This window comes from Aedes albopictus, chromosome 1, assembly GCF_035046485.1.
Source record: "Aedes albopictus strain Foshan chromosome 1, AalbF5, whole genome shotgun sequence".
NCBI lineage: Eukaryota > Metazoa > Arthropoda > Insecta > Diptera > Culicidae > Aedes > Aedes albopictus.
In genome coordinates, this window is record NC_085136.1 from 335755061 (window position 1) to 335898329 (window position 143269).

A 143269-nucleotide genomic window follows, 5' to 3' on the forward strand; every position below is an offset into this window, starting at 1 on the left:
AAGTGCGTGATGAAAATATAGATGTTGTTGTAACTGGCATTCAAGAGGACTAGCTGCCCACTAGATGTCCGAGGTGGAACTGTGGCATCGACGATCAGGCCATCCAAGCAAGCACTTTATAGGGCTGTTTGCAGTTCAAAAGGAATTTCTTGGCCTATCTTGATGCATGAGAAATTCCTTCCCTGAATTGTCCAAGAAACCTTCTTCGATCGCAGTACGCAATTGCGAAGGAATGACGATTCAAATGGCTGTCATTGTGGAAAGTTTCTGTCAGGAATCGGCCAAGAACTTTCTCGAGCCATTCTTTTTGAACGCGAAACTGGACTTATGGCTGAAACGACTTCGCTGGAGAATGAATTACGGCTGCGGATATGCCCGATTGCATCGGGCTCCATTTTCTCAGAGTATGTCAATTCGTCACTGAAGAAGTCGATGCAACATGAATGGAGTGCTGCATCAAACGACTTGCCCACCTTTACACCTGAACAGAAAGGTACAGCGAAGCGTATGAACCGTACGTTGGTCGAAAAAGCGAGATCCATGATTAACGATGTCAGGCTGCCGAAGAAGTTTTGGGCGGAGGCCGTATCTGCCGCTGCGTATTTCGTGAACAGAAGTTGTACTCGAGTTTTAGAAGTCAAAACCCCAGAAGAAGCTTGGTCCCAGAAGAAGCCCAATCTGAAACACCTACGAATATTCAATTCTCTGGTACTGGTTCATTCTCCAATGCAGAAGCGGCAGAAGTTCGAGCCGAAGTCCGTAGACGGCATCTTTGTAGAATACGGTGAAGCTTCAACAGGATTTCGAGTGTACCTTCCATCAACAAATGAAGTGATCGTTAGTCGAGATGTGGTATTCGTCAATGAAGGACAGTCAACAATAGATGCAACCAGTAGAATTCATGGAGCTGTATTCTTGGCTGGAAGTTGATGAGAATGAAGTTCAATCAACTTGATAGTGAGCCTGCTGTTGCGCTCCCACCGTAACTTGATAGGTGCGCTGAAGAGTAGCATGGATTAAGGCGCAACGGTAGGGAGCTCCAACCCTGGTGGTTCGCGGCATTTTCTCAAGATGATTAAAGACAAAGACTACAGTCTACGGAAGCTACGGATGTAATAGGGGAATACGCGAGTATGGTCACGGCCACGTGCCTCCAATTTTTCGAGCCAATGAAATCATTATCCGGAACACGGCTATCCCGCATCGGCACAGGACGGAGTCATGGAGATGGAAACCGTCCGATCGTTGAGATGCCTCGATGTTTGCTGATCGAGGTAAAGATGTGCTATTGCTACGAGTTCACAGCGGTCACGGCTGTCTGTGCATCTGCAGAACATTGTGCCATCAGATCGATCAAAAGGATGAAGCGAAGCAGGCTGGCACCGAAGGCGGACAAAGATTGATTTAAATATGTTCATTGGTTACTCGGACTGCCCTCAAGCGTTTCGCTCCATCAACAAAACGACGAATACAGTAGTCATTAGTTGTGATGTACGTTTTACGCAAATGAAGGACAATGTCTAAAACGAGAGTTCGACGTACCGATTATGACGATGGCGAAGTTCTGGTCAGTGCTTTCATGACCAGTTGTGAAAGACTGACACTAACTTGACTTGACGTTGAGTTATGGACAAAAGTTGTTTTTCTAAGCATTTTGATGAAAATTTCCGCAACAATCTTCTAGTTTAGGATTCCAGGATCATGGGTACCTGGTACACATGGATCCGCAGTCTTGGGATACCAAAATTGGTCACATAATTTACATAACATCAAATCCTCACGATCCCGATGAGATCCAGGATGAGATAAAAGAATAGTTTCTTCGACAGTACCTAAGAACCACAGAGAAACAAACGTAACACTTGGAACAAATATCATTAAAAAACATCGTCACGAAAACGCAATCGCCCAAAGATAAACGTACTGTGCCATCACTGTACGGGTACATGTACGGACCATTACTAGGTGGCGGTAGTGAGGAATGACGTTTCCAGTAGCAAAAACAATGTCAGCACCGCGTGTGGTCAATCGACCACCTACTGAATATTTGAATCAACCGTTAAAAAAGCGAGCTATATAGGCCTTGACGGCGCCGAAGTGCTGCCGCCTGGCGGGAGACGTATGGCAGACGTGAGAAAAAACGAGACAAAACACGTTTGATTACAGTGCGAGAAATAAGTATAAAGACAGAGCCATTTTCCATACAAAATAATCATGTTTAGGGTTCAAAATCTATTTTTCTAGCGATTCGATTTTTATGGAATTTTGTCTGCAACCTTAAAATAACTAGAATTCCAGCTAGAAATATAAATCATCATCCATGAAAACGTTTGTACCGGCTTTTCAGATTCAAATAAATATAAAAACACATTTTTATATGGAAATAAGTGTCTTTATATTTATTTGATGCTGAAAAGTCGATATAAACGTTTTCATGGATGATGATTCATATTTCTAGCCAAAATTCTAGTTATTTTAAGGTTGCAGACAAATTTTCATAACAATCGAATCGCTTGAAAAAGAGATTTTGATACCTAAACATGATTATTTTGTATGGAAAACGGCTCTGTCTTTATACTTATTTCTCGCACTGTATACTTCTTCACGCACGCGATGACAGATACAAATGGGATTTCCCGTTGGAGTGAGTGCATTTTTGCTGACGTCGGAGCCAATTGATCAAGGTCAGATCGGAAGATCCCTACCAGAAACAGAGTTTGATTGTGATGAATATAATGGTCTGTTAGATTGTCAAAATATTGCTGCTTGGCTGTCAGACAATATATGCATATATTTGAATGCATATAGTTTCTTTGCACATAGTGTCAAACAAGTTCAAACCCGTATTTCTCGAAACTTCAATGAGCTAGAGCCGTTTTCAGCAAAGTTGTTCAGCAAACTAAGAACTATCTGGCAATTGAGTCTATGGTGGCGCTTACCCAACTAACACTTTTGCTGCATAAGATTTTAAAAGAGCTTTCTTCCACAAGCGTTTGCTGCATGTAAAAACCCGATTTAATCCACCTATGGTGAACAGAACCCTTCTTACACTTATTAAAATTATTGTTTATTATTTGTATCTTGAATCGATAAACAAATGGATAAGAAAATCAGCGAGATACACTTTGTCTAATATCTCTTAATCAGTCGAATAAATTAGCTCCGAAGTACTTGGTATTCATGGTTATGGTGTAAAAAGGACAAAAATAATATATCTACAATGCTAATCAGTTTTGGAATTAGCTAGTTATTTTGGCTGTCCAGTTCTTGCATTTTTTCCACAATATATAAATTCAAAGCTCTCATTTAATATATTGTTAGTTTTCATAGAATTCCTGTTTATTTGTAATTTGTTATTTATAATTTTATTGAAAACAATAATCTGCTAGTATACACTTTATATGAGGTCAGCATTATTGATTGAACAATAATTTCCCATAGACTGGTCAAAAGCTTATGCAAGATAACAAACGAATATAATAATAAAAAAAGGAATTTATTGAAATACTCCTCGAAAGATTTCTCAGTAACCAAATGTCCAATCGAAATAAAATTTCAGGGCCTTCTACAAGGATACTGGAGCTTTCGTTTGGTGCTAAGAGAACCCAAATCGGTTGACAGACGGCTGAGATATTTATTATGATACACTTGGTCAAAAATCTCAAAAAGTTTAGTTGTATAAATCCTAAGTACTCTTCGAAAGATATCTCTGTAACCAAATGTCCAATCCTAAGAAAATTTCTGAGCAATCTACTAGGATGTTGTAGCTTTCATTTGGTGGAGAACCCAAATCGATTGACACACGGCTGAGATATTTAGTTTGATACACTTTGTTAAAAATCTCAAAAAGTTTAGTTGTATAACTCCTAAGTACTCTTCGAAAGATATCTCAGTAACCAAATGTCCAATCGAAATACTACTAGGATGTTGTAGCTTTCATTTGCTGCCAAGAGAACTCAAATCGGTTGACAGACTACTGAGATATTCATCAATATGCTAAATGTCAAAAATCTCTCAACAAGCTAACCTATATGACTTCAAAGTACTCATCGAAAGATATCTCGGTAACCAAATGTCCGATCGTAATAAAATTCAATAGGGTTCTGTAGTGTACCCCACTGTGTACACTACTTTCGATAATCAATACATGTACGATAGAAGTGAGTGGCAACTCAGCATGCATGATGTATACGACCGAAAGAAATATATTTCAGTTTTGTTCTCACTGTTAACCGACTCAAGTGTTTCTATAGATGCCTGCCGAATCCGAAAACCTTTGAATATAACAGTGGCTCGAGGATGAACTGGATTTATTGTTTATCATTTTTGTCGCGTGATTTTTTTTTCAGCCATTGCTTCTTGTGAAAGCGTGCAAAAGTTTGTGAAAATGCGTACAACGTGTGAATTTTGTGTTGTGCATTTTATGTTGGCTCGGCAGCATCTTTTTGTGCATTTTTTTTGTTTTGTTTCGGTGACGATACTGGGTGACGTTTTTTTTCTCGTTTTGCACTTCAACTTTTCTCCTGCCGATTAGGTCGTTGATTTTTACATAGGTAACTAAATCATTTTTCCAATCGTGCAGCGTATTTTTTATTTTTTGTTGTAAGTGTGTTTTTTTTTTAATTGAACTGTTCATAAACGTCATTTTGAATCGCTAGCAACGATTCTTTTGAACCCAGATTTTATTGTTCGTCATTTTGTGCTATTTTGCTTGACGACGGTGAGCAGTATGAACAATGATATCATTTACAAGAGAGTCGCACTTCGGCATATTAGGATGTTTCAGCAACAATGGTGCGTCAGGGAGTGTTTGTTGCCCGATTTTGATGTGAATACTGTTTCCCGACGATGGAGAGAAGGGCGTATGACGATCACCTCACGCAAACGCTATACTGAATGTGTCTGATGCCGGGAGTCAACCAGGAAAATTATCGTTTGGCGTTTCCACATCTGTAACGTGTAGTCTGTTTGCGGGTTTTTTGTGCAGCATCTAGGGTAGTTTCACCAACTATGGAGAACTGTTTCGAAATGGGAAAGAATCAACCTTGGAACCAACTCTTTAACCTTAAATGGTAGTAAAAATGGATGTAGCAGTATGCAACTATATAATTATAAAAATAGCAGTTTTGATAATAGTTTTTTTTATTAGTCTAATATCTCACTTACTGATGCAAGTGTTTCATTTTAAATTAGGGCAAATCAAACCTGATTTTGCATTCTGAATGACTGATTGGAATTGTGTTGTAGAACTTGACTTTTCTGAATAAAAAGATAAATAGTTTTCAATCCTAAGGGAAGAGGAGTTGTAGTGTACCCCACTGTGTACACTACTTTCGATAATCAATACATGTACGATAGAAGTGAGTGGCAACTCAGCATGCATGATGTATACGACCGAAAGAAATATATTTCAGTTTTGTTCTCACTGTTAACCGACTCAAGTGTTTCTATAGATGCCTGCCGAATCCGAAAACCTTTGAATATAACAGGTTCTACTAGGATGTTGTAGCTTTCATTTGCTACTAAGAGAATCTAAATCGGATATCAGACGGCTGAGAAACGTGCGTGACTTTTTTTGTAACATACGCACACACACATACACACACACATACACACACACACATACATACACACACACAGACATTTGCTCAGTTCGTCGAGCTGAGTTGATTGGTATATGAGACTCGGCCCTGCGGGCCTCGGATCGAAAGTCGGTTTTTCGAGCGGTATTTATACCCTTCTTATGGGTGTAAGAAGGGTAAAAAGAGCTGACAGAGAGAGAGACATCACTGAGAAAAACATAAACAGACACGTTTAATGAATGCTACCATTGAGCTTTTTCGCTCTTTGAAGGAACCACGACGTTAGGCAACTGGCAGAGAATAGAAGGGCAACTCAGAACAAACCGACCACACGAAAAGTGATAAATTTTATGCGTGAAAAATCGACTCGATTTTTTTTTGTTTCAATCGTGTATTGATTACTTTCATGTATAATCAAAATTAGTGAACAAATGACGTCATAGCGATGATAGTTATTCTTATTTTTCGAAATTTTGTTTCGTTGTTGTTTCAACCACTATTGCCATAATATGGTAGACGTTCCAAAGATGATTTTTAAAATTTCAAACTGTTATAATAAAGCATATTAATGGAGTTTAGCCAATTTTTCTTGAATTTAACAATGATATTATACACATTCTCTCCACTATTGTATCGCGTACCCTTTTTACGATTTGAATGAATAAGCAACGTTGACTGTGTCCCCGAAATACATTAGAGTTGAACACAATCTTTTTGCGAATCATTTTTTGGTTGCCTCCAAAATACTTTGTCCTATCGTGTCAACAGGCTTGAAATTTTCCGTGTAAAAAGTGTGATTTCAACCGCTAGGTGTCGTGACCAACAGCATGAAAATTTAAACAATTTCTGACTCGGGAGATGACCTTCTCTTCTCTGCTACATCTCAATTTGTATTCGGGTTGATAGAGTTTTCGTTTATACAGCTTTTGTTTCTGAGGCCAAGTTTCGTGTTCAAAAGGGTTGTGGGTCATTTGGCCGAATGCCGTTTGACCGAAAGGGTCATTTGGCCGAACGCCATTTGGCCGAATGCCGTTTGGCCGAAAAAGGGTGATGAACTTAAGTGATCTTGCCACTGTTTCCTATATCAGTAGGTATTACTCGAAAGAACAGCCTTTGATTTAAAGAAGGATAAATCTCTGACAAAAATATTCCTAGTTTCAACGCCAACTATTCCCTTGATGGTAAAACTTGAAAGAATAGCCTATGATTAAAAGAACGAAATATTTCTGATGATCATATTGGCAGCTAGAATGTTATCCAGAGTTTGCCCACGTCTCCAAATCCTTTTGATAATAGTTCGGCCAAATGGCATTCGGCCAAACGACCCTTTCGGCCAAATGGCATTCGGCCAAATGGCGTTCGGCCAAATGGCGTTCGGTCAAACGGCATTCGGCCAAATGGCCGGACACTGTTCAAAAGGTTTCTCTCAAGAAATTCCTTGAATGATTCCAATCAGAAACCTTCTACAGAGGCTGCTATTTGAAATGTCATTCGTTCGCAACTACGTACTCTGATCAATTGAAGAAAAACGGCAATGCAAGCAAGGAATTTCCCTCAAGGCCAGGGATGCCATACATACAGATTTACACACTTAATTTGGAATACTGTGGTCGGTAAATTTTTGACGAAAATAGAACAGCTGTATACAGCTATACTACATTGTTTACCTTTTGCACCAGGTTTTGACAGTTGGTGTACTGAGCCTCAGTAAAATCGATTACCGAAGCTACCGAAATAGTTCTGCTGTTCTATTTTCGTCAACAAAGTGATGAACAAGCAATTCAGCATTCAGTGTGTATCTGTATTATACAGATTTTTCAGCATCTATACAGATTCCGTTATATATGAAATACAGATTTTTGAGCTGGAGAGGCCATTTTGTTTTTATATTAGATACAGATTTTTCACACAAAGTTTTGTATGGGATACAGATTTTTGAAAATAGTGATACAGATTTTTCAAAAAATCATCTGGCATCCCTGCTCCAAGACACACATCTTTCACTTTAGGGGTCAGCAAGTTAACTGCTAAGACATTTTTTCTAGAAATTCCGGCAGATCCCGGGGATATAAAAATCTGCTTCATAATACCACAGGCTTTCCTGTCGTGATTCTATAAAATCTCATCCAAGACTCTAACTGAATTTTATTCGAGATTCCGACAGAATCTCCTGTCGCAATTCCGACTAAATTTCAGTCAATCCAGAAACCCGACCTCAGTCAAAAATCGGGTAGACTTGCATTCGTTACAAAATATTCTCGGGAAATTCGACGGAGTTCCATATAAGATTTTGATAGAGTTCCGGCCAAGATTTCAAAAGAGTGTCAGACGTTGTCCGACATTTGCCGTCGAGATTTGACAGAAGTTAACAGTTTGTCGATAATCGACAGAATCAAGTTGAATGCGCCGCCGACTTTGATCGTCGACGATACGACGACGTCGTAACCTTCGCACACCTTGATTTTGAGATTCTCCTTTCTACGTTGTTGCTTCCTCACTATAGTTCGACCATTCATCTTTGGCACGAACGTGTGCAAACAAAACACCAGGCGTCTCCACCTTTTCCTCGCAAGGTGTTTCCACCTCGCCATTGAAGCGTGTTGGGTGGTGATGCTATTTTTCGAAGCGATTACCCAAGTAACACAGAAAACATCTTTGGAAGTTAAAATTCTCAAAGATGTATTATAAATGTACTATAAGTGGATTCTCAAACTATCAGTGTCATAGACGAGCTCTAATTGTGTTGTTCGATAACAAACACAAAACCTAACTGCAGTCTTGCCCATGGCCTTCATAAACGTATGGAATATGTTGTTTAAACAATTATGCAACACAACTAAAGCGACAGACGCGCAAGTTCCAAGAATGTTTACGTTTTCACATTTTGCGGTTTTATTATCAATCGTCACTTTGAAAAAAATCACCTTGTCGTAGTAAATAATCTGCCAATGCACCCGGCGCTATGACCTCCGCGGGACCAAGTCAGCCAACGTAACCGATTCAGCTGATCCAGCCGCATTACGTTTCTGTACCTCCCAAACAAGCTCCCAAAAGACCAAGAACACTCCAAGCCAGCTCCATTTTTTTATCCCAAATACATATGTGTCTACTTTTCAGCAGCATCGTGCGGTGTATCGGATGCCACTGCAAATGCAGTGGCAGCGTTCTTCCGGCAGTGTTTTGTTGACCTTCCGACTCCAGTGCAGCGTTGTTTATTTTAAAACGGCACACGCAAATCGCCCCGGTAGCTTTCAAAACCTTCGAATTCGAACTTCACCGAGACTGAATATGAGCTGAGCCGTCATTCATTGATCTAAGATTCTTCACACAGACAGCTCTTTTGATGAGCACTTCCAAATTCTCTCAGCAATTTATTCGGGTGGACTTTTAAATTAGTCATTGGTCGGATAATACTAATGATTAACGGACTAATTAGTTACGGTTGCCTACTGGAAATTTCACAGAAACTAAAAAACTCTGGCGAACCTTTGGGCAGCAGCGCGATTGTTGACAAAAATACATTTCGACGTTACACAAATATGTTGTAATACAGTTTTTTAGCTGTTGCGATGATTACTGCAAAATCAAATAATAACATATTTGTGTTTATATTGGAAAGAAGCTATCAAGAGGTATTATTAACGTTGATAAATGACCTATCACATTTCGTTATTGAGTTCCTCTCTGAATGTAATTTCAACGCTATTTTAACTATGTTTTTACAAACAAAGAGCAGCATTAGTAGAAATGTTTTTGTTTCTTCGAGAAATAATTTTTATTACAGTGCTGGCTAAAAATATGAAGATGCAAAATGCAAGTCAAGCAAATTGACATTACATATTAATTTCCTTGCTTGGTGAGAGCTATCAATAAATCTTTTTTAATTCTGAATGTGAATTTTTTTTATGAGCGATAATTAGTAAATCGTCATATATTCCATTAATTCGTGTATAACCGAAATTGAAATTATTATCAACATTTTTGATTGTCACTGTTAGCATCACGAAGTTGCCGACATATTTTTTTCTTTTATGCGGATTAAAAAAAAATCTCCAAACCAGGATTATTTCGTTGATTTATGACATATTTTCAAGTCATTTCAATGGCGCTCAAATTATGCAAAAGTAAAATTACTGGTTTCACAGTAAATCTGCAATAGCATAGCCAAACATGATCACCACCTCTGTGCCTGAGCATTTCAGAATTTATTTTCTGAAAAGTAAACGGCCATTCACGTCATCACTTATAAATCATATTTTTTTTGCGCTTAGCAAGTGTAGATTTAATAATTTTTTTTAGATATATTTTTTTTCGGAAAGTTTCTTCGCTTCAAATATCGAGGTTCTTAAATAAAATACCAGTTTGTTTCAAAAGGATATTTTGCAAGCTATATCGCTTTTAAATGACTTAATTGTAACATATGAGTATGTTATGTAATATAAGTGTTTTCTGGTAGTTGATTCATCTAAAATTAGTCAAATTTCAACCAAAGAATGTGATTGCATTAACTGAGTATTTTGTCAGTATTAACTACAGACAAATATCTTGATGGAAACTGATTATTAATGATGCGTCAGGTGTGAACGACATAATAAGTATTATAAGTGTATTACAATACATCTTTTATAACTTGTAAGATGTTTTATAAGCCGCCATTTTTTGCGCTGTTTTGATTTTATAAGTGTCCTAAATCAAGTAAATAATGCAAGGAAAATACAGCAGATTATGTTGTAAACGTTGAAATTTAACAATTATATAACAAGTTGTGTTACTTGGGTAATCACGTTTTTCGACCTCCCACAGACAGAAGCAGACGGGGATGCGTGGGCGCGGTGTTCTTCCGAGTTCTGCGCGAATGACAGACCGATTTTGACATAGTCGTTTGTGGTTCAATCACAAGTCTAAAAATGTCGTTGATTACTAACAGTAGTAGTAGGCTGCTGCTCAGCAATGATCCCGGCATGAATGGTCGTAAATTTCGTTTCCACCGCCACCGTGGTGTGATCGCAGCATGCCTTGGCGCGGTTTGAAATCCGGTTGCACTAGGGACGTTTGGTAAATATTTGCTCCGGGTATGTATGTCATCGAATGGAAATATCGAGGCTGACTTGATTTGATTGAATTTATTTACTTGTTCATCGTAAAGTAAAAAAAGAAAGCATTGTTTATTTACAGTCGTTTTTTCTCGTATTTGTTCCTTAGTATAACTAAAATTGGTTCCCCTTCATAAACATTTTTTTTTTACTTTTTTCATTTGAGAAATTTATATTTTGCAAGCGATAGAAAGCAGTTCAAAAGCGCATGAAAGGATTAATTACAAAGCAGAAAGGAAAGTGTAAATACAGCAGCACCAAGTGCATTCCTTTCCAAAAGTGTGTCTGTCGTTATTGCTCGCATTCCCGAAAAATTTAAATTTTCTGCTGTAAACAGTGTTGCCTGCCGTAGCCTTATGTGTGCTGCTAGGTGTGTTGATTTACTGTCTTCCTTCTCAGCAAGCGCAGTAGGCCTCACCAAATATGTGAAATGATTTTCAACGGCGTGGGATCGTGTATGCTGTACACTTAACTACACACTAAATATTTAACCTCGAACCTGGGTGATGTGTGGTGGAACGAAAGTGCGGTGAGTTGTGTGGAATTTTCCTGAAATAGAAACACTCGCTCCTAAGTGTACGACGACGATGATGATGGTGATGGGTCATTAGTTTTTGGAATCATCTGCCACCTTCCGTCTTAAACTTTTGATTCCAAGCAGGCGGTGATTTCACGAGACTCACACTCCAGATAAAGTGGAGGTTGGGATGAGTCATCGGGGGAATTACTAAACGCACCATGGTCGACGTGGTGACACACGGATAGAGCGTAGTAGGCGAGTGATGCGTTCAGTGGCGAGGGGTTCATGGATTGTTAAGTACGGCACTACAGTTCAAGAGTTGTTCTTAGAGTGTTCCAGAGCGTCAAAAGCGAAGAGTATTATTTTCCAACGAATTTTTCTTAGTTTGTACCAATAGGGAAAATTTTCTTGAACACCTGTAGAGCGGACTGCCTATCCAGCGGGCAGGACTTGTAGATCTCATCGCACGATCGGTTCTGAGCTTTTCCGTTCTTGATCGCCTCCTTGATGGCGGTTCCGTCCAGCATGTAGTCCACCAGAGAATTTCTGTAACAAAATAACATGAATCCAACTCTCTGTTAAAAACCAGTTTCAGTGATCCCACTTACTCCGCAAGCGCCAGGATCATGTGCTCGATCTGATCGGCGGTTCCGACCTGCATGTGGTAGTCGGACTTCTGCACGTACGTACAGATGGCCTTCTGCATGCACGAGCCCGAATCGATGTTGTTCTGGGCCAACATGTCGTCCACCTTGTTCAACAGCTGGGTAAAGTCCCCGTCTCCGCCGTTCTCGCTACGGTAGTGACCTCCGTAACCTCCGCCGAAGGCCGTCACCAGCTTGGGCAGGATCAGCAGGGCTCCGATGCCGACCAGTGTTCCCAGCACGACGCCGCCCAGATCGATCTTGAGCGGTGCGTAACCTCCGACGCCCGAACTGGAGTAACCGTACCCGTTGAGGCCTCCGCCGTAGCCGGTGGTCAGCCCCAGTCGCTGCGTACGATCGTTGGTGGCGGACGCTTCCGAGTAGTTGGTTTCGTTGGGCCGGCGCCAGTTGTTGCTAGATGGTGGAATACGATAAAACGAGAGATTCTTAGATATGTAGGTACTTGACAGATATCAGAGATGTGTTCAGCAAGTTATGGGCCCAGATACGGTCCACTGTATGTGGTTTCCGTGAGAAGGTGTAGTTTCCAAAAATTACAAGCTTGGGCACGCACATTTCCCACCCCAGTGTAAAGCCTTCGCTTACGATTGACAGCTTCTGACGAGATCATAGCAGGCCACGATTCTTCCTCTTTCTTCGATTTGCATTCGACCACGTCGAATGTACTGTAGTGTATCGGGTCGCTGCACTGGACGATTCTCATCGAGAACCATCAGCCAAGTTCCCAAAGAATCTTCAGAGAAATCTCTGGAGTAATCAAAAGTGGAATTCCTTGGGGGAATCACGCGAAGAATTTTCTCAGAAATACTTCATGGGTTCCTTCTTCTTCCTTCTGGAGTTCCTCTTAGCATTTCTTTCTTGGATTTCTCCGAAGAGTTCCTTCAGGAATCCCTCTAGAAATGCTGCAGGGATGTCTCAAGGAGTTTGTGGTGGTAATTCTTCAAAAAAGTCTTGCTGGGATTCGTCAAGCAATTCCTGTTGGAAATCCTCCAGGAACTCCTGGAGGACTCCTCAGAGCAATAACTGCAAAAATACCAACCAAAAATACCAAATATCAAGCACTTCTGATAAATCTCATCAAGGGTGCTTGAAGAATTCCTGGCTGAAGTTCAGGAATTTCTGGAGAAATCCTTGAAAAGAGCAAATTCTGGAGGAATCCTCAAAAAATCTATGGAGGAATCCCAGCAGAAATTTCTGGAAGTATCCATTGGAAGCCTCTTGAAATCCTCTTAGGGATGCCTGATGATGTTCCTCTAAAAATCCTCCTAGGATTTTTCTGGAAATTTCTCCTGAGGTTCCTAAGGGGAGTCTTCTTGAAGTTCTTCCTGAAACTCTTGCAATGATTCCTTCAAAAAATTCTTCAGGGGTTCCTCTAGGAATTCCTCTTAATAATCTCAAGAGGATTCCCAGTAGGAATACTAAATTTCTGGAGGAATGCATAAAATAATAACAGCAGGAATTGCTGAAGGAATCCCTTGTAGTGCCAGATAAATTCTCGACTGAATCCTTGCAAAAAATCTGGAGGAATCCCAAGAGGATTTCCTGGAGGATTGGAAAAATATCTGGAGGAACCAAAGGAAAATTTTCCGGATGAACCAAGGTGAAATTTCTTGAAGTTTCCCAAGAAAAATATGTGGAGCGATCCCAGCAGGCGATCCTGGAGGATTTTGGAGAGCAATATCTGAAGGTATCCTTGGAGAACTCACTGAAGGATTTGTTGCGGAAATTTGGAATCATTGCGGAAAATAGTAGGCCGTGGAATTTGGACGGCTTTGAAAGTGTTGTTTATTTGGTCAAAACAAACAACTTTTTGATTTTTGATTGGCAGGGCACCAATATTCCAATATAGGATAGCATGTGACAACATAAATCCGCCTGCCTTGTTATTTTTTCGATCGATTTCGTCCACGATGAAAATCCAGTGCTGCCACTTTTCTTTCTTCCAAATATTTCAAACAATTTGAATTGAACGATTGGAATTTGGATGCATATTTCGTACCGTAAAGCACTATTTGCAATTGATACAGCATAACTTGTAACAACATTGCTTTCAAACGCATGGTTCTTTCATTTATAGTGATATATATCAAAAATTCAATTTATTCCGGACCAAATCAATGACTTTTATCAATGTTCAGGCATTCAAGTCACTTTAGGTTGATTTACATTTGAAAACTGACATATTTGAGGCGATAAAGCATGAATAATAAAACACAATGATTTTGAATATTGGTATCGAATGCCAAACCAACATACTAGCAATACGGCAGTAGCTAAGAACAAAACGATCTGATCGCAGCAAACGGGTATCACATAGCGTCCGTTCCGTCGAGGTTTGCGTTTTTTTGATAGTTTTCCCATGGGAAATGTGTCAAACTACTGTCACGCACACGCAAACGTATGCATTGTGTGGGGCACTTTAGACACTGGCATGTTAATATTCCAACAACTTCCGTCAGAAAGTTATTGTTTTACACATATGCATGAGGAAATATTTTAAATTCACATTATTTCTAGTAAAACGCCAAAATAAGCTAAAAAAACTGATTTTTGACAGTTCAAATTTATTTAAAAATAACTCCAAAACAGTAGGCTGTGGAATTTGACAACTAAGAAAGAGTTGTTTATTTTGTCAAAATAAACAACTTTGCCGAAGAGGCGAAGTCTCTAAAACGTAAAACCAGCGGCGTCATGGTCGCAATTTTTTCCGCAGTCAAGTTCGCAGATTGTGAACAATCCTCGGTACTCACTTTACGTAATTTATGTTTAGTCCCTTACTGTCAGTGCTGTCAGATCAGTGTAACACGCTAAATAAAATTTACACAAAAGGCAATTTACACGGAAAAAAATACACGGTTATGAATATTTATTGGGTACCGGACTGGTCACCGAAAATTTGATCGTTTTCTTTGGTCTTGAAATTAGTCTATGGTAAAACTAAGAAGTTAGATGGTGACGCCACCTATGCGGATAAGTTGCGAACTACTAAATTATTGACAATTAATGCCCCTGATCATTACAAAAAAAAATCTTTGTCGTCCAAGACACCATGTATCGGAAATGCTTCATTTCGAAGCAATTAATTTTGTCCCGCTAGATTGCGACTCTTAGTGCAGTACGGGTAGATACCTGTGTTTGTAAATTAATCCCAAAACATAGGTTTTTTCAAGCAAAACATTCATTTTTTTAAACTTTAAGACCCATACAATGTTCTGCAAAGTTGTTTATACCGATTGAGTACCTACGCAATTTTTGTAAGTTTTCAATGAGACAACTTATCTAAACAATTATGAATTTTTTTCATCGTTTTTTTGGTTTGTACAGTTATAGCACAATCATGGGTCACCCACAATTATGGGTCAATTCCATTTGAATAGCTTGCAGAACTGACTGACTAATAATTGTGACAGAGTGACCCATAATTGTGCAATGACTGTACAGCTTTTTAGAGACAAAAAGGGGATCGTGGCAGGCTGTGCGCGCGAGCGGCTGCGTTTTCAAAACTGTCACGCGTTTTTTTTGCTCCGCGTTGTTTTGAATATTGCCGGCGAAATTGAGAAACGGCCTTTCGCAAATTTTACGCCGGAAAGTTGCAAGCACATTGATCGAAAATCGTCCATCATATTTTTCCTCGGTTCCGAGTTGTGTCAAAATAGACCTACCGAATTGAAAAATTTTACAAAGTAGTGTAGTAGATACTGAATTTTGTGCGCGTGATAATTCTCAACTACTTATTTTAACAGGTCGTAGACTCTTATCTACATATTTTTTGCCTTTCTCGTACACCAAGGTGTACTGAAAGGCTATATGTTCACTCGAAAATCGAATTTTCGATAGAAGGCTCGGAGGGTCAAGTCAAGTCACACAATTAACTCAGCTCGACGAACTGAGATGATGTCTGTATGTGTGTATGTATGTATGTCTGTGCGAAAAATAAGTTCACTCACTTTTAAAACACTTCGCATTGGCCGATTTTTTTGGATTATAGCTCGGATCGAACCGGAGTTTTACCGCATTGTTTGCTATTGAAATTGGTCCAAATCGCTCAAGGCATTCCGGAGTTTCGGCCATATCAGTGATCTGGACCAGCATCGGTAGAACTGGCCATATATAAAACTGAACCAAGCCCCATCATGCGTCATATCAAACTGCGGTGATTTTTGTAACCGTTAGCATGGTTGACGAATTTTGTGCGGAAATCAACGACGGTAACCATAAATTCCACGATGTCGACCCAAAGTTTAAGATGGCAGCCTAATATTCAAGATGGCGGCTCCAAGTTTAAGATGGCGGCTGTTCGATAGAGTTTTAGGCTCTACAACCATGCAATATGGGGTATATTTGGTATAGGGAAGATATCTGGAGTGCAAAAAAGGTTGCCAGAATATCCAATATGGCGGTCTAAGATCCAAGATGGCGGCTGTTTAATAGTGTGTCAGGCTCTATAACTATGCAATATGGGTGTATTTGGTATAGGGACCAGAGTCCAAAAACAAGGACCAAAATATCAATGATGGCGGTCCAAAATCCAAGATGGCTGCTCCAACTTCAAGATGGCGGCTGTTTGATGGTGTTCTTGGCATCAAAACTAAGAAATATGGGTATATTTGGTATGGGGAAGATGTCTGGAGTCCAAATTAGAAAATCAAAAATGGCAGCCTAAAAACCAAGATAGTGGCTTAAAATTCAAGATGATGGCTGTTTAATAGAGTTTTAGGCCCTAAAAGCATGCAATATGCGTATATTTGGTATTGGAAAGATGTTCGGAGTCCAAAAATTATGACCAGAACATCCAAGATTGCGGTCTAAAATCCAAGATGGCGGCTTAAAATTCAAGATGGCGACTGTTTAATGGTGTTTTATACCCTAAAACTATGCAATATGCAAGATGGTAGTCCAAAAAGGACAACCTAAATATCCAAGATGGCGGCTGCATATTCAAGATGCCGACTGTTTAATGGAGTTTTGGGCCCCAAAACGAATGTGGGTATACTTGGTGAGGGGAAGATGTCCTCAGTCCAAAAATAGTGACCAGAATATCCAAGATGGCGATCTCAAATCCAAGATGACTGCTCAAAATTCAAGATGGCGGCTGTTTAATTGTAGTTTAAGGTTCCAAAACCATGCAATATGGGTATGATTGGTATAGGAAAGATGTCTGGGGTCCAGAAATGCTGACCAAAATATCCAAGATGGTGGCTCAAAATTCAAAATGGTGGCTGGTTAATAGTGTTTTAGATCCTAAAACTATGCATTATGGGTATATTTGGTATGGGGAAGATGTCTGAAGTCCTGATATTACGATCAAAATATTCAAGATGGTGATCTAAAATCTGAGTTATCAACTCAAAATTAAAAATGGCGGCTGTTTAATAGTGTTTTAGGCTCTAATGCTATGCCATATGGGTATGTTTGGTATAGGGAAGATGTACGGACTCCGAAGTCCGGAGTCCAGATTCCAAAAATAGTGACCAGAATATCCAAGATAGCGGTCAGAAATCCAAGATGGCTGCTCCAAGTTCAAGATAGCGGCTGTTTAATGACGTTTTAGGCTCCAAAACCATGTAATACTAGCTGTACCCGGCAAACTTTGTCTTGCCTACTGCGTTTTTGACGTTTCAAGTTTCTAGCCAAGACCAAGTCCCCGTTCAAAATGTATGAAAACCCGATTTTCAAAAACTCTCAATTTTCGCATTTTTTAGGCCTCATAAACCTTCCTTGGGTGAAAACTAACTGAACGAAACTTAGACGACCCAAAACGGACCACCCGTTCGCAAGTTATGCGCGGTCCCACGTATGCCACTGCATTTTTATATATATAGATGGGTATATTTGGTATGGGGAAGGTATCTGAAGTCCAAAAATGACGACCAAAAGATCCAATATCAAAGACAGCGGCTCCAAAATCAATATGGTGGCTGTTTAATGGTGTTCTAGGCTGTAAAACCATGAATATATGAGATACAATATACAAGATGGCGGTCTAAAACCCAAGATGGCGGCTGTTGAATGGAGTTGTAGGCTCTAAAGGCAATCAATATGATATTGGGAAGATGTCCGGAATTCGAAAATGTTGACCAGAATATCCAAGATGGCGTCTTATAATTCAAGATGGTGACTGTTTCTTGAAAGTTTGAAATGACTGGAGCATCCATAATGGCAGCTGTTTAACCGTGATGTGTCCGACAATTTTTTTGCTTTTTTCTACACCGTGCTTTTCAAATGGGCGCTGGGTACCCGGGTACCCTGTCAGACACATAAGGGTTAATGGAGTTTGAGGCTCTAGAACCTTTGAATATGGGTATATCTGGTATGGGGAAGTAGTCTGGAGTCCAAAATGGCTACCGGTATATCCAAGATGGCGGACTTAAATCCAAAACGGCGGCTCAAAACTCGAGATTGCTGCTTTTTTTAAAGAATTTAAGGCTCAACCATCAAAAGTCAGATAAACGATATGATTTCTGGAGTCATGAAATAGGTTTTTGTTAAACGTATGAAAGTGCGATGTTTATCAACATGTTACTTGAGATTTGACGAAATGGGTTTTCGAAGGCACGAGAAAGGCGCCATCACCACTAGGTGGATCTATTAAGGTTTTTATCGAGAATAATACAATACAACCTATGAATCGCTCTTGCAAACCCCTGAAACTCTTCATTACTTTCTAAAATCCTCCAGATACCCCCTAAAACACGTTGATACCGCCAGAAACGGACTTGAAACCTCAGAAACGTCCTGAAATTCCCAGAAACGTTCTTCAAAACTCCTCGAAACTTCATGAAACCTTCTGAGATCACTGGAATGCTCCTGAAAACCCCCTAGAGCCCTTGAAGCCTTGAAGTCCTTGAAAACCCCTGAATCCACCCGAAACACACTTGGTTTCGATGGATGTCAACGGTTTTCAGGGACGTTTCAGGGGGGCTTCAGCGGATCTAAAGAGGGTTTCAGGGATGTTTTGGAGCGTTTCAGAGGGTTTCGAGTGGTTTTAGTGGTGTATCAAGGGCTTCAGAGGGATTCAGGGAGCTCCAAGGGAGTATCTGAAATCCTAAAACCCCTTGAAACACCTTTAAAACCCTTCTAAAACACCCTTAAAACTCCCCGAAATGCTTCGAGATCTTCTGAAACACCCTCTAAACTGAGACCCTTGTCGTGCATTGGGGTCATTATGACCACATTGTTTACACTACGTCAGCGAGGTGAGCGTCAGCCAATGCACGAAGAAGGTTAAAACGCTTTAGATAATCCCCGAAACTTACCTAAAAACCCTCTGTAATCCCTTAAATCCCTTGAATTCTGATACCACATAAAACTCTTCCCAAAACACCCTGAAACACCATGAAGCTCTCCGAGACACCCTAAAACGCACTTGCAAATTAGTGTAGAATTAGCATTTAAGTTAAAATACACGATAATAAAAATTAAAAAAAAGCACTTGCAAATCCCCTTGAAACCTCCTGAAAACTCCTGAAACAATCCGATACTTTCTAAAATCCCCCGGATACCCCATGAAACACGTCGATACCGCCAGAAACGGACCTGAAACCTCCTGAAATTCCCAGAAACGTCCTTCAAAACCCCTCGAAATATCATGCAACCTTCTGAAACGCTCTAAAACATCTCTAAAACCTCTGATATCACTGGAATGCTCCTGAAAACCCCCTGGAACCCTTGAACCCTTGAAGTCCTTGAAAACCCCTGTATCCACCCGAAACACACTTGGTTTCAATGGATGTAAATGTTTTTTAGGGGGCTTCAGGGGGGTCTCAAGAGGTTTTCAGGGGCGGTTTGGAGCGTTTCAGAGGGTTTCAAGAGGTTTTGCTGGTGTTGCAAGGGGTTTACGGGGCGTTTCAAAGGGATTCGGGGAGCTCCAAGAGAGTACCTGAAAACCAGTTGAAACCCACTCAGATTCCCTTAAAACGCCCTTCTAAAATTTTCCTGAAATGCTTTGAAAGCTCCTAAAACTGCCTGAAACTCCATAAAACACTTCTGAAAACCAGCGAAATTCCGCTCAAAATCTCCCGAAATCCTTTAAATCTTCTTAAATCCTTTAAATCCCCTGAATTCTTGAGACCTTGAAGTTCACTGAGACCCCCTGAAACGGTTATGAATACCCCTTGAAACCCCTTGAAATCCCCTGAAATTCTCTGTTACTTCATAATCTCCTTCTGATACCCCTGAAACACTCTGATACTGTCAAAAACGAATCTAAAACCTCCTGAAATTCCTAGAAACGTCCTTCAATACCCCCTGCAGCATCTTGAAACCTTCTGAAACGCTCTAAAACATGTCTAAATATCTCTGAAATCACCAGAATGCTTCTGAACCCCCCCCCCCCCCTGGAACCTGCTTGAATTCCTTGCAATGCCTCTGAATCCACCGAAACACATTGGTTTCAATGGATGTCATCGGTTTTCAGAGACGTTTGAGGGGGCTTCAAGAGGTCTCAAGAGGTTTTCAGGGTTGGTTTGGAGCGTTTCAGAGGGTTTCAAGAGATTGTAGTAGTGTTTCAAGGAATTTATGGGCGTTTCAGATGAATTCGGGGAGCTCTAAGAGAGTACCTGAAATACAATTGAAAAACTCTCAGAGCCTCTTGAAATGCCCTTAAAACACTTCTAAAGCCCTTCTGAAACGCTCTAAAATGCTTCAAGACCTCCTCAAACGCTCCTAAACCTCTCTGAGATCCCCTAAAACGCTTCTGATAACCCCCGATATTCTTCTAAAACCCCCTGGAATTCCCTGAATTCTGAGACCACATAAAAATCCCATCAAAACACCCTGAAACATCTTGTAGCACCCTGGACCTCCTAAAACGCTCTTGTAAACCCCCTGAAAACCGCGAAACTCACAAATACATTCAAAACTTTTCCTGGAACCCCCTGTAATACTCTGAAACCTCCTGAAAATCCCAGAAACGAACGTCAAAACTTTATGAAACTTTCTGTAACATCTCTAAAAATCTATGAAATCACCAGGATGCTCCTGAAAACCACCTAGAACGTCTTTGAAACCCCTCATCTCTCTCTCTCTTCTTGGCGTAACGTCCTCATTGGGACAAAGCCTGCTTCTCAGCTTAGTGTTCTATGAGCACTTCCACAGTTATTAACTGAGAGCTTCCTCTGCCAATGACCATTTTGCATGCGTATATCGTGTGGCAGGCACGAAGATACTCTATGCCCAAGGAAGTCAAGGAAATTTCCTGTACGAAAAGGTCCTGGACCGACCGGGAATCGAACCCGTCACCCTCAGCATGGTCATGCTGAATACCCGTGCGTTTACCGCCTCGGCTATATGGGCCCTACCCTCATAAAACCTTCTTAAAACTCCCTGGAACCTGTTTGAATTCCTTGAAAATCTTTAAACCCCCTCGAAACCTTGAAACTCCTCACTGATGCCCCCATCCCCACATGTTTAGTCGAATAGACTAGAAGAGGTTCTTAAAACTACAATAAAGCCAAAATAAAAGGTATCACGAGTATTCACGAGTATTTGCGTTTTTTTAATATCCAAAAGCGATTCTTTCTTTGACGACTTTGATCGGAAAATTAAAATACAATTTAAATTAAATAGTCAAAAGTCAGTTTTTAGCTTTTTATGGCATTTTTACTAGAAACCACGTGAATTTAAAATATTTTCTGAGGCACATGTGTCAAACGATAACTTTTGTACAGAAGTTGGTGGAACATTGGTATTAAAAATTGAAGAAAAAATTTCTAAATCTCAAGAAATGGTGTAATTTTCAAATTGTAATATCTCACAAGGCGCAAAAAATCGGAACATGAAATTTTCAGTAAATACAAAGCAATATGTTCCATTGCTGAAGATATGGATAATTGGTTTCTTGTTTGTTTTAACAATACAAACAACTTTCATAGACGTAAAAATTCCACGGCCTACTGTTTTCAGGTTATTGTAAGAAAAAACCATAAAAAGTGTTTTTGTGGAATAAATGTTCAGAATTAACTACATCTGTCAATAACGCGAAAACAGTAGGCCGAGGAATTTTGACGTCTATGAAAGCGTTGTTTATTTTGTCGAAACAACCAACTTTTTCGAAGAAACCATGATAATGATATTAAAAACTTCTTCTAGTGTATTATTATTATATATTAGACTGAAAAATATTACTAGCGAGGTATACAGATTTACAAGTGTTAGGATGGTTCATCCGGAGATTCATGGATACGATTTGCAAGCTGATTCAGGTATATTTTCTTAATTGGTGTTCATCGATTTCTAACGTACTTAGTTGGATATGAAATCATGCGTTCATATACACATGCAAGCTTAACTTAAAAGAATATGAATGAGCTTTTCAAAGACATATCAAGATCTAGATCATATTCAATCAGATGTATGCTACAATAAGTGTTAATATAACAGTTGATTTAACTGAACACTTGATAGAACATGTTGGACTGGACACAGATCATCTTTCTTCGTAAACATCCCTGTGTAGATCTTAATATACTTTGAACAGTCCCTGAACTGAACTTAATTTGATAAGTTTGTAGATCTGATGATCTAAAGAGCTCTTGGATATGTTTGAACAGTTGTTGAACTCAAAAGTCAAAACATGATAGAAACTGTTTGTATGAACTGTTTGTAACGACACACATTATTCTATCAGCTCAATGCCTACTACGTTTACACCTGCACACTATCCACACGGCCGAGTAATTTTTTTCTTGTTTTTTTTAAATGTTCTAAACTGCAGGGTTTTTAAGATCACTTCTAATAACACCTTTAAATTAAAATGTTATAATCACACATAATACCACATTTTCATGGCCGTATTCGTACCTTTGAGCATAAGCACATTGTAATCCGGCTAGGGTGACCACCACGAGTACAACTACGTTATTGCTGAACATGTTTACTGTCACAGAAATAAAAAATAAACAGGATTTTAAGATTTTTCAAATTTCTTCACTTTGCTTTGTTAAAACCACACTCACAAACTTAAAAATTCTCTCTTCCTCTTCTAATGTTACCGAACCAAACGCACCGATTGCAATGACTCCAGTTCCCCAAATCTAGTTACATTTTATATGGAAATCATGTCACAGTTTGCAAGATTTGAACAATAGGCCAATTGCCTCCACTTCCCGGCCCCTTGTGCCTTTTCGTTACCAACAACCATGGTAACGCGATTCCCATTGGTATTGGAGACCGCGCACACTTCGGTGTTGGTGCATCGTAGCAACCCCACAACGTATTCGAACTGAAAAGTGCAAGTTAGGTACTTCGCCTACTGAGGCGACGACCGACGACAGGAATCCTTCTTGCGTGAAATTTGCCAGCACTTAGCAGCGTGCGCCTACTTTGCTTCGTGGTTACTTGCCCTGGAGTTGAAGATGGACCTCTTTTGTCGGGCGCAAGTTGGTGGCGTCTTCTTCCTCGTACACCATGGCTTACTGCTGCAACACATACGGCGACGAGGTTGAACCACACGTGAGCGTTTGAGTCAAATTACGGCCTGCTATTCTTGGCTTTTTTGTGGGTAAATTGTGTAAAAATTCGCATTGTCTCCGCCGCAACTGTCGCGCTCGTTTATGTCACATTAAAGTAGGCAGTTTCTTGGATGGAGGGGAAAAAGAAGCACAACCTACTATGATGAAATAGTTAATGATTTGGTTCCGCATTTGAATCTATGTTAGTGCTTCTTTTTCCATATGCGTATGTATTATCACTTTACCAGTTTTTTTTGGCAATTAACTAGCAAGGTGACGAATTATGAAGACGACGAGTAATTACATCGTATTTCATACGTAATTCATTGGCGAAATAATAACGATAACATCGCCAGCAAGGATTCGTGAAAATTACCTTTAAGCATCCTCAATTTTGAATCAAACTTTATGATAAGAATATCCTCAATATAAACACAATATATATATATATAAACACAAAAAGATTCCCGTAATATTATTATAAGATTCTCTAGAAGCTTTCCAGAGCTTCTCGGGAAGCTTTCCAGAGCTTCTCGGGAAGCTTTCCAGAGCTTCTCGGGAAGCTTTCCAGAGCTTTTCGGAAATCTTCCCAGAGCTTCTCGGGAAGCTTTCCAGGGCTTCTCGGGAAGCTTTCCAGAGCTTCTCGGGAAGCTTTCCAGAGCTTCTCGGGAAGCTTTCCAGAGCTTTTCGGAAATCTTCCCAGAGCTTCTCGGGAAGCTTTCCAGAGCTTCTCGGGAAGCTTTCCAGAGCTTCTCGGAAAGCTTTCCAGAGCTTCTCGGGAAGCTTTCCAGAGCTTTTCGGAAATCTTCCCAGAGCTTCTCGGGAAGCTTTCCAGGGCTTCTCCGGAAGCTTTCCAGAGCTTCTCCGGAAGCTTTCCAGAGCTTCTCCGGAAGCTTTCCAGAGCTTCTCCGGAAGCTTTCCAGAGCTTCTCCGGAAGCTTTCCAGAGCTTCTCCGGAAGCTTTCCAGAGCTTCTCCGGAAGCTTTCCAGAGCTTCTCCGGAAGCTTTCCAGAGCTTCTCCGGAAGCTTTCCAGAGCTTCTCCGGAAGCTTTCCAGAGCTTCTCCGGAAGCTTTCCAGAGCTTCTCCGGAAGCTTTCCAGAGCTTCTCCGGAAGCTTTCCAGAGCTTCTCCGGAAGCTTTCCAGAGCTTCTCCAGAAGTTTCCCAGAGCTTCTCCAGAAGTTTCCCAGAGCTTCTCCAGAAGTTTCCCAGAGCTTCTCCAGAAGCTTTCCAGAGCTTCTGCAGAAGCTTTCCAGAGATTCTCAAAAAGCTTTCCAGAGCTTCTCCGGAAGCTTTCCAGAGCTTCTCCGGAAGCTTTCCAGAGCTTCTCCGGAAGCTTTCCAGAGGTTCTCCGGAAGCTTTCCAGAGCTTCTCCGGAAGCTTTCCAGAGCTTCTCCGGAAGCTTTCCAGAGCTTCTCCGGAAGCTTTCCAGAGCTTCTCCGGAAGCTTTCCAGAGCTTCTCCGGAAGCTTTCCAGAGCTTCTCCGGAAGCTTTCCAGAGCTTCTCGGGAAGCTTTCCAGAGCTTCTCCAGAAGCTTTCCAGAGCTTCTCCTGAAGCTTTCCAGAGCTTCTCGGGAAGCTTTCCAGAGCTTCTCCAGAAGCTTTCCAGAGCTTCTTCAGAAGCTTTCCAGAGCTTCTCCAGAAGCTTTCCAGAGCTTCTCCAGAAGCTTTCCAGAGCTTCTCCAGAAGCTTTCCAGAGCTTCTCCAGAAGCTTTCCAGAGCTTCTCCAGAAGCTTTCCAGAGCTTCTCCAGAAGCTTTCCAGAGCTTCTCGGGAAGCTTTCCAGAGCTTCTCCAGAAGCTTTCCAGAGCTTCTCGGGAAGCTTTCTAGAGCTTCTCGGGAAGCTTTCCAGAGCTTCTCGGGAAGCTTTCCAGAGCTTCTCGGGAAGCTTTCCAGAGCTTCTCGGGAAGCTTTCCAGAGCTTCTCGGGAAGCTTTCCAGAGCTTCTCGGGAAGCTTTCCAGAGCTTCTCGGGAAGCTTTCCAGAGCTTCTCGGGAAGCTTTCCAGAGCTTCTCGGGAAGCTTTCCAGAGCTTCTCGGGAAGCTTTCCAGAGCTTCTCGGGAAGCTTTCCAGAGCTTCTCGGGAAGCTTTCCAGAGCTTCTCGGGAAGCTTTCCAGAACTTCTCGGGAAGCTTTCCAGAGCTTCTCGGGAAGCTTTCCAGAACTTCTCGGGAAGCTTTCCAGAGCTTCTCGGGAAGCTTTCCAGAGCTTCTCGGGAAGCTTTCCAGAGCTTCTCGGGAAGCTTTCCAGAGCTTCTCGGGAAGCTTTCCAGAGCTTCTCGGGAAGCTTTCCAGAGCTTCTCCAGAAGCTTTCCAGAGCTTCTCCAGAAGCTTTCCAGAGCTTCTCGGGAAGCTTTCTAGAGCTTCTCGGGAAGCTTTCCAGAGCTTCTCGGGAAGCTTCATACATCAGGATCTAAGCTCCGAGTTTTAAGATTTGTAGAACCAACCTAAGCCAACGTGCCAGACCCACACATTGATAGAAATGAAAAGGCCTCTGCTGCAGATAGGTCTAGAAATCATAGCAGGCTGTGCAGGTGAGCGGCGAGCAGGAAGAGCCAGATATGAAAATAGAACAAACCCATGTATGCGACACATCAAACCGCTGCTTGTCTGATTAGCTGATGAACGGCTAAGAAAATAATAAGCTCAGACCACATGCGACTGCCCCGGTGACGGTCAGGAACCAGTTCCGGGTGTCCCGCCGGAAGTAATCAAATGTAAAAGTGAAACAAACACATGTGTGCAACATATCATATCGCGGCTTTTTGAATAACCACATGAACACTTAGCCAGAGAATAAGTTCAGACCTCATTTGAAATACCGGTAGTTTCAGCGTTCCTGAATCGGTTCCGGGTGTCCCACCGGGAGTAGTCAAATATAAAAATGAACCATGCGACGCATCAATTCGCGGCTTTTTCGATAACCTGATGAACAGTGTACAAGAGAATATGCTCAGACCATATTTGAAACTACAAGTAGTATTCCAGAACCGGTTCCGGGTGTCCCACCGGAAGCGGGCAATTATAAATGTGAACCAAACCCGTCGCATGCATGCGACACATCAAATCGTGACTTTTTCGATAATCTGATCGTCGGTTCGCATAAAAATAGATTCAGACCATATTTGAGAGCACTATTAGTGTTCAGGAACCGGTTCCAGATGTCCCGCCTTGAGTGATCAAATTTAAAAATGAACCATACTCATGCATGTAACACATCGAATCGCGGTTTTTTCGATAACTTGATGAACGGTTCGCAAGAGAACAAGCTCAGACCATATTTGAAACGACCCGTAGTGTTCCAGAACCGGTTCCGGGTGTCCCGCCGGAATTTATTTTCCCCCTGAGGAAGACACTATCCCAGTGTCGAAACGTCGGCTGAATAATAAAACTCGTTTTTTGAACCCTAAGACTGCGTAGCCGGTAATCTATAGAGTCAAGATTACAATCGATTTTCAACAGCAGTTTTGTTCAAACTGCATCAAATTAGACAAGAAATCGTAATATCCACGCTTTTTATTCCATTTCATTGCAGAAACGGAGAATTGACCTTATACTAAAATTAGCTCATTACTTCAATTCTAGTACTTCCCTGATCGTGTCCTATTCGAAGAAGTTCCTTTCGGGGGATTTTCCCCCATGGATGCCTTCTGTAGATTCATCCAGATGACTCTATGGATTTCTCCAGGAAATCTTTCAGAAGCTCTTCCAGGGATACTTACAGTGGATCCAGGAATTCGATTTAGACATTTCTTCAGCAACTCCCGAAGAAATCCCGGAGGGAATTCCTATAAAGAGCTGCCTGAGGATTCCCAGAAGAAGTTCCCAAAGGAATCCCCACGAGCAACTTCTGCAGAATTTCTAGAAAGAGCTCCTGCAAGTTTCCCAGAAGAAACTTCCGAAGGGTTTTCACATTTTCATAAAAAAAACTTCTGGAAGATTCCCAGAAATACTTCCTGAGAGATTTCCATACCAGGTAGGCTCCCTCAAGAAACTTCTGGAAGATGCGAAAGGAATTTTCAGAGGCTTTTTAGCGATCTTCCTAGGGATTTAAGGGGTTCCAGGAACGTTCCACGGGTTTTCAAGGGGTTTTAGGGGCGTCCCATGGCTGTCCTAGAGGCATCAGGGAGTGTCAGGGTCGTTCCAGGAAGTTTCGAGGGATTTCATGGGCGTTTCATGATGTTTCAGAGGCGTACCAAAGAGGATCATAAGGAGTTTCGAGGGGCGATCCAGAGGTGTTCTCGTTCCATGGGGTTTTCAAGGTTAATGACTTTCCAAGAGTGTTCCAGGGACTTCCAAAGGTGTGCCAGGGTGTTTCAGGGGGTTTCAAGGGGCATCAAGGATCCTAAGGGAGCTCTAGGAGTGTTTCAGGGGCATTTCATGGGGTTTCATGGGGTCTCAGAAGCATTTCAGGGGTGTTCTGTGGGGTTTCAGGGGCGTTCCAAGGAGTCTCAGAGGGGGTGTCATGGGCGTCCCATGGGTCTCCAGGTTGATTCAAATGCGTTCCAGGATTTTTAAGGGGTTTCAAGGTCGCCAAATGAGGATTCATGGGGTTTCAGAGTCATTCCAGGGAATTTCAGTAGCATTCCAGCGGTGTTCCAGGGAGTCTCCGAAGGTTTCATGTGCGTTTCATGGGGTTTCAGGAGTTTTCAGGGGCTTTTGAGGGTTTTTTAGGGATTTAAGCTAGCTCAAGAAAGCGTTCAACATTTAGATTCTAGACTTTCGATACAAATGTTCTGTTTTCTCTTAACCCGTGGCAGGACGTTCCGAAAATTTTCAAAAATCGAGATCTCAGTGGCTATTTGGAGTTACGACTTCATGTACAACAAGATCTACCACAGTCACCAGCCAATCTACGTTTGCGGTTATTGTCCGCTGGTATCCATGGGGCTCCGAAATGCAACGAAATGTCCTTTCTGAGGTCGTACGATATTGTAAGGTTTTCAAAATGTCTTGGAATTCAGGACTTTGAAGTTCTAAAGAATCTACCTCAATTGCCATTCAATCTACGTTTGCAGATACTATCCGTTGATATTCATGCTGCTCCGAAATGCAACGAGAAGTCTTTTCTGAGGTTGTTCGACATTGTAAGGTTTACAAAATGTCCTGGAGTTCAGGGCTTTCAAGTTCTACAGAACCTACCTCAATTGCAATTCAATCTACGTTTGCGGTTACTGTCCGCTGATATCCATGGTGATCCGAAATGCAACGAGAAGTATTTTCTGAGCTCGTACGACATTGTAAGGTTTACAAAATGTCCTGGAGTTCAGGACTTTCAAGTTCTACAGAACTTACCTCAATTGCCATTCAATCTACGGATGCGGATACTGTCCGTTGATATCCATAGTGCTCCGAAATGCAACGAGAAGTCCTTTCTGAGGTTGTACGACATTGTAAGGTTTACAAAATGTCCTGGAGTTCAGGACTTTCAAGTTCAGAATCTACTTCAACTGCCATTCAATCTACGTTTGCGGTTACTGTCCGCTGGTATCCATGGTGCTCCGAAATGCAACGAGATGTCCTTTCTGAGGTCGTACGACATTGTAAGGTTTACAAAATGTCCTGGAATTCTGGACTTTGAAGTTCTACAGAATGTACCTCAACTGCCATTCAATCAACGCATGCGGATACTGTCCGTTGATATCCATGGTGCTCCGAAATGCAACGAGAAGTCCTTTCTGAGGTTGTTCGACATTATAAGGTTTACAAAATGTGCTGGAGCTCAGGACTTTCAAATTCTACAGAACCTACCTCAATTGCCATTCAATCTACGGATGCGGATACTGTCCGTTGATATCCATGGTGCTCTGAAATGTAACGAGAAATCCTTTCTGAGGTCGTACGACTTTGTAAGGTTTACAAAATGTCCTGTAGTTCAGGGCTTTCAAGTTCTACAGAATCTACCTCAATTGCCAATCAATCTACGTTTGCGGTTACTGTCCGCTGGTATCCATGGTGATCCGTAATCCAGCGAGAAGTCCTTTTTGAGGTCGTACGACATTATAAGGTTTACAAAATGTCCTGGAGTTCAGGACATTCAAGTTCTACAAAATCTACCTCACTTGCCATTCAATCGACGGATGCGGTTACTGTCCGCTGATATCCATGGTGATCCGAGTTCAGGACTTTCAAGTTCTACAAAATCTTCCTCAATTGCCATTCAATCTACGGATGTGGTTACTGTCCGCTCATATCCATGGTGCTCTGAAATGTAACGAGAAGTCCTTTTTGAGGTCGTACGACATTGTAAGGTTTACAAAATGTTCTGTAGTTCAGTACTTTCAAGTTCTACAGAATCTACCTCAATTGCCAATCAATCTACGTTTGCGGTTACTGTCCGCTGATATCCATAGTGATCCGTAGTCCAGCGAGAAGTCCTTTTTGAGGGAGAAATGACTTCTTGTTGCATTTCGGAGCACCATGGATATAAACGAACAGTATCCGCAAACGTAGATTGAATTGCAATTGAGATAGATTCTGTAGAATTTAAAATTCCTTAACTCCAGGACATTTTGAAAACCTTACAATGTCGTACAACCTAAGAAAGGACTTCTCGTTGCATTTCGAAGAACCATGGATACCAGCGGACAATAACTGGAAACGTAGATTGGCTGGTGACTGTGGTAAATCTTGTTGTACATGAAGTCGTAACTCCAGGATAGTTTGGATATCTTAGATCATCCAAACAGCAAGAAGACAGTTGCCAGCTTATGTCTGGCGACTCTAGGAGTATTCTCTCACTCTTGCTCCATGAAATAATTGCAGAGATAACATTGAGGAGCTTACAGAGTATTATGACTGTATTTTCATAGTATATTGGAGGCCTTAAGATGATCTAGGTTGATAAGGACACGTTCAACGAAGTAAACTGGACAACTAGGATCTGTGAAACATATTTTCTTATGACACAAGTCATGACTGTAAACAGTTTCATGGAACATTCCAATAAAATACAAATAAAAGCCTGCCACTTTACGGATTGAAAATGGAATTTAAGGGAATTCAAAATCAACGGAACGTATTAGAAATTAGTGGATCTAGACATTCATTGGATACTCTTCAACTACAGTGGAAGACCAATGAAAACCAAAAACTTCAGTACTAACCTTTCAACAATCAATCAAACTGATCTCTGAGTCGAAATTGATCAGACGTTATTTTCCGTTAGATTGTTTTTAAAAGTATCGATACTTGAAAGGAAACTATTTAAAATAATGCAGATTGAAATAGAAAAACGGCTGATCAGTTTTAACCCGGAGAACAATTTGTCCCCGGTTTACGGGTACCCCCATAACGACAAAATTGGAATCGTAAATCACAAGTACTAGTTTCATAAAGTAGGCTGATTTCGTGATTTGACGTCATGATTATAGGGCGCATGCGTCATGATATCATGATTCATTCGCCAATAAAACCGACTTTGTATGACGATGTCTTATGATTTCAGAGGTTCTGGTCATGATTTTGAAGTACATGCATCATGATCTCATGACACAATTAGCACTAGTTATGGAATATGGAGAACGTTACGTCGAACCTATGTTACGGCAAAACGAATCAATGGTTTATTTTCATCGTATAAAATCACACATTTATCGTGAAATCATGACTCATTTTTCCCTGTTTCGAGTTCCGGTTTTCCCGTATATTAGAGCAGTTTACGTGGAAAGGAACAACCGCATATATCCGCCTTGAACGATCGCAAGTCACGGAAACGTGATTCATTTCTATTCTAATGTCCTATGACCACAGATCCGATATCTATGCTGACGAGTTGTCGTGTTTCATCTGTTTCTACAGAAATTGTTCTAGGAAAAAGTCGACTGATGAAATTCCTCTTGAAATTTCATCATCTGTTTTAACAAATTTCACAATGCATCTACAACAGCCTACAATGCAGTGTGAACGTACGTCATTTCGTCCATTGATGGATATCGCTTCGAGCCGGGCGATGCAAACAGAGTTAAGTGTATTTTTATAAATAAGGTTCATTACATTGTAAGGCTTTGCATGGTGGTGCCGTGGTGACTGAGTCGATCGAGTCGATGAAAGCATATAAGCTTTGCCGGGCCAGCGTCATTTGTGTCTGGACAAGCGGGTTGAACAGATCAAGAATAAGGCTAGACAGGCATTGTAAGACAGGGCAGAATTATTGGAAATGGCCAGTCCAGATGAGCCGGCTAAGGTGCTGGTAATCTACACAGGTGGAACGATCGGTATGACCCGCAACGAAAGGAACGGTGAGTGAAAGAAAGTGCGACATGTCATGAATACTTCATATTTTCCGTTATATGTTATGAAATTATGCATGACTCAGATTGATTTCATGACATGTAACATGGTATATCATGCAAACCATCATGACGCATTATTTTTCTCTATGAGTGCAACACGTGATGAAAGAATCTTTGTATACACTGTTCTTTGCAGCTTTGGTGCCCATTGCCAACGAATTCGAACGGCAAGTTCGTAGATATCCCGGCATGCACGACCCTGACTACGCTGGCCAGTTTAACGATCCGACGATACTAGCTCTCCCTTTCGTAGAGGGTGAACGTAGACGGATCGTCTACCAAATTCGCGAGTACAGTCCCTTGCTCGATTCGTCCAACATGGGCGTACACGAATGGTTAAAAATTGCCGAAGATATCGAAGAGTCTTACGAGGAGTTCGACAGCTTCGTAATTCTGCACGGCACAGACACGCTCTGCTTCACGGCATCGGCCCTCTCCTTTATGCTGGAGAATCTGAGAAAAACCGTAATCGTCACTGGAGCCCAGATTCCGATTTTCGAGACCAGAACCGATGGGAAGGACAACTTTATAGCGGCCTTGATCCTCGCGGGAAGGAACTCCATACCGGAGGTATGCGTTGTCTTCAACAATCAGCTGTTCAGAGGCAACCGAACGGTGAAGGAGAGCAACAATACGTTGAACCCATTCCGCTCTCCGAACGCTCCGCCTCTAGCGAGGTTGGGAGTCGACATAGTGGTCGACGAAGGGCTGATTCTACGCCATGAAGGCGAAGACACTCTCAAAGTTTTCCGTGGATTGAACACGAATGTCGACTTGATCTACATGCATCCTTTCATTTCAACGGAGACGGTCGTCAACATACTCAGATCCAAAGAAGGAGCTGTTCTGTTGACGTACGGAGCCGGAAATATCCCTACCAATAGGCCAGACCTGATGGCGGCACTGCAGGAGGCCGCACAGGACAAGTTGATCGTCAATTGCACCCAATGCTACGAGGGACATGTGAGCGAAATTTACGAGGCCGGTCAAAAGCTGGAGCAAAGCGGAGTTGTTTCCGGAATGGATATGACACTGGAAGCTGCGTTGGTGAAGCTGTCCTATGTGCTTGGCAAAGGCGAATGGAGTTATGATGAGAAGAAACGGGTATGTTAGCAAGTTTTACGATGTCGATTCGTGAGAAATAACGAATGCAATGAATCTATTTCAGAAAATGAAAAGTAGCCTTCGAGGTGAACTAACTGCGAGCGGAGACAGAACGTGAAGTGGCTACGGTTACCAACGTAATACAACAGCCTTTGGTTTAGTAGGATTAAAACGGAAGCATTATGCCTAATAAGGGTACCGATACCCTACTTACTTACATATCATAATCGTGGAAAAGTTCTCAAAAGAACTATGTGAGAGTTCCGAAGAGTGTATGGGAAATGTTGCAATCGGTCAACCCTCATATCGAGACAACCGTTATGTAATAGACACACCATGAGTGTGTGTTGTCAAATGTATTGTTATTGTTTATGTAAATATTGTCAATAAAGTTAGCCGTTCGAGTCGAGTACTGTTAAGAAGTACACGGAACCGCCAAACTACCCAAAATTGAGTTCTTTTGACGCAACCCCATAGTTCGGCCCAATAAGCCAAATTTGAGTAAATCGATTAAACTCACACTAGGTAAATTGCCTTCACCTCCAGCAAAAACATTTACTTAAGAGTAGGTAAATTCAACCCAAGACCCCCCATCATTCAACCCAAATTTGAGTAAACCTGCATTTACCCAAAATTGGCTTATTGGGCTCAAGGACCCTCGTTGGGTAGATGCATCTCTGTTTGTTTTTGACAACATCGGTGAGGGAAAGAGGGAAAACAACCTAATTTTGGGTAACTAGTTTATTCGATATACTCAGCTTTGAGTAAAATCAACCCAAAAATTAGGTAGTTTGATTTCTCCGTGTATACCGGTGTTTTGTTTTCGCCCTGGTCCGTGAAATCTGTCCGCCGTTGATTTTCCGTCCGCTGTTGAAGTTGTCCGAAGTGCAAGGCACAAGCGAGCCGATTGTCGTGTAAGGCTGTTAGCGGATCCCGATCCGAGAGAGCCGAGGCGGAGTACATTTGGAAATAGTGAAGCGAAAGTAGCAGATGAAGAAGACCGTCACTCGGATCGTTCGGATGTTGTGTTTTTGGCGTCGCAGGAAGAAGAAGAGCTGCGACGGAGGAATGCGGAGTGGATCCTGGATGGCGGAGCGACGAATCACATGGCGAAGGATTCCAGCGTTTTTTTAGTGAGATTCGACGGCTGGAACGACCAGCTGTGGAAGTGCTGGTAGCGAACGGCGAAAAGCTAAAAGCAGAATATTGTGGTGATGTGGTCCTGTACGCGTCGGTTGGAAATAAGAAGAAGAAATGTGAAGTTCGGAATGTTTTGTACCTTCCCGGACTGAACTGCAATATACTGTCACTGATCCGAGTGACAAGAGCAGGAATGGAGGTTAGATTCGTCGGTGACAGAACACACCTAGTGAAAAAACGGACGGTGATGGCCGTTGGACAGCACAATGGAAAACAGTACTGTGATGTCCCTCTCACACACTCATATTAGGATGCCACAAGAAGGTGTTGGATGTTTTGTGCAAGTGTGAGAAAAATGAGGAGGTTTCAGCCCTCTCACCAGCACGAGTACATCGTAGATAGAGAACGAGAGTTAGAAAGAAGAAGAAAGAAGATGGCTGGAAGCATGACGTTGCAATGTGATGGCACAAATGTCCCAAATGTTTTTTTTTTTGTTTTTGTTTTTATTTATGTGTATTTTAACTGGTTGCAAATTCTACACTACCCAAATGGAGGATAACGTGCCTCTGGAACCGGCCTTCTCATGACGTAGCTATAGAAAGCTGTGTGACCTCTGGCGAGCAGAAACGGCCGAGTAAAGAAGAATTGTTTTTAGACGTTTGATGCTGTAAAAGTGTTTTGGAAGCGGTGGTTTGTTTTCAAGATGATGACTAGATGTAGTAAACTTGTGAGAGATCAAATTGTCCAAGTTTTTTTTTTGTTTGACTATCGTTGATAGATCTTTGATATTGACACTGTGATAAGTACTCGGGTTGTCGACTTGAGGGAGCGGGTTGAGTGTTTGTGAAATGTTGCAATCGGTCAACCCTCATATCGAGACAACCGCACATAAGCAAGTGCGATGCTAAGCATGCCATGACTTTAGTATGTAGTTAATTAGAAATAAATCCCTGCCCTGCGCTTGAGCATCCGTTGCCGTAGCAACCAATCAACAAGTGAAAATTTTTCTCAAGCCGAAGCCGAGATGGAGAAAGTTCAATTTCCAAAGCTGAATGGATCGAATAACAGCAGCTGGAAGTTCAGCACCGAGCTTCTGCTGATCCGGGTGACTACCTTTGGAAGTTCGTCACCAAGCCACGACCGGAAGAAGTAGCTGCGACGGAAAACGTTCCGGTGAATGCTGCTGCCGTTGAAGCCTGGGATTCCGGAGACCAGCGTGCGCGAGCCACACTCGATCTTTTGATGGAGAGTAACCAGCATGACCTTATCAAACAGACGAAAACGGCACGCGAAGCATGGGACAGGCTGAAGGACCATTTTGATCGTCAAAGGGTACTGCGAAGGCGAGGACATGGAGAAGCACGTGCACGAAATGGAGGAAGTTTTCGAGCGCCTCTCCGTGGTTGGGCTGAAATTGGACGAAAAGCTGCAGGTTGCGCTGGTGCTGAGCAGTTTCCCGAAAACTTTTAACACTCTGATGACCGCGTTGGAGAGTCGGGCGGACGACGAGCTGACACTGGACCTCGTAAAAAACCAAGCTGATCGACGAAGTGACGAAGCAGGGAAGTTTCGGGGAATCCGTTCTGAAGGCTGGATCCGGAAAGAAGGTCATCGTTTGCCACTATTGCAAAAAGCCTAGACACAAGCAGAGGGAGTGCCGGAAGCAAGCCAGTGACCAAGAATCGGACACCAAGGGCGACCAGAGAAACTGGAAGAATTCGTCCCAAGCGAAGGCGGTTCGTGAGACGAATGGCAGCTGCGCTTTCACCGTGAAGGGGACTGGAAAAACCGGAAGCTGGATCGTCGATTCGGGGGCTACATCACACATGTGCGCCGAGCGGAATTCGTTTCTGAACCTGGATGAAATCACCCACGAAAAAGTCACTCTGGCTGACGGGACGATGACAGCTGCAAATGGAAAGTGACATGCGAATCGTCCTTACATTACATTTAGATTTACATTACATTTAGGTTTACATTAGATGCCATGGTTACATAGCCAAATATTAGATTAACATTTGAATTCATTGTTACTTTTGGATTCAGCGTTCAAACCATTAAATTAGAATAGAATGTATCTGTAGCATTGAAATGTACCGTTTTTCAATGGTCTGGACGTTTGAAAAAAAAACAGCTTTTGAGTAATTCCGAAACAGTGTGTATCGATGACAGCCAAGTTTTGTTTTGATCAGCTCGATCGTCAGCAGTTAAAATTTTCGAAGAGCAGTTTCATGTGCGGAAAATGTGGAAAATTCACGCTCAGCTGCGTGATTTTTCCGCATTTTCCGCACGGGAGTAAGCATAGTGTGTGGTGCAGTGCTAAATTCTCGGCTGAATCATTCAACAGTAGCGACATTTCAACAGGTTTGTATGTGCCTTGTTTGCACTTTTGCGGGAAGTTGAGTTGGCAGCGCAGGGCTGGTAGCGATTGACACTTTCACAGACAAATTCGCAGGGTTGGTTCGACCTTTTTTTATTATATAATAAAATCATCTAAATACAGGCCAAACATGTCTAAAGGTCCTATCTGCAGAAGAGAGGCTCTCTTTGGTTTCCCTCACTTTCGTTAATATCTCAGCTATTTATTTGTATTATGATTGTCTCTTTGCATTGATGGTCAAAACAATCGTCTTTTGATTTGTACTGCAAAAATAGTTGAAAAGTGTACCATTCCATTGCAATAATTGAAAGAGGAAGTGAACAAATAGAGCCTCTCAAATGCAGATATGACCTATTGAAATGTTTGGCCTGAATTATGTTTTGTATTTCAACGCTTTGAACGATCTTCTAACACCTTCTAGTATAGGTTCAAGCTGTAGTATTTCGAGTATTTTTAAGTGCTTCAATAATGGTTAAGCACGCTGTAATGTTACTTTTGTACCTCATCACCCACTAAATTCAGCTACATTAGTAGTCTAATAACACTTAGCGCGCTCGGCAGGGTTCCATCATGCCGCTTATAGTGTTGCCACATATAATGCTTAGTTTGCTAAGCCTAGTTATTCGGCTGTGAGGCATGAGAGCTGAAGCTTCAACCGTCAATGCTATTAAACATTATTCGACTTACAACATGAGTGATCCAAATATTCGATAACTGTTCGATCTGTGTTCTTAAAATGTAGCTTAAAATATACAACCTTCTAGTCCAAATGCATAATGACAGTTCAGTTTCGCTTTATTCAGTTTTTGTTGTTTCCATATTGTTTTGTAAAATTAAATCATTCCAAAATATCAGAAGTTTCTGTTTCACAATAGAAAACAATTCCAAAACATTTGAATCTAATATGGAAGCAGTAATAAAGTAACTGTTCAAAGCAATACGTTAACCGTACAATTCACTGTTCACAACAATTTGAAAACATAGGAATCTTCTGTGTCACAATAGAAAACAATAAACAAACCATTGAATTCAATGTAAAAAACAGTACAAACAGTATGTTCTGTTTTACAATAGAAAACAATTCCAAAACAATTGAATCAAATGTGGAACCAGGAATAAAATCACTACTCAAAACAATACGTTCACTGAGCATTTCACTGTTTGGAACAATTCGAAAACATAAGAATCTTCTGTATCACAATAGAAAACTATCCCCAAACCATTAAATCTAATGTTAAATCACAGTTCGAAACAGAATGTTCTTCGGCTTATTTAACTGTTCAAAACAATGCAAATACCTAAAATTCTTCTGCATACTTGATTCCACGTATCAGTATTACCCACATTTAATTTACATTAGAATCTTCTGTTTTACGAAAAAACTAGTATGGAAAAAAGTCATTTTTTGTATTGTTACGATACTTAACACCCATACAATTCAATGTGAAATGCTCATTCACAATTGATTCTATTGTTAAAAACATTTGATTCTATTGTTTTTCAATTGTTAATTTAACATTGAATTCTATTGTGAAACTATGGTTTTCAATGGTACTGTCACATTGGAATCCTCCCGCATAAAACGGTATTATACAAAAATTGTACGGCTAATCATTGTTTGATTATTTGTGTTATCATAAACTGGATTATAACTCTATGATACAACGAATCATATCGATGATAGCAGTTACCATTTTGGAAGTCTCAATGATAGACCGAACGGGTCGTTAAGTATAGTTACCATTCAAAAATGCCTTTTTTCTCGAACAAAAATTTTGCGAAATTATTCGCGCTATAGTCGCTTTATCATTTACTTAATGATACAGTGAATAATAAAAAATGTTCAGCATATCTACTTTATCGATGGCAAAAACGTACACACCCCTGCAGCGGGCACCAGACACTGTCAATTCTGAGTACCATTGAGGGAATCGTTGTTTACTTTTTCGTAAGTTTTTTTTCCATACTTTGGTGAATCTGGAATTGAACTCAGTGATATACAGGAATGCTGCATTTATTCTCGTGCGTTGATTGCGTAGGCCACATAAGATGAGTGATCGCGGTTGGATTGAATACGTTGATGTTCAAAAGATTGAAACAGTGTGAGTAAAAACACGGTTCTGGAAGATATGGAAAGAGTGTTACGAAGGAATATTACTAAGAGCTGAAACATGGAAGATCAGCAGATCTTCAAGAAGCTTCCCTACTTGCGTGTTGTTAGATTGTGTATGGAAGGTAAGTTTAATGAAAGCTGTTGTCTAGTACTCCTGAACTCTCTAAACTATTCTGCAAGTGGCATTTAATCCGAAAGTAACTGGAACCTGCGGCTGCAAGGGTAGTTAACAATTGTTTTGGTGTTACATGCAAGCGTAATAGTGTTATGCCCATTTTTGTGCCAAAAATGCTAAACAATGGCTCTGAAAATCAGATAGCAACGCAGATTAACGTGATGACCTCTTATTTAAGCTGTTTAATACTAAATATAGTGAAAAAAGTTTAAACCATCGTTTTTGTCATTGCAATTTTGTTAAATTCTATTATTGAAAATTATGCAATTATTATTCAACGTATCGTTATTATATATTTAATGATACTTGAATAATTTTGAATTGTTGAAATTTTTCAACCCCTATCATTTTATCATTATACGATGACTACTTGAATAGTTATTATTGAACCAATGGACAACGTATAATATAAATGATGCCATGAATAGTATTTTTCTATGCCGGCTATGTTTTGCTATTGTATTTTTTATCCGGGTTGTGCACGAAGTTCCTGAAAGGTACATTGAAGCTTGAAGAAATGCCGCAATGCTATCTCCAGTAAGAATGAAGCAAAAGGAAAGCAGCGTAAGGTTATAGGAAAATGCTCTAATACACGGGAAAACACTGAACCCGATACTGGCAAAACGAGTCATGATTTCGCGATAAATATGTTTTTAAATTATGAAAATACACACACCATGGTCGTGCTTCGACATAACGTTCTCCATATTCCATAATTGTGTCACGAAATCGTGACGCTTGCAAAATTAATTGTTAAATTTGTTCTCATGCCAGCCAGAAAAATATCTGCACATGCGCTGTGTCAACGATGAGGCTGATCCAGTCGTACACAAAAATGTGTAACTTCTGTAACCGTGTAACATAGCTTCGACGTCACGTTCACCATATTCCATAACAAGTGCAAATTGTGTCATGGAATCATGACGCGTGTCATTTTCGTCAAACGGAAAATTCTCCACTAAATAGACCACTGGGTGTTTCGTGTGTTGTCCGTTGACTCATGCTAGTGAGCGTTCAGTCTGTACAATCGCTGGTTGAAGATGGTATGGTGACTTTCTTATTATTCATGAAACTAATATTTGTCATTTATGAATTCGTTTTTTATGAATTGACTTGTTGAGTCATGATATCATGACGCATATACTAGAATCAAGACGTAAATTTAAGAAATTATAAACCTAATTTATGAAAATAGTATTTGTTTTGATTTACGATTCCGGGTTTGTCGTTTTTGGGGTACCTATTATTACATATGAAATATTGGAATTAAGACAAATAAATGACTTTTTTTTTTATTCTGTGTAGGAATTTAGCTGATAGTTCTCGATGAGAATCACCCAGCGTAGCGATCCGATGCACTGCAGCACGTCCGACGTGATTGAACGCTGACCGAAGAAAGAGGAAGAATCGTGGCCTGCTATGATCTCGTCAGCTGCTGTCAGCCGATAGCGTAGGCGTTACCCCGGGTGGGCAATATACGTGCGTTATCAATTGTCTGTTGACATATTGGGGGACAACCCTAATTTACGCTCAAAATTGGGGGAGTTTAAATCGAGGGAGCGTTTTCTGCTGTATTTATGGAAACGAGAAAAAACGTGACAGAAATTTTGAAAACGCTACCGTTTACTCGCGCAGAGCCTGTTGTTCGGTTGGTGTTTTCTGGTGTTTTATGCGTTTTTTTTGGGCGTTTCAGAGGTTTTTAGGGGTTTCCAGGAGTGTTCCAGGGGCTTTCAAAGGTGACCCAGGGTGTTCAGGAGGTTTCACTAGCGATCTATGGGTTTTCAAGGGGCTTCAGGGGTCCTAGGGGCGATCTAAGGGTGTTTCAGGGGTGATCCACTGGGATTTAGGTTGTTTCAGGGGCGTTTCATGGGGTCTTAGAAGCATTCCAGAGGTATTCTGTGGGGTTTCAACGGCATTCCAAGGAGTCTAAGAGGGGGTGTCATGGGCGTCCTATGGGACTTAAGGGTGTTTCAAGGGCGTTCCAGGGATGTTCAAGTTTCATGGGGGTTTCAGGAGCATTCCAGGATTTTTAAGGGGTTTCAGGGGCGCTAAATAGGGGTTCAGAGTCGTTCCAGGAGATTTCAGTAACATTCCATGGGGCGTTCCAGCGAGTCTCAGAAGATTTCATGTGTGATTCATAGGATTTCAGGAATTTTCAGAGGTTATCAGCGGTCTTCCTAGGGATTTAAGGGGTTTCAGGAGCGTTCCACGAGTTTTCAAGGGATTTTAGGGGCGTCCTATGCTTGTTCTAGAGGTCCAGAGGGTTTCAGGGTCGTTCCAGGAAGTTTCGAGGGATTTCAGGGGAGCTTCATGATGTTTCAGAGGCGTACCAAAAAAGTTTCGAGGGGCGATCCAGAGGTGTTCTCGTTCCATGGGTTTTTCAGGGGGTTTACGAGTTTCTAGGAGTGTTCCAGGGGCTTCGAAAGGCGTGCCAGGGTGTTTCAGGGGGTTTCAATAGCGATCAAGGGGTTTTCAAGGGGCTCAGGGAGTCTCAGAGGGTGTCATGGGCGTCCAGGGTGTTTCAGAGGCGTTCCAAGGTTTTCAAGGGTGCTAAATGGGGCTTCATGGGGTTTTAGAGTCATTCCAGGGGATTTCAGTAGCATTCCAGGGATGTTCCAGGGAGTCTCCGATGGTTTCATGCGCGTTCCATGGGGTTTCAGGAGTTTTCAGGTGCTTTTGGGGGGTCTTTCTAGGGATTTAAGGGGTTTAAGTAGCGTTTCACGGGTTTTCAAAAAGTTTGATGGGAGTTCCATGGTTATTATAGAGTCCTCAGGGGGTTTCAGGATCGTTCCAGGGAGTTTCGAGGGATTTCAGGGGAGTTTCATGATGTTTCAGAGGCGTTCCAAAGGAGATCCCAAGGAATTTCAGGGGCAATTCAGAGGTGTTAAAATACACATGAAAAATATACAAATGCTTCTGATAATACCTCGGAGCTGCCTCGACATGTTGGGTTTTATGACCAAAATAAAAACAGGTCAATGATCGGTTTATGACAGGATAAACGTCTTCAATCACGAACAAAGCTTGAACCGTTCAACAGTTAGCAAGAATCGTCCAACATTGGGATGAGCTAGCTCAAGAAAGCGTTCAACATTTGGATTCTAAACTTCCAATACAAATGTTCTATTTTCTCTTAGAAAATGGAATAAAGGGAATTCAAATTCAACGGAAAGTATTAGAAATGAGTGGATCTAGACATTCATTTGATACTTTTCAACTACAGTGGAATTATGCTGGCAAAACAAAAACCTTAGTACTAATCTTTCAACGATCAATCAAACTGATCTCCGAGTCAAAATTGATCAGACGATTTTCCATTAGATTGTTTTTAAAAGTTTCTTTACAAATATCAGTTAGTATCTGATAATACCCAGTACGTTACTTGAAAGGAAACTATTTGACATATGCTGATTCAAATGGAAAAACGGCTGATCAATTTTGACCCGGAGAACAATTTGTCCTCGGTTTACGGTACCCCAATAACGATCAAACCGGAATCGTAAATCACAAGTACAAGTTTCATAAAGTATGCTGATTTCGTGAATCAACGTCATGATTCTATAGTACATGCGTCATGATACCATGAACCGTCGGAATAAAACCGACTTTGTATGACGATGTCTTATGATTTCAGTGGTTCTGGTCATGATTTTGAAGTACATGCATCATAATTTCATGACACAATTTGCACTAGTTATGGAATATGGAGATCGTTACGTTGAACCTATGTTACGGCAAAACGAATCAATGGTTTCTTTTTATACCATCAAAACACACATTTATCGCAAAAATCATGACTCGTTTTGCCAGTTTCGGTTTCTGATTTATTTTCCCGTATATTAGAGCAGTTTACGTGGTAAACGAGTAAAACGCGACAGAAATTTTTAAAACGCAACCGTTCACACGCGCAGAGCCTGCTGTGATCTCCGAAACTTCAGTAATCTGCCGTAATGCTGTAAAGTCTCGTAAGCACTATTGCAAATTTTGGCGTCTTTTGGTATATATCTGATGGAATAATAACACTGCAATATGTCTGCCATATAACGATGCAAGATTTAGTCGGAATCTAGCATCTACAAAAGAAAACAAAGAAATTATCAAACATTTGATGAAAAATAACCTAAAATGTTGATTTGATTGGATCTACACAGAACATTCTGTCCAAACTACATAGACGATACTGCAAAAACTTCATAAGAGATATTGTCCTATTTTCAAATGGGAAATAATGCCGGAATGTCGATGGCGTTTGTGTTGTTATCCTATCAAAGGTCCTATCTTAATATTAACTGCGATTGTGCCGAAAAATCGATTGAAATTTAGTGTGTTATTTTTTTCCGTCGATCACTTGAGATTCTTTCGGAGTCTTCTATCCGCTGAAAACGTCATTTGGACTTATCTAGATTCAATCGCACACCACTCATGTCGAAAGCTAAACCTGAAAATATGGTGTATGACTTGTGGGTCTGGACAGGTCTGGACCAGTCGTACAAGGGAGTCACACTTTATCTGTAATATTTCTCCAATATTGGAGTGTTCCTTGTATGACTGATCTAGTTGCACCAGTTTTTTATAGGTTATATTTTCAGGTTAAGCTTCAGAGCGAGAAAAGGCGCCCAAGCCTAGGCAAAAGGGCCAGGGCACACGGGATAAATACTTGTGTCCCATGCCGGGAAGCTGCAGCAAGAAAAAATGCTGCTCATGAGCACGAAAGAGTGACATTAGCTTTCTAAGCAACGTCACTCTCAACGTTATTCTTTTAAATTCATTCTTCATATACGGAACGGTTGGTACGACATGTCCCTATTCTATGCTTCAATATATAAAAAAGTTGCACAGTAGGCCTGGTCACTTTAGTGCTTGTAATACATTCCCCATGCGCTGCAAGCATAAATAATGACAATAAAAATGATTGAAATAGTCGATTCTATCATTTTCCATGATTCTTTCAATGAATAGCTGTGTATATGCAGACTAGACTAGACCATATTTTCAGGGTAAGGTTCTGGAACGAGTTATAGGTGATTGAATCTAGATAAAAAGTGGTAAAAATGCAATAAAAATGACATTTTCAGCACTGCTTCCATTTACACTGCTCATATTTACATAGTTTGTGAATTGCGCTCTAATGATCGTTCTAAAGACAGCTTAAGACTTCTCGGTACCAATTTTCATATTGTGCGTTTAGCACTAAATTGATTTCCGAAAAAACTTCATCGACTTCCGCTGCCTTTCCTATGCGTTAAACATAACGTCGGAAGTAGTGCGCTGTACAGTAAATTTGGTTTTCTATACAGCGCACTACTTCCGACGTTATGTTTAACGCATAGGAAAGGCAGCGGAAGTCGATGAAGTTTTTTCGGAAATCAATTTAGTGCTAAACGCACAATACAAAACAATGGAGCAAAGAGGCAGTTAATTATCCGAAAATAATTACAGTGAATTTATCTCCTTCCAAGCTAGAAGGCCACAAAGTAGAAAGAGATCCACCAAGGCTATCAAAATATTGTCTCTAACAGCACATGGTACATTATTCTATGAACATCTTGTCAATGTGATCGCAGGTCCCTGCCCCCTCTGCTGGTCAACTGTAAATCCTTCCATTGTTTCCCTTCCCTCCCTTTCTCAAACGATCACGTTGTCAAACCATAGGATCATTTTCCTAAATTATTGTCGCAATTTTCAATTTAGAAAAGTTGCACATTCGCATGCGGAAACCTTTCCATCGTCGTGTAACCGATTAGATGATGTGACATTATTACTTCATTTCTGACTGCCTCGTTCGTTGTTGTTGTTGCCATGGTGTTCAATTTAACGCTTCGAAAATTTCGCTCTCTCGTCATCCAAGCAACCGGAGAGATTCGTAGCATGTCGCCCTTAGTTACCGTTGTCCGTGGTCCTACTCGAAGAAATGCGACTTCTCTCTAGTAGGCGACGGGCGGCGGTGGGCGATGGCCTACTGCGATCCAAGATGCGTCGCCGGCGATGTGGTTATTCTTAGCCCGTGCACCAAGCCTACTGTCATTGTTTCGGGGGGCTCCGATTTGGGCTATCGTTGATTACATCACATCGGTAATGGGCGCGCACTGACTGCTGCACATTTCCATTGTGCACGGAGCTCGGTGACAACTGTACCGTGCATCGCAAATTAGAGCACCTCATGTCTCATTTGCGATTCGGTAAATAGAAATTTCAAAAAAGAAAAACAAAAAATGGTCGACCACCTCCTGCGCCATTTTTTTTCCTTCTTTTCGATATTGCGACAGGCGTTCGCGGCTTTGGCCGCGAAATGCGATCTTCAGTTTGGTAATTGCGCTGCACCAGTTCAGACAAACATGCTGCAACGGACCGTCGAAGCCGGCAAAGTCTTTGGTAGAACCGCTGCCATGATCCGCATCCGCCTACTACTACTGCTAGTGCTGATTGCGACGATCATTCCGAGGGTTAGTCCAGGGCTGGGCGATAGCGGCAACGGCACTGTCAGCATCCAGCACCGGCTGTATCAGAGCAAGCAGCTGCTGATGGACAGCGAGGCGCAGTTCTTGGCGCTTAGTGACAGCCACCAGAAGCTGGGCGGCGATGGATTGATCAGAAGCGCCAGGAGAAGTCACCAGCGGGAGCCGAAGTTCATCAGCTTTACGACCAAAAACGACAACATTGAGGTGAATGGATAGGATAGTTCTTCGATCGAAGCAGGCGTAGTTACGAGTGTTTTCTAACGTTTCAGGTCGAAATAGACTTTGCGATCCCGTTTCTCACGATACCTGTTAAGGATTCCGTCGACGGAGTGATGGGCTCGATCATGAAGGTAGTGACGAAGTGTTCAAGAAGTGGTAAAGCTTACAGTGATGCAAACTCTCACAGACAATCAGTGACTTATTCAAGGACTCTTTACAGTTTTTTTTGGGACTCTGTCGGCAACGGAGTCTTGACTGCGGTTCTGTCGTAATCTCAATCTGTCTGCTTTCATTTGAGACTTTGTCCGTTGTCTGACTGACATTCTGTCGTTTGACTTTTTTTCCGTTTTGAATTTTGACCGGGATTCTGTTGGGATTCCGAGTGAGATTCTGTCGGAGTTTCGACTAAGGCAGTCCCAATATGGACTAAGATTCTGTCGGAAAGATAACTAAGATACTGTCAGATCGAGATACTGTCGGAGTCCCGACTAAAATTCTGTCCAAATTTCTACTGACATTCTTTCAGATACTTGATTAAGTGCTTGAGTATGATTCTTTCGGATTCTCGACTGACATCCTATCAGATCCGTGTCGAGGATCCGACCAAATCTCCGCCGCTATGTCGACAATATCTCAGTCAGCATGCGGATGCCGGAAAAATATCTGTAAATGATGAAGCAGTATCTCAATCGAGAATCCAACAGAATCTTGGTTAGAGTTCAGAGAGAATTTCAGTCGAAAATTCGACTGAATCTCAATCTGTATCATCTGCATCATCTGTATTATCTGCATCAAACAAGATGTCAGTCGAGAGCACGACTGAATGTTAGTTGAGATTCCGACAGAATTTCCGATAGAATCTCAGTCGACAAGCCAACAGAATCTCAGTTGCGATTCCTTCGGTATCTTGTTTGAAAATATGACAGAATCTCGGTTGAGGTTCTGTCGGCTTATCGACTGAGATTCTAACGGAAATTCTGTCGGAATTTCAACCAACATTCAGTCGTATTCTCGACTGACATCCTGTCGAACTGTTGATTGAAATTAAGTCGAATTTTCGACTGAAATTTTCTCTGAACTGTAACCAAGATTCTGTGGGATTCTCGATTGAGTACTGCTTCATCATTTACAGAGATTTTTCCGGCATCCGCATGCCGACTGAGATATTGTCGACAAAGCGACGAAGATTTGTTCGGATCCTCGACACGGTTCTGATAAAATGTCAGTCGAGAATCCGACAGAATCATAATCAAGCACTTAATCAAGTATCTGACAGAATGTCAGTAGAAGTTTGAAAAGAATTTTAGTCGGGACTCCGACAGTACTGGCTGCGGTTCTGTTGGAATCTCGACTAACACTTTCAGTCGTATTTTAGTAAATTAGTAAATTAGTCTATGATCATACTCTCAACTCACATCCTATTTCGAACTGTTGATTAAGATTCAGTCGAATTCCTCTCTGACATTCTGTCTGAACTTCAACTGAGATTTTGTCGGATTCTCGATTGAGATACTACTGGATCCTTCACTGAGATTTTTCTGGTTTCTGCATACCGATTGAGATATTGTCGACATAACGATTAACTTATCGTCGGCATATCGACGGAGATTTGGTCGGATCCCCGACTAAGATTCTGTCCTAGTTACGACTGTCATTTTGTCGGCATGTCGACTATGATTTTTATTTTGATTCTGTCGGAATCTTGATTGAAGTTCTGCCGGAATCTTGAACAATGTTATGCCAGAATCGAATCTCAAATGAGATTATTTTCCGGATTTTCGACTCTGACGGAATATCGATAAAGTATCTTGATACATATTCAATATGAATCTTGATACAGATTCAGTCGGAATCTCGACTGAGATTCTGATACAATCTCGGCTGAGATTCTGATGAAATCTCGACTGAGATTCTGAAAAAAAACCTCGACTAAGATTTTGTGTGTATATCGACTAAAACTGTGGCGGAATATCGACTGAGGTTCAGTCGGAGTTTCAATAGACCTTCGGACGAAATCTCGACTGCGGTTCTAACAAAGTGTTTAGACTGAAATTCTGTCAGAATTTTAAACGAAATTCTGTCTCGCCTTGCATTCTGTCGGGATGTTGCTTAAGATTCTGACGGAATCTCGTCTGAGATTCTGTTGGCATCCCGACTATGATTATGTCGGATTCTCGGCTTCAGAGTTTCTGTCGTTTCTGAGTTTCTTAGTGATCTGAGTTTCTGTCAGCATATAGACTAAGATTTTGCCGGAATGTCGACTGAGGTCTGTCGGACTGTCAACTGACCTTCTGGTGAAATCTTGATTGACATTCTTTCGCAATTTCATTTGAAATATTGACAGAATTCTAATTGAAATTCTGTCTCGCCTGGGATTCTACCGGAACGTTACTTGAGATTCTGACGAGATCTCGTCAAAGATTCTGTTGGCATCTCGACTAAGGTTATGTCGGATTCTCGACTCTTAAAATGAGATTCTGTCAGAAGCTTGATAAAAATTCTGCCAGAATGTCGTCTGAGTTTCTCTCAGAATAAAGCTCTGACAGACATGTCAGAATGTCGACTGAATATTTGTCAGAATGTCGACTGAAATTCTGTCGAGATGCCGGCTGAAGATTCTGAACTGAAGTTCTGTTGGACTTTCTATTGACATTCTGTCAGACTCTTGACTGCCATTCTATTTGATTGTTGGTGGATAGATTCTGATAGTTTCTCGACTGGTGTTCTTTCTGTCGACAACTTGACTGAGATTCTTTCGAATACTTGACTGATATTTTACCGCCATCTCGACTGGGATTCTGTTGCAATCTCGACTTAGATTCTGTCGGATTCTTAACTCTGTAGAAATATCAACTGAAATTGCCAGAATCTTTACTGAGATTTTGTCAGAATGTCGACTGAGTTTCTATCATCATGTCGACTGTCGGACACTCGTAAATATGCTGTCGGGCTCTTAGCTTAAATTCTGTCATATTGTTGATTTCTTGACTGATATTCTGTCGGAAACTAAATTGAGATCCTTTTGGGATCGTAGACTGATGATATGTCGTGATCTTGATAAAGATTATCTCCAAATATTGACGACGAATCAATTGGAATGTCGACTGGGACACTGCCAGAGGCTTGACGAAGATTCGGTCAGAATTTCAACTGAGCTTTTGCCATAATGTCGACTAAAGTTCTGTCGCACTCTCGAGTAACATTCTGTCGGACTCTTAACTGACATTCGTCTGATACGCTGATAGTTTGTCGGATTATTAAAAGAAATGCTGTCGATTTCACGACTGATATTCTGTCGGATTCTCACCTCAGATAATGTCGGATCCTTGATTGAGATTCTGTCGCCATCTCGACTAAGATTGTGTCAGAAATATCGACTGGTAATCTGTTGGAATGTCGACTTGAATCCTATCGAGACTGACTCGTCTGACTTTGTGTTGGATTCTCAACTGAGATTCTGTCAGATTCTCGACTCTGGAGTTGAAATATCGACCGAGATTGCTAAAATGTTTACAGAGTTTTCATTAAAATGTCAACAGAGTTTCTATCATAATGTCGACTGTCGGACTCCCGCTAACATTCTGGCGGATTCTTAACTGAATTTCTGGCAAATTGTTCACAGAGACTCTGATGATTTCTTGACTGATATTCTGTGGGAAACTCAATTGAAATCATCTCGGGTTCTTGACTGATTTTTGCCGTCATCTCGTCTCGACTAAAATTTTGTCCAAATATTGACAGCGAATCTACTGGAATGCCGATTGAGACGCTACCAGAGTTTTGACTAAGATTCTGTCAGAATTTCAGCTGATCTTTGGACAGAATGTCGACTGATATTCTGTCCAATTCTCGAAAAACATTCTGTCGGACTTTCGGCTGATATTTTGTCGCATTATTATTAGAAATGCTGTCGATTTCTCGACTGATATTTTATCGGATTCGCACCTGAGATACTGTTGGATCCTTGATTGAGATTCTGCCACCATCTCGACAAAGATTCTGTCAGAAATATCGACAGGAAATCTGTTGGAATGTCGACTAGGATTCTGTCGACTGATTTCGACTGACTTTTTACAAATACAATACAATACTGAGATTTTGTAGGAATCTCGACTCTGGACCTGGAATATCGACTGAGATTCGACTGTTGGACTCTCGAATAACATTCTGTCGGACTGTTAACTGAAATTCTGTCAGATTGTTCAAGAAGATTCTGTTGATTTTTTGACTGATATTCCGTCGGAAACTAGATTGAGATTCTTTCAAATTTCTGGCTGATATTACGCCGTCTCCTCGATCAAGATTTTAGTCGAAGTATTGATGGCAAATCTATTGGAAGCCGACTGAGACACTACCAGAATCTTGACCGAAATTCTGTCAAAATTTCAACTTTTCGAGCCCTGAAGAAGGTCCCAACAAGCGCCGTAACGTTGGCGAAGATTTAAAATAATTAACATCAACATTTCCACTAAGCTTTTGACAGAATGTCGACTGAAATTCTGTTCGACTCTCGAACAACATACTGTTGAACTCTCGGCTGGTATTCTGTGGGCTTCCGGCTGACGTTTTGTCGGATAATTGATTGAAATGCTGTCGATTTCTCGACTGATATTCTGTCGGATTCTCACATGAGATGATGTCGGATCCTTGATTGAGGTTCTGTCGCCATCTCGACTAAGATTCTGTCGGAAACATTGACTGGGCAATCTGTTGGAATGTCGAATGATTTCGTCTGAATTTGTGTTGGAATATCGATTGAGATTCTGTCGGATTCTCGACACTGGGCTTGGAACATCGATTGAGATAATCAGAATCTTTACTGAGATTTTGCCAGAATGTCGACATAGTTTCTATCATAACGTCGACTGTTAGACTCTCCAATAACATTCTGCCGCACTGTTAACTAAATTTCTGTCAGATTGTTTATAAATATTCTACTGATTTTTTGACCGATATTCTGTCGGACACTCGATCAAGATCTTTTCGGATTCTGGACTGATATTATGCCGCTATCCCGACTAAGATTCTGTTTAAATGCTGATGGCAATGGATCTATTGGAATGTCGACTGCGACACTGCCAGAGTTTTGGCTGAGATTCTGTCAGAATTTCAACTGATAGTGAGTTTTTGACAGAATGCTGATATTCTGTCGGACTCTCGAATAACGCTCTGTTCGGTTGATATTCTGTCGGACTCTCGGCTGACATTCTGTTGGATTCGATTTCTTGAGTGGGATTCTGTTGGATTCGTACCTAAGATCCTGTTGGATCCTTAATTGAGATTCTACCGTCATCTCGACTACGATTCTGTCAGAAATATCGACTGGCAATCTGTTCGAATGTCAATTTGGATTCTGTCGACTGATTATGTGTTGAAATTTCGATTGAGATCCTGTCGGATCCTCGACTCTGGACTTGTCTGGACTATCCACTGAGATTTTGTCAGAATGTCGACAGATTTTCTATCATAAAGTCGACTGCTGGATTCTCAAATAGCATTCTCCCAGACTGGTAATAAAAAAACTGTCAGATTTTTGGTAGATATTCTGCTGAGTCCTTGACTGTGATTCTGTCGGACACTCGATCAAGATCCTTTCGGATCCTTGCCTGACATTATGCCGTCATCTCGATTAAGATTCAGTTAAAATATTTACGGCGAATCTATTGGAATGTCGACTGAGACTCTGCCAGAGTATTGACTGAGATTCCTTTTGAATTTCAGCTGAACTTTTGACCGAATGTCGACTGAAATTCTGTCGGAATATCGACTGAAATTCTGTCGAACTTCTCGACATTCTGCGGGATTATTGATAGAGATGTTATAGATTACTCGACTGATATGATTCCGGATTCTCGACTGAGATTCAGTTGGATGGTTGATTCAGAAATATCAGAATTGGCAATCTGTTGGGATGTCGACTTAGATTATATCGAGACGTTCCGGTATTGAACGTGATCGTATTTTTGAAATGGTCTCGGCAAGTAGATGTCGAAAATCAATGTATGATGCAATTTTCCAATCTAATACCACCTGAGCTACTGGTGGCTCATTTTTTACTTTTTACTTCTCAATGCTTCACACTCTTTGTTTTTAATTTTTCGTTTCTTATTACCGTTTACTTATTTCTTATTCCTCACTCTTTACTTTTCAATTCTCATTCTTTCTTACTTCTCACACTCTCCTTACCCCTCACTTTTTATTGCTCACTCTTCGTTTCCTACTTCTCACTCTTCACTTTTCATTTCATCACACACTTTACTCTTCAGTTTTCACATACTCACTATTCACTACTCACCATTCACTGTTCATTACTCACTAAATCTCTGCTCACTCTTCGCTTCTCACTCTTAACGGCTCACTTCTCACTACTGACTGCTCTATACTCCTCACTACTCATTCATCTCTGCTCGCTGTTTCCATCTAACTCCTCACTATTCACTAATCATCTCCCACTCTTGACTCCACACTACAGGTAGTAAAACTTCTTCTCACTCCTCAGTTCTCTCGATCACTCCTCACAGGGCACTTCTAACTACTCACTCCAACCCGAGCAGCAAACATGTCACAGAAGAGTCACGACAGTGCAGGTTCTTGGTTGCACAAGAGTCAGTATCAAGTTAATCTAACATTGCGTTAGAATTATATAACTGTAGCTCCTATGGGTATCTAAATGGGTGTCTAAATCCCCAATGCGCTCTTCTTATTGCTGAAGATTCTGAGTTCTTTACTTTGCATTTATCATTCCTCATTTCCTCACTTCTCACTCCTCACTCTTCACTTATCCATACTTAATACTCACTCTTTACTTTTCCACGCTCACACCTCACGGGTTACTTTCGCCTCAGATCTCACCCTTCACTCTTCACTTCTCATTCATCAATACCCACTCTTAATATCTCACTTCTTTCTACTCATTGCTCATTACTTTACATTCTGCTTTCTGTCGTGAACTGCTTTCGAAATCTTACCCTACTAACAAAAGTAGCTGCATAAAAGCTACAGCAAAAATGTTAGTTGGGTAGTTATCGGAATCTCGACGAAGCCTTTGACTGTGATTATGTTGGAGTCCCGACTCAATTTCAACTAAAATACTGTTTGAGTTTTGACCTCGACAGTGTTAAACTGAGATACCGTCGAAATCTCGAATAAGATTCTGTTGGAATGTCGACCTTGTGATCGACTGAAATTCTACCGTATTCTCGACTAAAACCTTGTCGACATATTGACATAGATTCTGACGGAGTTCAAACTGAAGCTGTCGGGATCTCGACTAACACTCGAGTCGTAGTCATGATGGAACTACGACATTCTTACATTATGTCGGAATTGCAGTTGATATTCTGTTGGATTCTTAAATGAGAATTTGCCGGCATATGGATTAAGGTTTTGTAGGAATATCTACTGACATTCTCTCGGAATATCTACTGTCAGCGTTCCAATTCATGTTGGCATTCTGAACTGTCTGAGATATTGTCGAGATAACGATTTACATATTGTCGGCATATCGACTGAGACTTCGAATGTGATTCTGTCGGACTCTTGACTAAGATTCTGTTAGAATCTCCACTTAGATTCTGCCGGAATCTGATCTCGATCGTCCTCGATACTGATTTCAATCAGTATTTTGATTCGAAATTATGTCGGAATTTCAACTGAAACTATGTCGGAATATCAAATGAGAAATTGCTTCATTCATGATTGAGAATCTGTCGAAATTCCGACTGACCTCCTGTCGGAATCTCGACTAATACTCCGTCGAAGCATGGATTTCGATTCTGATGGAATATCGACTGGGAATTCTGTGATGGAATATCGACTGAGGATCTGGCGAGATCTCGGCTGAGATTCTGTCGGAATCTTACCTGAGATTCTGCCCGGATCTCGTCTGCGATTTGGCAAGATCTCGCCTGACATTCTATGGTGATCCCGACTGAGGTTATGTTAGATTCTTGATTCTGTTGGAATCTTGAATGAAATTCTGCCAGGATATTGATTGAGATTCTGTCAGAATGTCGACTGCGTTTCTGCCGGAATGTCGATTGACACTCTGTCTAACTCTCGGCTGGTATTCTGTTGATTTCTCAACTAATATTCTGTCGGTTTTCAACCAAATATACTTTCGGATCCAAGACTGAAAATCTGCTTCTACTTCGACTAAAATTCTGTTCAAATATCGACTGGGAATCTCGAATTAGATTATGTCAGGTTCTCGACAAACATTGTGTCGGAATTTCAAATGAGTTTCTGTCAAAGTTTAAGGTGAATTCTGTCTGACTGAGATTTTTTGGAAATCTCGACGGAGATTCTAATGGAATATCGACTGAGATTCTGTTGGAATCTCGATATAGATTTTGTCGAAGTTCCGCCTGAAATTATATCGGAACTTCGACTGAGGTTCTGTTCGCGTAAAGACTAGCATTTTTTCGACATCTCGAGTGAGATTTTGTCAGATTTAATATTATGATTCTGTCGGAGTCTTGACCAGGATTCTGTTGGAATCTGGACTAAGTCTGCAGACTGCAGACTGAAATTCTGCAGCCATTTCGACTAAAATTCTGTTCAAATATCAACCGGTAATCTCGAATTAGATTTTGCCAGGTTCTCGACTAACATTGTGTCGGAATGTCGACTGAGATTCTGTCAAAACTTAAGGAGGCGAATTCTGTCTGAATCTTGACTGAGATTTTCTGGAAATCTTGGTGGAGATTCTAATGGTATATTGACAGAGATTCTGTTGAAATCTCGACATAGATTTTGCCGGAGTTCCGACTGAAAACTTTGACTGAGGTTCTGTACGAGCAAAGACCAGCATTTTTTGGACATCTCGAGTGAGATTTAATCAGATTTAAGATTCTGATTCTGTCGGAGTCTTGACCAGGATTCTGTTGGAATCTGGACTAAGTCTGCCGACTACAGATTGAAGGTCTGCTGCTATTCGACTAAAATTCTGTTCAATTATCGACTGGTAATCTCGAATTAGATTTTGTCAGGTTCTCGACTAACATTGTGTCGGAATGTCGACTGAGATTCTGTCGGAACTCAAGGCGAATTCTGCCTGAATCTTGACTGAGATTTTCTGGAAATCTCGACGGCGATTCTAATGGAATATCGACTGAGATTCTGTTGGAACCTCGACATAGATTTTGTCGGAGTTCCGACTGAAATTCTATCGGAACTGCGACTGAGGTTCTGTCCGAGTAAAGACTAGCATTTTTTCGACATCTCGAGTGAGATTTTGTCAGATTTAAGATTATGATTCTGTCGGAGTATTGACTAAGATTCTGCTGGAATTTGGACTAAGTCTGCAGACTGCAGACTGAAAGTCTGCTGCTATTTCGACTAAAATTCTGTTCAATTATCGACTGGTATTCTCGAATTTGATTATGTCAGGTTCTCGACTAGGACTAACATTGTGTCGAAATGTCGACTGAAATTCTGTCGGAACTCAAGGCGCATCCAAACTGAATCTTGACTTAGATTTTCTGGTATCTCGACTGAGATTCTAACGGAATATCGACAGAGATTCTGTTAAATCTCCCGACAAGGATTTTGTCGGAGTTACGACTGAAATTCTATCAGAACTTCGACTGAAGTTCTGTCCGAGTGAAGACTAGCATTTATTCGACATCTCGAGTGAGATTCTGTCAGATTTACGATTATGATTCTGTCGGAGTGTTGACTAAGATTCTGTTGCAATCTGGACTAAGTCTGCAGTCTGCAGACTGAAAATCTGCTGCTATTTCGAATAAAATGATCTCACCTGATATTCTATTGGGATCCCGACTGAGGTTATGTTAGATTATCGATTCTGTTGGAATCTTGAATTAAATTCAGCCAGGATCTAGATTGAGATTCTGTCAGAATATCGACTGTGTTTCTGCCGAAATGTCGACAGATACTCTGTCTAACTATTGGCAAGAATTCTTTCGGATTGTTGACAGAAGTTCTGTCGATTTCTCAACTAATGTTTTGTCCTTTTCCAACCTAAGACACTGTCGGATCAATGACTGAAATTCTGCAGCCATTTCGACTAAAATTCTGTTCAAATTTCGACTGGTTATCTCGAATTAGATTTTGTCAGGTTCTCGACTAACATTGTGTCGGAATGTCGACTGAGATTCTGTCGGAACTTAAGGCAAATTCTGTTTGAATCTTGACCGAGATTTTCTGGAAATATCAACTGAGATTCTAATGGAATATCGACTGAGATTCTGTTGAAACCTTCCGACATAGATTTTGTCGGAGTTCCGACTGAAATTCTATCGGAACTTTGACTGAGGTTCTATGCAAGTAAATACTATCATTTTTTCGACATCTCGAGTGAGATATTGTCAGATTTAAGATTCTGATTCTGTCGGAGTCTTAACCAGGATTCTGTTGGAATCTGGACTAAGTCTGCCGACTGCAGACTGGAAGTCTGCTACTCTTACGACTAAATTTCTGTTCAAACATCGACTGGGAATCTCGAATTAGATTATGATTCTGTCAGAGTCTTGACTAGGATTCTGTTGGAATCTGGATTAAGTCTGCTGCTGTTTTGACTACAATTCTGTTCAAATATCGACTGGAAATCTCGAATTAGATTATGTCAGGTTCTCGACCAACATTGTGTCGGAATGTCGACTGAGATTTTCTGGAAATCTCGATGGAGGTTCTAATGGAATATCGACTGAGATTCTGTTAGAATCTCGACATAGATTTTGTCGGAGTTCCGACTGAAATTCTATCGGAACTTCGACTGAGGTTCTGTCCGAGTAAAGACTAGCATTTTTTCGACATCTCGAGTAAGATTTTGTCAGATTTAAGATTATGATTTTGCCGGAGTCTTGACTAGAATTCTGTTTGAAACTGGACTAAGTCCGCAGACTGCAGACTGAAAGTCTGCTGCTATTTCGACTAAAATTCAGTTAAATTATCGACTGGTAATCTCGAATTAGATTTTGTCAGGTTGTCGACTAACATTTTGTCGCAATGCCAACTGAGATTCTGTCGAAACTTAAGGCGAATTCTGTCTGAATCTTGACTGAGATTTTCTGAAAATCCCGACGGTAATTCTGTTCTTAACGAATAATTTGTTAGAATGCCATCTGAGTTTCAGAATCAGAACTTCTGTCAGAGTTTCTGTCAACTGAAGTTCTGTCAGAATCTGCGACTGAAATTCCGTCAGAATTGTAATTGCAATGGATCACTAGAATAACTAAAACGACCGCAATGAAATGAACAGATAGCGCCACCGTAGCCGTGTGTGTTTTACGGAACTCGGCTCTTGTCACTGTTACAGTCGATATACGCTGTCCTACATTCTGACAGATTATCGATTTAGATACTGACGGGATTACGAGTGAGATTTTGTCGGAATCAATATTTAATGAGATTCTGTCCGAACCGTGACTGAAAAACTGTAAAATCGTCGAGTGGGACACTGTCAAATCATCCGAAATTCGAGAATCTGGAGAATCCCAACCAAAATATTGTCGGAGTCTCAGCAGACTTTCTGTCAGATCCTAGACTAAGATTCTGTCGGAGTTCTGACTATCAGTTTTTCGACTGACATTCTATCGGATCCTGAACGGAAGTTTTGTCAGATTTTCAACCAAGATCTCGTAGGAATTTCGCCTAAGATTCTGTCGGAATGGCGATTGAAATGCCAACGGATTCTCGACTGAGGTACAATCAAAATCTCTCTCAACTCCAGACGAAATCTCGACTGGAATTTTGATGGAAACTTGACGGGGATTCTGTCGGAATCTCTACTGAAACTCTGCCGGAATGTTGACTGGCGTTCTGACGGGATCTCGCCTGAGTTCTGTCGGAATCTGGGCTAAAAATCTGCGGATTCACGACTCTGTTGGAATCTTGAATGAGATTCTGCCAGAATCATTACTAAGGTTCTGTCAAAATTTTGACTGAGTTTCCACTAAAATGTCGACTAAATTTCTACCGAGATGACTGAATCCCGACTGGAATTCGGCCGTACTCTCAAATAGAAATCTGTCAAAATGTCGTTTGATTTTCATTTACATTGTCGACTGAAATTCTGTCGAGATGTGTCGACTGACTCTGTCGGACTCTCGGCTAACATTCTTTCGGAATCAAGACTGAAATTCTGTCAGAACTTTAATTGCGATTCTATCACAATCTTCGTTTAGATTCCGATGGAATATCGACTGAGCTTCAGAAAGGATCTCGACTGAGATTCTGTTGGACTCTCAATTCTGTTGGAATCTTGAATAAGACCCTGCCAAAATCTTGAATAAAATTCTATCACAATGTCGACTATGATTCTATCGGACTCTCGATTAGCATTCTGTTGTACTCTCGGCCGACATTCTGTCGGTTTGTTTATAAATATTCTGTCGATTTCTTGGCTAAATTTATGTCGGAAACTCATCTGAGATTGTTTCGGATCCATGACTGACATTTTGTCGCCGACTCAACTGAGATTCCGCGGATTTTCGATTCTGTTGGAAACTCAACTGAAACTCTGACAGACTGTTGGCGGAAATGTCGACTAAATTTCATCAGACTCTCGATTAACACTATGTCGGGCTCTAGACTGACATTCTGTCGGGACTGATTCTATCGAATCTGGACTAAAATTTTGTTGCCATCTCGGCTGGGAATCTATTTGCATCACGAAGGAGATTCTGTTGGATTCTTGACTTTGTTGAGATCTAAACTGATACTCTATCACAACCTTGGCTGAGATTCTGTCAGAATGTCGACACAGTTTCTGTCAAAATATCGACTGATATTCTATCGTAAATTCGAGAATTTACGTTCGTTGAACAGGTAGATTTGAGGTTGGGAAACCGCTACTGCTTTTTACTGTTCATTCCTCACTACTCACCTCTCACTCTTCATTTCACACAACTCACTTTCCCCTTCTCTTTTCTCACTCTCTGTTTCCACTCCTCACTTCTCTTTCTTCATCGATCACTCTTCACTAGCACTTCTAACTACTCATTCCTGATCCCCCACTGCGCACTTCACATTGCTACACGCTCTGCGGTTATCACTCTTCATTCCTTACTTCTACAGTAAAACATCCATGAGTCGATATTAAAGGGACCATCGACTCAAGGAAATATCGAGTAATGGAGCAAAAATCCTTTGGGAAGCTTTTTGGGGGGACCATCATAGTAATCCAGAAATTATTTTTTAGTATGGAAAAATTTATCTCCATGAGTCGATATCGAGTCAAGGAACATCGACTCATGGAGGTTCGACTGTAATTTCTGAATTTTCAAAGCTCACTGCTCTCTTCGCATTCTCACAAACTCACAGTCTTCACACTTCACTTTTCCATGCACACTCCTTACTCCTCACTTTTCACTCAAGTATCACCACTCTGTTTTCGCTGCTCACTACTCACTACCCGAGCAGAATCTAACAACAAAATGATAGCAAATCGAAAACTCGATTTGTATTCAGCAGCAAATTAATATCACATTTTGATATCAGTTTGTCTTGACTAAATTTGATTTCAAATTTAGATTTAGTTTTGCTGTCACTTCAAACTATTATAAAAAATAAATTTTTAAGTTATTTTAAAACTTCTAGGCAACCTTAACTCTAATAGTATATTATTAGTGTAATTATCTTATGGCATTCAGGATGTCATATCAATCGAAAAACCCCTGTATTTAACGATTTTTCCATATTTTCGTACTGATAACAAAAACAGTTATCAATTTGCTATCACTGATAGCAAGAATTGTTTTCAACTTGCTGTTACGGGAACATTTTTCTGCTCTCATTTTTGATGTTTTAACCGTTAAAACGACCAAAACGACAACAACCTGAGTTATCATAATTTGCAATATCACAACATCAAAATTAGTTTTCAATTTGCTGTCAGACTTTGCTCGGGTACATATTCATTTCTCACTCCTTCACACTTCTTACCACTTATTTTCATGTTTCAGTTGTTGTTGTTGTTTGTTTATTACCAGGGATTTTAACCTTTTATGGGTCATTCATCCCGTTTCATGTTTCAGTATTCCCGACACAAAATATGAGTGCTTTCTTCGGAAGAGAAGCACAGTGAGGGTCCCGAGATGAACTAGCCCCGATTTGAAAACCTCGTTAATAACGATATAAAAAAAAAAAACTATTCACTACTCACTCCTCACTCTACACTGAACATTCTTTACTGCTCGTTCCTTACTACTCACTGTTCACTCCCTACTCCGCACTGCTCAATGTTCAGTATTCACTGTTCACTATTTTTTTGCACTCGTAACAACTTATTACTCACTCTCAACTGCTTCACACTCCTCACTTCTCAATCTTCAATATTCATTGCCCATCTCTCACTCCCCCCAAGAAGCACACATGAAATATAAAATTTACGACAGCGCAAGTTTTGGTTGTATATAAGTTTATTAGACGTAACTCTAACATTATGCTGGAATAACGTCACAATAACTTCTATTCAACCAAAATTTGCACTGTCGTAACTCTTATATGACATGTGTGTTGCTTGGGTCACTACTCACTCCCTACTCCTCTGTAACCACCCAGCACTGCCCACATCTCATTCCTCACGGCTCAACAGTCTTGACTCTTCAATGGTTACTGCTCACTGCTTACTCCAACTTATCACTGCTCACTCCCTAATCCAAATCGCTAATTTTTCACTCCTCACTTCTCCCTTGTAGGAAATTTTAGGGGAGTGTAAGAAGAGAGGGTTCTGGGGGTTTTCAGGGGTGTTTAAAAGGGGTATCGTACTCTAAGGAGATTTAGAGAAATCCCAGGTGGAATCAGGAGGATTTAGGGACGTTTCAGGGGCAATCAAGTCAAGTCTTAAAGGGTGACAAACGGTTTCACGAGTTTTTCAGACGTTTAAAGGGGTTTTAGAGACCTCTCAAACAACCTGAAGACCTCTGGAAATGTCCCTGCAAAACTCTTGAAAACCTCTGAAAACCTCAGGTTTTCCAGGATTCCAGACGGTTTTGAGGGAGTTTCAGAAGCAGTTCCAGGAGGGGCTTTCGGAGAATTTTCAGCAGGTTTCGGGGTGTTTCAAGGGTGTTAGAAGGGGTTCACAAGAGCCTTTCAGAGACATATCATCCTGTTTCAGGGTCATATATGGTGATTCTTAGCATTTCAGGGGCGTTCAGGGGGTTTGAGGAAGTTCCAGCTGGTTTTAGGGGGTTTGCGGCGATTCAGGGGTATTCCACGGCATCTCAAAGGGTATCAGACGGTTTCAAGGGTTTCAGAGACGTTTCAAGAGCATGTTCCAGAGAAGGTTTCGAGAGTTTCAGAGGGCTCTAGGAGGCATTATAAGGTTTTAGAGCCATTTCAGGCCTTTCGGATAACTTCCAGTAAATTTCAAAGGCGTTTTAGGGATTTTCGGAGAGTTTCAAGGGTGTTACAGGAGGTTCACAGAAGGTTTTCAGAGACATATAGTCATGTCATTTCAGGGGCGTTGCAAGGAGATTTGATGAAGTTTCACGTGGTTACGGGAAGTTTTAGGGGCGTTTCAGAGTCATCCCACTGAAGTCCTCTAAAGAGTATCTGCCATCCCTTTTAACACCTCTGTAGATCACAGGACTCCCAGGATTTCAGAGGATATTGAAGGAGTTGCAGGAATAGTTTCGAGGGTTTCGGTGGGTTCCTGTGGCGTTAGAGAGTTTCAGGGGGAAGTTCCGGGGGTTTGACGAACTTTTAGCGACGATTCTGGAGTATTCCAGGGCATCTCAAAGGGTGACAGATGGTTTAAAGGGGTTTTCATGACGTCTCAAGGGGTTTTAGAGTTCTCCGCAACTCCCAAAAGACTTCTAAAAACTCTCTGCAACTCCCTTAAACAACTCTGAAAACCTCAGGTTTCCCAGGGCTCCAGAGGGTTGTTAGGGGGTTTCAGGGGCAGTTTAGAAGGTTTCGGGGAGTTTCAGTGGCATTGCAAGGGTTTTAGTTTGATTGCATGGGATGCTAGAGAGGGTTTTCACAGGGTTTCATGAGGTTTCTGGGGGCAGGGGCGTTACATGTGGTATGAGGGAGTTTCAGAGGGTCTTCGGTTGTATTTCAGTGAGTTTCAGTGGATTTTCAGCGAATTTTAGATGCATTACAGGGAGTTTCAAGGGCGTTTTCGGGAGAGAGCCTCCAAAACCCGGTGTATACCCAGGTGCGTTACAAGGGGTCTGAGCAGGCTTCAGGGAGTTTTAGGAAGCATAACAGGAAGTTAGAGGCGATAAATGTGAATTACGGCACGTTTTGGGGTTTTCAGAGGATGTTCAAAAATATTTGAGGTTTCGGATAATTTTCAGCAGGTTTCAGGGACGTTACAAGGAGTTGCCGGGAATATTTCGGGATTTTTGGAGGGTTTCAGGGGCTTTACAGGAAGTTCAAGGAGGCCTCATGGCGTTTTCAGACACATATAAGGGGATTTCAGGGGTATTTTGAGGAGTTTCATTGGATCACAGGGATTCAGTGGCGTCACACACTTGGAAAAAATCACCGACTTCGGTAATTTTTTTACCGAAATCTCAACCGTTAAGTTTTTTACCGGAAAAATTCGGTAACGTTACCGAACTTCGTTAAATTTTGACAGATAAACGATAACATTTTACCGAAATTTGGTAATTTTTACAGGATTTCGGTAAAAAACCATTACCGATCGCTCAGCTGTTGAGATTTCGGTAAAAATTACCGAACGCGAGTAGCTGTGCACAGGTAGTTTCAGGAGCGAAGGGTTCGGAGAATTTTCGCACTATTTGCATGGGATCTCAGAGGCGTTAAAAGAAGTTTCAGGAGTATTTTCGAAGGTTTCGAAGGGTTTCATGCTCGTAACAAGGGGGTTTCGGAGGATATTTCAGAGTGTTTCAGATGATTTTTACAGGAGCGTTACAGAGGGATGTTTTTGGGGTTATTGAATAGCTTCAAGGGTTTTAAAGGGTATAAGGGACATTCAGGCCCCCCTGAAACGACCCTGAAACCCCCTTAATGCCTCTTAAAACCCTATGAAGTCTTGCCGGGGGCTGAAAATCTCCCTAATAAAGCTAATAATAATAACCCTGTGAAATTTTCTGAAACTCTCTGTAACGTCCTTGAACCGCGTTGAAATTCCTATGATACCTTCTGAAATGTCTTCGAAAATTCCTGAAAACCCTTGCATCCGCGGTAATACACTTTGAAACCTTCTTTGCGGCTTCGTCCGACGCCTTTTTTGAATTCGAAAAATGGCAACTGAGTTTCAAAAATACCTTTGTTCCATAGGTTGCTATGATTTGGTAAAAGTAAATTTTGACCATTCCTTCAGTTCGAAATCACAGAATGTCGATTGAAAATCTGTCGAGTCTGACAACCTTGTTTCATCTGAAAGTCCTGATCCTTCAACTTCCCTCGCAGGGCGTCCCCGCGCTGAACGTGAACGTGGGTGCAGTCATTCTGGCGGGCGTCCTTGCCATCGCTGGAGCAGTTCTAGGCGTTGTGGTGCGACTGTTCAAAGGCGAAGGTATGATGAATCCCATGGCAGCGCTCGGTCTGATGCAACAGCAACCGGAGAAGAAAGAACGAGGTAAGCTGATCAGTAGTTCAAAGCCTACTGAGCGCTGATGGCGATTTTCACCCCTCAATGTTTCAGCTAGCGATCATCCCGACCCGAGCACCCTGTGGACACTGATGGAAGCGGTGGACAAGAGCCTGCAGAAGTTCAACATCGATTCGACGGCCTGCAGCCAGCGGGCGGTCTGCTGGTACGTCAAGGAAGCCATGAACAACGTCGTCGAGAGGCGGGCCAGCCGGCTGGACACCGTGATCAACGGACTGAGCGAAGCGGAATGGGCACTGAAATTTACCACCGGTACGGCGATCGAAGACGCGATCCGGACCGGACGACGAAACCTCAACTGCGGGCAAGCGTATCCGTCCTGTCGGATCAAGGCGGATACGGTGCGGAGGATCCTCAAGCATGCGACAAGGAAGTGATCTTCTTTAGGGTTAAGCAAGGTTACACGACACTGTAGTGTTGATGGGCCACTCGTTAGACTAGTGTAGCCGAATTTTATCTTAGAAACTAAATAAAGGTCTTGATCAGTACAAACTAATATTCGAACGATTCACGGAAGTCTGGTAAGGGAATCTCCTCAATTTCTTCGCCTCGCTTGGCATTCTTCTCCAGTAGGAAATCGATCACATGTTGGGCGTTGGACTTGGTAGCGTAGTCCAGGGGAGTAAGGCCTAGGTAGTCCACGGCGTTAACTTCGGCGTAGTTTTTAACCAGATACCGAGTTATGTCGAGGTTCGCGTACAAGGCTGCCACGTGCAGAGCCGTTCGACCGGTGGGATCGGCTTGGGAAAGATCGGCTCCAGCGATACGGTAGGACTCCAGCCGGTGTATCTGGTTCCGAGCCGCTGCGCTGCACAGACTCTCGCCTATCGCTCGGATCGATCCGGTCAGGTGCGCTCCGCATTTCAGCAGCAACCGAATGATTTGGTAGTGATCGTTGAGGATCGCGTCCATCAGCGGCGTCCGATCGTATCGGTCACGGATGTGAACGGCTGCTCCATTCTGGAGCAAATACTGAACGACTTCTATGTTTCCCTCGCAGCAGGCTACGTGCAAGGCCGTTCTCCGATCGTAGTTCTCTGCCGACAGGTTCGCTCCGTACCCTTTGATGTTGTTGATCTTGGCGACGTCTCCTGCCTGGACGGCACTGTTCACCATGGCCGGGAAGAGGGAAGATTTCAGCTGAACCAGTTCTTTGTCCGAGTTTAGCTGGAGAGTTCGGGCAACCGCGTCTATCAGGTCGTACTCCTGCATCTCCGGAGTCTTCTCGTGGGTCAACTCTCCACGGAGATTATTCTTCAACATCTGAAAAGAAGAGTCTTCAGAAAACGTGCTTTGGACAAGTCTTTGATAATACCTACCAACTTCTTCGTCTCATGGTTCCAACTGTCCTTGCTGATGACGTACGATAACTTGACTAGGGCAGCTTCCGGAGTCATGTCGAACCCTGGTATAACCCCGATGTCCTGAAGTTGTCTACCGGTTTCGTAAAGGTCGCTAACCGCTCCCTCGGTACACTGGGTGCAGTTAACGATCAGGACTTCGCGATCAGCTGCGTCACGTAGTGCTTCCAACAGATCCGGACGATTCGTCGGGATATTCCCTGCACCGTAGGTCTGTAGAACGACTCCGCGCATCGGCGGTTGCAGGAACGCCTTCACCGTAGCCATCGAGATACTGGGAAACACCCGCAGCAAACCGACGTTCTCGTCCATCTGAACATGCACGTTGAACTTCTCCACCGTGCAAGGCCGGAAGATCAACCGGTAGTCGATCTCCACGTGTATTCCCATCTTCGCCAGCGGCGCAGCATTCGGCGAGTTGAACGCATCCAGCGATCCACTGCTCACCTTGATCGTTCGATTACCCCTAAACAGTCGACTGTTGAAGAATACGCACACCTCGGGAATCACGTAGTTGCCCGCCATAATCAAGGCGGACGTAAAATTGTCCTTCCCATCGGTTCGGGTTTCAAAGATCGGGATTTGCGACCCAGTCAGGATCACCGTCTTTCCGAGATTCTCAAACATGAAGGATAAGGCCGACGCCGTGTAGCACAGCGTATCCGTACCGTGCAGCACTACGAAGCCGTCGAAGAACTCGTACGACTGCTTGATATCGTTGGCGATACGGACCCAATCGGCCACGCCCATGTTGGACGAGTCCAGAAGCGGTTCGTACTCGCAGATCTGGTACAGAATCCGCCGGTGTTCGCCTTCCACGTACGGAAGCACCAACGGAGCCATGTTCTTCGCGGGACCGTACCGCTTGGACGCATACGCGTCATCGTGCATGTTCGGGTATTGACGAATTTTGCGGACAAACTCGTTCGGTCGAGGTTCCAGCGCTAAAAATGAAGAAGTTCGAAAATATTTACTCTCGTTGCAATGACGCACGGTTTCACACTTGGTTCAACCTCGTTAGCACCTCTATGCTTACCGTTTTTCTCGTTGCGCATCATGCCGATCGTACCACCGGTGTAGATGACCAACACCTTCGCCTCGGGGTTCTCCGAGGGGAGTTTTCCGTAGCTGGAGTTCCGCCGCATGCAGAGTTTCGTCAAGTCGAGACTTCCACTGGGAGTTACGTCGATTAGCTGTTTGCGCTTCCACGGGAAGCTTTCGTTGGGCGTTAGATAACCGTTACCGTTGGTGGAACTGCTGCTGACCTTGGAGAACGTTCCTCCGTTGGTGGTTGAGGACGTGGCCGAGTTGATGCGCATTACCAGACCACCTTCATCGTCACTGTCGGAAGCACTCCGGACGGTGCTGTCCACTCCAACGGATGGATTGGACATGTTGGTGTGTCTGAAAAAGAATGATTTCGATTAGTAGATCTTGTTGATTTTTTCAGCAATTTGTGATCTACAGTCTATTACGACCAAAAACCAAACGTTAATATCATGTCGCTTTGATAGATCCTAAATGCTATTTCAAAATTGAACAGCTTCAAAGCACCCATTTGTTAACTAAGTCAAAATCATATATTTTATTTTTTTTTTATACGCTGAATGGCGGATATTTCTATTATTGCCAATATTCATCATCAGAATATCGGACACACGACTTAGAAGGTTACTCCGCTGCCAAACTTTTAGAACACCGCAAACTTTTAGAATACCGCAGAGTATTACTGAAGTACATAGAAGAACAGTCATCGTGTTTTACATGATTACTTAACAGCTAAAGCCTAGATTCTTTGCCTATGAGCGCTGAAGTAGCGCCGTGTAGGGTTCAGAAAGGGCTGAAAAGTGGTGAGTCGATAACCTGGCAAGAGTGTTTAACGTGTTGGAACGCTGCGATGTTCAGGAGTTTGAAATTCGGTGTCATAGTAGCCCGATCTTATTTGAATTTATTTGACATCTCAATTTTTCTATTCTTTATCGCGTTATCTTACACAATAAAGTCGATTTTTGCGAACACTATACGCAGCGCCAGCGCGAACATTTTTACTCGGGCATTGCCGACGCCCGACGTCGACCCAACCATCGCGACGCGTCGCGACCACGTGAGCGGGTTGCCGTGGCAATGAACGAACCGCATCGCAGCAAGCGGTTCCAAATTTGAATGTTTGCTGTAGAAGTGAAACTTTTCTCGAGTAGAACGCACATGGTCGATTAGATTATAATTAAATTAAATTTGCTAAAATTCAATGCGTAACTCGTAAACTATTAATCAATTTTGAGTAAAAGTGGCTTTGGTTACGGAAGAATAAGTTTCTGTTTGGTCTTGAAAACGGTGGTTTGTCGTAAATGCGTGATCGTGGTGCTAAGCGGTTAGGAACCTGATAGAAGTAAAAAAAAACTGATGCTTCCTCCAAACACGCTACCAGAAAACACACAATCGCCCCGCAGGAGCAGGTGAGCACTCTGACGGTTTTCGATTGCCAGGGAACCTTCTGGTACAACGATTGTACGAAGGTAGCCCATCGGAGTAACAATATACGCCAGAGGAACAGTTAACATTGGTTCAAGGAACGGTGCAGTGGTTCGTGAGGGTGAAGTTTTTGAGAATGGACAGCTGAGCTGAAATTAGGGACGATTCACCAAAATTTCCAAAATTTTGATTTGTGGAAGGAAACAAACAAAACAAAAATAGTTCCCAGAAATTATATGCCCGTCATTGCTGATGACTCTGTCTGTCAAAGAGGTGCCGCTCAAACAGCCTCTGTTTTGGACCTGGCATCCAGCGGCTGAGTATATCTAAATAGGCAGTCCTCCAGTCGCTGCAGAGCGATGTATACAGCACGGCCTCCGTATAGTACCCTGCTGAAACGTGCTTATCTTGAAGAATGACCACCTATTCCAGGGGTAGAAGTCAACCAAACAGAGAACTTCAATTCAAGGTGTCCTGCGATCCGTACCGAGACATGAATGGTCAAAGGCGTTTAAAATATGCTCGATCGTTTGGAGCCTGCGAGATACCGGAGCATCCCTCGCAGTAATTTATCTCTTGCCTCCACAAGAAGGGGGTTGACTAAGTCTCCGCTAAGAAGGGCGAATACCGGAGTAGTAGGTGAGCAATGCAAGCGTACGGAACCCTATTGCAGCCCCGGCCGGCGTACCGGGTGAAGTGATGGATGAAGCATAGTAGTTGGCGAAGGCTGTCAACAAGAACAGAAAAGGGCTTCCTGATATGGAAGTGTTGGGATCAATGGAAAACATCCAGGCAACACTGTCCTACATCATAGTTCACATCATGCTATGTCAAATCAACTGTGGGCTCACCAGTGACAACCGGAGTGTCACTGTGGTCCATTGCACGAATTTATTCTGGCCTGCTTACTCTCACATGAAATTTGACGTTTGAGCGGTGTCGGCACCTCTCAAACGTCAAATTTCGTGTGAGAGTAAGCAGGCCAGAATAAATTCGTACAGTGGACCGTAGTTACGCAATAGATGTGAACAACAATCAACGAAGTTGTCAACAAGCAAGATGGCTGCTTACACAGTTCATCCAGTTCGTTCGTGAATGTTTATATTCATTTGAGGCATAATTTTAATTGTCTCCAGTTAGCCTAGTGGTTAAGGCTATGGAAAATTTTCTCGACTCCCTGGGCATAGTGTATCATTGTACTTGCCTCACAATATACAAATTCATGCAATGGCAGGCAAAGAAAGCCCTTCAATTAATCACTGTGGAAGTGCTTAAAGAACACTAAGTTGAAGCGAGGCAGGCCAAGTCCCAGTTGGGACGTAGAGTCATAAAGAAGAAGAAGAAGATAATTTGAATTGTAGTGTAAATAAATCATTTTAGCATGTTAGTTGTAAATCGTATTGTAACGCGTTTTGCTAGTATGCAACAGGATGTGAATTCACAATAGTGTAAAGGTTATCATCGACTTCGCAACATCAGCAAGGACCTCAAGCAAGGCTTGCTCAGACCATGAGGAGCACAAGGCAATGGTGCTACCAGCCAGGGCCCGCGAAGCAGAAGGAAGCAAAGTCTGCCGGGACAGAGGCCTTTGCATTCGCGAGCAGCCCGACTGCAAACTGTAAGCAGTCGCATAAGCGCGTGAGGAAGCCATTGGGGAATGAGCTAGAAGAGTGTAAATTCCGAAATAAAAGAGCAACAAAGCTGATAACAATGAAACCACGTCTGCTGCGTAGCGATTGTTGGATAGAACCGATTCAAAAATAAATTCATGGCTGACTTTGACCAACATTGCCCCACAATTGTACTTGGTCATAATGAAGCGCTGAAGCAGTTCATCGATATACCGCTGCATCGGCTGATCGGGTGATTTGCATGCCCAGAACTTGCTCTGCTTCTCCTAGATCCTTCATGTAAAATTTGGACATCAACTGTTCCTTGACGTATACCATCCACCTCGGCTGATTGGAAAACATCAGCAAATCGTCGTTGTAAACGGCAATAATTATTACTCATGTAGAAGTAAACGCAGTGTAGCTCCACCCACTTCCTTAATCTAGTCTGACCTTTTCTTCGGGGTCCCTTTCTCCTGCTACTATTCGCTATTGTTCACTTCACCAGTTTCTTCTCGGTCCACGGTTCAAATGCGACCTTTGCCACCTAAATGAACCTGGAGATACTCGTCTTCCGAAGAATGAGCCTCCTTTGAATCTTCGGCGGGTGTAGCGGATAGCCGAAACTTCACCTGCCCAAGGCTTCGCCGGAATCATGTTAACGGCGGAAGGTTATTCAATTTGGGGTTAGGATTCGCCTTGGACCTACGATTTGAGGTAACCAGGGTTTAACGGGGTATCCTTGTAATCCACTACACAACCTGATCTACAGATCTATAACACACCTCTCGCAGGTTCTATTGTGAACTCCTCTGCTACGAAACACTTGGGCAAATGGTCGTTTCATTGGACAATTGAGGATCTCCAAGACTTTAATGGCCTCCTTTCACTACCACCGTCAACGTCTATGTTTCAAGCAAGGCAGAGTCATCTGGTGGCTAATGTTGAAGGATGATGATAGCTGCTATTTATGTTGATATAAGTGGCCCATCCGTCTGTGCCACAGAACCATCTCTCTCTCTCTCTTCTTGGCGTAACGTCCTAACTGGGACAAAGCCTGCTTCTCAGCCTAGTGTTCTATGAGCACTTCCACAGTTATTAACTGAGAGCTTCCTTTGCCAATGACCATTTTGCATGTGTATATCGTGTGGCAGGCACGAAGATACTCTATGCCCAAGGAAGTCAAGGAAATTTCCTTTTACGAAAAGATCCTGGACCGACCGGGAATCGAACCCGTCACCCTCAGCATGGTCATGCTGAATACCCGTGCGTTTACCGCCTCGGCTATATGGGCCCACAGAACCATATCGTCCGCTTCTATACTTCCTGGGATAGCTGTAGAAAGCTCCATCTCCGGAACTAGATTTCGTCACGCTGATCATCTTGACATCTTGAAGAATTTTGGATTCGGGCTCCGAACGCCGCGAGGCCCATGACCATAGGCTCATACATTTCTGGCAAAGCCATCAGACGCCAATAACGTGTCGTCAACTTTAAATACAACTTCGGACAGTTAGTGTCTGGTTGACATCATCTGGCTTACGTATTCCATTCCGTCGTACCGAAAGGCGTTCTAAAGGTTCGTCCACGCTGCTTTGTTCGTTTCTGCACTTTGAACCAGGGTGTAGTTCACTGGCTCAATACTCAGGCAGATAGTAGCGAGGGCTCGAAAAAGAAATCGCATCTGCTGGGTCCTCTTCTTGCCGCTTTTCGGCGTCCCTAGTTCCTTCACGAATCAGGAGCAGCTTGGTTGCAAACGCCCACGAGGTGTAGTTTTATCTCTCAGCAGCTCCATTACCGGCAACGAAATCCCACTCGCCTAGGAGTGGTCTCATCTTCGGTCATTCCTGAATGGGCATTTCATCCATTGTCGGATGCACCTTTATCACCGCCTTGGTTTTAGCTTCTGAACATCTTCGAAGACTTGATTTTGAGGTTGGAACTTCAAAATTTTCAACGTTTAACGTGCTTGAGAAAAAAAGTTCGACTTTTATTGATCCGTTGCTTCGGAGCAAACGTGCAAGGCCCATAACCTGATAGCAATGAATACACGGCTTCTGCGTAGGGATTGATGGATAGAACTAATGATTTATTCAAAATTAAATTCATGGCTCACTATAGTTTGTAGAGTCTATAGAGACTAACAAAAGCTCGTGAGTCGAGCTCCAAGTAGACATCCCAGATGACTACTAAGAAGAGTGAGCCCGAGAGAAGGCCGATCCATCCCGGACCGTTAGAGGGTTGATGCAGACCTTGTGAAGTCCTCAGCCACCAAGTGTTGGGGCGAGTCAGGAGGAGCACGCCCTAACCCGTGCCCTAACCTGTGGGTACTTACCTTACCGATCAGGCTAAGGCCGGGGTGACCTCTGCTGTTCCTAGTAGCCGTCTCTAGTCCACTCGGTCCATGACGGTTTGTCTCCAGTTCCGCACTCTGCGTAGGGTCCGCAGATCGTCCTCCACTTGGTCGACTCACCTAGCTCGCTGCGCTCCACGTCTTCTTGTATCGGTCCGGTCGGATAACTCTGACGAACCATTTTAGTTGGGTTGCTATTCGACATCCTGAGGACGTGACCCGCCCACCGTAGCCTCCCGATTTTCGCGGTATGGACGATGGTTGGTTCTCCCAGCAGCTGATGCAGCTCGTGGTTCATTCGCCTTCTCCAAGTACCGTCTTCCATCTGCACTCCGCCGTAGATGGTACGCAACACCTTCCGTTCGAAAACTCCAAGGGCGCGTTGGTCCTCTGCACGTAGGGCACATAACATAAGTGGAACTCCATGGTCAGAGCGAAGGAAAAAGTTGTATCCTTTTCCAGCACGCGAAACTGTTATATCTTTCACAAAAGGCGTCGAACTGTCATTTATTTTGGTAAACAAAAAACATCTGATCCAACCAGTATTCCAGTTTTGGCAAAGAATACAGGAACGAAGATTGGCATCTGAGATGTGCGCAAAACTAGCTGCTGGAAAACCACTTATTCATTTTGACATAAATTGATTGAAATCTTCGAAAAAACACATCCACGTTTCACATATCGATCTCCCTTTATATTTAAAGCCATAAAACGCATTTTTGACTTGAGTTTACAAAGCTTTATTACAATTTATGTCCTATTTTAGATCTCCACGTGCTGCAAGTCTAGATCTATGAGGTCTTTGTTTTACTTCACAGCAATGAAAAATGGTATACATGCTGAAAAATAGTATGGCAATAATGTTATAATGCATTTGACATTTCGATGCCCTGTATACCAGCGTACGAACTCGGAAAGGCATCAACTTTTTGAGCCAGAGTTCCACTTATGTTATGTGCGTAGGGTCCATGTTTCGTGCCCATAGAGGACGACCGGTCTAATCAGCGTTTTGTAGATAAATAGTTAACTTCGTGTTACGGCGAACTTTATTCGATCGTAGAGTTCTGCGGAGTCCAAAGTAAGCACGATCTGTGATCTGTGATCTGTGATCAGTGATCTCGATCGATTGTATCATACGCCGATTTGAAATCGATGAACAACTACACACTTAAAACTGATTCTCGAGCTCGGCAAACAAATTTGCTGATTTCAAACGGCAACTCGATATTTTGCTGATATTTCAGCAAACAACACGTTTTCGCCGAGATTGTCCAAAATGCTTTACCGAAATATCAGCAAATTGTTTAAGAACTTGGAAAACTGACAGCATTTTTTGCTGAGCCCATCGGTAAACATAAATTTTACTGAAATCAGCAAACGAGATTACCGAATTTCGGCAATACAACTGTCAGTTATGCAGCTACCATGTCTGCCAAAAAAAACACAACAGGTGCTGGTGCTGAAAGTGCTGAATCTACATCATATATTTCAAATCAAGTGATTTTTCAAACGAAGTGTGTGTAAATTTGTAAGAATGTGATATCTTTTTGTAAGTACTTATTGCTGATAATTTACATATTTAATCGATTACAGAATGCCAGTTTGACGCCATTTGACGCTGTACTTCAGGGAGGTGTTCGCGTTGGGGAAGCCGATAAATTATTGATTCAATGTGTTTGCTTGTGAAACGGAATGAACATTTAAAGCAACAAACTGATTATTCTGTACGACATTTCTTTGAAAAAATTGAAAAATATATACGAATAAAACCTTTCCATTCTGTTCCCGTGCGAGCGCAAAATATTCTTTTTAACTTTTTTTCTTCCATTCTGCAAAACATAAACAATACAAAATGCCGAGATTCAGCAAATCCATTCGTACCTAGAAATGATTTTGCCGAGCACTCAGCAAATATATTTGCTGAGAATCTCGGCAAAATATTGATAGCTGTCATTATTGTGATTGCCGAGTTCCCGGCAAATCTATTTTTTGCTGAGGTGGTTGCCGAGCACTCGGCGGTGCCAATCTCGGCAATCGGTTTGCCGAGATTCGGCGAAAAAAACTTAGTGTGTAATGTGTGGGCACGTTGTATTCGCGACATTTCTGCAACATCTGGCGGATGGCGAACATCTGGTCCGTTGTAGCGCGTTAACCCATGAATCCAGCCTGATATTGCCTAACCTGTGGGTGCCTCTTTCATTATCAAGACCAAGGCACTAGGAGGTCTGGAAAGCGATGAGAGATGATCCCAGGCTGTAAAGCTGAAGGTGGATTGGCCGGCGTGCTCGTTATGTATCAACCAGCCGTTGGAAGTTCGATTCAATCTATTGCGAACCTGCGCAGAACTTGTCTAGGAGTAAGGCGACGGTTTCAGAAAGCTAGGCTGAAAGCATGAAGAGCGGGATGAACGACCGCTTGCGCTCAAGACCGAGATTAGGGTGGGCAAGCAAAAGGCCTGTTGTGAGGGCCTCCTGCACATAGCCTTTGTCAGAATGTCAATACGAATCTGTGCGCATGCAGGAACGTGAAGGCAGGTGTAGAGGCTCCCACCGAGCATTCTCTAGAGATGCTGGAGAGGATTACCGAGAGGCTATTCTCACACTATCCTTATCTTTAGCTTTCTTTCATAGGTTCGCCGGGAACTTTATCGACCGTATCACGCTATCAAGTCGGTTACTAAAACTGCTCAATAGCACCCAACCGAAAGATAAAGCAGCATGCGGTGATTGGAACAAGCGACACTATCACTTCTTAGCTTGTAGAGGAGGTGACACATGAATTTGAGAATTGACTAGGTCAGTCGTAACCAAAACGTCGTCACAGGGTTCCTAACTCGGCTACACAGGTCATACCGTGTCGCCCCGCTTTCCGAGGACATAAGCAGTGGCGAGGCCGATCGGGAAGTTGGAAATACGCCTGCGCCGTACCTTGGTGTCCCCCTAAAAGAGAGAGTCATCATGAAGTCCGAGTTAGCAAGATAAGGCCGCTAACCTCGAGGGTGCGAACGGTACTAGAGTTTTCCAAAGCAATACCTCCTGGTGGTCCTGAGGAGACGATCGGCTTGTCGACAATAGGAAGCCTTTGTTGGCGCCGGTGAAGGTCTATTTTTCTGTTAAAAAGTTAACCCGTTTGACCCCAGGTAAAAATAAAAGTTCAAAAAATCGCCAACAGCCTATTTCCCAACAGTATTCAACCAAATTTTGAGCTTGAGCTTGAGCTTGAGCTTGATTGACCGCCCGTGGATGCTACTCCAGTATCGCCAGACCAGCTACACTCACACAAGGACCAATGAGATAACTGCCGGGGACTAGCAGGCATCTTCAGTGTGTGAGCGTTGGTGATCTTATATTTTTAGGCGACAATGGCGCCTGCCACGTCAGGTTGCAGGTCAATGTGGGGAAGGGGTAAGGAAGTGATGATTGCAATCGTTTGTATCCACATCTGGCCGAATATACCTCTGCGCCAGCACAAATTCATGCGGATGTTGGAGTGTTGGTGGGAATTGGTTGGCAGAAGGTTCACACATTGGTGTGTGGATACCAGGGGAAGGTGATAGAATTGTGTGATTTTATTATTTTTAAAGATGTGCGGCACAGTTCGCTTGATTGCATAACTTGTAGGCGTTTTCTAATAGGATTGTGACACTGTGCTGTGAAAGTTTGGAAGGAAGGGAAACGGCTTTTTCAACTCGTTTCTGTTCTAGCGACGGCTATGAACATATTTATATACATGAGTTGTATATGTAGAGAGCAGAGAGAAAGTATATAGAAAGATACAAAGTTGGAGGAAAGGGACGGGCCAGGGATTGAACCCAGGACCTTCTGCATATAAATCAGAAGCGGTAGCCACTAGACCACCAAGCCCGTCCCAACAGTATTCAACCAAATTTTGAACACAAACTCGCACAACACTAAAGTTTTAGACATATACGGGATCAACATTTTCTTGGACTTCTGGACGGAGTAAGGCCGGTGGATCACTGGGTCAAGTCGGGCAAACATAAGATCAAGTACGATTTGCACCGCCATAACTTTTTTCTTAACGAAGTTTTTCAATGGGAGTTTGCACATTCCGACAGTTGATGTTGCTACAGGTTCGAATTTGAGATTTTCCGATAGGTTTCTTTTGAGTTCTTGAGATATTCAACATTTCTGAACCATCCAAGTCTTCATTTGCGTTAGTTGTTTTCAAATGAAATTAAACACGAGATATTATTTCCTTATTGACCCCATAGGTCATCGGAGACATCTTTAAAACATATGTTGCCCTTGCAGTACTATCAATATATCCTGAATATCTCGATGGATTGTCCGAATTCGTCCTTACAAAACATGAACATTCGAACTAATCACCAAGGATTATTTTCAATTATTTTTATCGCTTTTATTTGCACCAATACTTGAACATCTGCATAATGTTTGTTATATCAACGGACAGTACAAATTTTGGACGATCTGATTGAAGTCATGCCTTGACTACAGAGAACCGTAGATGGATTAAATTAGACCTATTTGCATGCGGAAAACAACGGTTAGCACCAGAAACCAATACTACATCGAACAGGGGTAAGTAATAGCCTCGACTAGATTCCTGAGTACCCGGGATGGCCTGGCTGAAATCAGGCCTTGAGTTCATTGAGCTGTAGTAAAAACTGTTTTACCTATGTGGAACCTCTGTGCACTACATAAACTTATATTCTATCATGTGTCGAAGAGAAGGTCTCGCACAACTATTTCTAGGAAAATGTCATGACCTAAGCGAAGTCATGCCTTGACTTCAGAGCACCATAGACGGACAACAATGGGAGTTATTTGCACGCAGAAAACAATGCTTAGCTCCAGAAACCAACACTACATCGAACTGGAGTAAGTGAATTCCTCGACTAGATTCCTGAGTACTCAGGATATCTTGATTGGAGTAAGGCCTTGAATTCATTGAGCTGTAGATGAAATGTAATCACATGGTCTCTCAAAACTATTTCTAGGGAAATTTGATAAACTCATTCGCTCATACCTCAATTCGCTCATGCCTTGACTTCTACTACTCCTGTTCGATGTACTAGTATTGGTTTCTGGAGGCAATCATTGTTTTCCGCATGCAAATAGGTCTAACTGTAGTCCATCTACGGTTCTCTGTAGTCAAGGCATGAATTCGCTTAGTTTATCTAATTTCTCTAGGAATAGTTTTGAGAGACCTGCTCATTGACACATGATGGATTATGAGCTTATATAGTCCAAAGAGGTTCCACACAGGTAAAACATATGATTACAGTTCATCAACAGCTCAATGCCTGACTTCAATCTAGATATCCTGCTGAGTACTCAGGAATCTAGTCGAGGAATTCACTTACTCCAGTTCCATGTAATATCGGCTTATGGAGCCAACCGTTGTTTTCTGCATGCAAAAAAAATCTTGTTGTTATCCATCTACGGTTCTCAGAAGTCAAGGCATGACTTCGCTAAGGTCATCAAATTTTCCTAGGAATAGTTGTGAGAGACCTTTTCCCTGACACATGATGGAATGTAAGTTTATGTAGTCAATAGAGATTCTACACTGGCAAAACATGTGATTACAGTTCATCAACAGCTCATAGAACTCAAGGCCTGACTTCAATCAAGATGTCCCGTGTATTGAGGAATCTAGTCGAGGAATTTACTTACTCCAGTTCGATGTAGTATTGGTTCCTAGAGCCAACCATTGCTTTCCGCGTGCATAAAACTCTCATTGTTGGCTGTTGGCGATTTTTTGAACTTCTGTTTTTTACCTGGGGTCAAACGGATTAACGAAATGAACTTTGGCAGAAAATGTCAGCTCATGGTTTTCCGGCGAAACTAATTAGACTGATGTGTGCCACACTGGAAAGATCGTATCTTCGAGACACAGAAAGCTGGCCTCATTGTCACACGATCGCACATTCCCCTCGGCTTTGTGGATCTCTTCGGCATCAATCACGGCAGTGGAGGAGCCTTATGCTTCTCTGAAGAGGGAGAGAGCGAGAAAGCATATCCTCTCTCGACCAAGCCTAAGTACATGACTGCAGATAGAGGTAGAGGCAGGCCTGGTGGTGTTGGCGTCTAGGTACACGGAAAAACGAAAGTACCCAAAAGTGAGTTCATTCCACCCAACTTCGAGGTTGCGTGCGGGAAGCCAATTTTGAGTTGCTGGAGTCGATGTTTAGGTAGGTAGTTTGCATTTAGGCGTATACGGCCAAAGTACCTAAAGTCAAGGTTCTTTTTACTCAACCGCCAGTTAAAATTACTCAACTTTCGGTACTATGCCACTTACTCAATTTTGGCTTCCCGCATCGAACTCTCAAAGTTGGGTTGTTTTGCTATTCACTCTCTGACAACAATAAAGAGAGCGAATGAAACAGGATGCAAAAAAGAACTCAAAAGTGAGTTTAAAAATACTCAAATTTGGGTTCTCTTGTTTTTCAGTGTAGGGATTGGATGAGGAATCTGCTCTGTATGAGACGCTGATTCACTCGGTGGTCTTTACGGTCACGAGGCGTGGATGTTATCCCAATAATACCCAGCGATCCTTTCAGTACAATCACGCTGGTTTATACCGAATAAAGGGATATACATTATGTTACCATAGATTTGTTACTTTGTACAAACACATTCGAATCGCAAGGTTTCAGCAATAAGAATACATCAAAACCTGATCCTGAAGTGGTCATAAAAATTTAATATCAGGATAATGTGAATTTTTGTTCTGAATTTTGTAAGCGTATCTGATTATTTTTCTATGTCGAGATGAAACGTTGGTAACTCGTAAAATCGTCATCTTAGTAAACTCTGGTTAAACTTAAGTACCCACTGATATATTTGTTTTAACATCGCTTACTACGATCTATTGTTTATACTCGTCTCGTTACGAACCATCTGAACGATAAGCATTTATAGAAGCTCCGTGGCGCAATAGATAAACATTACAATCTTTTCTAAAATGTTTATACCTTTCGCGTGGACAGCAATTTGCAGCATTCTTCAGCTTTATTACAGTTTATCAGTACTACGAGATTCGCAATTACGCAATTCCGATAAAGCTTTGGCGTCGCGAATACATACTACCAATTCTTAAACGCAATTAATTCACGCGACGAAATGAAAGCATACTACTGTTCGCTTCCAAATCCAGCACGGTGTGTAAACTGGGTCAAGGTCGCTCGATAACTGAAGATTTTTTTATCGCTGACTTCTTTTTTCCTCTTTTCAAATGAAGCAAAGCCGCATGGCCTACTGTGACCGGCTTGAATTGTAAGTTAGTCCACACTGATATTGATTCACTTCACATACTCTCGAATGCCGGCATGAACACCTCAATTAGCGATGACCATGGACTTTTAGAACGACTTTGTGTAAGGCTTATGTAGAGCCACACTGTGTCCATTCCAATGTGAAAGCTGTTTGTTCTGAAGGTGGCTTAACCATTTATTCACTGGTATCCAATCCACGCTTGCTGATACGTTTCCATGTGAACGATATTTGCACTGGGTTGCATCATTGCTTGCTTCCACCAAAATCACACAATTTCGCAATTTTAAATCAATGTTTCACAACACTTGGCAAAACTTCACCTTCCTTGCAGCTTCCTTTTTTTTGGCTATTCGATGTTCTTCACTGAACTCGCGAAGTCAACTACTGTTTCGCAACATAATGGGAAGGAGAAAACTTGCCTTCTTCTCATCCACACCCAGGTTCTATGCGCACGCACGTGCTCTCTCTTGTCGTTGTTGCGGACGCAATTCTTCGAGAGCATCGTGGTAAACACCGGCCAAACATATGTTTTTGCTGATTATGCTTTCTCGACTCGGTCACTACAGACACCACCATCACCATCGGAGAGCAAACACATTAATGTTAACTATATAGAAGAGCCAGCGCACCTGAACCGGGCTCCTTCGATGCTGAATTTCACGGTTCGCACATGTTGTATTTACCTTTTCTGTTGTTCTAAGCCTGCTACGCCTGGGCTGCCTCGTGCTTATATGTAAAAAGTACGGAAACTCCTCTAGCCCCGTGGCGTGTCGCGGCGCCTACTGATCTGGAACTGTTAGCTGCGTTGCGTTCCGTTGAACGGACGCGATAGCACTGACTGACTCAACCATCAGACGGTTGAAGCTTATTATTTCATTTTTCTAGCAAATCGCTTATGTTGTTCCTTTCTGAATTTCACACATTTTTCGTCATGCTTGCGGCTGGGCTCCGCTCCGCCTGCGTTTTCCGCCGTTGCTGTGTATCTACCTGCGATATTCCCCTGGATGGATATCCCAGAATGGAAAGTATACTTTTTTTGGCATATGATATCTGTTGCGGATGCAGAACTACAGTAGAAGTGTGATAAGTGAAAGACAGCTAGTGGCAATCGAATTTCTAGGAGGATACCTCAGAGAACTCCTTATAAGATTCTTTAAGTTGTTTATTCAGGACTCCTTTAGAAGTTCTCTGTAATTCTACCAGGAGTTTCTTCAACCGAAATTTCTCCGGGTATTTGGTGCATGATTCCTTCAGGAATTTCTTCTATGATTCCTCCAGAAATTCCTTAAGAGATTTCCGCAGGAATGCTTTTTGAAATTCTAGCAGAAATTTCTTCCGTGTCTTTTTTTGTCCATAAATTTATTTCAGGAGTTCTTTCACAGGTTCTTCATGAAGTTCATTCTGCAATTCCTCCAGGATTTTCTTCGAGAGATTAATCGAGAGCTCCTTCCGAGATCCCGCTAGGAGTTCCTGCACGGATTTCTCCAAGAGTTCCTCCAAGGATTTTCTATGGAGGTTCCACCATGAACTCTTTCGGGTTTACTTCAGGAATTCTCTAGGTAATCTGTCTGTAATTCCTCAAGAAGTCCCTTCTGTGAGTCCTGTAGGAGTTTTCTCGTAATATTTCATCAACAATTTCAAGCGGGATTTCTTCCAGGATTTCTCCAGCGAGGCATTCATTCTGAGATTCCCCCAGGAATTCCTTCCTAGATTGCTCAAGAAACTCTATTGGATTCTGTCATTATTTCCCATTAGGATTACTCCGGGAACTCCTTATAGGATGCCTACATATGCTACTAACTGGATTCCTCCTGGAACTCCTTCCACAACTCCTTCAGAAGATCCTACTGGAATACCCGTAGATTCAGCCAGAATTCCTCCGGTAGTTCATTCTGAAGTTCTCAGTCCGTATCCAATGATATTCTTTGAGAAAACTCTCCAACCAAGCTCCAACAGTTTCTAAAGGAATTCCTTCTGCAGTTTTGTAAAGCATGAATCCCAAAAAAAGGTTAGACATCTCAAGAAGAAACTGCTAGACGAATCCCAAATGGAACTTTTGAAGGAGTCCTTAAAGGTCCTAAATAATGTTGAAACGACAAATGAAACACAGAAAGGCTTCTGTTCTTATCCGCTTCTGTCCTCCTAGAACTCAGCTTCTCCGCGACCGAGCTGCTTGCGCTGCCAAGCTCCTCCTGACACCGAGCTTCTTCCGACACCGAGTTGTTCTCAGCACAGATCCTTCAAGATACGAGTTGATTCCCTCACTGACAGTTGACATTTGATCGGATATTGGTCTCCTAAACGTCTCTTGGACGTCGAATTTTGATCTCCATGCTTCCCGAACTACCGAACAGCAGTGCGTCTCTGGGCCCATAACCTGTTCAAAGGAATGATACGTGCAGCAAGAAGTGATTACGAGTGAGCGCATCTTGATCGGCTGCTTCTAAGGGTACGTACGTAGGTCAGTGGACGACTGTTAACGATACCTGTTCTGCTTCGAGCATTATGGTTTCGAATACCTCGTCACTCGGATGATGCGAACTGTCGGATTTCACCATCCGCTTCCACGGTCTTCCCATATACAGGGCTGCAGGAACGTTGAAATGCGACTGCGTACGGAGCGTTTCAAGGAGTTTCAATGCGTTTCAGAGGGTCTCATTGCATTTTAGAAAGTTTGAGGGGGCTTAAGGGGCTCATAGGTGAATTTCACGGAGGTTTCATGAGGGTTCTAAAGCATTTCAAGGCGTTTCAATGCGTTTCAGGAGGTTCCCCAGGGGTTTTAGGGGGCTTCAGAGGATAGCAGGTAAGTTTTACGGAGGGTTAATAGGGATTTCAGGGGCGTTTCAAGGCGATTCAATGCGTTTCCGGAGATTTCATAGAGGTTTTAGGGGGCTTCACAGGCTCCTTCAGAGGCTGATTACCTGCGGTTGTGTGAGTATGAACCTTAGTCGCAAATCTCTTAGAGACAACCAAATACGTTATTAGATCCGATGACCTATACTCAAGGAAGTTCTTGGAGATCCTCAAACTGGCAATGGACTTGATAGCTACATGAGGTTGTGTTAACATAAATTTCATTCATGATGCTCCAATAGATTTACGCTTGTAGATCAGATGGCATTAACTCCAGGATGTTCTCGGATACTCCTATACAATCATAGAACTCATTACTCGGTATAATAAAGATGCCTGAGGTAGTGTCATCATAAACCTCGTTCATAACGCTCTTAGATACAACTTGTAGCCCTCGTAGGTTCGATGACCTATACTCAAAGGGAGTTCTTGGAGACCCATAAGGAATCTTCGTACTCATAACTTGGTAGATGATGATTATCTGAGATTGCGTGAATATGAACCTTATTCGTAAATTTCCTAGAGACAACCAAATACGTTAGTAGAACCGATGGCCAATACTCAAGGAAGTTCTTGGAAATCCTTAAATTGACAACGAACTCACCACTTGACAGCACATAGTTGCATGAGGCTATGCGAGTCTAAATTTAATTCATAACACTCCAATAGATCACTGATTACGTTTGCAGATCAGATGGCCTTAACTCGAGGGAATTCTCGGATATGCTATACAATCATAGAACCAACCACTTGATAGAACATAGATGCCTGGGGCAGTGTGAGTATAAACCTCTATGTTAATGCTCTTAGATACAACTAGTAGCCCTCGTAGATTCGATGACCTATACTCAAGGGAGTTCTTGGAGATCCTCAAACTGACAACGAACTCACCACTTGACAACATATAGCAACATGAGGCTGTGTAAGCATAAATTTCATTCATAATGCTCCTATAGTTCACTGACTACTGAAATGGAGGTTTCAGTGTAGTCAACGCCAACGTACGTAAACGTACGGATAAAGGGAGTTAGACGAACCTTTGGAAGCGGTCCCATAATCCTGGCTGCTTCGCGATAGGCTCGTCCCAGTTTGTACCTGTTCTCCAAATCTCCTGCATCTGTATTTATCTTCCCTTGAACTATCCATATGGCCTACTTCTTTCTCTGATGCCTTACTGATGTACTACTGCTTTTGCTCTTAACTGTTGATCTGCTCGTTCACCCTTCTGACAACTCTCAACTGACAACTCCCAGGTCATTTTGACAGATGTAACATGAGCATGAAAAGGACGGTAACAAGATCGATAAAGTAGATTATATGATCCGTCTTTTTCGTGTATGTGTGTGGTTTCTCAAAATGACCTGAGAATGAGTTAACTACATCGGCTGTTTTCCTGCTCTCCGCATCGACCAATGTGGCGCTAGCTTCTATGCGCGAAAAATCACTAAAAGTAAATCGCAAAAATATTGTATAGCATCTAAAGGCAAATTTATCGAAGTGGAACACATTATTCGAAAAAATATTTGGTAGTGGTTGTGCACAATGATGACTACCATTAAACCTACCAAATATTTTTTCAATAAAAGCTTTCTATTTAAAGTAATTCAAGTTTAGATGCTTTTCACCATACAAAATAAAATGGATTTACTCCTGCTGATCAACTGTGGGTGTGCGCCAAGCGGGTAGTCTATTGTCAAACATTGTCATGGCTACCTTTGTTGGTGTAATGAAGAATGTCCCAAGTTGCAGTTATCCACCGCCTCCTGTGTTCCTAATACAATTGCATGCACCAGCGCAAACAGCCTATTTCTGGAGAGCCAGAGCTGCGCGCGCGTTTGCGTCTTGTTGATGAATTTCAGGCGACGCGGACGAAGAAATCATTGCTGCTGTAATCGCCGTCGTCGTCGTCGTCGTCAATCACGTGGCGCTTGTTTTGGGGGGAACGTCTCGCTCCTGATATTACCAAGTGTCCGAATCAACATCAGGTCAGGTATGCAAATTTATTAGGTAAACAAGGCACAACACACCCCGCGTCGTATATCGAATCGAATCGCAGTAGGTTGTGCTTTCTAATGTTCGCTACTTAAATATCATGATGATACTAGCATCAAATGGTTGCCATTCATTAGCTCTTCTTCGTCTCTTTTTTTTTTTTGATTGACTTGAAGATATACTGTGTTTGTTTACCAGAACATCAGATATTCCCATGGCTACACAATTCAGATTTCTGTTGTTGTTCACGTAAGAATCGTCAAAGAATTTGTTCCTAACTCTCCGTTACGCCCTTTTGATAATCAGTCCGATAATTAGCTGAAACCATGCATAGTCAAATTTGGTCAAACGGCGGCGTGCACCATAAAAGAGGAATTTTTGGCATGTGCTGTGGCGTTGTGGTAATGTGCGCAGCGATAATGATCTTCTTCTTGCTCGAAGTCCAGGTTTTACGGCCCAACAAAAATCTGGTGACTTCTTCTATTGGATTCAATGTATGACGGTTGAAAACTTCCGTGCTATTTGATTTCATAAGTCTGTACTCACTAGCCTACTACGAGGACTCGGAGTGTTGATAAGAATCGACTGATAACGATCTGCGCGCGCTACTTGAGCGTCTCATACGTCCGTCGAAAAATATCACGAGAAAAGCGTGGCCGACTAGATGCGCCATGTGCTCTCCACGGCGTACCTAGGGAGCATCCATTAAGTACGTCACGCTAAAATTGATAATTTTCGACCCCCCTCCCCCCTTCGTACGGGTTTTCCTATACCTTATACATTGCTTGTCACACTTTCACAAAACCCACCCTCCCCCCTCTAAGCGTGACGTACTTAATGGATGCCCCCCTAGTTGAATTACTAATTTGTGCCGCTTATGGCCCCTTAGCGTGTCATCGCAAAATGGCTTCTTCAAAATCATTGACCGAAATCAACTTTACACAACATTGCACCAATCTACACTTATCTTATTCTATAAAATAATCAATTTCACGCGAGATATTCAGCATAAAAATGTACTCACACTACTTCAAATACAAGCCTCTTTCCAAGTAATCACGATTTCTAAGCATTAGTTCACTCGAAAGTAGCAATTTTTAACGATTTGTTTCGACTGCACTGAAACTGTGGTTGGCGGTGTTTACCACCCACCGCAGTACCAACGACGACGGCGGCAGCCCGGTGGTGTCTTTTGGCGCGCACAATCATCGATCATTGCATGTGATCATCATTGCAGTGATGTCGATCCTGCTGGCCAAAGCATCAATGAAATTGATCGAAATCAATTAAAAAATCCAGTCAAACACTTTGGTTATGCGTCATAAAATCAAAAATAATTTGTGGGGTGATTGTTTTTTAACTTTTTTACCACAATTGTTAGAGAAATAAACAAAGCATTATAATTTACGAAATCTTCACCAAGCGGTCCGCCAGCACTGCTGTTGCAGCAAACATAAACAGTGGGAGAGCGTACCAAAATAATTCGATCATTTCTAGCTTGTTACATAAAAAATCTATCATTTTTCGTGACATTTGGATATGTTTCCTTGTTATTCATTGAAGTAGAGTAGTTTACTGCTTGAGTTGCTTTCAAATGATTCATATTCTCGAAATGTTTACATTGGAGGTACCGAGACAAAGAGGTGATATTTTTTATGGAATTGGTATTGCCCATTGCACGGTGACGTCATCAAGAAATCGCTCTCTTTCTCTCCTACGGGAAATTAGAAAACAACAGGACCAACACCTGTCAAATTTGACAGGTACTGGTCCTGTTGTTTTCAAACTCTCTGAAGGAGCAAAAGAGATAGAATTTCGCCGTGAGGTGGTCTATAGAAAGGCTTCACAACTACTATCGTGCTTGATGATTGTTTGGAATAAGAATCAAATAAGAAGAGTAAAATTTGAGCTGACACGCTAAGGGGCCTTATCGCCGATTTGCAGTCCTCGACCGACACCGGTAGAGAATAAAAAAAATAAAAACAAAGCCATGTGTTTGTTTTGGCTGGGCGTCTTTCGGTCAACACGCGGGGGGTCAAAATGATTTGCTGCATTAGGGAACGTTCAAAAATTACGTCCAACTTTTGGGGGAGGGGGGGGGGTCTAAAAAAGTGTGACAGTACGTGTATAGGGTATAGGGAAATTGCGTGACAGAGGGGGGAGGGGGGGTCTAGAAATCCCGAAAAACGATGGACGTAATTTTTGAATCTTCCAGTATAGAGTATGTCATGATAATTGGCTTCTTTAACGGTGTTGAGATAATTCGATATAAGCTATTTTACGAGACGTTTCAGAACAGCTGATCGCAGCAGCGGCGTCAACTGACAGAAGTCCCCGCACGTTTGTTTTGCTGGAATTTCGTGTAATTTTTGAAAAGGTACTAGTTCGACAAATTGGAGATATTAGAAATTTGTACAAAAAAAGGCTCAAAAGCAGTCGAAGAAGCAATACGAAACTCAATAATTTATCAGGTATTTTTTTCGTTGTGAATGACTCGTTTAGAGCTGAAAAGAATTTGAATAAAAAAATTTCATTTTTGTTTTAGCCTGTTTGAAAAACTACGCTTGGCTTGCGCGCAGTCATTAACCATCATCAATCGGATGATGATTGGAAACGTAAACATCAGAGCGCGGAGTTCTGTCTTTTGACTAGCCTCATAAAATAGACTATTCTAAATCTGCGTGTCAAACTGAGCCGAAATCCAAATTTTCATGAATTTTGAAGCCCGGGAACCTATTTAAAAATCAATTTGAAGTTTGTATGAGAGCGATTTGTCGAATCACTCCTCGTCGGATTTTGTACTGGACAGAGCTGTCAAACAGTTGCCCAGCTGTCAAAAGGTGATTTCAAAAAATTGCTTTGATATTGATTTTAGGTTCTAAAAATCTGAAAAAAATCATAGTGGCTCAGAAAAACGTGCTCTTTTGTATAAAAGCAAAAAATCAATATATTTTCTAAAATTTCAAAACCCAATTGCAAATAGGGTTCTGAAGTCCTACACACTCAAAACAGATTTGCGGGCTCGGCAAAAACGCGCACAGCCGTCTGCTCAGTAAAACTATCAGCTGATATCCCAGCAAAAAGTGACATTTGTTAGCTGACTCTCAGCAAAACGATTGCCGAAGCTCGGCAATGAACCACAGACAAACAGACGTAACACCTTGAACGATTTTCATGGAAATCCATCGCCCAGTTCACACTACCATCATCTGGTGGAAAAGTTGCACGAATCACTGTTTTGTGCAATATCGTGAACAGAAGGCGCTAGTGTGAAACGTCAAATGCATAGAAAAACGATGCGCGCGCCTCTGGTTGTGAAAGCCACAACTATGAAAATTTAAAATGATCGTTAAAAGCGTGGTCGATGAAAATTTTTCAAGGTCTGCGAATGAACTGTCAAAATTGCTGAGATCTCAGCAAAATTGTTGTTTGCTGATTACTCGGCTGTGCAAATCTCGGCAAAAGAATGGAAAAATGCTGATATCCCGGCAATCTGAATTAAGTGTGTATCTGCTCTGCCTCTTCTCTACTCTGCCTGTGCTCTGCTCTGCCTCTGCTCTGCTCTGCCTCTGCTCTGCCTCTGCTCTGCCTCTGCTCTGCCTCTGCTCCGCCTCTGCTCTGCTCTACTCATTTTGAGATTAGGATCGTTGGTGTAATAAAGTATGCCGATTAGAATACCATACTAGATCGTCTTATTCTATAAAAGCGAGATTTCGTTCTCAATTTTAGGACCCTATTGTGATAATGTGGGGATATTCATTGTCAGATCAGGTTTCAGAGACGTTTTCGGAGGGCTGAGGGGGGTTTCCAAGGCATTGCAGCGAGTTTCAGGGCATGTTCGACGGGTTTTGATGGCATTTTTGGCTGTTTCGGAGGGTCTCAGGATATGATGGGGTTGTATGAAGATTTCGATGGCATTTCAGGAAGCTTCAGATGCGGTGGTTTTGGACGGTCAAAGGCGCGTCTTTGTGATCTGTGGATATTTAAGATGATTTTGGAGGTATATCAAGAAGTTTCATATGATTTATAGTGGGTTTCAGGTACGTGGACATGGACTCCATCATGGGGAATTTCGAAGGCATTTCAGGAAGTTTCAAAGAGACCCCTTCACAAAAAGCGTTGGACCAACCTAACGGTTATCGATGGTAACTCACCGGAATAATCTGTTCCCATCTTAGCAAACCGCATCCCTCCCGATAACGGGAACTGGGTAGCGGATAAGGCCAAGCTAGCGGCGATCTGTACAACCGGTCGTTTTCCGGTCCAGCAAATAGTTTCCACATCGCACGAGGGCTTCGTAATAGCGAAGATCAACGGGGTATACTACTGCAGTTGTTATGCCCCTCCCAGGTGGACGATAGACCAGTTCTCGTCTATGCTGGAATCGTTAACAAGCGCAATGGTGGGATTGAGTCCCGTGGTCATCGGTGGAGACTTCAACGCCTGGGCGATTGAGTGGGGTAGCCGCTTGACTAACGCGAGAGGTTGAGCCTTACTCGAAGCTATGGCTAGACTAAACGTAGATGTCGCGAACGTAGGCGACAAAAAAACCTACAGTAGGAATGGTGCAGAGTCCATCATTGATGTGACCTTCTGGAGCCCGGGTCTAAACCCTAGCTCGGACTGGAGGGTCGACGATGGATACACGCATAGTGACCATCTGGCGATTCGATACAGAGTGGAACACGGAGGAAGACGGCCACCGTCATCGGGGATGGCTGACCTCGCGATTCGATAAGCCGGCATTTGTGGAGCGATTGTTTATGGAGAGTAACACCGACGATCTATCCAGCGATGATCTAGTCGGAACCCTAAGCCGTGCACGTGACGCCGCTATGCCAAGGCGATCCCTACCCAGAAATGGACGCAAACCGGTGTACTGGTGGTGTCCAGAAATCGCAGAACTCCGCGCATCCTGTTTAAGAGCTAGAAGGAGGATGCAAAGGGCTCGTACCGATGAGGATAGAATTGAACGAAGCGAGGCCTACAGGGCGGCTAAACTGGCACTGAATAAAGAGATTAAGACTCGTAAGCGGGCGTGCTTCGAAAATCTCTGCCAGGCAGCCAACACGACCCCATGGGGTGATGCCTACAGAGTAGTCATGGCCAAAACGAAGGGCGCGTCAGCACCCCCAGAACGCTCCCCACGATACAAGACCATGGGCCCCCGTTCCCTATAGCCAAACCGGCCATAGCGAGGTAGCCCCGGTGACGAACGACGAACTCATTGCAATAGCAAAGTCGCTTAAGTTGAACAAGGCTCCGGGTTCGGATGGTATCCCGACATTAGCCATCAAGACGGCCATCGAGGCTAAGCCTGACATGTTCAGAATGGCTATGCAGATGTGCCTAGACAGAGGCGAATTTCCGGAGAGGTGGAAAAGGCAAAGATTGGTTCTACTGCCCAAACCCGGGAAGCCACCTGGCGACCCGTCGGCATACAGACCTATCTGCCTGCTGGACACCGCCGGAAAACTGTTGGAACTGATCATTCTGTCGAGGCTGATGGTCTATACCGAGAAACCCGATGACTCTGGTCTCTCGGATAACCAGTTCGGCTTCCGGAAGGGTCGATCGACGGTGGACGCTATTAGGGCTGTAACCAAAACGGCCGAAATAGCGCTCCAAAAGAAGCGAACAGGAATCCGCTATTGCGCGGTCGTCACGCTGGACGTTAAGAATGCGTTCAACAGCGTCAGCTGGACCGCCATTGAGTGCGCAATACACCACCTAGGAGTCCCGGTTAGCCTATGCCGGATATTGGAGAGCTGCTTCCAGAATAGAGTGCTAATTTATGACACCGAGGAAGGCGAGCGGAGCTACAAAATCACCGCAGGGGTCCATCTTGGGCCCGGTACTATGGAACGCGGCGTATGATGGCGTATTGAGGCTCAAACTTCCACCGGGCGTAAAGCTGGTCGGCTTCGCCGATGATATTACCCTCGTGGTATACGGCGAGTCGATAGAGGAAGTGGAACTGACAGCAACTCACGCAATTGGCATAGTGGAGGATTGGATGAGGTCGAGACATTTGGCACTCGCGCACCACAAAACGGAGGTGGTGGTGGTAAACAACCGCAAGTCTGAACAGCAGGCAGTGGTCACCACAGGTGGATGCACGATCAACTCTAAGCGCTCACTGAAGCAATTGGGGGTCATGATCGACGATAAGCTGAAATTCGGAAGCCACGTAGAATATGCCTGCAAAAGGGCAAGCATGGCGATAATGGCATTGTCAAAGATAATGTCAAACAGCTCGGCAATAGTCTCGAGTAAGCGTAAGCTGCTTGCGGCAGTAGCGGTCTCCATACTACGGTATGGCGCCGCTGCATGGTCGAAGGCGCTAGTGGTTAACCGAAACGTGAAGCGACTTGAGAGTACCCACAGGCTGATGTGCCTTAGGGTGGTGAGCGCATACCGCACGGTCTCAAAGGACGCGGTATGTGTGCTAGCGGGCATGATGCCCATAGCTTTAGTGGTGGCAGAGGATGAAGAATGCTTCGAGCGACGCGGCATAAGAGGCGCGAGGCGTATCGTCAGAACCTCGTCTATGCTGAAGTGGCAGAGCGAATGGGATTCCTCCAGCAAGGGTAGATGGACACACAGGCTCATACCGAGTGTGTCCAAGTGGACGAGCAGGCCCCATGGCGAGGTGAATTTTCACTTGACTCAATTTCTGTCAGGCCATGGGTGCTTTAGGTGGTATCTGCACAGATTCGGACACGCAGGCTCTCCCGCATGTCCGGAGTGTGCAGACTGCGACGAGACCGCGGAGCATGTGCTCTTTGAATGTCCACGTTTCGTGGAGCAAAGGTCGAGTATGCAGGAGGTATGCGGTAGAGATATCACGCCTGACAACATTGCACAATGGTCCGAGGACCAACATTAAGTGGAAAAAATTAATAACTCAAAAACCATGATAGAGTCTTCATGTCTTCTAGACATTTGCTCGTGAGTCCAAGCCGCGTTATATGCAAAAGTGTCCTAAACGCCAAATCTTAAAATACTTCATATTTCAGCACCTAACTTTTTTATTTCAAAAGATATCGAAATAAAATGTTCTGCAAAGTTGAAGAAGGTAAAAACCCCGACAACTTTCTCGAAGAGCAGTTTTTTCTATCTCTTCAATCTGAGGAGATATAACTTGTTGAAGAAATAAAAAGTCCGAAATCGGTTTTTTTTTGTCATATGTCAAAAACTATCATTTTTTCAAGCCTATTATGTTCAGAGCAATTGTACATATTGCCAAAATACACATTTCGTCAGAAGACATCAAAGCTGTACGATGTTTCTATCAAAAGATATAAGTATTTTTGTACTTTTTTAAGCCAATTTTTCTAGCGTAACATTTGAAAAAGGCGCAAGTGAATCTTTAATTTTCTCCCACCACCGGTATGACAAAAACTGCATTTTAACAAATTTTGGAGAGGGTGTTTTTTTGTTTTGCGTTTTAAATGTGATTTGACTATGACCGTATTTTAGGCATCAAATTCACGAAAAATGACATCCATAATGTCCGAGTTCAACATCTACTCGTGTTTCAAGATCACTTATCTTAAACATTCGAGTAGCGATGAACCCAATGTTGTCTTTTTTGTTTTGTTTTGTTCCTTTGTGTAAGTGAGCAAAAATATAAAACAAATTCCCTATAGTTTTTCGATTTCTTAATTCATCAGATATATGCATCTGGTGATCGTATGCAAATTTTAAATTGAATTGTGGACCGTCCAGTTTTATATGTTTGACATATATTATGAAAGGCCTTTGATCCTAGGATAGGATGCGACACGTAGTCAGTCAATTTGAGACCAATTTGCTGTCAAACGGAGACCAGTCGCTGATTGGTCGGAATTGATATCCATTTGCTGCGATCATATCGCTTTGTTGTTGGCTTGGCCGTGTTGCTAGTTTGTAGGTTTATGCAATGGTTTATTGCAATGGTCTGGTGCCAAGCTCGGTGCCAAGATGGCAGGAATGGCTGAACCACAGACAAACAGACGTAACAGCTTGAACGATTTTCATGGAAATCCATCGCCCAGTTCACACTACCATCACCTGGTGGAAAAGTTGCACGAATCACTGTGTTGTGCCATATCGTCAACAGAAGGCGCTAGTGTGAAACGTCTAACGCATAGAAAAACGATGCGCGCGCATCTGGTCGTGAAATCTACAACTATAAAAATTTAAAATGATCGTTAAAAGCGTGGTCGATGGAAATTTCGCAAGTGTTACGTCTGTTTGTCTGTAGCTGAACTAAACTTCAAGACTCGGAGAAATTCGACTACCGCGGTACTATTATCCGGCGGTGCCATCATTTGGTGATGTGGAGCTGCACGCCTTTTCCGACGCGAGTGACAAGGCTTATGCATGCGTGATCTACAGAGAATGGCTATCCGTAGTGCAGCATGACCGACAACGGGACGAACTTTTCCGGTGCCGACCAAGAACTGAAATCACTCGTGAAGTCACTGGACCAGCCGTAGATCGAGGAGTCACTAAGCGTAAGAGGTGTGCGATTGGTCCGTTCCGTTAAATCGGCACTTGGTGCGATGCTACGGGACCGACACCCTACCGACTGTAATGTATTGGATTTTCGGATTCACTACTAACAGAGCGCGATGTTGTAGGTTTAAGCACAAGATCAAAACTGAATCGTTTATTGCTTATAACTATTCGATTGCCCTCGGGGCACTCATTTCCACTAATGAACTTCGAGAATACAAATCTGGACGAACATTTGAAAAGGGCCTATCTGCTTTGCGTAAACAAACATGTTTTTGTCTCTGTAGGGCCCATCTGCATCCACCCACGCACATCAACACCCTTATCAGAAAGAGTGTTCTTCAAGCTATCTGTTAAGGGTGTTGATGTGCGTGGGTGGATGCAGATGGGCCCTGCAGAGACAGAAACATGTTTGTTTACAAAAAGCAGATAGGCCCTTTTCAAATGTTCGTCCAGAAATGTAAAAGGAATTCGCACTGAGGTAGAATTCATGGATACTATACCGACTTGGTGCTACGGACAGCGATGTGTGAGGCGATGAACACCGTCAACAATCGACCGTTGACGCACGTTGCAGATGATCCCCAGGATCTAGAACCGTTAACACCTAACATACTGTTGCTCGGACGGAACACGTGATCCAATTCGACCACGATTTTGACGAACGTAACCTGGATTGTAGTGCCGCTTACAAACATTCGCAGAGTAGAGTAGAGAAATCGACGTACAAGGGAACGTTCAAAAATTACGTCCAACATTTGGGGGAGGGGGGGGGGTCTAGAAAAGTGTGACAGTACGTGTATTAGGTATAGGAAAATTGCGTGACAGAGGGGGGGTAGGAGGGGGGTCTAGAAATCCCAAAAATCGTGGACGTAATATTTGAATCTTCCCCAAGAGGCCGGCCACTAAAATAGTGTTACTGCAATCAGTTCGCTTTCTGGCCCGGAGAATGTTGCGAACAGTAAGTATAAGCAGCACGAGCATTTTTGCTCGGGCACCGCCGACGCCCGACGTCGCGACCATGTGAGTATGGGTTGCCGTGGCAACGTTAGTAGACACCACGCGCACTCTAATCGCAGCAGGCGGGTTGGCATTTTTGAATTGAGAGATGAGAAGTGAAAATTTGCTCGCGCAAGCACGGCAGGACGCGCCGTTAAATGAAAAATTGTTAGAATTTATAATTAACTTGTAAATGCTTGATATATAAATGATTCCAAATAAGTGCGTAAGTGGTCAATCGTCGAGAAACGAACCCCTGTACAGTAGTTTTGGTGACGTGACTGTAACGCAAGTGAGTTGGAACCTGATGAGCCGAAGCCGAACCTGGTGCTTCCCCCCCAAACACGCTGCCCAGAAGCCAAACGTCCGTCTACAGGTGAGCCCTTGACGATTGGGTTCAAGCGAACTGTCGTGTGGGGTATGAACAAAGCTGAGTAGCATTCCCCATGCGTGTATTTCCCCTAGCAAGCATCAGTGACAGCCAGCACCATGACGGGGTCGTCGTCAGTGTGATGCTGCCTCATTGACGAGTGGACTGTTGGCGGAGCAAGTCGCCATCACCGTGAGGTTCCGTATTATGCCAAGTGATTCTACTGCAGTTTGCTAAGATGGCTGGGAACGGATTGTTCCAGTGAGTTGCTCGGCATTCACATGTCGGAACATTTTTGGTCCTTCTTCCGTCCCGCAGGTGAGCCCTTGACGATTGAGATCGAGCGAACCTCCGGAACACAGATGGGGTCGAAGGTCGATAGTTGCGTTTACCATCGGATTGTCGAAGGAAAGCTCGTCGTTATAGCCATAGCCATATACGTGAACGATTGCCTCATTCTTTCGAATGATCGGTAGGTAGTGGCTAGTATCAAAGACTTGAGACGAGTTAAACAGATCGGGCGGCGTCGTGGCAAAACCAGTAGCACTATATAGACCAGCTATCCAGCAATTTACGAGCGCTAATGGCCGCCACAATTACGCTCACTTTTTGGTAGGGTTAAGCCGATCTGACGTTTGGCTTGTGTCGTTTGGCAGCTGGTCGATAAGATCGATAAGAAAACTTAAGTGAGCATGATCGCGGCGGCCATTAGCGCTCGTAAATTGCTGGATTGAATAAGTTCCCGAATAAAAATTTACATTGGCCTGACGTTAAATTTCGATGTATACATCAACATCAAGGTTTGATGTACTTCTGATGTTGAACATTAGAAAACATTACGATTCAGATGTGTTTATGCAAGGTAACATAATGTATACATCAGGAAATCAAACGTTTTTCTGATGTCAAGCATATAATCCGAAACATCAAAATCTGACGTTTTCAAATGTTTTTTGATGTGCAAAAAACATAAAACTCAAACGTTTTTCTTTTGTATGTTGATGTAGAATAACAATAGATTAGAACGTTTTCAGATGTTTAATGATGTGCAAAAACATTAGATTCAAACGTTTTTTTTATGTAGGTAGATGTAAAAAAACATTAGAATCATACGTTTGCTGATGTATTTATATTAATGTAAATTAAGACATCAGATTTAGATGTTTTCAGATGTTTTATGGTGTGCAAATACGTTAGATGCAAACGTATTTCTGATGTATGTTGATGTAAAAAACATTCGATTCAGACTTTTCCTGATGTATGTTGACGTAAATTCAGACATTAATTTAAAACGTTTTTAGATGTTTTATGATGTAGAAAAACATTAAATTCAAACGTTTTTCTGATGTATTTTTATGTAAAAAACATTTAAATCATACGTTTGCTGATGTATATTGATGTAAATTAAGACATCAGATTTAGATGTTTTCAGATGTTTTATGGTGTGCAAATACATTAGATTCAAACGTATTTCTGATGTGTGTTGATGTTAAAAACATTAGATTTAGACGTTTCCTGATGTGTGTTGACGTCAATTCGGATATTTGTTTTAGACGTTTTTAGATGTTTTATGATGTGCAAATACATTAGATTCAAACGTATTTCTGATGTATGTTGATGTAAAAAACATTAGATTCAGACGTTTCCTGATGTATGTTGACGTAAATTCAGACATTAATTTAAAACGTTTTTAGATGTTTTATGATGTGCAAATAGATTAGATTCAAACGTATTTCTGATGTATGTTGATGTGAAAACATTAGATTTAGACGTTTTCCTACGTTTTTGATGTACATAACCATTTGATAGCAAGATTGATACTCATATTTGCAAAAAAAAAACAATATTTGAACGTTTTATGATGTTTCTAGATTACTCCAAATACCACAGTTATAGTGCGATTGATAGATATTGATAGATTGAAGTTATAATCTTAAATACTCGTTTTCCTTTCGATAGTCCGTCTAGAATGTCTTAGTAATGTATACATTTTGATCATAGCAATAGCTCCCGTGCCCCATCAGTCAGTTAACTGACCTCAGCTTACCTAACATCATATGTGGCAACTCTTTAAGCGACATATTGGAACTAGTGCCGAGAACGCGAAGAGTCGTTAGACCACTGATGTAGGCGCCAAATCATGGGTGACGAATTTTACGGCGTGCTTGATCAAATTTGTAGCATTTTACACATTCTATTGGATAACAAGAGAAATTCGAATAGTTAACAAAAACTTCTCATCAATATACCTATTGTCTACACCTCTAACTACATAGCACATTACCTAACTTCCGACATGATAGATTGAAGTTATATTCTGAAAATACTCGTTTTCCTTTCGATAGTCCGTCTAGAATGTCTTAGTAATGTATACATTTTGATCATAGCAATAGCTCCCGTGCCCCATCAGTCAGTTAACTGACCTCGGCTTACCTAACATCATATGTGGCAACTCTTTAAGCGACATATTGGAACTAGTGCCGAGAACGCGAAGAGTCGTTAGACCACTGATGTAGGCGCCAAATCATGGGTGACGAATTTTACGGCGTGCTTGATCAAATTTGTAGCATTTTACACATTCTATTGGATAACAAAAGAAATTCGAATAGTTAATAACAACTTCTCATCAATACAATGGTTAGTTTTGGACACCTACGAAAGATCTTGATGTAGATAGCTCTACGATCATAGGAGGTATACTCCAAAGGATACGTTTGGTGAACGTTGAGGCGCACACAATATTTTTTTTGTGTTGAGACAGCTGACTGCATAATTCGTCTATTTGTTTCTCCATATTGACCGCTGCAGAACTGGGTGGCCGAAAATCTGGAAAGGAAAACTATATCAACATATTTCATTGAATAAGCTATTCGTGATACGCTTGCAATGGTTATACACCTCACCAGGCACCTTACCATAGTTCCTGTATTATATAATAAACCTACCTGAATCCTCCCGAAACAATATTTCTTTTATCACTGAAAATTTTCGTTGCCTCGCTGAGTTGCATGACATTTTCTTCCAGCGAAGGCTTCCACGATACAGCAAATCGCTAAATTTCACACTAACACAGCAAGAAATCTGTCAACATTCACTTAATACACATGCATTTTCATCGAAATGCTCTACTTCCATGACAACATTGCACTCCCACAACAAACGGACGACCGGACTTTAACTATTCAAACAACCCTAAAAAATACAAACTTTCATATACCTAAAATAAATTCAAACTGAAATGTATGATTTTCTGTTTTCAAGCTCTCAACAAGAGGAAAGGAACGGGAAAATAAATTGCTTCGGTAAATGGTCATAAAAATCACCGAACCGTTAGGTAGTTTTGATGTTTTATGACAGATCGCAGATTACTGATCGTTCGGTATTTTTTTCGTTTACCGTTTGATCACTTTTCGCAGTTTTTGGCGCCTAATTTTTGAATATTCAACGACATGGTTGAACACAAACTTATAAAACAAGTACGACCACGGTTTTTATCAGTCAACGACGTTGAAACTTTTATTACAACTCATCAGGGGCAGCGAAACTAGTTTTGCCAAGCCAAAAAACCTCAAAAAAGCTGAAAAAAGCCCAAAAAAGTCGCTACAACCCGCAAAAGTTTTGCGGGTTTTACCGGGTTTTTTCGGCTTTTTTTGCGGTTTTTCGGCTTGGCAAAACAAGTGTCCCTCCCCCCGCAAATCATTTTATCACAATAAATGCCATTTGAAATAAAAAATGGCAGACAATTAAACGTTCCATAATAAATACAAAATTTCCCATAAATAATTCGAAAAGTCCCAGTGAAGAAACAGGGGTGTAAGCGGTAATAAATAACAAAAGTTCCATAAACAAATAAATAAATCAAAAGTTTCCATAAATAATTGATTTTTGAGCAATTAAAAACTCCAAAAGTGCAATGAATAAATCAACTGTTGCAATAAAAAAAGCCATTTTTCCCACCAAATAACTTCGAATTTTCCATAAATAAATTGGATTTTTCCATAATAAATTAGAAAATTCACAAAAAAAAAATATAGAAAAGGCAATAAAAAATTCAAAAAATGACGAAATTACCCATGAAAAACAAATAGAATATTCATGTGTTTGCTTGTTCATGGCTTTCGTGTCGGCGCGGAATATTTTCCTGCCGTACTTTACATTTCTTCAATTCACCTTTAAATAATCGATCTTTAAATTTTGTATAAAACTTTTATCTCAATTATTTCCATCATATTAGTTTTCTGATATTTCAGAATTTTCAAAGCATTATGGTAGAAAGAGTTGAGTGTCATGATCTATGCAAAACTTGAAACTGAAAACTTCTTATTTCCCCCTAAGGGTTATAGGGAGGAGCGGGACATTCGAGCCTACTCATCAGTGGAAAGGACTTGCTATGCTAATCGGTTTAGCATAGGGCATATACAAGTCTACTGGTAGACGTATCGCCCAGCGATTCAACGCAGATTGGCCACGGCCCGGGGGTGCGTTGATTATAACAGAATAACAGAATATGCTTATGCGTCATTTGAAAAAAGCAGTAATTTTTGTTTAAATTGTTCAAGCTCATTGACGTCAACATTAGTTTCAAAACTGATGAACCTTTACACCAAACTCTTTTGCTCCTAGACCCTAGCAATACACGGCGTTGCAGCCTAGCCATGCACGGATCAACTATTATGTATTCATCCCTAGAAAAACTTTAAAACATATTCAAATTAGTTCAATTGTCCTATCGGTCCTACCTAGATAAGCCATGTCATTTTCTCAAGCGTAGCCTAGAAATGTCAACCTAGTCATACATAAGTAACGTTGTTCAGTTAATAAAAAGCGGTCAGTTTTTTGCTAAAATGTCACGTCGAACGCATTGACGTCAACAATGCGTTTAAGTGTTCGCGCGTTAGCTTCGAATCTATCAGCACAATTAAGTGCTGCAAATCTCCTTCCCACTATTAATTCGTCGGTTGATTTTAATTGCTTTATTCAAAGAAAATATGACCAACATAGTCAAAATTCGAAAAAGCGACTATGACATTAACAAATTACTAATCAAAATCAACCGAGAAACGTGGGAGAGAAAGCCCAAACAACACTTCCAAGTCAGCTGGCCGTGAAAGATTAAAAAAAGTCACAAATCCTATAATACTTTTATTAGGATTTGTGACGATCATTACAACCTTCCCAAATCCAACCGACTCCGAACTATTGCTTGGGAATAGACTCTACGGAGCCCCGGCGGTTCCTCCGTATTTATCGAACATGTCTGATGCATATGATCAGCCATACTCCATCTGCAGCAGCCGGTTCGTGATGAACCGTTGGAGGCGCATTAAAGTGTTAAAAGGGTGATATGTTTCACTAAAGAACACTACATTACAATGATCAAAATGAAACTCATTCACTTTAATATGTACTGTCAACCCCTGCGAACTTGGCCAGGAATTTCTCAATATGCTCATTTTCAAATCCAAAATAAGTAGCCATTCTTACCGACAACCTAACGAGACTCGCGCAATTCAATTTCCCCCATGTCTTCATTGATGTACGAAATGGGCATGCTTGAGATTCATATGAACTCAGCCGATTATACCCTTTTTGGACAATGTTGGATACGTATGTAGTACATGGTTGACCTTACAACACATCACGGCGGGGGTTTGCCAATTAATACCAACCTTGAAACAAACTGGTCACCTATCGACAAACTGGATTCCGATTATAGCCTTGATGTTAATTGCGGCGTTGGCGACCTTCGGATGACACCTCTGTCATGGCATCAGCAAGCCATGTAATGTGCCGGGATTACTCTTGTAGCCATAACGGTCTGGGTGACCGGTTCACAGCCGGCGATGGTGACTTCGAGCACGGGGACACCTTCTCCTGGCAAATAATTGGGATCCGGGGAAAGTACATACGTTGACTGGGGCACCAAGTTCGAATTAAACCGGATCGGCGTTTTTGGAACTAGATTCTTTAGGAAGCTGCGGGAAGTACATTTCGTGGGTTCAATACGAAACGCCACACTCCGTGGTTCGTTTATCAAACAGAGGAAGACCTCTTGAACTATCCGCGATTCGTCACCTGCAGCTAAAATCCCCCGGTTCTGCATCTTTGGTTCGCACTGCTCAGGAGCTGAAACAAACAAAAATTATATTAGTCCTGTTCAACGACGTAGGTTGAACTTGCTCGAAGTTGCTGCATCCCGCTCTTACCCGTTTGATGACAAATGGGTGAGAGCAAGATGCAGCAACTTCGAGCAAGTTCAACCTGCGTCGTTGAACAGGACTATTTAGGTTATGACCGGATTGCACTGAATTGTTGGGAGAACTCACTGATGCTGCGGTCGCTGCAGTGACATGATTCGAAGCTACCGGGCCATATGAAAGCTTCGGAACATCCTTTGGGTTTCCCGCATCTGTGAATAAGAGCTGTTTAATTAGTTTAATGATAAAAATATTATAACGCAATAAAACTTGCCTTTAGAATGCAAAAATAAGAAACTTCTTTCGCCTGCAAACTATTTTGAAGATGGCTGCTTGCTTCACTTGCTCACCGACTGAGCTGACAACAACAAAGTTGGCCAGATTAATATTATGCATTGCAAGAAAAGTTATCGCGCAAAGTTGTGCGAAAACACTAAGATATGCGCGGTTGCATTTAATCGTTTTGGTGTCTTTCTGCGCGTTCAATCTTTAGCTAATTTTCGTACTTATTGTAAAAGACACAAACATGACATGATGTACTGGCGACGATCTAAGTACATACGATTTTGGACATTAAATAAAATTTATTGGACGCAAACATTTTTTGCGCGATAATCTACGGCAAAACGCGCAATACATTTATTTTTGCTGAGTAAAATTGCACATACAACATCGCTTCCCTGAAAATGACTTTTGAACGGCGTCGTGTTATTAGGTGGGTAAGGAACCAAGTTCATTTTCTGTAAACACGGCACCGCTCAAACGTCAAATTAGTGAGCTTAGCTCGATCCATTCTGATGATTGATTGAGGCATCAATGTGATGTTTGATTCTAATGCAACATTATTTTCATATGTCGCTAGATGTATGCTGATGTTCCAAGATTTCAAGTGAAGAACACTTGACATCAATATGAAGTTTAATTCTAATGTAACGTTTTATTCTGGTGTCGTTACATGTTTTCTGATGTTTCAAGTGAGCAACACTCGACATCAATATTATCGTCGCACCACCAAATCGAAGTCGTCGCAAGAAGCACATGCGAAGTTGCAGCTGCGAAGTAAATTTGAATCTATTTTTTCTGTTGCGCATCATTAAGCTAATTCAGAGCAACAATATGCACTAATCCAAATTGAGTTGCGACATTTCTAAAGGTTAAAAATCAATTTTCGCACGTTCGATCACTTTGTATTTCGACCAAAAGCATAATATGATATTCGATTCTAATGTAACATTACAATCATCTGTCGTTAGATGTATTCTGATGTTTCAAGTGAGCAACACTTAACAACAATATGACATTTAATTTTAATGTAACGTTTCATTCTAGTGCCGTTATATGTATTCTGATGTTTTAAGTGAGCAATACATGACATCAATATGATGTTTGATTTTAATGTTACATTACATTTATCTGTCGTTAGATGTACTCTGATGTATCAAGCGAGCAACAGTTGAAATCAATAAAACATTTGATTATGATGTAACATTAAAAGATTTTGTCTTTGGATGTTATTTGATGTTAAATTCAACATCACAATGAACTTTGATTTCAATGTTACATGTAAATCTTATGTATTACTGTGTACTTAAATGTTACATTGAAGTCTAAGTACATTAGGAGAACAACGACATACATCAAATGTTAAGGTTTTATAGATGTATGCTGATGTTTTCTACATTACAATTTCTATTCGGGTTCAACTTGACCGGCTGTCATACTGCTCCTGCTCCCCTCGGTGTGAACCAACGGCTCACAAAGGAAATGTTTCCTGCAAACGAAAAAGAAAAAAAGATGAAAGATGTTCCATTCCGAGAACCAGTCAGGGGACTATGCAATTTGTTGTGCAGTGTTCAAGATCGGACATGCGATAAGTTTGGATAGCAGTTGCAGTAATACTGTTCCAGCGCCCTGGACGGCGACCAAGCAGATACGACTGCGGTACCTGAGTGGTACGAAGCACGAGAAGCTTATACTTATGACACACATGTGATACAAGAATCACTGTACAATTGCGCTTGAAATGAGTGCCATACTGAAAATTCTCTCAGTTCAAGTCAGTCTTGTTAGAATTTTCTTGACACTGCGTACCGTTGTACAGAAATCACACTCGTATCACATGTCTGTCCGGGGTATTACGTACACAAGAGCCGGGGACACGAGACTCTACCCGTGGTGCGAACACTAAACGCAACACCAACATTTTTGTTCGGGCACTGGCGACGCCCGACGTGGACCCAACCGTCGCGACCACGTGAGCAGGTTGCCGTGGCAACGAAGCAAACCGCATAGCAGTAAACGGGTTCAAATTTGATTTTTTTTTCGGTAGAAGTGAAAATTTTCTCGTGCGAACCGTGCGAACAGGACGCACATGGTCGATTGTTAGAAATTCTAACTTAGAATAATGAATTAATTTGTAAACGCGTTTGTGTTAAATTAGATTAATAAATCAAATTACCTAAAATTGAATACGTAACTCGTAAATTATAAATAATTTTGGAAAAGTGGCTTTGGTGACTGAAGAATAAGTTTCAGTGCGGTCTTGAAAACGGTGGTTTGTCGTAATTGCGTGGCTGTGGTGCTAAAAGGCCATGGAAGGTGCAAAGATTTCCTGTTCGATCTTCATAGGACGATACGATGCTTTGGTGATCCGTTGTGACAACAAAAGCGCTATCAACTTGGCGGAGCGTGAACTCACAGCACGTAGCAAGCACATCGACATTATGCACCACTATGTTCGGGAACAGGTCGAATCTAAAGACATCGTTGGAAAACGAGGCGTCAGAAATCTGTACTAAAAGTAGCTTTTCGGTGACCGAACGCGAACAGTAGTTTGTTCGATTCGGTCAAAAGAAACGTGCTTTGTGTTTGGGGTCACCAGTTAGCCTTATGGTTGAGGTTATGGGTCGCCAATCCGGAGACAGCGGATTCGATTCCCGTTCCGGTCGGGAAAATTTTCTCGACTTCCTGGGCATAGTGTATCATTGTACTTGCCATGCTACACAATTTAAAAATTCATGCAATGGCAGGTAAAGAAAGCCCTTCAATTTATAAGTCGAAGAGAGGCAGGCCAAATTCCAATAATGTGAACGTCGAGCCATAAAGAAGAAGAAGAAACGTGCTTTGTCTGTGCATGGTTGTGGTAATGTTAGATTTTATCACGCCCTCCATTTCCATTGATTTGATGTTATATTTGAGGACAAGTGTTTCCCCTCTTCTTGAAGATGAATGTTGAAGGCGTGTTTTGCAACGTTAAAAATAGTGAAAATGCGTATAGATTTTGAAGAATATTTCAAAACATTTTTGAAAAGGGCGTGATAAAGTCGGAACAATACTGTAGTTGTTTTCTCCAACACACTACCTTGAGATCACAGAATCGTCCCACAGGTGAGCCCTCTGACGGTTTCGAGATCCAGCCAGAACCTTCTGAATTTCGCCATTCTTTGTATAAGACTAGATAAATTGAAACAGGTTTATGCGTTTTCAAACATGCTTTCCCATTATTGCTCTCGAAGAAGACAAACTGACTTCAATAATTAAACTATGGGAATTGTTCACTAATTAACAACTTCGTATGTTAATACAATTCATACAATTTGACGTAATATATCTAATTCAATTTCATACATCTATCAGTCCTCGCCCGGTTCGTCCTTGACCTGATCATACCGGAACGGTTTATCGATTCTGGGTCTCTTCTCCGGCAGTTCTTCCAATTCCTCTACGAGCAGGTGCGTGTCGTCCGCTTGCAGATTGCCAAAGTCCAACGCCGGTTCAAACTCCAGCTTCACCAGCTTGGCGTCCGCAGGGATCTCTGTATTCCCATCCGTGTAGAGTATTTCCACCTCGTCACCCGGATCCGACGGCAGCACCCGGCAATCCGTCGAAGTATGGACCACTTCTTCGCGTTCGCAGCTCAACCCGATCTGGTTGCTGCTGATAATCTGGAACCGCTGGTAGGTGTTTCCCTTCTGGATGTAGACAAGCTCGCCGTAGGCATTGCTCAGCACCCGCTCACTAGCGGGATCAATACTGCTGGAGGAAGCGGCTACCGGATTCTTTCCATAGCTGGCCACGGCGGCTATCTTGGGAGTGTGATTAACGGGAGCGACCTCCGCGAGAGACTGTCCTGGAGTGGGACTTTCTGTCAACAGTGCTTCCGACGTTGAAGGGTGTGACTTCATCTGGCCCTGGAGACTACTGTGAGGTATTATAGTAATGGAATCCTGCTCGGCACTTCGACGATCGTTCTCGCTTCTGGTTTTGGCGGGAGATTTAACGGTTTCCTTTTTTGGGGTCCATTTCTTGGTGAAAATGGCATCGTTTTTCCTATACTGATTCCGGATGCGCATTACGTAGTTTACTTTCGTCACACATGTTAGGCATATCAGGCGGGGCATGGAATCGTTTTTCGGGACCTGGGAAATAATACCGAATTCAAATTCAAGTAAAACGATCCACAACGACATGGCATAGAAAAGTATCCCGGATTAGGGAACATACCACCACGCCGAACACCTCCTCGATGTCCTTCGCGCTGGGCACCTCCGGGGCCGGCCAAACGGGATGAATCAGGTGGCAGTCACTTTTGATGCGTTCCAAGCACAACCGACAGACGGCATCCAGCGGGTCTTCCGGATCGATGGTTCTCCGAACGATGTTCCTATCTGGAACGGCGTCTAGTCTCATCTCTCTCGGGCTTCCTGCGAATCGAATATTTATACCGTTGTTCTGTTACTCGAGATCAGCGACCAATTCCCCCCACAGTTCCTTACCATTTCGTGCCTCAAACTGGGCCTCGGAGAAGTGCCGGCCGCAAGCGAACTGGTTCGGTCCTGCCCTGTGAACGAGCAGTCGCTGGCGCCATATCCGAAGCCGGAACGTTTGACTGGAGGATCCGGTTGGAAATGGGTAATGCTCATCGTGACGGTCTATTTCTTTTCCACAAAATATAGCTGCACATCGTTTGACCATCGTTGGGTACCTAGCAATCACGTATTTCAGAACTACTGGAAGAGATTCCGAGATTTCCTCACAACAAGCGACTGGGATCGTTTTGAAATTTGGCTTGTTGTTTTGGTTTAGCGTCATCATCCATCATTTCAATGATTGCAAGTGACATTTGCTGTACACGGTGACCATCAACGCACAAAGGGGATTCAAATGGTCAAAATTTAATATATAAATTCAAGTATTGCGGATTTTTAGAAAAAAATCCACTCTGCGGTAGCCGCCGAGTTCTACCGCAGCTGTCAAAGTTCTACCGCAGCCATGAAAATCATCCGATCATTGAAACTGAACGCCAAATCAAAGCATGCTTACAAGGTGAAATGCTCTGAAAAACAACAACAAACAACGATCATCGGCGTCGTATCCAAGACGTCGCATGGGTTGATCGATGATACCTAAGAGAAAATCAGTAGTCTGACAGCTACGGTAGCTTTTAATTCTACCGTAAAATGGAAAGTTTTCTCTAAATTAGCAATATTGTGCATTTAGACAAAAATTGTTGGCAGGTCGCTGACAAACTGGCAACTTTGCTCACTTCCGAAGTTATGATTTCATCAGAAATCGAATTCTAGCAACACTGTAGCTGATCAATCAAAACAAAAACAAACATTTCTGCATCTACCAAAATCGTAATCGGTGTCTGCTGCCGTAATAAACATTTTGTTCGTTTTAAATGAAAGCTATGGACGGAAGCCAGGACGGGACCACCGTAGGGAAGTCGGATGGAACACTTCAAGCATAACTTTTCAATCCGACGTAACTCGAGAATGTAAGCAAATCCGGGTTTACTGCTGCATGCATGATTCATAAAGCAAATTGAAGAATCCACATCACTGTTTGATGATTTATTGCTTAATTTGTTTAACTAAGCATATTTTTCGAAACGACGTATCTAACTATTTTGATGTTTACAACTTTACTGATAGATACACCGTTTTGATCGAGGGGGACGACTCTTCCCGATATCCTTGATTTTAAGCCAAAACCTACAAAAAATCACATTATTTTCATAATTTCAACAAAACTGAAGAAATTAACAGAAAATCGATCAAAATCAACCATATCCGAAATATCCGATAAAATCGATTATAATGTTGGCTTATCCACATAAAATCGAACAAAATCGATGCACATCCCTGAACAAAAATGTCAAATTTTCTCAATTTTGTTTTGTTCTCCTTGTTCTTCCGGTTGGAGCCGAGGTTGGAGCTTGTTTATAAACAACAGCTGTTCACAAATGTGACTGTTGTTTACATAGTCTACTCACTATTTTTATGCTCAGTATGATATTATATTGCAAATACATCTTCTCAATAATAACATTTCCCATATTTCCGAGGTAATCCATTGTTGCAATCGCTGATTCCAGCAATTCTTACTGCTGAGCGACCAGCTGATGGCCGACGCCTCGGTCGACGCTGCTGATTGTTTACCTGGAAGATTTGTCAAAATTTTCGACGTGGCGTCGCGACGTCGTAACATTTTAAGAGATGTTAGCCGTTTTCAGCGCCGATTTTCAAACGATTTTTTTCATTTTATTCGATTTTTCAGATATGTTCCATTTTTACCATTTTGCTGAAAATAAATAGCATAAAATCGATTTTAACTTGGAAAATGGCAGAAAATGAGAAAAATCCGATAAAATCGAACCGATGTTCAGTATAATGAAAACAATTATGAATAATTCAGAAAATCAAACAAAATGACGGCTTATCGCGCCGTAACTGAAGCAAATTGATTACTGTCGACCCCCTCGTCTCTGGCAAAAATGTACCACCGGGTAAGTATCCACAGTGACCGAAAATTTTTGAGCATCGATACATTCTGAAACGAGCAATGGTCTCACAAACGTAAAATGGGAGATCCTTCAACGTGTTGCTTCTTTAAATCTCGTTTGACCAGGCCGAAAACTATTTCAGTGGGGTTGAAAAAAGGGCAATATGGTGGCAAGAAGATTGGAATAATACCGATTGATCTCAGATACCGTATGATGTTCATATCACAATGAATTCGCGCCCCATCTAGTATCCAGACAGAATAGAACCCTGGGTATTTCTGAACTTCCCTATTTGTCAACGCGAATTTCCGACAGCACTCAAAGAAGTTTCTTCGATTGAAAATACCATCCGTCCAGAAGCTGTCCAGCATTCCTCCTACTCCAAGAAAGCATAAAAACGACACTCTTGGTTTTCTACAAAACTCGCCGCGATATAGAATCTTTTGTCCCACTATGCCATACCCCTTTCTGCGTAACATATCGCGATTGTCGAAGCTGACCTCATCCAAAAACACGAGATTGCTACGATCCCAGGGAACTGACAACAGTTCGCGAACAAACCTTGTGATTTCATCGTCTCGGATCTGCATGGCCCTTCGCTCAATACACTTCCATGTCATTCCTGATCCGTGTAAAATTAAACAAATAGAAGACACGCTGATGGCTATGAAAAACCGTTTATAGAATTTCTGTCTGACCTCATCAAGAAACAGAACAGGTTCGCGGCGATAAAGATCCACAAGCCATTCTCTCATTGTAGCACTGAATTTCTTGTACACCAGCTTTCGCTGTTTCCGTTTATAGACTCCGTTTTCTTCGTATATGGTGATCCAGTAACCGATAGTAGATTCCGATTTTCCATAGATTCGGGCAAGCTCCTTCTTGGGAATTCCCAAAAAATAGTACTCATATAGCGCATGATAAACAGTATTTGGCGAGGCATGTTGATGACGGATTGTTTGAATAATTATATTGGCCATTGGTATCACACAAGTTTCACAATGTCACTGCAAGTAATCCAAATTTCAGTAATTTCGAATCCAAAAATCACCAAGTTTTCATTAATTTACCTATCACTCTTGTCAGTAAACACAATTATCATTAAGGTTCAACTGTCAAACCCAAATGTCAAAAAACTTAGGAAGTAAGTTCGAAAGTCGGAAGTCCAGACTTCCGAACTTCAATTTAGTGCTGGCGACACAATATACGATCACTGGTTGACTGGGGTGACGGCGGTCAGACGTCAAACTCGTTTTGACATCGATTTTGACATTGACAGTGCTTTTTAGATGGGTTTTGCCCCAACCAGTGAACATTCAACCATCGAGACAGCCCATCTAACAAGCCTCCAACGAACGAATCGGCACTGTACGTCGTTTTCAAAATTTGTTACTGATTTGAATCTTCCCTTGGCGCGACTATCGTCAAAATTATTTTTTCCGTGCACGACCTGCACGACACATCTCGATTCAGCCGCATTTCTTTTCAAAAGTCACACGAGACTTCTGTAGAAGTAACGCATGTGAAGTAACGTTCCCATTACGTAACGCCCTTTAATCAATGACAGTTCTAATCGTGGTTTTGTAAACAAAGTGTTGATACGATATGGACCAGTAGGTCTGTGCCAAAAAGGGAGAGAAAAAAAAAAAAGTGTTGATAAAAAATATTGATTCTCTAATTTTTTAAACTTCTATGAAAATTTACCAAAGAAAATAAGGAAAAACTCAGTTACTGTAATTATGATCTCTGCTGCTTGTTGTGTGTTCGATTGTCCAGGAGGTGTGCCTGCAGACCAGGTTGATTCCGGTGGGAGGCTAACCTTATTTCATCCGTTCCCCATTGGCGACCCAGCAAGACTGGCCGAGTGGTGCAATCTGCTGATGCTCGAGGCTGATTCCAGTTTTGGGGAGATGTATGTCTGTAGCAGCCACTTCTCCCCGCAGCAGTACGATTTTTCCTCCGGTGAGTTATGGATGATCGAACCAATAGAATTAATTGTAACAAAATTCGATTATTTCCAGATTGCAAAAAGCCACTGAAATCCGACGCAGTGCCGGATAAAAATCTACCAAAGATAATGCTAGTCGAGGAATCACCAAAGGACGACAGGAAGTCATCAGTTGCCCAAAGAAGCACAGAAGACCGGTTCAATCCACCGGTGCTGGTGGTGGACGATTTGGGAAAAGTATGCCGGCTCTGTCTAGAAACAGATGAGCAGGGTACACATGCATCGCTGTTTGCCAAAGAGGACATTGTGGAATTTATTAGGCAATCGATCGGGATCGAGGTAATTGGGTGGAGATGTCTTGCATCAGGATAAGGATAATGAAATCGACATTTGTTCCAGCTCTTGCCCAACAACGATTCGTATCCGCAGATGATATGTCAAACATGTATCGAGCGGGTAACGTACATCCATCGGAGTCGAGAATGGTTCCACAAAAACGATCATTTTCTGAGGGAGCTGGTTGGTGAGCTTTCCAACGAAACGGCTTTACCTCACCCGGAGCCCTTGGAGGAAGATGCAATTTTACCGGACCGGGAGCCGGTCCAAGATGTGAAGATGTTGGGAGCAATCGGACTATTCGAAGGCTCCATAGAAGGTGAAGAGGTCACCCTGAACCAGCTGGGTGTGACTACACCAGAGGACGACAGCTACCTTTCGGATGATGAGCCGTTATCGATGCGCATGAAACGCTCCCGACGGACTTGCACCAAACCTAAACAAAAACCAAAAAGGAAACCGACAGACGCCCGATCGGAGATGATCCGGCAAGCCAGCGAAGCGGAAAAGATCAATGGCCATTACTGGTGCAGATGTGGTGCATTTTATCTCGAGATGAAACTACTCTCCAGGCACATCTGGGAAGACCACGACATAAAGGGGCTGCTGAAAACGAAGCGGCAAAATACCAGGCTATCGCAGCCGCATGTGCCGGCCAATCCGTTGCTGCTGGAACAAATGGCCGCCGTGTTCAACGGATTGGATCGAGAGCAGCAGTAAACCAAAGGAAGATGTGGTCCATGAGGGTGGTAAATAAATGTTTGCAGCATGTGCGATTTCGTTTTTTATTTGCATAAAAGAACATTCCTGTTTGAGGTCCTGATGGGACACATTTCAAATAATTATCGTATAGCTCGAGTGATCTTTGGTGGACCCATGGCTGATACCGAGGGTAGATAGTTGGATTAATAGGCGCCATGGGGAAGTTACATTCCACCTGACACAGGTCTTTATAGGTCATGGTTGCTTCCGACAGTATCCACACCGTTTCGGGCATGCGGATTCTCCCGAATGCCCAGTGTGCAATGGTTTAGAAGAAACGGCGGAATACGTTTTGTTCATGCGCCCGCGTTTTCGCACAATGCGTGACCGCATGCTTGCCACATGCGGGGAGGACACAACTCCGGACAATTTGGTCCAGAGGATGTGTAGGGATGGGGCTAGCTGGAACGCCGTTTCAACGACTATCACCCATATCGTCTGGGAGCTACAGAGGAGGTGGCGCGTTCTGAGAATGGCTAGTCCAGATGCAGTACAAGAGGTGGTCCAGGGGTTCGGAGTCGGCTTCGTAGGTCATACCGGTGCCCTGCGGTCGAGATCGACCCTTACAGTGATTATGTGGCCGCGGAGAGGAAGTCCCGGTAGCGGTGCTGTTGTGGCGTCGGTCTACTGGGTTGGATCCGAGCCCGCGGTTGGAAAGGGGTCCCCGGCAAGGGTCGGGGCAGGTGGAGACCCTGCTGTCAGCAACCTTCTGATGCAGCTGATAGGGCCTGAAGGGTAGTGATACCCTTGCCTTCAGCAGGTCAGATCGGGTTGCACGTGGGCATCAGTTCTTGATGTCTGCAAAGCAGTTGGGCGCGGGCGGGGTTGACCTTGCCCGCCTTCCGAGGACAAAGGGAGTGGCGAGGACCACTCGGGAAACTGGCTAAGCGCCAGCATGTTGCCGTGATGGACTATCCAGAGCTAGTCTGTCGGAGAGCACCCGGCCGAAGTAGTGTTCGACCTCCACACGACCTTCACCAGAACGTACCTTCAATTTCCTTCGTCCAATCCAATCATGCAGCCTCCGTATTCCGACTCTTATCCTGGCCCGTATCCTTCCTTAGTTCCTTGACACCGTACGGACGCAGCCAACGACTGAACATACTCGCCGCGTTCAGGCAATCCGAAGTCGTATTTGCGCTACTCTTTCTACTGCTGCCGTAGTAGTGAACCGCTTCACATGGACGTGGACAACGGTACGGTCCACTACCACAACGGAGTGGATGGTCATCGACGGTCAGCGAGAGCAGAGAGGATTTGAGTAGTTTAGTTGACATTGATCCTCAGTACGTCGTCGCGATCAGTCGCAAGGGGCGAACCCTTGCCCGATTTTAATTTGTTATGTGTTTAGTTTAAGAATAAATGTTCGTAATTTAAGTTGGAATAAAAAAGGTGTAGTTTTTGTAATAAAGTGTTTTCGTGTGAACCTGTGGTGTTATTTACTGCATGCGAAGAGGAAGGTGTACCGATGACAAGGAACTAAGGAAGGATACGGGCCAGGATAAGAGTCGGAATACGGAGGCTGCATGATTGGATTGGACGAAGGAAATTGAAGGTACGTTCTGGTGAAGGTCGTGTGGAGGTCGAACACTACTTCGGTCGGGTGCTCTCCGACATAAACTGGTCCTTCGAGCCGGATTCTCCACAACCGCCAGACCACGGATCGGTCGAAACTCGACACTTCGACCACTTCGCGCCAACAACGTCCAGCAAACCCGTATAAAAATGAACCATTGAATCTATTGGCCAAACTATATAAAAACAATAGATTCTTATGTTAACAATGATTTCTATGGTATATGTATTGTAGAGGACATTTTAAAATTTATTTTGCCGTAACGATTACAATAGATCAACATTAGATTTCATTGTTACAGTGTTTTCTGTGGGCATACAGTAGATTCCACTGTTATCATTAAGTTTCACACCGAACTCCATGGCACACGATGAGTGTCATGGGATTAGGCCGATTTTGTGTAACTTTCACATGCGTTTGTGTTATGAATTTTAAGCGTGTTTGTTGTTGCGTGAGTTAGAGCGCAAGTCGCAACAGAAAAAAAGCAAAAAGCAGCACTCGTTTCATCACTTTGAAAGGTAATTATCATATTTATTTACAAATGATAGTAATAATAATCTTGATTAAACCATCTATACCATACAGTACGTTTCAGTGGCTTCCGGCGTTGCACAAAATTGGCTCCAGTCTGGTCACTATGACCGAATCCATTCTGCAAAGCGCCGCATGCAAAAGATCCTGCAGATGATTTCAGGAGTCTGTTGGGTAAGATTCTTTATTCAGTACCCCGCATATTGTGTACTCTAGCTGCTTCTGGAACTGTCGTGAGCAAGGAAAATTGTACTCCCCGCTGCACCTCGAACAAACGTAAACGCTGAATCTTTATTTATTGCAGACGTGCGAGCAGCAGATGTGTTACACATGCAGTTTTCCCCTGGCAGAGCGCAAACGGCACACCGTCGAAGCAGCTGTGAAGAGATCTAGCGAGTAGCGACAGAGCCTGGATCTGAAGCAAAGCTATTACATTGCAGACGACGCAGAACCGGAGAACGCTCGAGCGTTGCGAATCTCACACTAGTAGAGTAAGCCTTGGAGTAAACTACAGCGTTGGCAACGTTCGACAGGAAAACGTCCACCACCTCGGCACTCTCCAGCATGTCCAGCGTTTCATCGTACATTCGGCTGAGGATGTCGCTTCGGTTCACTTCCTGAGGCAGGGTGTAGCGATGTTCTTCGTGAGACTTTGCTCGTCGTTATTCAACGACATCTCTTGGAGCAAAACAAGGTCTCGGCATCCGCTAGCGTTGGCTGCTGCTTCAGATTGTACCGCTGCATAACCACCGTGATGTTCCTCTGGACAACCTCCATCAACCGCGTCAGTCCTTCGCCCATGAAGTACTAAATCATCGAAAGGTACGTCGTCTGAATATCCAGCGTGATCTGCTTGTCGTCTTGTCCAACAGTGCCCTTGTACAGGTACCCGCCCAGCAGTAGGCCGTGTGAGTGAAGCGTTTCTGGCGGAGTATACAGAATTAAGTTTTAAACGCTTCTAAAAAGATTATAGCGCATTATCTAAATGATCAACACATATTCTGACACTATTGAATTCCAAAAGTTATGTTTATGGTCGAGTTTATGGTATTATGCTTTTGGTCGAAATACAAAGTGATCGAACGTGCGAAAATTGATTTTTAACCTACTTAGAGATGTCGCAACTCAATTTGGATTAGTGCATATTGTTGTTCTTAATTAGCTTAATGATGCGCAACAGAAAAAAATAGATTCAAATTTACTTCGCAGCTGCAACTTCGCATGTGCTTCTAGCGACGACTTCGATTTGGTGGTGCGACGATAATATAACTTATCAATATTCTAACTTTTTACATTAATCTTTTCGATAAAAAATATCATAAACTTTTTATAAGCATTTAAAACTTAATTCCCTATACCGCTATGTCAGCGCGACTTACGAATGATTTTCTGTGGTGCGAACGAATCCTGAAGGATGTCGCAATAGCAGGTTCAATCGGTAGCATTTCAAATATAGTGATATTCAATGGTAAGTTATGATGAAGTTAGAAGCGGATCATCTGTAGCATTTTGAATATGTATTATTCTAGGGTATTTTAACCAATAGTGGACCCATTAGTAGCTAAAATTTGCTCTGATCTTAGAGCAGTATGATAAAGTATAATATCCTGAACGAATTATATTTACCAATAATTGTGCTAGATACCTTTAGCTCGACTTTTAGAATCATCATTTGCGTTTGGACGCTTAGAGCACCTTTAACGGTGCGCTTCTATACCCCGTTTGGCAGCCCTCCATCATTGCAGCAAACTTTACCGGTCGCTGCTGGATGCGCTCGCAAAATAGTAGCGCTATGGGTGGGTGACCAAATATAGTAGCGGAACAGTTGCGCTGCTAAAAATTCTATGGGAATATGACAGCCCTCCCGATACGAATCAGGGTGACTAATTTGATTGCTACCGGTGTGGAAAAGGGTGGTTAAGTCAAAATGGTAGCGCTGCGCGGATCGCTCGAATAGTAGCCGCCGTTATTGTTGGTCTTAGATGGGTCTTCAAATATAGGTTCACTCTTTAAGTCTGGGGTGCATGTATGCATTTGAGTTAAATTTGATGATTTTTCCATAGATTAACTATCAAATTTGACACACTTGTATGCTTGTTCGCCAAACTGCAGTCCATCAAGTGTCTTTAAGTGCTACAATAATGGTGAAGCACGCTGTAATGTTACTTTCGTACCTCATCACCCACTAAATGCAACTTCATTAGTGGTCTAATAATACTTAGCGCGCTTAGGCACGGTTCCATCATGCCGCTTAGAGTGTTGCCACATATAATGCTAAGTTTGCTAAACCCAGTTATCTGGCTGGTGGGGCATGGGAGCCTAAGCTTCAACCATTAATGCAATTAGACGTTACTTGGACTATGACAAGAGCGATCCGAATATTTCAAAATCCATTCAAAGTATTTAGAAGCTTGTGTAGACCATATTTTACAAACTTATTGTGTGCAATCATTTGTGTACCATTGTATCATTGGATATGAATCAGGATTAAAATCATGTTTTGTACGCTTCGAACGATCTTCTAATATAGGTTCAAGCTGTAGTATATCGAGTATTTTTGAGTGCTACAAAAACGATTAAGCACGCTGTAATGTTACTTTTGTACCTCATCACCCACTAAATGCAACTACATTAGTGGTCTAATAACACTTAGCGCGCTTAGGCACGGTTCCATCATGCCGCTTAGAGTGTTGCCACATATAATGCTAAGTTTGCTAAACCCAGTTATCTGGCCAGTGGGGCATGGGAGCCTAAGCTTCAATCATTAATGCAATTAAACATTACTCGATTTACGACATGATTGATCCAAATATTAGATAATTGTTTGATCTGGCCCTTCGTTGGACAAAGGACACCCGCCATACAACAGTATCCTGAATAGATCAAGCGCCATCCTAGGGGGCTTGAAAGGAAGAAGTCGCCATCTCAAGCCGTCTTCAAAAGATCCTTCGGCCATTCAAGATCGTGTGAAAGGGTCCAACCGCCATCGTCCACCAATCCAATAGGATCCTCCAACCAACTCGACCACTGCCCAAAGGATTCGCGCCAAGCTATTCGCCATCAACTGGGATCAGCCAACCAACCAAACCAACCGAGTGAGAATCTGGATTCGGCTAGCTGTTTTTCGATCGTCTACAGGATCGTAGAATAACCGGAGCGTTGTTCTACTACCGGTCAGGTATGTTAGAACAAATCTAGTATATGTTTAGCCGAAGCATGAGCCATATTCCCTACTAACGCCAACCCTTCGATCTCTTGTGTGGCTGGATCGTCGTTAATCAACCGGACTGCGAATTGACGAACGTGATGTCGATGTGCTGCGACCTGTGCATGCAACGTCGGCCGCTGTGAGGATCATCGTTCAACGAACACTACCGAACGGTGAATTGGTTCGCGAAGAACTAGTTCTGGACGGTTTCAAATCTGTGCATGCTGCAACGACGCGACGAGTGATTGTAACACCGAAGGTGACGACTTGCGGACGGACGACCAATTGCGACTTCGAGAAGGACGATTCCAAGGTTGCTTCCAGGCTCGGGCATTGCAGAACGGCCTTTTCGGTCAGGTAAATACACCTTATAGTATATGCCCAGCCGAAGCTGGTTTTGTGATTCTACACACCTAAATAAATTTCAACCCTTTCGATGCCAATTGGACTGTTGCGAGTCAACTCATTTATGGACGCAATCCCTGAGGTTTTTCGTTGGTTTTCGGACTGAAGCTAATTCGTTCAGCGCCATCTTTAGTTCTCCAGGTGAGACTAAGTATATGCCCTGCCAAAGCAGGCATTTTTGTATATCTACATTGGTTGTTTCTTCTCCGCTGCACTGGAATTGAATTAAATTGAGGCGATTTCACACTGTACCACCCACGACATTGGAAATTTGTGACGATTTTGGACATTTGGATGCAATTTGGACTCGGCTACAATTGCACGCTGTAGTTTCATAGGTGAGGCGAACAGTATATGTCTAGCCGAAGTTTCAAATTTGCATACTACATTATTGGGTTTTCCACTCCTACGCATTGCTGACTTGAATCGAAACCTGAGACAACTGACCGTACGTTAAGGTGAACCAAATCGGAGTTTGCTGCTCTGGCTTCGGTAGCGCCGCTGTTTCTTCTCATAGGTGAGCTGAACAGTATATGTCTAGCCGAAGCAAACAAATTTGCATACTACATCTGCGTTTTCTCTCGAATTTGGATTCACAATCGATTCAACCATACTGCGAGTGGAGGATACTGCCGGATCACCGAGTTTCGTCTGAGCTCCGGTTGCGTAAGGCAAGCAACCATGTCGAAACCCGTCACGAGGAGTGCGGATTCCCTGAAGTCGTTGACTACAAAACTGAAGGGACTCAAGTTATCTTTAAGTAATATTTGCGTATTCGTTAAAAACTTCAAAGATGATACTACCGCTGCTCAAATCAATGTCCGCCTTGAGAAGTTAGATACGCTATGGGTACAGATTAGTGAAACTGTTTGGGAAATCGAAGCGCACGAAGATTTCGAGGAACAAGAAAGCCTTCAGACCAGCCAAGTGGAAATGGAGAACCGCTACTACGATGCGAAATCGTTTCTAGTGGAGAAGACTCAAGCGTTTCAGAGCGATGCCACTCATAACCAAACGCTTCATCCTGGAGACGCTACATGGCATGATGGACCACGTTCGGCTGCCTCAAATCAAGCTTCAATGTTTTGATGGCAACATCGACGATTGGTTGAGTTTCAGGGATCTTTACACTTCCCTGATTCACGAAAAACCCGATCTACCAGCAGTGGAGAAATTTCACTATCTGAAGGGATGCCTGGCGGGTGAGGCAAAGGCACTGATCGATCCGCTAAAGATCACAAGAGACAATTACCAGGTTGCTTGGCAGACGTTGCTAAAACGCTATAACAACAACAAGCTTCTTAAAAAGAAGCAGGTGCAAGCGATAATCAAATTGCCGTCGCTCATCAAGGAATCAGCCACGGATCTCCACAAATTGGTTGATGGATTCGACCGTGTGATTCAAACGCTGGACCAAATTATCCAGCCAGCGGATTACAAGGATCTGCTGCTGGTGCAACTTCTAAGTTCTCGTCTCGATCCTACCACACGACGCGGGTGGGAAGAACATTCGTCTACGAAGCAGCAGGACACTGTGAAGGATCTGCTGGAATTTCTACAGCGGAGAATACAAATTCTCGAAGCTCTACCAGCGAAGGTAGAAACGAAGATCGACCATTCCCTACTACCGAAACGGAAACCGTTCTCAGCGAAGGTCAGCAACAACGCCGTACAGTCGAACAACGCTAAGTGTCCGTCGTGTTCGGAGATTCATGGACTCCACATTTGTCCAGCCTTTCTGAAGATGTCATTGTCCAGTCGAGAGTCCCTACTGCGGGCTCAATCGCTCTGCCGCAATTGCCTCAAACGTGGTCATCTTGCTCGAGAGTGTGCATCGAAGTTCTCTTGTCGGTATTGTAAGGCACGACACCACTCCTTGCTGTGCTTCAAGGCAGGAGACGCTAACGGTAGCCAAGGATTATCAGGAAAGTCGAATCTGGGAGATAGCGCTAAGCAGGACGGCACAGGTGCGAATTCGAAGGCAGCGAATGCCTCAGCGGTTGAATCTACTTCGTCCAACGCGGCACAGTGCGTCTCATCTCAGGTTCTCCTAGCTACAGCAGTCGTAGTGATCGAAGACGACCAAGGTTCTCGCTATCCAGCACGAGCGCTACTGGATTCAGGGTCGGAATGCAACTTCATCACCGAGAATCTTTACCAGACGATGAAGGTAGCGGTTAAAACGACGGACATTTCGATTATGGGCATCGGACAATCAAGCACTAAGGCATCTCGCAAGATCAAGGCGGTCGTCAAGTCTCGAAATTCGTCGTACGCTCGATCGATGGAATTTCTCGTTCTACCGAAGGTCACAGCTTGCCTACCAACCTCTACAGTTCAGGCAAATGGATGGGATATACCGGTAGACATCGAATTAGCGGATCCGGAGTTTTTCCGGTCAAGAAAGGTCGACTTGGTGTTAGGGATCCAAGCTTTTTTCAGCTTCCTCCCAACCGGAAGGGAAATCCAACTTGGAAAGGGTTTACCTGTGCTGACCGAGTCCGTATTTGGGTGGATAGTGACAGGCGAAATCACTACAGCAAGTCAGGGTACCAAGTACACTTGCAATATGGCAGTCTCGGACGATCTGGAGGAACTAATGGCACGGTTTTGGTCCTGCGAGGAAGTGGGAGCCGTCAGCAAATTCTCTCCAGAAGAAGCGCACTGCGAGGAGAACTACGAACGGACAGTCAAGCGGGAATCGGACGGACGATACACGGTCACCCTCCCCAAGAACCCCGAAGTTTTGGCGGAAATCGGTGAATCGAAGGATATTGCTCTGAGACGGCTGCGAGCGGTAGAACGAAGGTTGTCCAAGGATGAGCGGCTTCGGAAGCAGTACAGCGACTTCATGACTGAATATCTGGAGCTCGGTCACATGCGAATGGTGGATGACTGCGAGGAGAATATAGTCAAGCGTTGTTTTCTACCCCACCACCCGGATCAAGAAATTTGGAGGTACGTTCAGGCAAGGTCGTGTGGAGGTCGAATCATTCTGTGGTCGGATGCTCTCCGACATAGTCATCGATGTTCGTTGCTGCTAGGCTACGCAGCTAACCTTGTGGGTGCGATATGCACTAGCCCCTCTCTGAAGCAATACCTTCATGGTGGTTCCGGAGAGACGCAGGGTTTGGCGACCATAGTAATGAGTTTTAGTGGGTCGAGGAGAGAATAGTCCTGGCTTTTGCTAGTGTTGTTGAAGACGGCCTTAACCCCACACTACCCTAACCTGCATAGGGATAGGGTGCGACTCAAAACTCTTTACGTGCCGCACACTCTGCTACGAGACAGCACAACAAACTAGAAGGAGACGAGTACGCGCAATCGGTTGTGTGTTGCTCGCTTACTTTGCCGCGCGCTGGAGCTCTCCTGTCTCTCACGCTCTGTCGTATGCACTCTCTCGGTGCTTGTCTCCGTGCTTTACACTTGGCTCGATACTACGCATGATTGGAAAAATTTCGAATCAAACGACCCATCACTTGTCAGCCCTTGACAAGCTTAACAACTTTGCCGAAAACACAAACTCTTCAATTAATTTATTAATTGATTTTTTTCTGTTTGGAGACAAGCACAGTCCAAGCACCGTGCGCCGTAGAGCTAGTGCTGCGATTGTCTCTCGCACAATTACGAAAGCTCTCACTCATACGTCTCTTGTCTCTCGGCAAAACGGGAGACGAGCACTTGCGATTGTGTGAAACACACGCTTTTTTCGCACCGCACGGTGCATGCCGCCAATCCCTGCCTGCATGTTAGGGTGTCTGTTTTTTTTTTTTTTCCCCCTATGGTTTAGAAGGAAAAAAAAAACAACCAGCTGTGGAAGACCAATCCGACGATGATGATGTATCGGTTCAGGAGGAGTACGAGTTCGATTCCTCATCCAACGACTCGCCGTGTGAAGATGTGCTCGATGACGATGTTTGCCATGGCAACGGAAGTGAAGAAGAAAAGACGCCACTCCGGCGTTCATCTAGGAGCGCGAGGGGACAGAAACCAGTTCGATTGATAAAGAAATCAAGTCGCTGAAGATGCACGGTACCTGTAAGTTGGCGAATCTGCTCGCTGATCGCAAACCCGTAGGCAGTAAGTGGATTTTCAAGCGCAAGGTTGACGATTATGGCAACGTATCGCAGTTCAAGGCCAGGCTGGTTGCGCAATGATGCTCCCAGAAATTCGAGACGGACTTCGACGAGCTGTTCGGGTTGACCGAGGCGAAGTCGTCGAAGATTCCTTTGGACCCTGGCCACTTGCAACAAAAGGAGGAGAATGAGAAGCTGTCGAACAATCACCAGTACTCAAGCTTGATTGGTGGTTTGGTGTATGTGGCAGTTGACACCCGACCGGACTCAAGCTCACCCAGGATCACGAGCGTGTACTGAGACCAGGACAGGCGAGCATGGAAGCCTACGGTTGAAGAATTTGTCTACTCGGGTGACCGCCGACAACGACACCAGCAGAGAAATGAGATACGCATTGTGGCTTACTTTGGACCCCACAGAACTCTACGATTGAACGCCGTCACACGAAGTTAACTATCTACAGAACGCTGATTAGACCGGTAGCCCTCCATGGGCGCGAAGCATGGACTCTACGTGCAAGGGACCAACGCGCTCTTGGAGTTTTCGAACGGAAGGTGTTAACACGTACCATCGACGGCGGAGTGCAGATGGCGAATAAACCACGAACTGCTTCAGCTGCCGAGAGAACCAACCATCGTCCACACCGCGAAAATCGAGTGGCTACGGTGGGCGGGTCACGTCATCAGGATGTCGGATAGCAACCCGACTAAAATGGTATTCGGGAGTCGTGGTACAAAACGAGCTAGGTGGGTCGATCAAGTGGAGGACGATTGGCGGACCCTTCGGAGAGTGCGGAACTGGTGACACGTAGCCATGGAACGAGTAGAATGGAGACGACTCCTATGTACAGCAGAGGACACTCAGGCCTTAGTCTGACCGGTAAGGTACCAAGCAAGAGAGTTAAGATAGTTGATGACGGTCAAGCAGTGGAGTGGAGCCATCAACACTAGATGAAGTTAGCTTCAACATATGAGCTGATAGTAAGGTTGCTGGGAAAGACGAGATCCTGGATCGCCAATAGCTATGAAGATATGAAAGATTATCGGTGGATGACCCGACAATATGACAAATCTATCAGAGTAGGGTACGACGTGTCGCAATTTAACGTTTTGGGCCCATAACCTGTTATAGAATACGTAGTAAAAAACGCACAACTCGCCGCGCTCACTAGCTCAAGGAAACGTGTAAATTGGATTGAAAACATTATTTGACTGTTCGGATATAGTGAAACGCGACCGGTGTTTGTTTTCACTGAAACTGTGCCATTTGTTTCTATTATTGTTTATATTCGCCATCGCGCAATCGCTTAGTTTCTGTAATGTACTGTGTTTTCACATTCACTCCCGTCCGTACCTACGCGTATTTTAGGTTTTCCTCGCCCATTGTTCACAGTGACGTACCTGTATGCATGCATATCATTGCCTGTGTGAACCTTGGGAGGTTTTCAGAGATTTTTTTTATCAAAGAACTAAATCCACTTCCACGAAAAGTTCTGGGTGTGCAACAAACTGTGCTTTGCTATATGCTAACCGAACTTCATATCCGGACATACAGATCCAATAGAATTCGGAACGCATACTGCTGTTCGGTGTGAAAGACAAACTTCCAGATTTCTTCCAAAACTAAAACAAACGTGGTGCGTCGCAAAGTGGATTGCAGTGTTTGTGATTAACCTAGGTTAACGCGATTCGATTATGGTTTGTATTTCTAAAAATTTAAGTTTTTACTAGTGTGATTGTGGTGATATGCAGTATAGTCACCTGGGAACAAATCAATAGATCAATAAGGTTGCGTAGGAGTGTATCACCAATTCTGTTTTTTTTCTTCTTTACGATTATGATCATATAATTTGGCTTTTTCTCTTCTCTTCCACGGTACAACTAGGTTAGCCGATTGTTTTTTTTTCCTGAACATTGTGAGGCAAACGAAAAAAGTGCCTACCAAATTTCTTAAAAATAACACAAACGAAATGTCGAAAGTAGGATTCCTAAATGCACTGCCCGTTTCTTAAAAATCAACACATGAGAGGGGTACTTTTGCTTTTGCTACTTAGGTATCTATCGTTCGGTTCGGTATGATCCGTTTGGCATCTTCGGTCATGCCAAAAGGGATTGTGCTAACCCCACTCAAGTGAATTTTCTGGTTTTGTTGAGGATTCGTTAAGGTTTTAACGCCTATAATTTGGCCACGGCATCAACATGTAGCCTACAGTGTTACCAGAGATCAACACGGAATCTGTTACAGTTGTAATGATCGTAGTTACAACAACGGCGACGAGTGGTGTTGCGGATAACTTCGAAACCTCAATAAAACCAGTAAATCCACTTAGTCAACGATCTTCATGACAAATGGGCAGTGCGCCAAACGATTTCCCCGTGCCCCGGCATTGCAGTAGCAGCAAAGATGGTAATGTCGTTAGTACCTAAAAACTAAACAAATAACCGACTTTCTACACACAAGACCCTACGAAATCACACGGAAAGACATACCGTCCACGCACCTGGTTCCGCTCGTTCGCTCAGTCAGATTAGGTATTCAATAGTTGTTGTTGAGGGGAGGAATTGGTAGGAGTAGTTGTATGTAGGTAGGATCATTGGTGGTTCAGGGGCTGATTTACTTGTTCCGCTTTCCTTTCACCACGACCGGACGGTTCTTGATGAGACCTTTCCTCCGCTTGGAGGTTTTCCGCGACACAAAGTCGCCGGCCGGGACGACCCGTTCGTCCGCCTTCAGGGCTGGCCGGTTGAACTCGTGCGGTTTCTTGACCCGGTAGATCCGGACCAACCAGTGCTCGCTGGTGTACGCCTCCTCCAGGTAGGTCAGCTCGAAGTCTTTGTTACCGATGACGGCGTTCCGGGTGCGGTCGTACCCGGCTGGACCTCTGCAAGTGGGGAAAGATTGATTAGTAACTTCCAGTCATGATTCAAAGGACCTTGGATAAAAACGGGAGCGGGACATTTGGCATAAGGTCGTTTGGCAGAAGGTCACTTGGCATGAAGACATTTGGCATAATCGAAATGCATCCTTCTTTATTATGCCAAACGGCCTTATGCCAAATGACACAGACCCGATAAAAACGCTTTATCAAGTATTGAGAGCAGAAATGTCTTTCAGAAAATTTTACTAGAGATTATTCAAAAATTAATGAGACTCCCTAGGGAATTCCAGGCTTCCAGGATTCCTCATGGGGTTTCTCCAGAAATTGCTCCAGGGATTCACCCGGGAATTTCTTCTGTGATTCTTTCAGGAACAACTTCAGGGATTATTTTAAAAATACCTCCAAGAACTCTTCGTGGAATGCCTGCAGGAATTTCTCCTGGAATTGTTTTAGAAACTCCTCCAGGAATTAATCCAAGATGTCCTCCAAGAACTGTTAAGAGATTCCCCTAGCAATTCCTCTTGGGATTGCTTCCGAGATTCCTCCTGGGGTTTCTTCAGGATCTGCTACAGGGATTCCTCCAAGAGTCCCTCAACGAACTCTTTTTAGAAATCCATCATGAATTTCAGCGATTTCTTCAGTACCTCCTGTGGAATTCCCTCAGAAATTGCTCTTTGGATATCTTCAGAAATTCTTCATGTGATTCCTCCCGCAGAAATTAATCCAAGATGTCCTCCAAGAACTGCGTAGGGAATTCCTCTTGAAATTGCTTCCGAGATTCCTTCTGAGGTTTCTTCAGGATCTGCTAAAGGGATTCCTCTAAGAGTCCCTCAACGAACTCTTTTGAGAAATCCTTAGGGATTTTTTCAGGAATTTCAGCGATTTCTTTAGTTCATCCTGGAATTCCCTCAGGAATTGCTCCTAGGATTACTTCAGGAATTCTTCCTGTGATTCCTCCAGGAATTTCCCAAGGGATTTCTCAAGAAATTTCTACAGGAATTCTTCCAGGGATTCCTCTAAATATTCCTACAGAGATTCGTCCAGAAATTCCTCTAGAGTTTCTTCTACGAGTTCCTCCCGAGATACCTCCTGAAAGTGCTCCAGTGATTCTTCAAGGAAATCCTCCAGGAATGTTCTCTAGCGGTTTGTCCAGGCATTCCTCATGGAATTTATGCAGGGATTTCTCCAGGAATTTCTGTAGATATATCTCAAGGAATTTCTCTAGAGATTACTCCAGGAATTCCTACAGGCATGTCTCCAGGAATTTCTTCGGGGTTTCCTCCAGATATTCCAGTAAGATTTCTTCCAGGGATTTCAATATGGATTCCTTCAGGATTTCATTCAGGAACGCCCCAAATATTCCTTCAGAAATTCAACCAAGAATTCCTTCAGAAATTACTAAGCCAATTTCACCAAAAAATCCTTCAAGGATTCCTTCAGAAATTCAGGAATGCCTCCCCGAATTTATCCAGGAACTATTCCAAGTGTTCTTCCAGGAGTTTCTCCAGGAGTTCCTCCTGAAGTTCCTCCTAGAGTTCCACCAAGAATTCCTCCAGGAATTACTCCAGGTGTTTCTTCGGGAATTTCTCCAGGAAATCCCCCAGGGATTTCTTCAGAAATTATTTTAGGAATTCTTTCAAGGTTCCTTCCAGGATTTTTTTCCACAAATTTCTCCTCCAGGGATTCCTCCGGAAATTCCTTCAGGGATTTCTCTAAGGATTTTTCCAGAGATTCCTCCAATGATTCCTCAAGTAATTCCTGTAGGAATTTCTTCAGAAATTTCTCCAGGAATTCCTCTGGAGATTCTTCCAGGAATTAGTTCAGGGATTTTTCCTGGAATAGTTCCACGGAGTATCCCCAAGAACTCCTCTAGGGATTTCTCCAGGAATTCCTCCTGGGATTCCACCAGGAATTTATCTAGAAGTTCCTCCAGGCATTCCTCCTGAGGTTCTTCCAGAAATTACTTTAGAGAATCTTCCAGGAATTTCTTCAGGGATTTTTTCAAGAATTCTCCCAGAATTTCTTTAGAAATTTCTCCAGGGATTCCTCCCAGAATACCTCTAGGGAATCCTGCAGGAATTTCTTCAGGATTTCCTCCAGGAATTTCTTTTGGAATTCCTCTACGTATTCCTGTAGAAATTCCTCCACGAATTCATCCGGGGATTTCGCTAGGAATTCATCTAAGGATTGCTCCGGGAATTCTGTCAGAAGTCCCCCCAGAATTTCTCTTGAGATTTCACCAGGAACTCATCTAGGAATTCATCCAGGGATTGCTCCAGGCATTCATCCAGGAATATCGGCGATGCCTCTAGGAAATCCTCCCCAGTCCTTCAGAAACACATCCAGGGATTCCTCCAACAATTCCTCCAGCGCGATTTCTCCAGGAATTCCTCCAGATATACTTTCAGAAATCCCTTCTAACAATTTCTCCAGGGATTCCACTAGGAATTTGTCCAGAAGCTCCTCCAGAGATTCGTCTAGGAATTACTTCAGGGATTTCTCCAGGAATTTCTTCTGGGGCTGGGATTTCTCCAAGAGTTCCTCTAGAGATTCCACCAGAAATTTGTCTGCGAGTTCCTCCAGGAATTCCTCAAGAGAATTCCTCAGAAAATTCTTCAGAGATTCCTCGCATAACTGCTCTAAGGATTCCTCCAGAAATTCATCCAGGGATTGCTCTAGATATGCTTTCAGAAATTCCTTTAGGGATTCCTAAAGAGTTTACTCCAGATATACCTGCTGGAATTCCTCTAGGAGCTTTTCCAAGGATTGCTCCGGGAATTCCTGTAGTAATTCATGCAGAAATTCTTCTCGGGATCTTTTCAAAAAATTTTTCACGGGTCAGAAATTTCAGAAATCCGTCCATCATATTTTCTGAGGATTTTTTTCCAGAATTACCTGAAGACTTTTTGAATTATTTGTAGGGTGCCTAGAGGAATTTCTCCAGCGATTTGTATTGGAATACTTTAAGATAGTTTTAGAGAGTTACAGGAGTCAGGAAATTCTTCAAGAAGTCATCCAGGAATTCTTCCACAATTATCTCCGATAAATCTTTAAGGAGTTTATCCACAGATTTAATCCGGAATCAAGAATACCCCATGCAGCTCCTGCAAAGGAATTTCTTCAGAAGTTCATCCTGCGGTTCTTTCAGGAATACATCCTGTGATTCTTTCACAGTTACTGTGACTTACTTTGAACATAAAAGTACTTATATGCTAGAAACGCTTTCCTCCAGGGTTTCCTCCCGGAGTTTCTCTAGAAAATGCTCCACGAGTTCTAGGAATTCCTTCAGACATTTTTTAAAACATTCCAGTCCAATAGGGTTTTTCCAAAAATGCCATCATTTGAGAGTTCTCCGGAAGTACTTCCAAGAAATTCTTCAAAAATTTCTCCAAGGATTCCATTCAGAAATTCTTACAGGGACACCTCGATGGTTTCCTCCAGTGGTAGTTTCAAGGCTGATCCTAGATTCTGGAGCAGGACGCCACGCCACATGTACTAATCGCAGTCGGCCCTACAAAAAGCCAAGAATTCGTCCGAATCCATCTACGTGGCCAATGCAGCGGGAATCCCAGTGGAGGCAGTTGGAAGTGTGAAGCTAACTGCGCCGGTACGTACACCGATCTCGATATCATTTTCATTTTCATTTTCATTTTGCAGCGTTTGGTGGGGCAATAAGAGCGCAAGTCAATCCAAAGCCGAAGATCAAGGATGGGTAATGGCCGTAATAGTCCGTGCGGACCACATGAACACCATCGGATGGGTAATGGTATGGGTTGGGGAAAGGGGTTGGATTAGACTTGGCACAATAATGCAAATAATACTACGAAATTTTAAAAATTTTGTTGATCATCATTGTTGATTATTATTGTATCCAAATAAAAAATAATGGTAATTATCAAAGACGAAAAGTATGTGATATACTTCTTGATTTAAAATGAAATTAATTCATAGAATAATAAATAAGATCAACTATTCTGAATTAAAAAAGAGAAAATTATATTTTAAATTATATTTCAATACTAAAATTTGAGTTATAGACCATAGAAAAATTATAGGAATTTTCATTGAAGTTCAATTAAGTATGCTGTAATCCTAATCATGTCGTTATCAAAAAGAAGCGTCTTACAAAATTTCTTTTATCTTTCTGTCATGCTTTAATATTACCTAGAAATCAACAAAAATTTGTATATTCGGTCAGATGAGTAATACTCATTGAGTATGATGTTTTTTATGAGTTTTCAGTTCAGCTAGTAAGAAATGATAAATATTTGTCCAAAGTATCAGATAGAACTCATTGACGTCAATAATGTATTTTAAGAATTGAGTATTGATCACACGTTGGCTTTGTAAAGATATCTACTTTGTCGTTATAAATTAAGTTGTCCATCTTGCTGAATAAGTGATCAGTTTTCGTCATGTCAAGCTGCGTTGGTATCAAAAACTTCTTCCTAACATTGAATCTGTGGAATTTAGGAGTAGGCATTGCAACCTCAAGGATTAGGAAAGGTGGGAGATTAACTTTGTATTGAGCTGTGAAAGAATGTGTTGTTAATTATATGGTCAACGTAATTTACCTTTGAAAAAATGGTACCAATAATGCAGTAAGAATTTTGGACATACAGTGTCAGACAAAGCAAAACTACCGGCAATCCATTTTCATACAAAACGGTAACGATGCTTGATTTTCAATGAGCAGATTAGGTTAGTTTCTTGTGTTTCTTGTTCTTGTGTCTTCAGTATCAAGAAGTTTAGTTAATAATTATAACAAAGTGGAGGAAAATTTTGTATCGACTTCCTTCCTGCAAATAGAAATAAAATATATCAAAAACAACTAAAAAGGACCCCAGAGCTTCTTTGTCTGATCATGGAAAGTATCGATTCTTGGTGGCACCACGAGTGTGCATCTTTCTCTGTAGAGTAAAGATGCATTTAAGCCCCGAGACCTGACAGCAATCAAGCTGATCACAAGGTTGTGCCTTTGCCCAGGGGTACGTACACCGATCTCGATATCGCTAACGTTTTGTGCGTTCCAGATCTCGCTCTGAACCTCTTGTATGTGAGCAAGATTTGTAAGAAAGGGTATCGAGTCACGTTTACCTCGAAAGCGTGTGAAGTTGAGCACGTATCAACAGGCGACATCAACTGGTGACCAAGGGCTATTCGCAAACCAAGGGCGTGGACTACCAGGACACGTACTCTCCCGTCGTCCGTTATGTCCGAAGCTCGGTAGCCGCATTTACCATCTGATTGTCGAAGGAAAGCTCGTCATTATATATGTAGCCGTATACGTGAACGATTTCCTCATTTTTTTACGAATGATCGGTGGGCGATGATCAATATCAAGCAGCAGCTAAGCGCCGAGTTCGAGATGAAGGACTTGGGACCAGTTAAACAGGTGTTAGGGCTACGGATGTCTAGATCGGACGGCGTCGTGGCTGATGTGTCCGCTAATTGAAATATTTTTAGAGTGACTATTATAAAAGTAAAACGTATACAAACTAACATTATATCATATGTGTGGATTTAGAGTGCATTCGATCTCGGTCATATGTTTATATTGTCGCGCTTATCTTTTATTAGAGTCCTGCGGTGGTCGTACGCTCGCAAGGCATACCGCCGCATGACAGTCGCAAGGCAAAACAAAAGAAAAAGTGTTCCCGCCAAAAACAAAAGCACGTGGGTTTCGCGAAGTGACAGATGTTTTTGAATGTATTTGTGACGAACGGCAAGAGTAGCTCAGTGGAATGAGTGTTCTTGCTGTCAAACCCCATATAGTGGAATTATATACTTTTAAATCTGGTGACGCTGTTATCACAGACAAACAGACGTAACACTACGAACGTTTCCCGATTCAAATTATAGTCCCGGACATCTGTTCGCCCAATACTAAAAGGACTGAGTTTGGCCGACCACCAACTAGGTGGCGGTAGTGGGCAAACGTCAAACTCGAACAAAAACGATGCGAGCGCCACGGGTGGGCAGTTGGCCAACTATGAAATTTTAAAATAGACCGTTAAATCGGTGTACGATGGGAAATGTCAAAGTATTACGTCTGTTTGTCTGTGCTGTTATGATTAGTGACTGTCGCGCTAATATCAGAAGTCAGAGGCCGATAATCGCCATATTCTGATTTTTCTTGAGAGGCATAATAGCACGAATGCTTGAATAAACGATCCGACGACTGTTGGGCTCTCTTACATCTGAACCGAACGAAGTAGACGTATTTCTCCAAGCTCCGAAACAGTGACTCAACCTTAAAAGGGAACTTTCCTTCCACCACAAGTGCTCCATCTCAATGAAAAATGCATGACCTTAGGCCCACCTATATGTATTGGTATTCAATTTTATCATTTGAAAGTTGTTTTGGGTATACTGCCGAGAATCGCATATCTGTCCCATTTGCATAGGAAATCCAGCAAAGATGGTACTGATATGCGATTCACGGTAGTATAATGAACCCCAAAATATGGGTATTAAACTACACTCCTGTAAGAATCCCAGTAGGAACTCCTGGAGGAATACCAGGATGAACTCCTGGAGGAATCTCAGCAGGAACACCTGGAGGAACCCCAAGAAGAACTCTTGGAGGAATCCCAGGAGAAACACTTGGAGGAACTCCTAGAGAAATCCCAGAAAGAACTCCTGGAGGAATCCCAGGAGGAACTCATGTAGAAATGTCAGAATGAAGGAATTTCTGGGAGAATCCCACAAGGAACTGCTGGAACAATTTCAGAAGCAACTATTTGAGGAATCCCAGGAGGCACACTTGAAGCAATCCCAGAATGAACAGCTGCTGGAAGAATCCAATGTACACACCTTCTGGAGGAGATCCCAGGAAACACTTTTGGATAGATCTGGAGGAATCATAAAACAACTGTAGAAGAAATCCCTCGAACAACTCCTGGCGGAAACATAGGAACAAATCCTACAGGAATCTCAAGTACATCTCTTGGATTGCTTCCCTGGAGGGTCTCGTGGAATAATTCATAAGAAATCAAAAAATAAATCTCAGGAGGAATCACTAATATAGTAAAACGACTGCAGATTGTTTCGAATTCTTCCTACTTTTAGCTGAATCCGGATTTCCGTCCTATCATCCTCAGCTACTCCTCCTAAATTTACTGATTTTCATTCATGTGACCCTAAACCAAAGCGTAAACACCAGTTTTGACAAAAAAAATGCTATGTTCGAAATTCTAACTTACTATTCAGGGCTTGCCAATGTTCATTAGATGGTTGTTGTTGGAATCGTCCGAGATAACCAACAGGATAGCAAATGTCCGGTCGGACGCTCAGCATCACGTACATGAGCGACCCAAGCAACTCTCGGTACGGTTGCTTCACTTCGCCATCTTCTCGATTTAGCATCAGGCCTTTCTCCATCGGGGTTCGAACTGGGTCGCAGTCAGACATTCCAAAACGACTGATCAGCTTCTCAATACTGGCATCTTAAAATAACTGCAGTTTTCCTTCTTCGCGGTTGTAGAAGATCTTCATTTCCAAAAAGTGTTGCAATTCTCCACAGTCCGACATCTCGAACATCGACGCTAAACGTTTCTTCAGCACCATGATCTATTTCCGGTTGCGACCAGCCACTAAAAGGTCATCTACGTACAGAATCAGGATGAGTTCATCTCCATCGCCCAGCTTTGTATACACGTGTCTTGATCTTCTGAAACCCATCTTGAGAAGTGCGTCATTGAATCGGGCATTCCAACATCTAGGTGACTGCTTTAGGCCGTACAAAAAAATATCAGCAATCGACAGACTTGACCGGGCTTCGCAGACGCAGGTACGCTATCCGGGACCTCCATGTAGATTATTTCCTTTAAACGGCCGTGAAGAAACGCTGTGCGGACATCTATCTGATGAAAACAGTATCGCCGATGTGTTGGCTACTCAGCACGTAGCAAGCATATCGACATCAGGCGCCACTATGTCTGGGTACTGGTCGAATCGAAAACCTTCAAGTTGAAATACGTGGCGTCAGATCTTCAGGTGGCGGACATCATCACAAAACCATTAGCGGATCCGAAGCATATTGAAGATATGTCGAAACTTGGGGTTTACAAATTTAGGCTTAAGGGGGGATGTTAGCATAGTAAGCCTTACCATGACGTCGTGCGGCTTCCAATATCGCATCGAAAGGCACGTTGTCAAAGGCACCCTCGATATCTAAGAACACACTCAAGCAGGATTGCTTTTGAGTGAATGCCTTTTCGATATCGTAAACAACTTTGTGTAAAAGAGTCACAGTGGACTTTCCAGATTGATAAGCATGTTGGTTCACATGAAGAGGCACATTGGCCAGATGAACATCACGGATGTGATGATCGACGACGCATTTCAGAAGAAAAGAGGTCAAACTGATTAGGTCTGAAACTCTTTGCATCTTCATACGACGCACGATCCAGTTTTGGAATGAACTTCACAGTAATATCCCACCAGGCTTTGGGAATATACCCTGTAGCAAAACTGCAAACAAGTAGTTTTTTTTTCTAAACATGTTTTTAATAAACAAATCCCTTCTGAATTATATTAGGATATAACCCATCTGCTCCAAAAGATTTGAAAGGAGCAAAGCTATTTAGTGCCCACTCAATCGATTCAATAGGGTAGAAGCTTCAGTTTTGGCCAGTCCGGAGTTTTGGCCATAGTGCGGTATTGAGCCTGTTGCGATCTAAATCGGCGTAAATTTATTTTTTACTGGTAGATCCTAGTACAATATGATGATTACAGCTGTGAAAACCACACATTTTGATTAAAAACTGGAAGAAAAAGATATATTTCCTTAAAAAATCTGCTCCCATATATCTATTTTGGCCAGGGTGCTTCTAATTTGGCCACTCCCATAAGGAATACACGTGATTGGCCAAAATAGAAACCAAACTTAAGAATATGGCCAAAACTGCGGCAGAGCTTCTATTTTGGCCAGTGCCACTTTTAATACAAAAATCAAGTATTGGCATGATTTCTGCATTTTTCCTTCAAAATATAGATTGAAACCTTTCTTTTGACGCATTGGTTGTTTTTATAGGATTATTGGTTATTTTTATAAAAATGATTTCCCTTAGACTGGCCAAAACCGGTGCCCGCACCCTAGTTATGATACTCCGAGCCGAAGCTAAATAATTCCTAACAACAAGAAAATACATCAGGTTTATCCGAAGATCTAATATCCACACATCCGGGGAAGTGTGTACTGAATAAACATTGCAAAACTTCCTCATCAGAGGAAGTGAAGTCGTCATTTGGCAAACGAAGTTCGTTCATTTGGAAATCCATAGATTTTGCAAGGATTTTGTTCACTCAATTTTGACTGACTTCACTCAAACTGGAAACATTTGTACAAAGGTTTTTCCAGCCGGATCATTCAGCAGACTGAAGAGCTTTCTGGTAGGCCTTGCGATCTGTCCTGAAAGCCTTCGATCCAGCCGAACGTGTGTCGTCTGTTCCAACTCTTTCCACATTGTTTCCTGAGCTTTGCCAGATCAGAGTTCCACCAAGGGGTTCCTCTTGTGATCTTCACAGATCGCAGAGGACATGCTTCTTCAACAGCTTCCATGATGAAGGCAGTTGTAGTATCAACGGCATCATCTAAACCACTTGGAGTGTCAATGAATGGTGAGTATCCATGAAATTTAGCTGCTGCCAAATCGGTAAAGAGATCCTAGTTGGTTGACTGGGGGTTCCTGAAACGCAAAGTTTGCGAAGTCACATTCACATGTTCAAAAAAGATGTAGCGATGGTCAGTTAAAGATTCTTCATCTGACACATGCCAATTGGTCAGCTCGTGACTGATTCTGCTAGAGCAAAGCGTTATGTCTAACACTTCCTCTCTACCAGATACCATTAACATGGGCGGTTGCCTATGTTAAGTAATCCAAGATCTGTATGGTATGTGGGGGCAAGATGGGTCAGGGGGCAAGATGGGTCAGTACCGTTTTCAATCGTACTATTTATTTTTTGAATCTTTCTATAATTTTCCTAGATGAACGACGTGGATACACAAAAAAGTGATATATTGTTTTGAAAATTCTTTACGTTCCTTACGCAGAAAAAAATAAAATATTTTTTCGTTATACTCCTTATGCTATACATTCCATATAACTACGTGAGTTAACGACGTTGCCAACCAAGAGTTCGACATTCCACACGGCAGTTGGCAGAGTCAGCAGAAACCATCCCGATGGTAACAGCGATCGATAGGTCGATGGGTCGGACGTGGTGCCCATCGCATGAGGTGCTGATGCAGCAGCTACCGGCGTACGTTCATCGGTTAGGTGTTACTTAGCTAGGGCCAATAAAGTTAGTCTTTGGTCAGGAGTAAAGAGGTGTAGACCTTTTTTTAAAAAGAAGTCCCGGTGGTGAAACTCCGAACTGGCGCCCGAATAGGGACCTGCTGAAGTGGAAATCGTATAAGTTCCTCGGTGAAAAATCGTAAATTCAGTGTTAGTGCAAAAATCCTCGAAAAGTGGAATATCACAAACTCCACACGATTGGTCCAAGGAGCCAAGTACATATCACAAAAGGGTCCCACGAGCCCCACCGTAGCAACCGAAGCAGAGATCAGGACACAGTAGCCAGCCGGCTCGATCGTCATCAGGGCCCCCAGTAGCACCGCAGCAAACAGGACAACCCGAAGTGACTGCCTGGTTTCTCTCCACAAGCAGAGGTTCCCGAAAATCATCCCCAAAAGTCCAATGAAGGTGTTGGCAATTTCGTGAGTACAAAAAAAAAACCTACTTTTACTAAATACTAGTGATTGTCCCTCCGAAAATTTAGTGTTCTAAAGTGACAAGTGTGTCGTGACCGGCAGGACTAACCAGAGCGCCGGCAGAATTGCCGCTATCTTCCGCCGTAGTTCCACCATCGTGACCGGCCAAGCATACGTACGCGCCGGCCGAAACTTCCTCCATCAAATCCTCGAACGCTTGAGACATCGCACGTCCGTCGCTGTCTGCTATCTCCAAAAGACTACCAAGAGTACATCGTCTCCTCTTGCGAAAAGCCCTTGACTTTTCATATTGCCTATTCCAATTCGTATTTTCTGTGAGAGTGAGAGCGAGAGAGCAATAAGCTGGAGACTTTTCAAACGCTTCCTGAACGGAAACTGTTTTCTCTCGTCTCTCTTGTTGAGAGAGAAATGTCTACACTTATAAAGCGTGTTGCCAAGATGGTTACACAGCATTCTTTTCGAGCTCATTTTATGAAAAGAGTCAATTTGATGTTATTTCGATCTAAATGTATATTTTCATTAAAGTTAACATTATAAGACGACTCCATTACTACAAAGTGATATTGTGTTTCCAAAGTGTCGAAAAAAAGACAAAGAGTCGGTCTTTACTTCTCCAACATCATGAATCAAGCGGAGGCTAACATTCGGGAGGTACCACCTCCACCTGCTTTAACCACACAGCAATTTATTGATCTCGGTAGAGTTCCGGATTTTGTCCGCGACGTTAAAACATTCAGTGGTGACCCAACCAAATTAATTGATTGGATCACAGATGTGGAAGCAATTTTTAGAACATACCGGGATAGTCGTGCGACACAAACGCAATTAAACGTCCTAGAAAGAACGATTAGAAGAAAAATCGACGGCGAAGCAGCCGATATTTTGAATTCCAATAACATGTCGTCCTCATGGGCCGATATAAAAACCACCTTGGTCTTGTATTACAGAGATCAGAGGGATATTAAAACTCTTGACTATCAATTAACCTCCATAAAGAAAACGCCTGACGAAAGCCTTAGCACCTACTACAGCCGAGTCACGGAACTGCTATCTCTTATGATCGCACAGGTACAAACGGACGAAAAATTAAAAGAAAACGCCGCTGCTCATATATGTAGACTACTTTCGAGATAAGGCTCTCGATGCATTCATTAGAGGACTAGATAAGCCTCTGAGTATTTTGCTTAAAAGTACAAACCCTCGAACGTTAGGTCAAGCTTTTAACTTCTGTGTTGAGTACCATAACATGGATATTCGCACAGCCCCATTTAGAAATGAATTTGGTAATCATTCAACACCGAAACCGCGAGAACCACCAAAATTACCCCCAAGACCACAGTCTATGCAACCGAGGCCATTCATACCACCTCCACCACCTCCAAGAAGACCAAACTTTTTCCAAAACTATGCTTTACCTCCTAAACCGATTCCACAAACTCACCCGTTTAGACCAAATCCACAAAACGCATTCAGGCCATTTCAAAACAACCCATTCAGATCATTCCAAAACACTCCATTTGGAACCCCGAAACCAGAGCCTATGGAATTAGATTCCAGTGGTCAAACCCGAATGATAAATTACGGCAACCGTCCGGTAATGAATTTGAAACGTTCTCACCCACCATCACTGCAACAACACCAAGCATTTAAACGACAAGCGCACCCGCTAGAAGCTTCCTATGCAAACCCCGAATACTACGGATACCCCGATTATGACTACGATTATGGGTACGAACAGTATTGGGATGAAACTCAATACGACGGCTCGTATGAACAATCCGAGCAAGCTGCACATGACCAACCCGAGCAAGCTGCATTGATAGAGGTCAACGATCAAGACAGGAACAATGCTCAAGAAACTAATTTTTTAGAATGGCACCCGAGTTGGTAATACCAACGATGCCATACATCAATTTGAAAACCAGTATCGGTGAATTTCCATTTTCGATTGACACTGGTGCCAATATCAATTTAATACACCCCATGCTAGCCAACAATTATTCACTCCGAAAACCATATTATTTCGAAGCTAACAACATAAGTTGTGCCAACGGAAGGTTCAAGGCTAAAAAAGCAATCGATGTAAACTTTTTTCAACCAAAAATAAATCATTACGCCCAATTTTTACTACATGACTTCCATCCATTCTTTCATGGAATTATTGGAACCGGCGTGCTAAATGCACTTAATGCAAAAATCGACCTGCAAAACAACACATTGCAGTTACACAAAGAAAATGAATTTTTATGCGTCCCACTTCTAAAATATTCCCCCCAGCAAACAGTTACGAATGCATCAAGTAACACTGCTGAACAAAGCACACCTCATGAAGCTCAAACGGCTTGCCAAGCAAATCCGACCGAGCATGCATACCGAACGTCTCATCTTTCACCAGACGAGAAAACACAGCTGTTAAGGGTGTTGAACCGGTACGAGGAAGTGTTTCATAAACCCGACGCAAAATTGACATGTAGCACTGTCGTTGAATGTGCTATTAATACCATAGATGAAATACCTATTCACCAAAAAGTATATCCATATCCTGCTGCATATGCTGCAGAGGTGAATAAACAGGTTGATAAGCTTCTGCAAGATGGAATTATAAGACCATCACGATCCGCATGGACGTCTCCAGTGTGGATCGTTCCCAAAAAATCCGACGCCTCCGGAGAAAAAAAATTTCGAATGGTAGTGGACTACCGTAAATTAAACGAAAAAACTACTTCAGACAGGTATCCAATGCCTGAAATAAATTATGTCATTGACCAATTAAAAGGTCAACAGTATTTTATCACCCTTGACTTAGCCTCTGGTTTTCACCAGATAAAAATGAAAGAGAGTGACATCGAGAAAACCGCATTCTCAATCAACAACGGCAAATACGAGTTCACCCGTATGCCGTTTGGCCTTAAAAATGCTCCCGCAATTTTCCAACGAGCAATCGATGACGTATTGAGGGAACATATTGGAAAAATATGTTACGTCTATATTGACGACGTAATTATTTTCGGAAAGACACTCGAAGAGGTACTTAAAAACCTCGAAATAATTTTAAAGGCGTTGAACGATGCCAATTTGAAAATTCAGTTGGTTAAGTCAGAATTCCTTCATAACGAAATCGAATTTCTTGGCTACATAATCACTTCCAGCGGTATTAAACCGAACATTAAAAAAATCGAGGCGATTGAAAATTATCCAGAACCTTCAACTATCAAAGAGCTTAGATCATTTCTGGGAATGATGGGCTATTACAGACGGTTCGTAAAGGACTTTGCAAAAATTGCAAAACCCCTTACAAACCTTCTGAGAGGGGAGGCATGCACATCGAACAAAAAGGTGAAATTAAACGAGTCAGAAAAATCTTGCTTTCAGAAAATGAGAAGTATCTTATCTTCATCAGATATTTTAATCTACCCCGATTATAGCAAAGTCAGGGGCGACTCGTGACATTTCCGGTTACATGTTCAACAGTTTTGTTCGATTATTTTACAAAGACGAGAATATAAATGAGGGGCTCAGATTCAAAGGGGTATTAGACTCGTTAGTGACCATTTTGTCGATTTTCCGAACTTTTTTGAGATTATTTTTACGATGATTAGAAAAATTACAATAAATTGAAGAAAACTGAGTGAAAAACTTTAAACCTCATTGACTCAAAAGTTGGTTTTTGATACTTACACCCCTTTGCTTCTAACCCCTTCAAATTATGTATTTTAATATCCGTACTACAATATTTTATACGTTTTATAGGTTTTGAATTTGTACTCGAAAAAACAAGCCCAAATTCTACGAACATCTTCTCAACACAAAGCGAATCAGATAAATGATTTTGACTTATATATTGTTTTCTCACCCCGACTTAGTTGAGCCTGTACAAAACATTGTTTAATCATTATTACATTATTGTTTTTATTATTTGTTGAACATTGTTAAACTCTTCTTAACAATTTAGTTCCAACTTAAACATAAGATCAAATTGGACAACAAATATCGGATGCTTTTTCAAACATATGTATGAACATAGGATTCGCATGAATAATTCCTCCTTTTGTAAAAGTATCCTAGAAATTATTGCAAGGATACTCAGTTATAAGAAAAAAAAAAGATTTTATCTTTAATACCCGCCGGTTTCAAAATAAGATTGGCCCAACTTGGTTACTTATTAAATCAGTCAATTGAACCAATTTTAAATTTACTAATTTTACTATACTAAACATAATCCATCCTTGAATTCATCAAAAATAGTCAAAAACTCATGCGCCATGCGCCTTGTGCAGAAAAAAAATATCAGCAGCGTGCTACATTCGTGGGCTCTGTCTCGGGCTTTGTTTGTTTCATGCGAGTACCGCCGCGCCGATACCACCGGTGCGATTTTGGTGATGGACAGTCAGACCGCTTTTCACGCTTTTCAGCACTGAAAATGCACCAACACAATGACAAAAATGCCCGTATGTATTCTTATCCAAACGTCACCCTGCATGTACGATGTTGCAGATGAACAGGCGACAAAAGATATGCAACCAAACAAATGCTCTGCGTGAGAGATGAGAGAGACGGCGGAGAAAAAGCACTCCGCAACGCGACGACGCGACGGTGCGCAAGTAGGTGGGTCGTCGGTTCGGTACGACTCCTGAAAATGAACATGCAGCAACGGTCGTAAAATGTAGCACGCTCACAAGCACGTATCTCTTGAAAGTGTATGAAAAATCGTCGTGCGATTTTCATTATGAACGGTTTCAGGGTTTTATTCAGGACGCAATTATTCGCTTTGACGGAGGCTCTCTGAGAGAATTGCGCTGTGCGTGAAAACATTTTTTTTTAACATGGGAAAGGATAGGAGCTGCATTTTCAAATGCTTCTAATTCTTTATAGAAATTTTTTTAAGCAAAACGTTCTTAATGTTATCGAATGAGATTTTGATACGCTATATTATAGACATAACATTGTGATTTAAAAACATTTTGTCTAAAACCAGTTATAGTGTAGCTAATTGAAAGTATATTGCAAAACATTAACTCTTTTTTCAATCTGAAGTCCCTAAAATATTTTAGAAGCATTTGAAAATGCAGCTCCTATCCTTTCCCATGTTAAAAAAAATTGTTTTCACGCACAGCGCAATTCTCTCAAAGAGTTCCGTCAAGGCGAATTGTGTAGCTCCACATGTGCAATGCACATGTTGGACATATGGACGAGTCGCCCCTGAGCAAAGTATTCATACTCACGACAGACGCATCCGACTATGCCATCGGAGCTGTCTTGTCGCAAGGCGAAACGGGTAAAGATAAACCCATTCACTTTGCTTCAAGAACTCTTTCGAGGTCAGAAGAAGGGTTCTCTGTACCAGAGAAAGAAATGTTAGCTATTTATTGGGCCTTGCAAACATTTAGAAATTATTTATACGGCTCAAAAGTCAAAATTCTTACTGATCACCAACCCCTAACGTTTTCTCTTTCTGCAAAGAATACCAATGCGAAGCTGAAACGCTGGAAAGCGTATCTTGAAGAGCACGACCATACTATTGAATATAAACCCGGCAAAAGCAACGTAGTTGCGGATGCCCTCAGCCGGATAGTCTGTTCAATGACCGCTACACAACACTCAGCGGATAATAGCGACCATTTTTATATAAAATCAACGGAAGCACCAATAAACGTGTTTAGGCATCAAGTAATTTTAAAGCACGGTCCAGACAAAATAACGACCGAACACCCATTTGAAAATTACACTAGAATCAATGTTACTATCAGCGAAATTAACGAAAACTCCCTATTACAGGTACTAAAAAACCACTTCGACTTGAGTAGACTGAACGGACTTTTAACATCTGAAGAAATAATGGGAAAATTACAAGAAGTGTATAAGAAACACTTTGGAGATAAAAAGATGTTAAAAATTCGTTTTACGCAAGGTCAACTTCAGGATATCCGAGAGGAAGACGAGCAATGGAATATCGTCTATAAAGAACATTATCGCGCACATCGAGGTGCTGAAGAGAACAAGCAACAACTTTTGAGGAAGTTTTATTTTCCAAAACTTTCTCAAAAGGTACGCGATTTTACGGCAAACTGTAAAATTTGCCATGAGAACAAGTATGAACGGAATCCATCCAAGCATCCAATCCAAGAAACCCCTATTCCGAAATCGCCGTTTGAAATCTGCCATATCGACATTCTATTCTTAGAAAATGAGACCTTCTTGACATATATTGACAAATTTTCAAAATTCGCCCAAATCAGGCCAGTAGCTTCCAGAGCCGCTGTCGATTTGATACCAGCAATAAAAGACCTACTGACAAAATACAAAACTCCTGACATACTAGTAATGGACGGTGAAAAATCTTTCGCCACCGGTGAACTACTAAATTTCTATAATCAAAATAATATTGAAACATACATTACGGCCACTGGTCGTAGTGAAATGAATGGAATAGTGGAACGGTTCCACTCTACGATTCTAGAAATTTATAGGATTACCAAAGCTGAAAATCCGACGATGACTTTACATGACTTGCTGATACTGTCAGTAAACAAATACAACAACACAATCCATAGTGCGACAAAACACACACCGCAGGAAATTATTTTGCCATCTGCCCGAAGCCCCGAGATCGTCGAATCAGTTTATAAAAATTTAATCGAAAAGCAAAAAATTGATTTAAAATTCCACAACAAACATAGGAAAGGTAAACCCTTCAAAGAGAACCAAGAAGTTTATGAAAAAACACGCCAAAGGGTAAAACATAAGCCTCGCTATAAAAAAGTGACAATAGATAGAGTTAACCGAAGCACTGTTTTGACAAAGGACGGAAGACGAATTCACAAAGACGACCTAAAAATACGACAAATAAAATAATAATCTCTTCCTCTCTAGATCTTCTATCCTTTGGATACTTTGGACATGTCAACCAACCGCAACTCAGACGATAGACATACGACAAATAAACAACCAGTCGCTAATCGCCCTCGACCACGGGCCAGCAAGGATCCAAAACGGTTCATATTACTATTTACACCATTTCAACCTAACTTCAATTAGAATCTATGTGGATATATTAAGTAATCAGTTTGAAAATCTCTCACCAAATCTGTTTTCACCAATCATATCTCAACAGTTCAAAACTATCCACTTGCTCCTTCAGAGACTTTCCCCCATCAGGAGACAAAAGCGCTGGGATCGGGTAGGTACGATTTGGAAGTATATAGCCGGGACACCAGACGCTGAGGATTTAAAAGTGATTAATTCCTCCATCAATAACCTAATCTCAAATAATAATCAACAGGTAAAGATCAATAGAGAAATCACTCTCCAACTAAAAGAAGTAGCCTTCAAAACCAAAGAAGCGATACAACTTTTCAATTCAAAAACAACAGAGTTTAATGCTATATCAATTTTAGAAAACCTTAAAGTTCTGTCCCAAAAACTCGAACATATCTTAGAAACGATTACATTAGCAAAGATAGGAATTTTGAATACTATTATACTTAGCGATAACGAAATCACTACATTTATTCATGACTTAGCTAGGGAAAAGATCATCGTAGTCACCGCAGCAGAGGCCATCTCCTACGCATCTACATCCATCGCCACCAATCAGAAAGAAATTGCACTCCTAATAAAACTACCGAAGCTCGACAGCAAAATTTATCAGAAGATTCACATACACCCCATCACCCACAATAATCAACAACTCCATTTACCGAACAGGAATTTTTTGGTTCATAACAACGAAACGCTCATCGCCAACTCCCTAAAGTCGAATATATTCAAGCTCAGTGAGGTAAGACTGGAAACGTCTACATGTATACCAAATCTCCTACAAGGGCAGCTAGCCACCTGTAACTACACCATGAATCCAACATCCGAAGAAGTCGTCACCATAGACGATCAACATCTGCTGATCAATACAGTACGAAACCTCACCATAAAATCTGACTGTGGATTGTCAGAAAGGAATCTATCGGGAGCCTACCTGATATCTTACGACAACTGTACGGTCAACGTGAGTAGCATCATGGTCAGCAACATTATCCAACACTTAACAGGAAAACCAATTCATTTATCACTGGATGGTCTTGCAATAACCAAAGGCAAGCAAATATTTAATCTGAGTTTGGAACATCTAAACCTCCTACAAACGGAAACAAGGAGAGATTTGGAGCAAATACGTCTGGAGAACAACAGCATCCAATGGACCCCTTGGTCAATCTTCGGAACATTCTCGTTCACCCCTACCGTAATCGGCTTAGCCATATTCTTTAGTATTCTCGCCCACAGGAAAGCTATGAAGATCCAGTTTACCCAACCATCTAGGGAAGTACCTATCACTACGGACATGAAAGTTGGCTTCCAACACACGAATTTGGAAGATGTAATTCGGACGGAGCCTCATCACTTGGGCCGGGCAAGTTAACGACGTTGCCAACCAAGAGTTCGACATTCCACACGGCAGTTGGCAGAGTCAGCAGAAACCATCCCGATGGTAACAGCGATCGATAGGTCGATGGGTCGGACGTGGTGCCCATCGCATGAGGTGCTGATGCAGCAGCTACCGGCGTACGTTCATCGGTTAGGTGTTACTTAGCTAGGGCCAATAAAGTTAGTCTTTGGTCAGGAGTAAAGAGGTGTAGACCTTTTTTTAAAAAGAAGTCCCGGTGGTGAAACTCCGAACTCGTGTAATGTGTAGACGGGGCAAGATGGGTCACGCTAATTTTTCGGTATGTTTGCATAGTTTTTGAAAATGTTTTATTTTTCATAGAAAGGCTATTATGTGACCTACATTATCGAAGCGACTAGAGCGCTGAAAATTTGTGAACATATTTTTAATATTTTTAACAAAAAATATAGGTTTTCAAAGTTTTTTTTATGGCTACCTGAACAAAAATATTCTAATTCTGAGAATAATCTACCGATATGTTTCAACACTTCTTTCATGTAATCTGTACGTATGTGAAGCTTAGATGTATAGAGAAAAAATAGAAGATGTACAATTTTTTTTTTGGAGAAAAATCGAATAGCTGACCCATCTTGCCCCCGTAGAAATGAGGTGGGGCAAGATGGGTCATGTTTTGACAATTGTTTGTCAAGAAGCAGGTTTCAAACTTTATGACCTTTCTATACCCTTATATCATAGCTGACTAGTGTATCTGGAAGTCGTGGTAGAAAACAGAGAAATGCGATTTATATACAGAATGTTATAGGGATCCATTTCTTAGGTGACCCATCCTGCCCCCACTTACCATACAATTTAAGTACTCCATCAAACTGGAGCTTCTCAAATTAATGCCTGAGCGGCCCCAGATGATATGGTGAGCATTAGCATCACTGCCAACAATTAGCGGAAGGCCTTTTGAAGTGCAGTATGCGATGACTTGCTTGAAAGCATCCGTAGGGGATGGTTCAGCATGCGGTAAACAAACCGAACAATTTCCTGTTGAGGTTTCCAACACATACATCGATTGTGATAGCACATACATCTCTAGTGGTTAGTTCAGAGATGAGTGTAGCAACGATTGCGTTGTTGACAAGCACACATGCTCGAGGCATGACACACGAGTTTGCCATTTCATTTTTACTGAAAGTAGCAAACACCGGATTCACAAGGTTTTCTAGATAGAAATTCCCCTTTCGAAAGTAAGGTTCTTAGATTAACGCCACTTGGGCTGTACCATTTTGCATAAGTCTGCAAAGGTTGATCGTTGCAGTTGTTTTAGGCTGAAGATTGATCTGAGCTATCCTAGCCGTAGCCACAGACAACCCAAACTAGACAAGATAAAACTCTTAACAATCACAGCACAAAAAAAACAGCAACAATAAAGCCAGATCGGTATCGATTTGAATGCGCCAAAGGCGAGGATGCACAGAATACACCGTGTAAATCGCATAATACGAAACCATATAGGTGAAAGTTTAAACTAATCAATGGAATTTTCATTATCCCATCACTGGTGAGCCCACAGTCGCCTTGACGTAGACTGATGTATAATGTGGAGTGGATCAGTGTTGCCAGGATGTTTTTCCATTGGTCCCAACAGTAAGCATAAGGCCGCATAACACCTTGAATTAGGAATCACCTGATTAATGGACTCCTACCACTGGAACTCGTAGTGCTATTCTTAGCCAGTTACCGACACTACACAGCTATCTAGGCTGATCGGGAAATAAGTTAATACGGGCCCGAAAAGCCGTCAAAGTCTTGCTTTTTATATGTAGAAATAAGTCATTCTTAGGTCGCTCCTCTAACCGATCAGTCAAGTTTACTCTGTTATCAAGTATGCACCCTCAAGGTGAGCTGCCTATAGTCATATAACTTCGTCGCTCGCTCACGCTTAGGGAATTTATGAAATAGTAAATTCCCCTAATGAATGTAGTATAATAAGTCTCTTTGTTATAATAAACTGTTAGTTTGAAATGGATTCTTGCACTACTTGATAAAGCGTTTCCATGTTCCATGAGTGTAACAAAGGTATCCTCTAGTGCCTTACCTGTAATCCAGTTTCAGCTCTCCGAACTTGTAGTAGCTCAGCTTGTACATCAAACAATTCAGCAAAGCTGGAGCACCTTCGGCGTCGATCCGGAACTCACCCCGATCGGTAAAGTAGTCGCTCTCCCGGATATCCTTCGGGTGTTCTCCCTCGGCAATCCTAACCATCCACAAGAACTTGTTGATATCATCCCCGCTGTATCCGATCACGCCTCCGAAGATCACCAGCACGTAGTCCACATCGAGCGAGGTCATGATCTCGTACGCCTTGTCTTCCGGCGAGGACATGGCTTTACCGACCAGCGCAATGTGGCTGTTGTTCCACGTATTATTGTCCACCAGGGTTGTCCGATTCGCCATACCCGCTATCTGATAGCCGTAATCCCACCAGGACATGACGCGAGCATCCGGAGCAGTATTCTGCCACAGCCAGTAGTAAGCCTCACGGAAGTCATCCAGGATGTTGCGGGTTCTGCGAACGAGATACGATTCAGGTTGGGTAAAGGAGACATTTGAGAGATTCTCGGTCACCGGATAGGTACTTACCCATCGTTACTGTTGTAGAAGGCGAGCACAATCGACGGACTGCTGTAGGCGTTCGACGTAACCCAGGTACAGTGCACGGCAAACATCATCAGCAGCATCAGAATTGCAACAATCACAATGCTTTTCAGGTTCGATCCCATTCCAGCGTTCTGCTCTCCGTGGGCCCCGTGCGACGAGCTGTCGTGCTTCGGACGGAGCTTCAACTTTCCGGCCTGTATTGTGGATGTTTACATATCATTCTTTTGCTCTACCCTGTTAAACCTATAATATCTGATTCATACCTTATCATAC

At 42.4% G+C, this 143269-nt stretch overlaps 10 protein-coding genes and 1 long non-coding RNA gene across 13 annotated transcripts in view; 6 read left to right on the forward strand and 5 right to left on the reverse strand.

Moving 5' to 3' along the window:
• Positions 1–10843: 10843 nt before the first annotated feature.
• Positions 10844–22861, reverse strand: LOC109403977 (uncharacterized). The gene is made up of 3 exons (XM_062851116.1): positions 22661–22861; positions 11804–12253; positions 10844–11741 (listed from the first exon to the last, which is right to left on the reverse strand). The coding sequence occupies exons 1-3, from the start codon at positions 22729–22731 to the stop codon at positions 11576–11578; spliced, it is 687 nt and encodes a 228-aa protein (XP_062707100.1). The 5' UTR covers positions 22732–22861; the 3' UTR covers positions 10844–11575.
• Positions 22862–31147: 8286 nt separating this feature from the next.
• Positions 31148–33052, forward strand: LOC134287910 (L-asparaginase-like). The gene is made up of 3 exons (XM_062851124.1): positions 31148–31542; positions 31733–32700; positions 32765–33052. Exons 1-3 carry the CDS (start codon positions 31461–31463, stop codon positions 32816–32818), a joined length of 1104 nt encoding a protein of 367 aa, XP_062707108.1. The 5' UTR covers positions 31148–31460; the 3' UTR covers positions 32819–33052.
• Positions 33053–44355: 11303 nt separating this feature from the next.
• Positions 44356–63250, forward strand: LOC109412795 (uncharacterized). Its single transcript, XM_029867765.2, has 4 exons — positions 44356–45170; positions 45236–45316; positions 62535–62703; positions 62770–63250. Exons 1-4 carry the CDS (start codon positions 44721–44723, stop codon positions 63111–63113), a joined length of 1044 nt encoding a protein of 347 aa, XP_029723625.2. The 5' UTR covers positions 44356–44720; the 3' UTR covers positions 63114–63250.
• LOC109404031 (L-asparaginase) lies at positions 63149–78742 on the reverse strand. 3 transcript variants are annotated; one of them, XM_019676895.3, is made up of 4 exons: positions 78478–78742; positions 65134–65501; positions 64056–65041; positions 63149–63999 (listed from the first exon to the last, which is right to left on the reverse strand). In XM_019676895.3, exons 2-4 carry the CDS (start codon positions 65489–65491, stop codon positions 63229–63231), a joined length of 2115 nt encoding a protein of 704 aa, XP_019532440.3. In that variant the 5' UTR covers positions 65492–65501; positions 78478–78742; the 3' UTR covers positions 63149–63228. The 3 variants fall into 3 exon arrangements, with proteins under 3 accessions (XP_019532440.3, XP_019532439.3, XP_062703422.1); XM_019676894.3 differs by lacking the exon at positions 78478–78742 and adding an exon at positions 78214–78368; XM_062847438.1 differs by lacking the exon at positions 78478–78742 and adding an exon at positions 77494–78145.
• A 23546-nt stretch (positions 78743–102288) lies between these two features.
• Positions 102289–103802, reverse strand: LOC109417029 (uncharacterized). The gene is made up of 3 exons (XM_062851127.1): positions 103483–103802; positions 103211–103410; positions 102289–103125 (listed from the first exon to the last, which is right to left on the reverse strand). Exons 1-3 carry the CDS (start codon positions 103799–103801, stop codon positions 102340–102342), a joined length of 1305 nt encoding a protein of 434 aa, XP_062707111.1. The 5' UTR covers position 103802; the 3' UTR covers positions 102289–102339.
• A 1745-nt stretch (positions 103803–105547) lies between these two features.
• Positions 105548–106693, reverse strand: LOC134287913 (uncharacterized). Its single transcript, XM_062851132.1, has one exon. It carries the CDS (start codon positions 106472–106474, stop codon positions 105560–105562), a length of 915 nt encoding a protein of 304 aa, XP_062707116.1. The 5' UTR covers positions 106475–106693; the 3' UTR covers positions 105548–105559.
• Positions 106694–107230: 537 nt separating this feature from the next.
• LOC109417027 (uncharacterized) lies at positions 107231–108549 on the forward strand. Its single transcript, XM_019691153.4, has 3 exons — positions 107231–107456; positions 107516–107781; positions 107842–108549. Exons 1-3 carry the CDS (start codon positions 107234–107236, stop codon positions 108496–108498), a joined length of 1146 nt encoding a protein of 381 aa, XP_019546698.3. The 5' UTR covers positions 107231–107233; the 3' UTR covers positions 108499–108549.
• A 1880-nt stretch (positions 108550–110429) lies between these two features.
• LOC115266998 (uncharacterized) lies at positions 110430–115086 on the forward strand. Its single transcript, XR_009996779.1, has 3 exons — positions 110430–110634; positions 110702–110821; positions 110952–115086. It is a non-coding gene; the product is annotated as an uncharacterized LOC115266998 (long non-coding RNA).
• A 171-nt stretch (positions 115087–115257) lies between these two features.
• On the forward strand, positions 115258–118636 carry LOC134284160 (uncharacterized). Its single transcript, XM_062842531.1, has 4 exons — positions 115258–117289; positions 118072–118175; positions 118232–118381; positions 118427–118636. Exons 1-4 carry the CDS (start codon positions 115258–115260, stop codon positions 118634–118636), a joined length of 2496 nt encoding a protein of 831 aa, XP_062698515.1.
• Positions 118637–119591: 955 nt separating this feature from the next.
• LOC109417026 (dolichyl-diphosphooligosaccharide--protein glycosyltransferase subunit STT3B) overlaps positions 119592–143269 on the reverse strand; it is a 30697-nt gene continuing 7019 nt past the window's right edge. The window contains exons 3-6 of the mRNA XM_019691152.3: positions 143260–143269; positions 142979–143190; positions 142434–142904; positions 119592–121217 (exon numbers count right to left, since the gene is read on the reverse strand). The exon at positions 143260–143269 is cut by the window's right edge and continues 430 nt beyond it. Coding sequence (XP_019546697.1) covers positions 120950–121217; positions 142434–142904; positions 142979–143190; positions 143260–143269 — 961 coding nt within the window. The 3' untranslated portion in view covers positions 119592–120949. The remainder of the gene's footprint in view (positions 121218–142433; positions 142905–142978; positions 143191–143259) is intronic.
• LOC134285828 (uncharacterized) lies at positions 130364–140668 on the forward strand. Its single transcript, XM_062847440.1, has 2 exons — positions 130364–131937; positions 138823–140668. Exons 1-2 carry the CDS (start codon positions 131918–131920, stop codon positions 140360–140362), a joined length of 1560 nt encoding a protein of 519 aa, XP_062703424.1. The 5' UTR covers positions 130364–131917; the 3' UTR covers positions 140363–140668.

Excerpts from the sequence above, each read along its gene's own strand:
- LOC109417027 (XM_019691153.4), top strand. The coding sequence starts at position 107,234 with ATGATCTCTGCTGCTTGTTGTGTGTTCGATTGTCCAGGAGGTGTGCCT. Across the intron at positions 107,457-107,515 it reads GCAGTACGATTTTTCCTCCG|ATTGCAAAAAGCCACTGAAA; the intron begins GTGAGTTATGGA and ends GATTATTTCCAG. Across the intron at positions 107,782-107,841 it reads GGCAATCGATCGGGATCGAG|CTCTTGCCCAACAACGATTC; the intron begins GTAATTGGGTGG and ends CATTTGTTCCAG.
- LOC109412795 (XM_029867765.2), top strand. The coding sequence starts at position 44,721 with ATGGTCGACCACCTCCTGCGCCATTTTTTTTCCTTCTTTTCGATATTG. Across the intron at positions 45,317-62,534 it reads TGATGGGCTCGATCATGAAG|GGCGTCCCCGCGCTGAACGT; the intron begins GTAGTGACGAAG and ends CTTCCCTCGCAG. Across the intron at positions 62,704-62,769 it reads ACCGGAGAAGAAAGAACGAG|CTAGCGATCATCCCGACCCG; the intron begins GTAAGCTGATCA and ends TCAATGTTTCAG.
- LOC109403977 (XM_062851116.1), bottom strand. The coding sequence starts at position 22,731 with ATGTTCAGCAATAACGTAGTTGTACTCGTGGTGGTCACCCTAGCCGGA. Across the intron at positions 12,254-22,660 it reads CAATGTGCTTATGCTCAAAG|CAACAACTGGCGCCGGCCCA; the intron begins GTACGAATACGG and ends TCCACCATCTAG. Across the intron at positions 11,742-11,803 it reads ATGATCCTGGCGCTTGCGGA|AAATTCTCTGGTGGACTACA; the intron begins GTAAGTGGGATC and ends ATTTTGTTACAG.
- LOC134287910 (XM_062851124.1), top strand. The coding sequence starts at position 31,461 with ATGGCCAGTCCAGATGAGCCGGCTAAGGTGCTGGTAATCTACACAGGT. Across the intron at positions 31,543-31,732 it reads GACCCGCAACGAAAGGAACG|CTTTGGTGCCCATTGCCAAC; the intron begins GTGAGTGAAAGA and ends TGTTCTTTGCAG. Across the intron at positions 32,701-32,764 it reads GTTATGATGAGAAGAAACGG|AAAATGAAAAGTAGCCTTCG; the intron begins GTATGTTAGCAA and ends AATCTATTTCAG.
- LOC109404031 (XM_019676894.3), bottom strand. The coding sequence starts at position 78,296 with ATGCTCTCGAAGAATTGCGTCCGCAACAACGACAAGAGAGAGCACGTG. Across the intron at positions 65,042-65,133 it reads GATGCGCAACGAGAAAAACG|CGCTGGAACCTCGACCGAAC; the intron begins GTAAGCATAGAG and ends CTTCATTTTTAG. Across the intron at positions 64,000-64,055 it reads ACCATGAGACGAAGAAGTTG|ATGTTGAAGAATAATCTCCG; the intron begins GTAGGTATTATC and ends TCTTCTTTTCAG.
- LOC134284160 (XM_062842531.1), top strand. The coding sequence starts at position 115,258 with ATGCCACTCATAACCAAACGCTTCATCCTGGAGACGCTACATGGCATG. Across the intron at positions 117,290-118,071 it reads TCTCCGACATAGTCATCGAT|CTGTGGAAGACCAATCCGAC; the intron begins GTTCGTTGCTGC and ends AAAAACAACCAG. Across the intron at positions 118,382-118,426 it reads AGGTTGACGATTATGGCAAC|AAATTCGAGACGGACTTCGA; the intron begins GTATCGCAGTTC and ends TGATGCTCCCAG.
- LOC134287913 (XM_062851132.1), bottom strand. The coding sequence starts at position 106,474 with ATGGCCAATATAATTATTCAAACAATCCGTCATCAACATGCCTCGCCA.
- LOC134285828 (XM_062847440.1), top strand. The coding sequence starts at position 131,918 with ATGAAGGTGTTGGCAATTTC. Across the intron at positions 131,938-138,822 it reads ATGAAGGTGTTGGCAATTTC|ATCTTCTATCCTTTGGATAC; the intron begins GTGAGTACAAAA and ends CTTCCTCTCTAG.
- LOC109417029 (XM_062851127.1), bottom strand. The coding sequence starts at position 103,801 with ATGATGACGCTAAACCAAAACAACAAGCCAAATTTCAAAACGATCCCA. Across the intron at positions 103,411-103,482 it reads CCAGTTTGAGGCACGAAATG|GAAGCCCGAGAGAGATGAGA; the intron begins GTAAGGAACTGT and ends TTCGATTCGCAG. Across the intron at positions 103,126-103,210 it reads AGGAGGTGTTCGGCGTGGTG|GTCCCGAAAAACGATTCCAT; the intron begins GTATGTTCCCTA and ends ATTATTTCCCAG.